The sequence below is a fragment of the Rhamphochromis sp. 'chilingali' genome (genome assembly GCF_963969265.1).
Source record: "Rhamphochromis sp. 'chilingali' genome assembly, chromosome: 3".
Classification (NCBI taxonomy): domain Eukaryota; kingdom Metazoa; phylum Chordata; class Actinopteri; order Cichliformes; family Cichlidae; genus Rhamphochromis; species Rhamphochromis sp. 'chilingali'.
Genome location: NC_137931.1, coordinates 24,505,085 through 24,614,516, shown reverse-complemented (window position 1 = coordinate 24,614,516; position 109,432 = coordinate 24,505,085). Strand labels below are relative to the sequence as shown.

Sequence of the window (109,432 nt, the reverse complement as noted above, 5' to 3'; positions counted from 1 at the left end):
TACATTTAACAAAGTGGATGAAATAATGAACAAGGACAAATACATATTTCTACGTAAGTCAAAATTTAACTGGAAACTTTGACTTGGTGATGGTAATTGTTTTTCCTTTTTTCTGTGCTGGAAACGAGCTTCCATAGATGTCAGTAGCTTTCACAAAACAGAAGTATTTGATTCTGTGGCAATAAAATAATCTACTGTCTTTGTAATTTCATTCATTTATTATGTCCCATTAACCAAGAATGTCCATTACTGTCATTCAGCCATAACATCATTCTCCTTATATACAGCATTAATCAAGGAAATAAATCATTCACACATCGAATGACTGTCAGCGGTTTAGTTGTGTAGGTGTAGTCACCATGTTATCCATCTCCAGTTCTTTCTTCTGGTCAACTTGACATGTTTCCTTTCGAATCTGGTCAGCATGCCTGCTCTGCTGCAGTCATTCCACCTCTGCCATCACTGCAGAGTAGGATTCATGGTGAAAGACTATCTGCCTAATCTGAGGGTTCCAGATGGAAAGAAAAGCTATACTGATGCAAGAACCTATTATTTTAAAGCACTGGTGCCACTATGGGACTGATCATCCTACATGAGGATGCTGTTCTCTTCACTATCATTGTAAAAATGACAAAAAATATCTTTGATGACAACTGCAGCAAAAACAATAATAAGAGAGAGTCTCACAAAATAAAAAAAAATAAAAAATTAAGACAGTACGAGGTCCAGAAAGTGGCATGTGTTCCTTTATAGTGACAGTATTGCGCAGGAGTCCGGTGGTTTGCTGCTGCAAGTCATGCTTTAAATTGCTTGGCATCAACACTTAGTGAAAGCTCACTGCCACACTGACCATCCAAATGAGTCCTATGGTAATGTGAGCACTGCAGTCGGTGATGATCCTGAGGTCGGATGCCAATGCAAATGAATACCTAGCGTTCTACAGCCATCATCTGGGAAAGGAAAATACAGCACAGGATACAAAACTATGCTATGCAGTTCAACTTCAATTCAGTTTTATTTAAATAGCACCAAATCACAACAACAGTCACCTCAAGGTGCTGTTGTTGTAAGGCAAGAGAAACCCCAACAATCAAATAACCTCCTTTGAGCAAGCGCTTGGTGACAGTGGGAAGGAGAAATTCTTTTTTAATAGGAAGAAATCTCCAGCAGAACCAGGCTCGGGGAGGGGTGGCCATCTGATTCTCAAACCACAAACTGATAGGTTTTGTAGTAGAATATATACTGTGATCGCCACAGCAGCTGTTTATACCTAGATGTCAGAACCAAGAGGAATCAATTTACTTCAACTGAGAAGAGCAAACTTACAAAAAGGACAAGAAAAAAGTTTTTTTTAGAAGAAGGAAAGTTTCAGGAAGAGCAGCTGCACGTACCACCAGAGATGGGCAGTAACGCGTTACTTGTAAGTTTCAAGTAACGAGTAAAGTAAGGGATTACTAAAAAACGGTAATAAGATTACCGTTACTTTCCCGTAGGAACGCTGCGTTACTGCGTTACTAAAACCGTGATTTTTTGCGAGAATGTCTCATGACAGTGACGTAAGCAAGTGCGACGTTCGTGACAACAGCTGTGGTCGATGGTGCAGATCAACAATGGATAATATATCGAGTGCGGGAGAGAGTATGAGCGTGCAGCGTTTAAAGCGTGGAAGTACTGACCTTATTTTGAGTTTGATTCCGTAAAAAGTGACAAAAACATTAGTGTCCGTTGTGCGTGGGAAGAAAACGTCTTTTTACAGCGAAAAAACCCCTAAACTTTCAAGCAAGCACCGAGTGCGCTACGACGTAATGGGAAACTCACAGAGAACTGAGCGCTGCAGCACACCTGCACCATGTAAACCTCCGCCTACCCTACTCCTGCTTTACAGGTGAAAATAGAGCAAAAGTCTTTGACTTTATTTATTTTCTGCTGTGTTTTATTTGCATCTATTTGAAAGAGTGAGTAATAACACAAAAAAATTATTTTATGTGCTGGAATGTGTAGAAAATAGGTTTAAATATTAAACAAATTTCTTCCAGTCAGAGAATGTTGCATATAATTAAATTTTTGCTTGATGCATAAAGTTAAAATATTAAAACTAATAAAACAAGTTTTAAATAGAGACTTTTCCATTTGATTACATTTTGTATGATGGATTATGTAGAAAAAGTAGAATTGGGCTGAAAGAGCCATCACTTTATCACCTAATCACCTATTCAGGTTGTAAATCGTGTTTTTAACAAGTAACTAAGTAATTAATTACTTTTGAAAATAAGTAATCAGTAAAGTAACGGGATTACTTTTTGGGGGAAGTAATCAGTAATTTGTTACTGATTACTTTTTTCAAGTAACTTGACCAACACTGCGTACCACCATACTGATCACAGCCATGGGTAGTATATTGGATGGATTAAAGACGAAGAGCTAAAATGCAGTTCAGGGATGGGAAGACTATAGATGAGGCGTGATTGTGAACAGATCGGAGAAGAGATCCTTCTCTCTCACTGCTATCCTTGTCTCAGTTTCAGAAGCAAAGACAGCTGGTATTTAGAGAAGCAGCCCTAAATCCCCCATATGGTGCCAATATAGTTATTTTTGAATTTCCTGTTCTGTTCTCTCAAAGTCAGTGGACTTTATGGATTTTCCATTAGATGCCTAACATAAAGTCTGCAATTAACATAAGCTTTAGACATGTTCAAGTTGTGTTGTTCTAAAACTTAAAATATTTTAATTAAATATCCCACTTGGGAATTCAGAGAAAGTGAATAAACGAGACAACAGAAATTTGTGGGGACATTCGGTTCTGTGGTGTCCAAAACAGGAGCTTAGTGGTGATGGCAAAGTCATGTGACTGACCTAAATGATTCTGCCCTCATCAGTTCAAATCCAAGATATTTCCACCATGACCACAAATGGAGATTAAAGAATTTGATATTTGGCATATCACAGTCATTAAACAATTAATTTCAAGAATAAAGTTTAAATGTCAAGACTGAGTGCACTTATTTTTTTATACATTTACTTGAATCTCAGTCTCACTGTGTAGCCTTTCCTTTATAGCTGTGAGAAAATCTTTGGAAAGCAGAATCACTGAGCTGTTTGAAGGTCCGTTTCTAAATCGCAGTCACTCTGAAAATGTGTAGCATGGCCAAACCACTTGAGAAACCTGTTGATTTAATTTCCAGACGGTGAAAAAGCAGTCACTAAGTAGCTTCTTGATTCCACCGTAGCAGTTGACAGTGCTCTACCCAGGCCCTGCAACAGCAAAGTGGCCTGTCTGATATGAGGGGCAGTTTAAGAGGAAGTGGCACCTGCCAGGGTAAAAGACCTTACCTGTACAATTTTCTCAGGTAGAGAAATTACGGATGGCATGCATGCATTCTGGAAAGATGATGCCAGTATGTGCATGAAACCAGCAGCCAGATACTAATCAGTACCAATCTTTTGTTCACATCGGATTCTCTTTCTTGCTTTTGTTCAAAGGAACTCCTTACTTTTGACTCCCGCGTGCTAGCCAGATGTCTTGAGTGTCTGAATTGCTTTATACGAATCATATTTATTCCTTCATACCAAATTTTTATGGCAAGAGAAATGCATCATCTTCTCTTGGTGAACGATGCACAGCAGTACAAACACGAGCAAAAGTCTCAAGTCTATGCTCATTTCTTCAAAACAGTGTTGTGAAAACATAATTTGTTCCATTTCTTTAGTTGAAGCTATGAAAAATGCCAAAGTTTGACATAAAATTGTATTTTATATCCCAGCATGGTGTGTAGTGTGTTCTTAAAAAAATTGAGGAAAATTTGAAGTATCAGGACTAAATAATAATAATAATGATGGATTGGATTTATATAGCGTTTTTCAAGGCACCCAAAGCGCTTTACAATACCACTATTCATTCACTCTCACATTCATACACTGGTGGAGGCAAGCTACAGTTGTAGCCACAGCTGCCCTGGGGCAGACTGACAGAAGCGAGGCTGCCATATCGCGCCATCGGCCCCTCTGAATTTACAGTGGGGCAAAAAAGTATTTAGTCAGCCACCGATTGTGCAAGTTCCTCCACCTAAAATGATGACAGAGGTCAGTAATTTGCACCAGAGGTACACTTCAACTGTGAGAGACAGAATGTGAAAAAAAAAAAAATCCATGAATCCACATGGTAGGATTTGTAAAGAATTTATTCGTAAATCAGGGTGGAAAATAAGTATTTGGTCAATAACAAAAATACAACTCAATACTTAGTAACATAACCTTTGTTGGCAATAACAGAGGTCAAACGTTTACTATAGGTCTTTACCAGGTTTGCACACACAGTAGCTGGTATTTTGGCCCATTCCTCCATGCAGATCTTCTCGAGAGCAGTGATGTTTTGGGGCTGTCGCCGAGCAACACGGACTTTCAACTCCCGCCACAGATTTTCTATGGGGTTGAGGTCTGGAGACTGGCTAGGCCACTCCAGGACTTTCAAATGCTTCTTACGGAGCCACTCCTTTGTTGCCCGGGCGGTGTGTTTTGGATCATTGTCATGTTGGAAGACCCAGCCTCGTTTCATCTTCAAAGTTCTCACTGATGGAAGGAGGTTTTGGCTCAAAATCTCACGATACATGGCCCCATTCATTCTGTCCTTAACACGGATCAGTCGTCCTGTCCCCTTGGCAGAAAAACAGCCCCATAGCATGATGTTTCCACCCCCATGCTTCACAGTAGGTATGGTGTTCTTGGGATGCAACTCAGTATTCTTCATCCTCCAAACACGACGAGTTGAGTTTATACCAAAAAGTTCTACTTTGGTTTCATCTGACCACATGACATTCTCCCAATCCTCTGCTGTATCATCCATGTGCTCTCTGGCAAACTTCAGACGGGCCTGGACATGCACTGGCTTCAGCAGCGGAACACGTCTGGCACTGCGGGATTTGATTCCCTGCCGTTGTAGTGTGTTACTGATGGTGACCTTTGTTACTTTGGTCCCAGCTCTCTGCAGGTCATTCACCAGGTCCCCCCGTGTGGTTCTGGGATCTTTGCTCACCGTTCTCATGATCATTTTGACCCCACGGGATGAGATCTTGCGTGGAGCCCCAAATCGAGGGAGATTATCAGTGGTCTTGTATGTCTTCCATTTTCTGATGATTGCTCCCACAGTTGATTTTTTCACACCAAGCTGCTTGCCTATTGTAGATTCACTCTTCCTAGTCTGGTGCAGGTCTACAATACTTTTCCTGGTGTCCTTCGAAAGCTCTTTGGTCTTGGCCATGGCGGAGTTTGGAGTCTGACTGTTTGAGGCTGTGGACAGGTGTCTTTTATACAGATGATGAGTTCAAACAGGTGCCATTCATACAGGTAACGAGTGGGGGACAGAAAAGCTTCTTACAGAAGACATTACAGGTCTGTGAGAGCCAGAGATTTTCCTTGTTTGAGGTGACCAAATACTTATTTTCCACCCTGATTTACAAATAAATTCTTTACAAATCCTACCATGTGGATTCATGGATTTTTTTTTCACATTCTGTCTCTCACAGTTGAAGTGTACCTCTGGTACAAATTACTGACCTCTGTCATCATTTTAAGTGGGGGAACTTGCACAATCAGTGGCTGACTAAATACTTTTCTGCCCCACTGTATATTCAGTAGCTGAATATAAATTCATGTCCTTAAGAAACAGGAAAGAAACCCAGCAAAGACCTGACACAGGACCTGAGAGATGCCTCCGGACTTTCAGCTGTCTGTCTACAGCCATCTGTGAAACACGGTGGAGGTTCTGTCAGGGCTGCATGTCAGCCAGTGGTGTTGCAGATCTTGTCAAAATTTCTGAATTAATAATTTATCAAAGTACCATCAGATATTGATCCACCGTGCAATATCATCTGGAAAACATGATTGGCAAAAGCTTCATTTTCCAGCACAACAATGATCCCAAACCAAAATGCCAATGCAGTAAAATCATACTTGGATAGAGAATCACACAGTGGAGCACTATCAGTCATGGATCGGCCTCCCTGAGCCCGGACCTCAACATTATTGAAGCAGTGTGGGATCATGTTGACAGAGAACAGAACAAAAGGCAGAAACATCCAAAGAAGAGCTTTGAATGTCCTTCAAGAAGCCTGGAGAACTATTCCTGAAGACGACTTAACGAAATGACAAGAAAGCTGCCTAAGAGAGTTCAGACTGTGCTGAAGAATAAAAGTGGTCACACCAAATATTGACTTTTAGGTTATTACTGTATAAACTCTGTTTTTTCCTTACATGCTGCCACATATTATACACAAGACCTTATATCTTACGCTATTAACTTATACCTAATATGTGATGTTTGGTACTCAAAGCTGTGGGCAAGCTCTGCACCGTCACCACCTCTGTGCTCACATCTCACATCTTCCACAAACAAAAAACCACCATGATACACTTTCCCACTTAAACAGCATGAATTTGAAACAGCAAGTGAAATTTATTTAAATTAAATAAAATCTTGTACATTTCACAGCTATAGGGGCCTACATAGTAAGCAAAATAAAGTCTACTCTTTGTCCATGTGCAGAACTACACCACAGGGTAGCTCCAAAACAGTCTGTCATCATTTGAATATAGGAGAGGGAGTTTGCTTGGTGGAAGAAGACGGCCATAGCCAGATCCTACTCCCCAAAAGACTGGATAATGTAAAAAAAAAAAGACGGGAAAAAAGGTTATGTGTGGCTTCTGGTAGTGCTTTCATGCTGATTCCTTCCAGCTGTAGACATCCACCTTTAAAATACAACATATTTTTCACCATATCACCATGCTTTAAAGGCAGTTAGCCAAAGTTCCTTGTAATGAACACATAAAGACTGATTTCATTATATTGTAGTGATACTTTACGGTAAATCGTTTGTTCCTCTCCAAAATGAGCACATAAGCTTTTGTAATGAAACTTATCAGCTGCTGATATTAATGCAATCTACTTTGGAAATGTCTCTCAGCATGTGTGGCATCATATCCTGTAGATCTTGCAGTCTGCTCCAATGATAGATGGCTGTCACAGACTTAAGAGAGTACGGCCTGTGCAGTCTTGATGCCAACTAGGTTGTCTGCACTGACAGACCTTCTCATGGCCGATTTACTCAAGTCCTTATACTTGTCCTCACATAGCCTGGAGATAGCCTACAAAAAAGAGAAAGATAAGAACAATAAAAAACAATAATAATCAGAAGAAGTTTCAAACTGTTACGACAGAACAAGCAGAGCAGCCACAGCATAACAAGTTCTACCAACACTTACTTAATCAGTTCAGCAGTCGGAATATATACATTTCCAAACTGCAAAATAAAATCAGCCCTGGAAAATTACTCACCTCGAGTTTTTGGGCCCGCTTGGTACTGAGTGGCTCCAGAGGGAAACTGAGGTTGTTGTCATCAGCCAGTGAGCGCAGGTCAAAGTAGTACTTGGCGTAGACGCTGGCTGGGACATTAATGTTGAACTGGAGCAGCTCCAAAAAGTGACGCTCCATCTCATTCCTGCAAAACAGTTTGGAAAGGTTCACGAGCTTTTATTAAAAAACAAAAGGTCCTTTCCAGGCTGCAGGAACCTTTTGAGGGCTTTCCTATAACTCTTGGAGGTGGTCCCCACTTTCCGTGTGTTTGCACTGTGTGAACTAGAAACTACGCTACTTAAAAAAATTAAAGGAACACTTTGAAAATGCATCAATCTCAATGGGGGGGAAAAGCACGTCTGGATATCTATACTCTTATGCACTGGTATTCAGAAAATAAAATCACAATGCCACTATGATGGAAATTAAAATAATCAACCTACAGAGGGCTAAATTCAAAGTGAAAATGAAACAGGGAGTCAAGTGAACGTGCGGACCAGGCAATGGTATCAATTCCTTTAACCTCCAGGAACTACTTGCATACTCTTGCCACATGAAGCACTGTTGTGCACCAGGAGGAACCCAGTACTCACTGCAACAGCGTAGGGTCTGTCAATGGGTCCAAGGATACCTAATGGTAGTCAGGGTGTTGTTGCCTAGCCTGTAGGGCTCTGTGCGTTCCTCCATGGATATGCCTCCACAGACTATCACTGACCCACTACCAAACCAGTCATGCTGAACAATGTTACAGGCAGCAGAATTTTCTCCACAGCTTCTCCAGACCCTTTCACATCTGTCACGCGTGCTCAGGGGGAACCTGCTCTCGTCTGTGAAAAGCACAGGGCGCCAGTAATGGACCTGCTAATTTCTGGTACACTATGGCAAATGCTAATCGGGCTTCACAGTGCCGGGCAGAGATCACAGGGCCCACTAGAGGATGTCAGGCCCTCAGGCCACCCTCATTAAGTCTATTTATGATGGTCTGGTCAGAGACACTGACACGAGTGGCCTGCTGGAGGTCATTTTGTAGATCTGGCAGTGCTATACAAAAACTACTGTAATACTTACATGTCCTCCACGGTGATATCTTTGAGGATCTGGCAGTAATCGACATTCCACACAGCCTGATCATCCCAGACCTTGGAGGCCAGTAAGATGGCACCAAGAACAATGCGCTTCCAGTTACAAGGACAAATGTCCATCTCAGCATACGTTAACAGCCTTTCCAGATACACCTAAGGCAGAAGGAACCCATCCATTCACACAAGCAGAAAGGGTGATAGTGCTCAATACTTCTTTGCATCATTCAACACTCTCTGCAGTGTGGTGGATGTTTGAACTTACCAGAGTGACGATGGCGCACTCGGCGGTGAGCTGAGCAGAGCTGAAGAGCGTTCTTATGAAGCGGTAGATGAGTTTGTGTTCCGGGTCAACCACAGAGTAGTCATCTGGAACCTTTTCTCGCTGTTGGGCAGAAGGTCATCATCAGCGGTCCACTAATATAGCAAATATCACTGCTTGGTGTAATCAACCACCTCAACTCACCGACAGTGGGTGCTTCTTCTCGTCGAATATATCCAGCGAGCGGTTTGAATCTCTGTAGATGCAACAAGCCACTGTTACGTGATATGTAACTTCTCATGGTTTGAAACTACCATTGCTTATTCACTGGGGTTTCTTGGTGTTAGATATCACAACAGTTATTTATCTTTCGTTGAGTTCTACAAATACTTTGTAGATTACAACCATTGATGTGCATTGATGTTAACAAACATTTTGTTTCCTATATTATTAAGTATCTGACTCACTGATGTCCAAAAAACTAATTTGGCCACCTGCTGTGAAAAAATATTTGCCCCCTTCCTGATTTCTTAGTTTTTTTGTTGTGTATTTGTCACACTTAAATGTTTCAGATAATCAAACAAATTTTAATGTTAAAGATAATAAGTGCATTTAACATCTAGTTTTTACGGTAAATGAAAAAAGTTAATACAAACCTGCCTGGTCCTATGTTAAAAAGGAATTGACCCCTAAACCTAGTAAGTGGTTGTGTCACTCTTGCCAAAAGAATGGGAATCAAGTGTTTCTGAGAACTGTGGAGGAATTTTGCTCCACTTTTCTTTGTACAGTTGTTTTAATTCAGTCACACTGGAGGGTCTTCTAGCATGAACGGCCTGTTTAAGGTTGTGCTAAAGTAGCGCCATCTGATTTAAATCAGCATTTCAATTAAGCCGCTGAAAGCCTTTCTCTTTTTTTTTGACGCATTCACAGGTGGACACGCTGGTGTTTCTGATCATTGTCCTGCTGTATAACCCAAGTGCTCTTGAGCTTCAGGCCATGAACTTGTGGTTGGACATCCACCTTCAGGATTTTCTGCTAGAGAACAGAATTCATGGTTCCATCAATTACAGCAAGTCGTCCTGAAACAGCAAAGCAGCCTTTAGATGTTGTTCTGAGGTTTTTTGTGACCCAAAAGTGAAACTGTCGCTGTGCTCTTGGAGTCATTTGGATAGGCCGGTCACTCCTGGGAGGGTTCACCACTGTTCCGAGTTTTCTTCATTTTTGGATAATGGCTCTCACTGTGGATCCAATCTGTGGATCAAGTGGGGCCAATTACTTTTTTCCACACAGGATGAGGACGAAGTAGGCTTGGATAACTTTTTTGCCTTAATAAATAAAGTCATTTAAAAACTGTTTGTTTGTATTTACTCAGGCTATGTTGGTCTATTATTCAAATTAGTTTGATGATCTGTAACATGTAAGTTTGACCAATATGCAAAAAACTAAGAAATCAGAAAAGGGCAAATACTTCTTCACCACATTGTATCTATTCTTTGAGTTGCCACCACCAAGTGCTATGACTCTGGCCATAAAACTCAAAAACCATACTTGACCTAAATTAGGCAAAATTGCATCCTTGGATCACTTCCAAGAACATGACTTTAAGGAAAGTAGCTCCTACTTTCCTTAAAGTCATGTTTTGACAGTTACTATATTTAAAATGCAAATAAATTGCATTTCAAACTGAGATGACGCAAACAGAGAACTCAATTTTCAACCTATTATGTGCAGACATGAGATGAAAAAAACTGTTAATTTTTTTTTTTTTAAAAAGCAATCACAACCTCTTTTTTAATTTATTTATTTTTTTTGCAATTCTGACCTGACGCAAGCCACCTTCTGGTTTGTTTGTCAATCAGAGCTAAATTGCCAGGTCTCTCTTGGAAATGAGATTTTTAATCTCAATGAGATTTTTTACCTGGATAAATAAAGGACTAATAAAAATTAAAAATCTCTGGCTCTCATTACCAGTGATGATCTTAAAAAGCTGTACCCATCTGGCACTTAAGTTGATATCCACCTTCTGCATACGTCTGTCATTCATGCATGATGTATTTAGCAGTAAGACAAGGCAAGTAGCATTTCCTATAGGACTTAGATGAAGTAATTAAAAATTAGCCTAAGTACTAAAATCAGTCTTTCTTACAAACTTGATGACTAATGTTTGTAAATATCTAAGTACTGGTTACAACAATGAAGAAAACGTTGCACTACCAAGAGACAATACTTCTGACGTTTCCTACCTGTTTTTTATGTGGTAGTATATGGCCAGTGCAACACTGCAAGAGACAGAAATCAACAAAGAATAAAACACTAGAGCTGGATTTTCCCTTTTACAGCTTTTTATTTTTACTTCTACTTTACAAATAGATATTTAGATCTTTTCAACTGCAGCTATTTGGTGACTTTAAATGTTACCTGCAGTTCAGGACAAACAAACAGAAACATTTTGCAAATAATTAAACAGTAGACTGACAACATGTCAGTAACATAATTGTGTATAACAAGAGGATCTTAAAGGGGACGGAGTTTCTCAGAAGTAAAGATGGGCCAAGGTTTAGTAATCTCAAAAAAGCCTATGTACAAATTGGGGAACAAATTCATGTACAGATGAGGAGACTTTGAATATCTAATAATATTCAGTACATAGTGATATTAAACAATTCACAGAACTGGAAGAAATATCTGTGCACAAAAGACAAGGCTAAAAATCAGTGCCCATGATCTTCAGGTGGCACTGCATTAAAAACAGGAGTATCTATCAGTGCCTACTGAATTGGTAGCTTGGACATCTGGAAAAGCATCATCAATGCTGAAACGCATATGAAGGCTTTAGAGCAAGATATGCTGCCGTGCAGAGAGCTTCTTCAAGGAGGTTTTTGCATATTTCAGTAAAACAGTGCTAAACCACATACTGCATGTATTACAAGAGCATGACTTCCTGGTAAAGAAGTCCAGATGCTGAACTTTTCACCAGCTGAAAGCGGCAGCTAGAATCTTATATCAGGACATCATTCCTCTCCCAAATGTCCAGCAAAGCTCTCTTTTTAGTTTCCACACTTTTATTAAAAGAAGATGGGATGCTACACAGCGTTAAACGTGGCCATGATGCTGCCATCAAATTCAAAATAAACATATGATAAGTTTAAAATGTTTTAAAGTGAGTCAAAACTGTGTTTGTGGAATTTGCAAACCATTGAACTCTGTTTTTTATTCACACTTTACACAGCGTCCCAACTTCTTTTGTACTTGCACTTGCAGCAGTACTGAGGTGAGGGCGGTCACTTACCATTTAATAGTGCTCTTGAGATTGGGCTGGCTGACGGTGCTGTCATCGAGGAATATGGTTGAACACGAGCTGTACTTTTTAGAAAGGAGTCCCGGGGACATCTGGCATCGAAAGCATGTTTAGAGACAGAATGGAGGGGAAAACGGGTTATAGAAACACATTCAACCCCAGAGAAATTAGATGTATGACTGAATCATTTCAGCAACAAAAAGACCCACGAAGAACACGCAGAGCCGTAACTTACGTGATTCATGTAGTTGCTTTTCCTTTTCTCGCGGACTGAAATTGGATAAAAAACAAAATCAAAGAGATGTAGGAGTTTCAGAAGAGAATGGGGTAAAGTATTAAAGCACCAGAGAAATACTGACCATCTGTCTGAGACTTGTTGAGGAATAGAGTGCTTGCTCTGGGGTGGTCGGATGGGTTGGCCTCTTGGGCCAGCTCTGTAGAAGGAAAGTGTTAGAAGTCTTCATATAAGACTACAGTGTTTGTCTAGGAGCTGCCACGCTGCTGCTGATTTAATGCTAAACAGCTCTTAAAGCATGTAAAACATTTAAACTGAATCACTTGCAGTAAACCGGCACCAGGACAGGACAACATCACTGCATGCAATCACATCTCCAAAAATAGCAAACTAATCTCCACACACCATCTGGAAGCTCCCTGTCGCTGATGTGCTGCAGGTATGTCCCAGTGTCCTCGCTCACATCTTCAGTAGTGGTGATGGGACACTCCTCCAGCTCCACCTCTCTCCTGTGGATCTTGGGGCTCTCTCCAGGAGAGATGCAGCAGGACACCGAACCTCCCATCGCTGACCTGCAAAAGTCCTGCAACAGCCAGCACCGCTTTCCATACAATTGAGGAGGGACCACCTGCTAGTCTGGCAATTCTGAAGCTGCAGGAAGGTCTGCAAGATCTTTAAGCCAAACCTTACAAGGGGTTGTTAGGAAAAATACATAAAACACTAGTTTTGCTCTGCCTTGGCGAGATCGGGTTCAATCACAACCTGGAAGTGTTCGGATTATTTGAAAATGTGCGTGTTGTGGACCAGCACAGCCCTTGTGTTTTTGCTGCAAAGTGAACGATCTCGCTTCAGAGCAGAACGGGATCTATGCAAGGACAGCCAAGTAAGTATCTGCGGTATGTGCAGGACGGCTGACATATTCAGGGTGTGTGCGCAACCCACGGATGGCGCACTTTAATATGAACTGCGTGCGTGGGCTGCATGGTTTGGGGCTGAGAATAACCGCTACCAAGTCATTTTACGGAAAACAGTCTAATGAGACGAAGTCAGGCGTTCCTCTGCCTCCCTCCATGGCTAGCCGGCTAACGCTAGCTTCCGCACCTCAATCCACTGCTGGCTCCTCCAGCAGCGTGACTCAATCCATTTTCACTGCGGCTCAAGTCTGTGTCACCGCTGCAGCCCTTTCAGCGACAGTACCGGGCGAATTCACCAGCCGGAAGGGTTTTTAGAGGAAACGGGGAAAGTGAACGGCCAGTGGGTATCAAAGCGGTGGCCGGAGGTGGCGTTCATCTCGTCGCACTAGCGGGACACAAGCTTTAGATGTCAAAGCGACCGTAGCAGGTAAGTTCAGAGGTAATTTCCTGCTTAAGGTTTTCAAAGTAAACGTCCATGGACCTGTAGCTGCAATAGATGCCATTGGTGGCAGGTTCTTACTAAGAAAATACCCACCACTGTGCAGCCTTTTCATATTCGATGAAAATATGTATTTTTTTTCTTTTTTATTTCTTATGTCTATACTCTCAGCACAGAGTGAGTCTCTTCACGCAGCTCAAAAACCCTTTATTTGCAGTACACCGGAAGCTACATCGCTGCTATGTGTTGCTACCTTTACAGACCTGCGGGTTTTTTCAGACCACGCCCCCTCCTAGCTAAAACACAACCCCGTTAAGAAAATCTTGCAGACACGCCCATCGCAAAGACTTACTCTTTTCCCATTGGTCACTTTTAGCTGGGCAGTTACGTGATTGGCTAAATTTGTTCGTTGACGTCAACACGGGTTGCCGTCTTCAGTTGCCTGAAAGCGAATCGGTCTCTTGCGCTTCAGTATTTATTAAAGAAAACAAGCCAACTATCAACGCTAAAAGTTGGTTCATATATAAGAACATTCTTTAACAAACGAATTAAATAATAGCTATATAATAACTCCAGAAGATGGCGGAAACGAATCAATGAGCCAGCCTAGGGAAAACGTCGAAGAAGAAGGAGGAGCGCACTGCGCATGTGTAAACGAGTGTGGGTTTTATTTATTTCAAACATGGCTCTCGTTCCCTATGTAGAAAACCCATTGCCTGCGCTTTCCAAACTCCACAATTCATCAGCACAGTTTAGGTTTGCCAACCGCGACCTCCGACTCGCTCAGGACTGGAAAAAGCTCGGTGTGGCGGCAGTTGTGTGGGATGCGGTACGTTACAACAGTGGCAACAGTGCTTAGCTTCAATAATTCCTCCATGTTTCATTAGATTTATACATTACTATTGCATTTGTGTTACTGCCCAGGCGGTGGTCATGTGTATGTACTTGGAGCTGGGAAGAGTGGAGCTAAAGGGGAAGAAAGCAATTGAATTGGGAGCTGGCACTGGTCTGGTGGGCATTGTAGCAGCTCTGCTAGGTGAGTGCATAATTACTAACCACCAAAAACTGGAGGTGGTCGGATCACTCCAAACATCAGTAGTATCAGTACCAATGCTGCTATTGGTATCAGATCGATACTAGCCCAAAAGGATCAGCACTTTGGTTTCAAACCTTTAAGTTCAGTATGTACACAAAAGAACTGTGTTAAATAATTAATATAAAATAATGAAAAATATACACACATATATAACACATTAAAACAACAGAAGTTGACCCAAGATGCTTTAGAGACAGGCTCATTTGGATTCCTTGTCTCCAAAACTAGTCGTGTGTGATACCAAATAAATACAGGGCTAATGCTGAAGACAGCAATGCTGACACTTTTAACCTGTGGAGGCAGCATATAAAGGTCAGAGCAGTGTCATTATTTATGATAAATTGTCATCAATTAGTAGATTCTGATGACATTTTAATGATCACTAAATCACTGAAATTTTTGCTTTCCACAATAATGAGTTAACACAAAAAACACACCTTTCAGCACTTTGTGTATTTTGAAACTGTGTTTTTTGGAGACCTTGAATTTAAATATGCATGTGTTTAAAACACTGTAGGTCAGCTTCAGTTGTTTAAATGTGCTGCAACAGGCTATATATCACAGAGATGTCACAGTATGTATCGATCCTATTGGGCTAGTATTGAAGGATATTAATACCATCGATATTTGGATTAATCTGCCCACCTTTATCCAAAAACTGAAGGTGTTTTTTGTTGTGTTAACTCATTATTGTGGAAAATTAAAATCAAATTGATTTAGTGGTCATTAAAATTTGTTCAGGATTCATCATGACACACTACTCTCCGCTACATAATCTCCCTTCATAGGTTTAAAGTATCCATATTGATATCAGCAATACTGGCCCTGTATTTACTGTGTATCAGATCGATACCAAAATTTGCAGTATCTCATAGCACTATCAAAAACCCTTGAGAGTGTGGCGGGTGAACAAGGAAAGCTGTGATAGTCCTACTCTAACCCTTCCCTAGGTGCCAGAGTGACCATCACTGACAGAGAGCCTGCGCTGGACTTCCTCTCTGCTAACGTGAAAGCAAACCTGCCCCCAGATTCCCAACAATCAGTGGTGGTCTCTGAGTTGACCTGGGGCGAGGGCCTCGAGCGATACCCAGCCAGAGGGTTTGATGTGGTTCTGGGTGCGGATATCATTTACCTGGAGGACACATTTTTGCCTCTGCTGGAAACGCTGGAGCACCTGAGCTCAGACGCCACTGTGGTGTTACTGGCCTGCAAGCTCCGCTATGAGCGAGACACGAACTTCCTAGGCATGCTTAAGCAGCACTTCACCGTCGAAGAAGTCCACTACGACAAACAAAGAGACATACACCTATACAAAGCTTGCAAACTGACACGGAAGAGAGACTTGTGACCATTTGTTCGTTTTAATATATGAAATAAAATGTTTTAAAATCAGATTACCAGAAACACATTTATTAACAGCTGCCAAAAGTGTCATATCTGAATAGCTCTAACGTAATGCACTGTATTATTATACAAGTTGTTGCTGACATTTAGAAATAGTGAATACAAAAAAAATAAACGAGAAGCAACATAAAAAGCATACTAGATCATGACTATACATAATACCTAAAGAATACAATATGGCATCCCATTATCACAAAAATATTTTCTTTTAGAACCACCAACACCACCTGATCTTACAGTCATTTCACAAAGTGGGTGCAGTTGAGTTGTATCTGGTGAGCTTTGATGCTCCATTTACAAAAAAAAAGAAGTGATCAAACACATTGATGCAACAACATTTGATTAACTGCAGATGAGTGGTAGATTTACCCAGAAAGCGGTGAAATGCTGAAGGATTGTAAATGCAAAGAAAGTGCACATGCTAGCTCATATTACTATAAACAGAATTAAGAGACGGTGACCGAGGCCTCAGAGGGGCCCGCTATGGCAAATTTCCCCCCTCTGATGTAATTCCATGATTCCAGTGCTTTATCCACTTGTCTCTGAATTCTGCTTAAAAACTCTTTCATTGCATAACAAGTAAGGCTCATTAAGTTTTTGGTTATTGTTCAAAAATAATCCATGAGTCTATGGAGAGAGAGAGAAAAAAAAGGTTTTGCTTACAGTATATAATCTCTGATAAACGTGCAGCAGCTTATTTATCCGTTATTCCCACTTCCTGTACTGTCGAAGGCCTATTTTGCCTTTGTTTGTTTTTACCACCAAAATCTGGTAATTAACAGGACACCATTACGCAATTTTCCACTTAATGTCTCTGAAGTTTTAAAAAAATGAAGACAAAAAGTCCCCCCCCAACTTCACTGCTGCCCAACTTTTACCATCTCCTCACTGTGCTGCAGTTAACATGAAAAAAACATTTTACAACTAAATGGTTAGTTTTTTGTTCACGTTGTATAAAAGCAAAAATATACTTGGGTAAAACAAAGAAAAAAGAAACATGGCATTGTAGAAGCACAATCTAATTCAGAACAAACCAAAACACACATCTTAAAAGATAAAAACGTCCAAGACACAGGCCACCTATAAGTATAAGCATTAATAAGTAACAGATGTTAATTTGAGAGTTACAGATAGAAATGTTTCACGTGAAGTTATACTCTCCGAAAGGGAAAAGCAAAGAAAAAAGTTCCATCATCATCATCATTATCGGTGGTGCTTGCGGTCAGTTCCCCCATTGCTGGTGATGTTGCCCGGGTAGTCCGGGCACCAGTGACTGGAATGCTTCCCTTCGGTGGTGTCCTTGGCGATAACAGCTAGTTTCCCTGCTCTGTCACCTTGCCACGCAGACCCTGTTTAAGTTGCAGTCTCCTCCACGTTCACTGTGAGCACCGCCTGATCCTTTTAATGGGGGAAAACTGGTGGTTGATTTCAAATTGCTCAAATGGGATGGGGGTTTTAAATTGCCCAAATGGGACAAGGTTTCAATTTACCAAAGTGGGATGGGGCTTTTGTTTTGTTTTTTTTATACCTGGTGAGTCACGTTCACACATTTTTCAGCAGTTTTTAAAAAGAAAGCAGAAGAGTAGAAAAGAGGAGGGCGCATCCAGATGCATGGCTCTGTGCTGAGTCTCTGTACACAAGTGCTGGGGATCACCTGTCAAGCCACCGGCAGGTGTATTCTACTCTGATTTGTGGCAGTACAAGTCTTTGAGGGCTTTCAGTTCCTCGATGAGGGTTTTGTTCTGGTTTTCCAGCACGGCCACACGGTTCTCCAGACACTTCACGTACTCTTTCTTCTTCCGACGGCACTCGCGGGCTGCCTCCCTGTGAGACAAGAGGATGCGGGTACATGAAGCTCACATCAGCTTGACACCTACAGAAGCAATTGAGTACGAGTTACTAATTAACCTCGCCATACCTGTTTTTCATCAGTCGGACCTCCCGTTTGCGTGTGACTTCCTCAGTGGCTCCTGATCCGCTGATTGTGGGTGGAGTTGCCATGACCACCCCAGGAGTGATGGTGCTGGTGGGGGCTGTGCGGATTTGATAGGCCTGGACATCACCAGAAGCAGCTGGTGAACAAAGATAGACAAACAGTCAGTGCTTCATTCAGCAAAGCTTTACAAATAGTGTAGGTTTTGTGGAACTTCACTTCTAAACACTGTGGAAACCATTTTCCCACCTTGCACGACCACCTGGTTACTGGGCACGAGGATCTGCTGCCCGTCACTGGTCTGAGCATACTGCAGGATGGTGGCACCAGGCTGGGCTGCAGCAGTGTTGGCCATGGTGAACGTCTGCAGGCCATCCGTGCCATTATTGGCCAGCTGAATGGCTCCACCCTGGGTAATGGCAACTGCAGAAGGATAAAATTGTGCATTAGGACTTTTAACCAATTGCTTTCTGTGTTGTTCTCCTCCATCCAATACTGTAAACATTACTGGATATGGGTCTCCACACAAACTGTCATATCACAAATACTGTTTTTGTAGGAGGAAAAGAAGGAAAATACTGGACTTAACATCATTCATTCACAATATCCACAGGTTTTCTAAACTGCATTAAGTCTGTACAGGTCAAGGATAATCTTAACACTGGTCTTTAATGTTGGAAACATTAGACAGGGTCTGAATCGGGGCCTGGAGCCTGGGGCTCGCTCGGGCCACTTCGGAGGTGGGGTGCCCCCGGCCTCTCGGCCTGGGGCTCGGTCACTCAGGCACGGCTGGCTGCCGGCGGAGCTCACGGGCGCGTCACTGCAACTCCCCCTGGCTTCTGCTCCGCGGCTGCTGAGTGAGCCCTCATCTGGGACTCTCCTCAGCTCTTTCTGGGACAGTGGCGCGGCTGCCCCTCTGTTGGTCTTCCTTGGTCTCTTGTGTTCTGGAGGCCTCTGGATGTCTGGAGTTTTGATCTCCTCCATACCTGCTTCATGCCCTGGAGGACGGGGCTGTGCCCCCCCACACACCCTCTAGCAGATCATTACATGAAGGAACCTTTTAAAAAAACAAGCGCGTCCATGCTCACAGGTGTACACACGGGTGATCACACCCACAAACTACACCCTTTTTGGCTCCTACCTCAAAGCACACTGTGTTCTGTTGATCTTATGTGCTGCACAATAATGTTTAATATTTAGTATTTACTGTCATATTCCCATATATCATTGTGATGTTGTTTATTCTATTACTCTTGTTCTCTTCTGCTTGTTTTCTTTTTTCTTTCTCAACAGGTGATCCAGGTGATCGATATATGCATTTTCTTTTTTTTTCCTGCCCATTCTGTTGGTTTTTGTTTTTTGCCCTTCTCCCCCGTCCCTCTTCTCAGCCGTTTTTCTTTCCCTCTTTCTTTCTCCCCTTCTTTCCCCCAGTCAAGTCTGTCCCGTATTCAGCAAGTGAAAATAAATTAAACAAAAGGTGAATCAAATGGACCATTACGGCAAGGCTGGGATGGTCAATTTGGTAAAGTAAATCCGTTGGGCATCTTTCTTTGCCTTTAGACAACAATTCTGATGGCAAAAGAGCCAAACGGGACAGGCAAAAAAAAAAATTAAATAAATAAATAAACAGGGTCTGAATCAAAGCATCAAATGTGGCCTTTTTCTGATTGGCAATCCCTGAAAAACAGGTTTGGGATTACTTGTTTAACATGATCATCCACCACTGTAACAGCATGTAGAAAAAGCATAATAGGTTCCCTGTCTGCTTAATCTGGTCATTTGATTTAGTGAATTTAAATAGTCTCATTGCACGACAGCAGAAGTAGAATGCTCGATTACGTTAACACCTACTTATTTTTAACAAAAACCACCAGCTATCTGTGTCTCAAAGTACTTACTGTACTGGCCACTGCTGGTCTGATAGATGGGAGTGGGCATGGTGACCGTGGTGATAGCAGGGGCTGAGTCATCTTCTGATTTCTCTTCCTCAATTCGAGGCACTGCCGGAGCATCTGATGATAAGTCATTCAAGATCTTTCTGTAAGAGGAACATTTGCAGAAAAATCTTAGCAACCTTTTATTTTCTCCTCGTTTCATATCTGCAAATAGTCTATTTATAGCTGATAAAAATGAAAGAGTGTCAGTCATTGTCTTCTAAGCTTTGAACACGTCATACAGACACAAAATGGAAGCAGTACAGATTAAGGAGATGCTGTTTGCATCTGCAGTTTCTCAGCGTGTCACACAGACCTGTAGGAAGGCCGCCTGGACAGAATCTCTCTCCTCTTCTGAGAATCTGTCACGCTGTCGACAGATTCCTGAGAGTCCTCGCTCTCAGCGACAGTCGAAATCTGTAAGGAAATCATCTCAAATTCAATTTGAATTCATTTACAAACTTCAAAGCCATCATGTTCAGCTCATATCCCCTACTGCAGTCATTACTTGCAAGATTAAGTTTCCCCTCTCCTCTTACCTGTACCGTCTGCACCTGTGGGGACTGAATGACCGAAGGCTGAGCGGCTTGGATCACACCGTGCACTTGGACTGTTTGACCATTGGGTAACTGGACAAGAGTGACTGTGGGACTACTGGAGGACACCTGGGCTGCTGCTATGGATGCCTGAAAATATAAAACACATTGTATAACCACACATGTGCATAGTTACAAACAGCCCACAGCAACTGGTATTATTTTACTCTTGGGTAACCTCAATCTCAAACCCATCTCAAATCCACATGGGCCTTCTGCTCGACCTTCTTAGATCTATATAAACAATTCGTGGTGCTAAGTTTGGATATGTAAGATACCAAATACTTTCCAAGATATATACATATTTTAAAAATGGTCCGTTGACCCACTTCAGGTATGTTTTTTCACACCCTGAAATCTGAGGTCGTGTTTAAACATGAATATCTCAAGGACCACTAAAGAGAAAAGCTTTAAATTTTCACTTTCTTGAATCATGAATGAGGATACGTAATTTGGTACAGCAGATACAGCCTAGTATTGTGACGGTTTGCATGGTGATAATACATCAATTAGGGCTGCACGATTAATCGTTAGAAAATCGCGATCTCAATTCATACTTATGTGCGATCTCATTTCCAAATGACAACGATTTAAAAAAAAAAAAAAAAAAAAAAAAAGATGACGATTGTACCGCATTTTGATCCGGGACGTAATCTGCATGAAAACAAGCGCTCACTCTTCCTGCTCAACAAATGACAAGGGCGGAGCCTTATACCACGTGATACAGAAGCTGTGCCGTGTGATGCTAAAATTAGCAGGGAAAAAACAACGGAGAGCACGTCAGGGATGACGAGAAAGTGACAGGAGAAAATCCGTCCCGGTCCACCACCCAAACACCAATAACGGGAACCTTATACAGCGCTTCCCTATACACGTCGAACTCCCGCAGGCACAAAGAAATTACGGAGGCTATCACTTATCACCTGACCAAAGATATGGCTCCCATCAACACTGTGCAAAACCAGGGATTTAGGAAAATGATCAACACCCTAGACCAAGCCTATTCAAATGGCGGCCCGCGGGCCAAATGCGGCCCAGAAGCAACCTGCGAGTGGCCCTGCCTGTGGTCCTGGCAGAAACACAGAGAAAACGCAAAAAATTAATTCATTAATCAATTTTTAAAAAATTAAAAATTCCTACAGTGTAGTGTAGACTGTGAATGCAACACTCCTAGTAGCCTAGCAATATTTAACCCACAATGCACCGTGATGTAAACATATTAAACAATCATCGTAATATATGATGCGACAACAGCATGTCTTTCTCACTCCAAAAGCGCAAAATTGACAATGAAAACTGTCGGTTTAACCCTGCCTGGACTGACAAATACTTATTCATTTTACCGAGTTTAATAATCTTATAACCGGAGTTGTACTACCATGGTGAGGGTCCTGTACAGCCCAAGAGAGAGCTGCAGCATCTTCCCTTCGTGTTTGCTTCTTGGCGAAGAAGAAAAGGCCTTTCACAGATTCTGAAACAGTGAAATACTGCATGCTGGCCGTGGTGGATGCAGTGAAAAGTGATGAAAAAATTAAAGTAAGTGTGACATCTGCTATTAAAAACGTACCCCTGTAGGACAGTTCAAATATTCGTAGAGTTGAAGTTCTGGCGTCAGAGGAGTTTGAAATGCTGTTAGATGACCTGAAGAAAACTGATGTAATGTCCATAGCAGGAGATCACAGACAGAACTGATAATGCACAGTTGTGCGTACATGTCTGTTTTTTGGATGGGAAATTGCTCGGTTTGCTACCGTTAGAGGGACACACAGCTGGCGAAATGATGTTTGAGAAGATTTAAGCTCTTTTTGAGGAAAATGGTCTGCATATGAAGCGTGTCTGTATACTTGTGACTGATGGGGCTCCATCCATGGCAGGAAAAGCGAGTGGTCAGCGAAATATTTATTTTAATTTGAAAAGGAATTATCAAAATGTTTTTAGTTATTATTATTTCAAATGTGCAAAAAATAGTTTAGTTATAGCTCCCTTTTTTTAAATGGACCTATTGGTGTGCATTTGTGAGAGGTCACCAGATTTACAGGAGAAAAGGAATAAAAAAAAAATACTTGTTTTTCAATACAGTTGTGTGGGTTTGAAATTGATCATGATCTGCTGCTTACTGGCTTCAAAAAAAAAAAATATCTGGCCCAGATAAATTCCTCGGTTTGAAAATCTGGCCCAACTAACTTCGTAGTTGAATAGCCATGCCCTAGACAAATGCTACACTGTGCCGTCCCGCAACTATTTTTTCTATTGTTGCACTACCTGCTCTATACACGCAGTGTCGAGCAATGGTTGAGATGGAATTTCAAGCAGTACAACATTTTGCGGCAACAACAAAACGTGAGACATTTGTTGTTTTTATGTTTATTTATTGTTTTTATGTTCAGTTTCAACTGTTGCGAAGTTGATGTGCAGTTAATAAGTGCAATAAATATTTATATTGGAAAAGAAAATCGTGAGAGAATCGTGATCTCAATTCTAAGCCAAAAATTTTTTGATTCTCATTTTATGCAAAATCGTGCAGCCCTAACATCAATACAGGGACACCAAATATCAATATTTTATTTAATTAATTAAAATAGTCGGAGAACACTACGAGCTACCGTAGGCTCATCTCATGCATGATCCTGAGATAAAGCTAGCCGAGCAAACTTACATTTAATCAGCATTTCAGAATTTCTGACTTTGTAGACAGCAACACACATTTATCTCAGTTAACTGTTGTATTATCAGAAAGACTGACCACATTCACTTACAGACAGATAACAGACTGATAATTTTATCTTACTGGATAATACAGATATTTACAAAGTTTCAACTTTGACGGCATAATTTCCAGTCACAATCACAGTATTTGTTATTGCAATGCTCAGCATAACTGCATAAACTGCTACAATATCATATCATGGGGTCTTTGCTGAATCTCACCTGTAGTATTTGATATACAAGCCAAAATCTCACAGCACAAAACTTTGAAACGTAGCATTTTCACGCAAACTGAAAATGGTCGAGCATTAAAACTTAAATTCATACTCCTTGCACTAGTTCTGCACTCTCTGCATGAGAATAAAAAGCACTACCTGTGCCAAGGTGATCTGCTGGGCCTCAGACTCCGAAACAGCCGTTTCACCACTTTGCTGTGTGTCTGCAGCCGCTTCCATGGTCATTTAAAATCTGGCTGATGGAGGGAAAACAAAAGTGAGAAACGGCTTATTTGTGAATGCAACAGCATGCTGGGAACACCAGACTCATTCAAAAACTTGCTCGGTCTTAAAGGAGGGTGTGGCTTAGCTTAACATGCTAGCATATAGCTCATTTTCAACTGTTTCCTTGTTAGCCGAAATTATTTTAAAAATGACGCAAGACGGAACGTTATACTTATGGCTCAACAACATTAACGCGAACTGAAATGAGCCGCTTGTTTATCCAGGCTCACGCTTGCAGTTAACGCCGGAGGCTAAAGCTAAGGCTAGTGTTACCAAGTTAAGAGTTAGCGTGCTAGCTCTCAGGCAGAATGAGCATGCTAACATGCTAACGGGAGTGCAACACAAACTTCACATTTATCGTGTCTCAATTTCGGCTCTTTAATTTCAAATCCTGTCGCTGTTTAAGGCTTTGCTGAAAGGAGAAACTTGTAGTCCAAACAAGTCTGCACTAGCAATTTCCATTAGGTTGCTAGCTGTGGGTTTTTATGGAGGGAAATGTCTGCATTGTATGCTTTTTTTTTGCAACTAGGAGACACCACTTTCACTAACTAGTTAATTCACTGATGTTGCTTTTTTTAAATTAATATTAAACACTGGTTTCAGGTGACGTGGTTGTAACTTTAAGTGGCTAGCTGCTTCTGTGACTTATTTCTAGAGAAGTTTGATTAAAAAAAAGATCCAAGCCCACTCCCACATTAATACCTATGTCTGCTGTGTTGCGAGCCTTGCAGAGACTGACTCATTTTGTGAGCCTCTGCAACACCGCCGCCATGATCTCTTTGTTGGCTCTGTGCGGATATTTTGGCGCAAATAACCTCTCTGGGCAGCCATCTATCTGTTTAGCAAACATCGGATGCGTATCCTCTTACCAACACGGACTCGCTTCGTCACTCCCGGGTCTACGGAGCTCCACTTTTATTCAGACCGACACGTAAGAGACCGCGTCAGGCTACACCTCCGTCGCGTCACCGAGAACAACAACACGGAGAGGAGGACGAGGGAGACGACGACAACGAAAAATCAGCTTCTCCGGAAGGACTCGAGTGGACACGGCGAGGGGCGGAAGTTTACGGAAACTACCGAAGGACACGGGAGGGGGTAGGAAGCCACGGAGATTGACGAGGAAAACGGCTGCCTGAACTTGTCCGAGCATGCGCAGTGTTTTCCGTTCATGAATTTGCGACTGGCTTAATAGAAAAAGGTTGGAGAGATGATTAAAATGCATAAAATGGAATACGTAGGACAACATATATAGCAATGTGAATATTATTAATCCCATTTTGTATACAAGGGCAGTCATTTGGTTTGCGCTGCCTGCTAGCATCTTGAACACTGCTGTTATGTGCTGGATTGTCTCAGGGGCATCTTTGCACAGCATGAACCTGGGGTCTTGCCTGGTGTGGTTGACCGCAGCCTCTATGGATGTTGTGCTGAGAGCTTGTTCCTGTGCTGCCATGTTCAGTGCCTCTTTGCTCTCTTTCAAACCAGCTTTGTCCACCCGTTGGTATGATTTCTTGATATTGGACAAATCTTCTGTCTCTATGAATGCTGTTGAATGCTCCGGATGCATTCATCTGAGTATGTGTGTTAGATAGAAAGCACTTGGATGTGAATGGGTAGTGAGACATGCTCAGTTAGAGCGAAAAAGGGACTTTACAATGCACCCTAAAGGGAGCAGCACAATGACGCATGTGTTCAGTGGAAGTTTGAAAAGGTGATAGACCAAACCAATCAATTTCTTTTTATTTTTAGTTCTTCTTTTTATTAAATTAAATGTCTCTTTACTTTTAAATTTGTTTTATTTTCTATTCATTTGATTATAAAATTCAATGTTCGTTTTAATTTATAAAACATGGATACATTTACAGTTTACTGACTGCATTTCTCTTGCAGTGCACACGGTGGCAGCAAAATCCTTCTTAATTTCTTTTCCAGCTCCACCTTCAGCATCAACGCTGCTCCCATAATGTTATGTTTGGCCACGTTTCCTTTTATTGTTGCTCAATATGATTAGTTATCTGTGAATTTGATTAGCGCTAACAGTGGTTTCAGCTTCGTACCACCAAACAGCAGTTTGATTTTAATGAGAAAACTCTGCTTTGTCGTACCCGCTTTACTTATTATACTTATTTACAACCGCCCTCATTCGCATCACATTTGCTTCTCCTTGGTCGTTGACTCCTGCCATAAAATGTACTCATTAACTCTGTCACTTTGAGCGCAGGGACAGGAGCTGTTGTGAAACGGGTTCAAAGCTGTGGCAGGTGGTCAAAATCCTGTGGGGGAAATGAGACTTCAGACCAATTTATGGCTATAATCTCTATGTGCGAGGTCATTTCGGAGGCCTTTTAATACGCACAAGCACACACACACACAGATGTCAAACATACGCATCTTCACCTATTGAGTGATTGACTACGCCACTGGTGTAAACATATGCACTGCTGACCAAACCAATCTCCTGTCCTTTGCCATAAAATCAGCCCGAATAGAAGCTGCCAGCGAAAACCTTCCAAGCACCAGTAATGAACCAGCAGTCACCTATTCATTATTAAAACCTCTCATAGCAAATGTAATAAATATTTGTCACAAAGCGGCCTTTTTTATCTGATCCAGAGTCCCCGTTAAGGACTTGATTGGACATTGATTTCCCTTGATAATGACCACCACCATAGGATAGCCTTAGCAAACCGTAATTAGCCTGCATCAGCAGGTAGGCTTCATTAGTTATCAATGAATGTACACTGGGCTTTGCAAGCTGTGCATCTTTAGGATTGTGTGTAGTGTTTCTGAGAAAATGAGTCTCTTTATATGCCTGTGATTGTTTTGCATTTGCAGAAACAGATGACACGCACACACACAGCGCACCGAGAGAACATGAAATCAAGCATGTGCACGACAGTTTGAATATTTCCAAGATTTTTTTTTTTATCACAGTTTGCTTGTTTGCATCATTCTTTCTGACACATGTATTAGTCACATTACTGAATGTTGCTACAGACAGGGAGAAAAACTGAATTATTTAATGATGGTGATTAGTTGCTTGACTAATTATTTAGCAGGGAATCTGTTACTCTTTACTTTATTTCCCTTCATATCTGTATCCTTGTCGTTACAATGGTGGATGCCATTAAAGGTCTATTAGGCATGGACAAATTGGACTGCTTGGTCCGGCAAATATTTAATCAGCCAATTGCTCATCAGCAACTCAACCTGCTAAGTTTCATACTGAGCATCAGCATAGAGAAGAAAGGAGATTTAAGGGACTTTGTTGGAGCATTTCAGAAACTGCTGATTTACTGGGAATTTTCCACACAACCAATCTTTAGGATTTATAGAGAATGGATCAAATAGGAGAAAATATCCAGTGAGCAGCAGTTCTCTCGGTGATAATGCCTTGTTGATGTCAGTGGTCCTAGGAGAATAACCAGAGTGCTTTGAGCTGATAGGAAGGCAACAGTGACTCAAATGACCACTCGTTACAACCAAGGTATGCAGAAGAGCACAACAAAACATGTCAGATGTTGAAAGAAACAGACTAGAGTGTCACACCTGTAAACTAAGAACAACAAACCGAGGCTAAAATTTACATGGGTTCACCAGAATCAGACTGGACAGGAAAAACACCCCCTGCTTTGAAGAGACTCAACATTCAGATGGTACGGTCAGAATTTGGTGTAAAGAACATGAAAGCACAAATCCATCTTGCTGGGTGGCGATTTAATAGTGTGGGGGATATTTTCTTGGCACACTTTGGGCTCCTTAGCATCAACTGAGCATCATCACCTGAGTATTGTTGTTGACCATGTCCATCACACAGTGTATCACCACAGTGATAATCTTCTGATGGCTGCTTCCAGCAGGATAACACACCATGTCACCAAGGTCTGATCATCTCAAGCTAGTTTCTTGAACATGTTAATGAGTTCTCTGTACTCAAATGGCCTCCACAGTCACCGGATATCAATCCAATAGGGCACCTTTGGGATGTAGTGGAACAAAAATCTCTGAGGAATTTTTCCAGCATCTTGTTCAATTTATGGCAAGAAGAGTTAAGGGAGACTCCAACCAGGTACTAGATATGATATGTGAGTGTATGTAGGAACTCTAGCTGTCAAAAATCTTAGCAGAGGATGGTTTCGATCCATCGACCTCTGGGTTATGGGCCCAGCACGCTTCCGCTGCGCCACTCTGCTGAAAGGCACCCCAGATGGGACTCGAACCCACAATCCCTGGCTTAGGAGGCCAGTGCCTTATCCATTAGGCCACTGGGGCTGCACACAGGGAACCCAAACATGCTGCATATTGTTTAGTGTACAGCTGATCCATTGTGAATAGCAGCACAATGGAGCTGCTATTTGTTTGGTGGTGTTTCTGTTGTCTATGGAGATTCATAAAACCACACGAGGACCAGAGAGTAACTAAGCTCTGGATCACCGGCTCTAGTTACATTAAGCTTGAACTCTTAAAGAATCTTTGAAGCATTTTGCTTCATTTATGTCAAAAAGAGTTAAGACAGTGAAAGGGGTTTCTTGCACACTTTGGGCCCCTTAATACCAACTGAGCATTGTTTAAACTCCACAACCTACCTGAGTATTGTTGCTGACCATGTCCATCCCTTTATGACTACAGTGTACCCATGTTCTGATGGCTCTTTCAAGTAGGATAACACACCATGTCACAAAGCTCAAATCATCTCAAAGTGGTTTCTTGAACATGACAATGAGTTAACTGTGGGGGGCCCAGTATCCATGGCAACCCCAGCCACGTGCTCAGATTCACATGCAATTCAGGTAATTCAACCTACAATGAAAATAATGCAATATAAGGTCACGGGCCATCTAACAACCTTCTGATTGGTAGACTACCTGCTCTACCTCCTTAGCTACAGCCACCCATGAATGAATGATTGATGCAGAAGAATCCAAGAAAAATGCAAAACTTGAAATTAACATAAAAGGTCCCATTTATTATTGAAAAATGCAGACAGAACATGAAACTACATTTTAAAGACACATAAATCCAAATCTGAAAGATGATCAATTTTTCTTTTTGTGAAAGATGAAGCTAAAGAAGATACATAATGAGATATGAGAAGCTAGAACCAGAAAATGTGTGGTATTTTTGCCTTAAATACCACAAATCCACAATTTGAATCAATCCTTTATTAATCTCACTGATTACATTTCTGTGACTCAATTAACCTTCGCTGCTTTCATCTCTGTATGAATAAACATTAATTTTTCCATATCAAATTTGAAAGCAGGCACAAGCACAATCATTCACTGCACAGCTCACTTCTTTGTCACATAGCCATCACATTTTCTCATCTGCGGCATGCCTGGTGATTGTACCAAAATCTGAATCTGGCTGTTAACGCTGGTGAGCTTCAAATGCAGAATATTTGGTTGCGAAAGTAGAGCTTCGCCGCAGCAATGACCCTGACTGTAAATCACTGCTGAAACACCCACAAACAACAGAGTAAAATGATGCCACAGATGTCCAAACTGGTGTAGGAGGAGGAGGATGGGAGATCAATTTTCAGAATATGAAGTAGAGATCTGACTTCAACCCGCAGCCCTTTCCTCTCCTTGCTTAAACCGAGCTGTCAAAGCCCCTGGCTTAACACAAGTCTCCAAAACCCCCATCGACAGCGAGCCCTTACGTCGCTCCCTCTTTGCCCAGTTTTTTTCCTGCCTGTTTTCACCTCTTTCTCTGTTTCACTGCATATATACCTGCGTGTGATTTTTTTTAAATCATGCAGTTGTATGAAAAATCATGACCCTCCCATCCTCACTCCCACCAAACCACGGCCTGAGGCGGTGCGTGTAACAAGCACACCTCTGAGCCCTGGCATGTCTCCTCTGCGTGGTGCTATAATATTGACTGAATTAATACCGTGCCTGATACAGTCTGTCAACACTGTTGTTAAATGCAGTACTCAATCAAACTGTGTGGAAATATCATACCTGCCACTCAACCGGGGCATTGTGGGAGAGGTCAGCTCATACGGGGCGTGCAGAGGGCCGCCATCCACGGAGAAGCTGAATATGAATACGGGGGGAGGAAGACATGCAGCGCATTTGAATACCAGTGACCTTATATGCATGCTTTTCATTGTAGGTTGAATTACCTGAATTGCATATGAACCTGAGCACCTGGCTGGGGTTGCCATGGATACTGGGCCCCCACAGCCTGTCTGTCTCTCGCTCTTTCTTGCTCTCTCTATCGTGCACACATAGGCGGCGGGTTGCAAATCTGAAGATGTGACTTTCAGAGATATCAAGTAAAATATTGTGGTGTTGAGGTGCGGTATCAAGCTGCAGCTGCCAGGCAGGAAAGTTATCTAACACGGAGAGATTGTGCTGACCCGGACCTCTCGCTAATCTAGGCTGTAGGCAACACCGTGTATTGGGCAATCTCAATCGATCCGTCAAAGTGTCAGCCGCCCCCACCTTTTCCCCCCATGCAAGGATTTTTTTCATTCTCTCTCCTCCCCCCGCCTCTTTCATCTGACCATCTAATCGTTGATGCTTTTTTATTCTTAAAGGTTACATGTTTTCATTTCTAATCCCATGGCCGTAAGTAGATTCATAAAGTTATCACCGACTGAATGTTTGCTCATATGTTTCATTTATCCATCCATCTTTCCATCCATCTTCTTAATTAAGCACATATCTAAATGAGGGTGGTGGGAGGGTGGGAAGGTATCTTCTAATTATCCCTTTCTGTTTGAAGCCTGCTTAATAATGCGCAATCATGCAGGCTTTGAATGCAGTTGAAGGGTCCATGTGGAGACCAAATTAATGCACACGTAAAACAACTGTCTATCCGCTGAATGCAGTTTAGTTTTACATAAGCTTTAAAGAAATCAAAATCATGACATGCTTCAGGAACAGGAAGCCCAGACTGCAGTAGTTCCAGAATTAACGGGAACTACTGGCTGCAATTCTCACTAACAGTATAAAATATACACGTAACTATCATGATCATTGGTTTTGGACTCTGAATTTTAAACTATCGATGTTAGCATTCTGGGTAGCACTATATCTTTGTTTTTGTTTTTGCTTGTTTGTTTTTATCTAAACCAGAAGTTACTTTGTGTGGAAGAGAAAGTGTAGCACCAATTTATCATTAACACTAAGCTAGCAACTTCATAGACAGTATAAAGCTATTGTGACATTGCAGATTGGTTTCGGACACTCTATTTTTAAGCTTCGGTGTTAGCATTTTGGCTACCACTGTTTTGGTTTTGTTGAAGGATGAGAAAGTGGTTTGTTAATTCGTGAGATAATATTAAGCTAATAACTTTAGCCAGTATAAAAAACTGGACAAAGGTACGTTGCCTATTGGTTTTGGACTTTTCATTCTGAATCTTCAACATTAGCATTTTGGCTACCGCTGTGTTATTTTTTGATTTGGATGAAAAGGTGGAGCACAAATTTATCAGCTAATACCAAGCTAGTAGCTCCATACATTTAGGACCATAACTAATCTCCAAAGGACTGTAAGTCTTTTTGAAACCATAGCTATTGCCATCACAGCTATTGGTTCTCAGACAGAATGCAGGTTTAAGACACGTCATTGTTGGTTTCATTTTTCTTCATTTTCCCGACCTGGAAGCAAGTTTTACAATGCACAGAGATACACATATTGATTAATTAATGCAATATCTTTGTGGATGGACACAAAGCAAACCACAATATTAGTCAGATTAACCATTAAAATGATACAAAAGGCTCTGTCCAGTTTAATGACTCAATGAGGCCTTGTATGACTATCATCTATAGCTGCCTACCAAGCTCAGTTACCCAGCAAATGAATTAGAATGGGAGAGTTTTTAATGCTGTTAAATATTTTCACATGGGAGTCTGTGGGCATTGACTCTCTTTTGGAGCCACCATCAAGTGGCCACTAGTACTCCTCTCAGGAGGTTACTCCCAATTTGTCCCGAAAGACTAAAGCAAGGTGCACACTGAAAGCATTATGCTTCCTGTGAGGTTAGAGGGGGTCATCTACTAATCAAATGGTCAGTGATCAATCCGGGACTCCTCCAGTCCACATGTTGAAATATTCTTGGGCAAGATCCTGAACCATGAGCTGACCAGATGCATCCAGTGTGTGTGTGTGTTTGAATGTCAGTAAAACTTTTATAAATAGTGTATTTACTACCAGGTCATATGTCAGTCAGTGGTATTCTGTACTCAGAATGGTAGCTTCTTCAGTTTTATTTCACCGATAGTAGCTTGAAGTCACCAAATGTTATTCACTTTACATGGTTTCTGATCGCTACATCCCTGCAATTCGCTTCCATCATAGATGCAGCTCAGCCAAAGAGATTAGATAATGGATTCTGAGATTACTAAATCAAATGGGTATCCTGGTATCCTTCAAATGGATGGTCCTTTTTGTGGATTTCCTCTTACTGTATGGACAGAATTTTCTTGCTGAGCTCTAATGGAGTGATATGTCGAGGTTTGTTGTAGGGTCAGAACATTGCCAATAAACCTAAATGCAGCTGCTAGGGGGAAGAATGCCTAATTAAATGCACAGAATAAGTACCTTGGATTGATATTAGCACCAAGCTTAATAAGCAGCTCAGGATGAAACCAATCCGCAACAAATGACACTTCTTCCCAGTTTCATTATAAAACATCACTCCTTCTAGTAGCTGTTACATTTATTCAAGCCTGAAAGTATAATTTATTTCTACATCGACACGTGGCTTTAGTTTAAAGATAAAAAATAATTTCCGTTTCATGCAATGAGGTGCATCGATTTTACGTTTGGAGAAAAGAGCAGTGATAAGGGACCTGTATTTGGCATCAGCAGACATCCTAGTTTAAAGAGAAATAAGGTTGGACTGTTGCAATCGAAGCTGATTTAGCCTTGTAAAAAATATACTATTAAACCCGGCACAGCTTCAACCATAGTGCAGCGCAATCACGCTGTTTTCCATACATGTATCACAGCCTTGAACTTTTCTAGACATTACCTGATGAAGGCCTGTGTGAAAACGCCGATGTCTAAATCATTTAGATAGGACATTAAATTGGATTACTTTAACTCGTTATGTGTTGGACTAAACAAAACACTAACAGCACAACTGCAGTTGGTTTAAAATGCTGCTACACACCTGACAGGTGCATGAAGGCTTGATCATATTTAGCTTTCTAATTCCTGAATTGTTGCACTGTCCTTCCTGTGAAGTACAGGATCAATTCTAAATTATCACTTATAAGCGCTTCCCTAGGCTCGCTCCACATGACTGAACAAATCTTTTACAAACCTATGTCCTATGACGCTTACTTACATCTGTTGATCACCACCTTCTAGAAATTCTGAGTTTTCGATTGGCTTCCAGTGACACCCCAAAACTCTGGAATCATCTCCCTCGCCAGATTAGGTCATTTACCTCACTAAAACACTGACTACATACTTGTTTTTATTCAGACTAGCTTTAAGTTACGGATTCATTTAAATAATAATAATAATGCATTTTATTTGAGGGCGCATTTCAGAAACCCAAGGTCACCTTACGAAGAACAAAATTAATAAAAGGAACAATAGTCATAAAATAAGTTAAAATTGCAAAACAGAGCTTGACAACAGATAAAATCAGCACTAAAGCGAATAAACCAGTTTAAACAGATGTGTTTTGAGCTGTGACTTAAATACGGAAAGGGAGTCAATATTTCCTGTGGCAGGAGGAAGAGAGTTCCAGAGCCGAGGAGCAGAGCGACTGAAAGCTCTGTTCCCATAGTAATAAGGCGTGAGGACGGAGCAGTAAGATGAATAGCAGATGATGATCTGAGAGGGCGGGAAACAGTGGTGATATGGAGCAGGTCACACAAATATGAAGAAGCAGATTTATGGACACACTTGTATGTAAGAAGTAAGATTTTAAAATTTATCCTGGCTTTTATGGGCAACCAGTGAAGCTGCTGAAGAATTGGGGTAATATGAGCTCTTAACGGAGTACGAATTATGACTCGTGCTGCAGAATTTTGAAGAAGTTGGAGTTTATGAAGGGACCTTTTAGGTAGACCAAATAGGAGGGAATTGCAGTAATCAATACGGGACATAATAAGACTATGGACAAGGATGGCAGCAGCATGGGGAGTAAGGAAGGGACGGAGTCGGTTAATATTACGTAAGTGGAAGTAAGCAGACCGGGTTATGTAATTAATGTGAGACTGGAATGAATTATTAAGTATGACACCCAAACTTAACCTGAGGGGAGGGAAGGGTAGGAGAATGTAAAAATAGTAATAATAGTAAAATAGTAATAATAATAATAATAATGACCGGTGAGCAGCGGCAGCCAAGCGCGCCAGCGTACACTCGACCGGAAGTTCAATTTACATCTCTTTATGTTTTTATAAGCTTTTGAGACTTCTACACCATTAAAGTGATTTTTTTTCTTCCTGAAAAACCAAAATAAATGGTAGAATAGATTTTGAGGCAGTAAATTGCAAAGAAAAAAAAAAGCCAGATATAGCAAATGTGATAAAAATTAAAACTCATAAATGCAAATTAATATTTATTTGATTTACAAAAAGGTTTGCGGAAGGTTCAATAAATACTCCATTTCGTGCTTTAAATGGTTAAATCATTTGGATAGTTTTCGATGATTTCACATTGGATGTTGTAAATATAATATATATATAAATAAACTTGCTCGACAAGTCAGGTTGTACCTGTGGCAGGCTGATGAATTCACAGTGTACAGACATCACGTGTAATCACGTGTTCTGCCCCTCGCAGTACGAATGCATTTAAAGCAGGGTGTCTCCTGTTAGTACAACAGGACTGATGCGGACAATATCCGAATCCCATTCTGCTGACACTTGCTGGAGCTCACGTCTGAAAAAAAAAAAAGATAAAATATTTGCCACTGTGATAACTTTCCAAAGTTGTTGTGCTATAAATAGGTTTGCAGTTTCTTATGGGACACAGAGTCACAGATGTGTACAGTCATTCATCATCTCACCTGAAACACCTGGCACCTGAAAAAACATGAGCCTAACAGCACGATATGTAGTGAAGGTTGCCAATTCTCATTTATTTTAAGAACCACGTTTTTTTCTCTTTTCCCTATTTTCGGTTTTTGAATTTTGATTGCTGAGAGTTTGAAGCCAGTCTCTGTTGTTTCTCTTTCACTTAGAGTTTCAGCTGAAGCCATTTCTCTCTGTGAAGATTCCAGAAGTGCGCAATGAGACCTGAATATTTTCTTTAATTAGGGTTCTGTGGGAATAGATGACTGCTCATACAGGTATGCGTGCTTGGAGGTAAAACACGTAGTCCAAGCCCTGCAAGAATCTTATGGATGTAAAGGAAGTTCTACCCCAATGAACACAACATTTTCAAAATACTGTATGATCTGGCAAAGTAAAAAAAGGAAAGAAGGAAGAAACATCATGTTAGAACGGGTGATATCAGCCTGCTGTCTTTTATGTCTCGTTCGACATCGGTTCAATACATCTGATATGAGATGTGAGGAAGAACAAAAAAAACATCCTCGCGGTGAAAGAACAGAAGTGCTTTTACATACTTTCAGCTTCTGATCTCTGACTTTTTTCAGCTTGTTTTCTCTCCTAAGTGGAAATCGACATTCAATCACCTCCTGTTGCCTTTTTTCTTTCAGCCAGCCGGCGGGAGGGCAAGACAGTGGTAAAGGCAACCACACACATATGATGGGCTAGATCTTCGAGTGTGTGCGCTTGATACGCTGCTCCCCTCTCTCTCTTGGTCATAACGTGTCATTCAGGACTCTAATACTCCCAGCAGAGCCCCACGACACGGGGCGTGTGGTCATCTGTCACGCAGAGGAGACGAGTGTGCAGTGTGTCAGTGCCCTTGTATATCTCCGCCATCTAGACCGGCTGTATACGTGGTTTTTGTGTTTTTACAGCTTGGATGTGACTCGGTCTTTGTGTGTCTGTGGAGAGACGAGGGGAAGCTGTCACTCATGCCGTTACCATACCTACCCCGCTCTCATCCCTTCACCTTCTCTCGCTGCAGAGTTCAAAGGTTGCCATATCCCCAGTGGGAACACAATGCGCTCTGCCCTCGAGCCATCGGTGCAGGCGCGCTTGGCAGGTGGGGAAGATACTCTAACCTTTGACCCAGTGAGGTCTTAGCAGTGAAGAAGAGGAGGGGTGGGGTGGGGTGGGTGGTGGAAGGCTGCACAGGCTTGTAGATTCAATTGATCCTGGCTGAGGACTGCCATATAGAGGTTGTGGGCGGAGTGGCCTTAGAGCTTCAGAGCTCAGTGACTCGTGCTGACTGCCTCCTGGATGTCAGACGGCCCTGGGCGAGAGAGATAGCCGCTCTCTAATCCGCAGTCTCTCTCACCTCGCCTCCTCCGTGTTTCCAAGATAGCGGATCTTTTGTGTCAGATCTTTGCAGCTGTCACCACTGTTGCTTGCAAGGATGATGCTGGCTTTGTGCGTGTTTGTGTGTCTGTATGTGTGTGTGTGTGAGTGACAAATACACATGAAAACTGATAGATGTAAGAGGTGCCTTTACAATGGCCCCCCTAAAATAGAGAGCAAGGTACCCATGGGGCAGGAAGTGTCACAAATATCATGTAAATTTAAAAGAATGTATTCAGGACAAGGGGTTGTCTTATGCCTTATGTTTGACAGAGATGAGAATACTTGGTTAAATTTCTTTATAATATGTAAAGAGATACACATTCAAATTTCACTTAGTTTTATTTTCATTGTGTTTAGTGTGTTTATTTTATTTGAAAATTAGACTAAAGATGAAAAATCTCTTTTACTAGTGTCCAACAAAGACAGCAGTAAGAGTGGCCCTAGGAGGTAAAACAGGTCATCTACTAATTGGAAGGTTAGTGGTTCGATCCCCAGCTGCTCCAGTTTGCATGCCAAAGTGTCCTTCGGCAAAATAGTGAACCTCAGGTTGCTCTCTGATGCTTCAGAAGCATGAAAGTGTGTTAATGTTAGATAGAAAGCTATTAGCAATGAAAAAGTGCTTGTATGAATGTTGTTTGAAAAGCACTTTGAGTGCTCCAGCAGAGGAGAAAAGCTCTATATAAGAACCAGTCCATTTTCCTGTAAGTAGCATAAATTAGTAGCGCATACACATATAAATATACAAATCCGTGGACCAGTTAAATGCAGAGTGTCAAAATGAGCAAACCTGAAACATCTGCATTATCTGATGCACACGGGGCCATTTTAACCCTTCTGATACAATCAACACTAAAACATTTGAGACAAAATTACGGTTTATGTCCAAAGAATTTATGCTGAAATCCCATCTCAAGCACTTAGCTCAGCTCAGCCGTCTTTCAGAAGAAAGGAATCATAAAATATGTGTGCGGAGAAAGAGCATCCAGGTTGTGTGTTTGTGTGCGTGTTTGTGTTGCCGTTTCCATGTATGCATAGGGGAATAGCAGGGGACAGTCAGGAGCAGGGTTATTTACTCTGCGGCCCAGGCGACCTGTCCGTCCTCACGTCCAGCCCCAGCAGATTAAGATGCAGCTGCTGGCGGCTGCCAGAGTGGGCTGAGATTGATGGGGAACACGGGGGCCGCGGAGGCCCTGCAGAATTCTGAACAGAGCCTGAGCGCACCGGTCGGCTATGCTGCCAGCAGACGCCAGCTCCTCTCCCCTCTCTCTTGTCACCCCTTTTTCTATCTTTTTCCCCCTGACTTTTCTTTATCGCTCTATTGCTCTTCCTGCCATTGCCCCCCCCCCCCTCTTTCTTTCTGTCATTCTGACACTTCCTGCATTCCTGTTTTTCTGTCACTCTTTGCCCCCCCCCCCCCCCCCCCCCCACTCCCCAACCAGTCTCACAACCGCCCTCCACCTTCCACTTACTAACCCAACTCAAGACGCTGTCTCAGCAGCTTTAGCAGATTTGGATGTCATGAAACTGCAGGTGTGTCAGTGCTGTGTGTGTGTGTATAGGAGTGAGGAGATATATGCTCACAATAAATAATTCTCTGTTTAAGATGGGTGGCAGGGAAGTTAGCTGGGAGATGAATGCCCCTGTGAATATGTGCGAGTGTGTTTATGAGTGCCAGTGTGGATCTTGTTCTACCTGCAAGTTTCAGCCGACAGAAAAAAATAAAAAAGAAACAGCAATTATCGGGACGTGTCAACACGTGCATGCGTTTGTGTTCGCCGGTTCCTCTGAAATAACTCTGATGTGGCAGTGATGCAAGAGGGAAAAGATGGATGCTTGTCTGGATGCTGTGTGTGTCTGCAAATGTGTGTGCATGCTGAACAAACTGCACTGGCAGGATTTTTGTTGGGGTCCCCAGGGCCGGAGATGCATGAGTCAGCGGCCAGTAGGATTTATAGCCAATTGATTAAATTAGCATTTGTTCTCCTACTGGGGCAGCAGCCTGTCAGTACAAACATAGAAGCGAAACACACACAAGCACCCAGGCGGGGAAGAAACAAGCGCACACCTGTACGCCGACTGCTGTAGGGAACGCAGAGGGTGAAAAGAACCACACAGCAGAGAAGAAGGATGGAAAAAAGCAGCAGACAATTAGCAATGATGTCAGTAAGTCAGCATGATTAACATCCGGATCGCTGAGATGTAAATACTTGAAGAAACACATAGTACACTCCTGCGAGACTCCTTTCTGAGCGGCTCCTTCATGCGGCACGGCGAGCAAGCGAGGGGGTCGCGTACACATGGCTTGCTGACAAGCCTTTTTTATGACATTCATCAAAGCCATCTGCCATTTTCCGCTCAATTAATTTGTTATGGGAAGTGGGATCAATTAAGTGCGCGCAGTAATGGCTTTATATCCTTGTTTCCCTTTTATAGCCCAATATTTTCTGTGCTCCACTCTGGCATGAAAAGGGGAAATCGATATCCCCAGCTATTTTCCCCTCCTGTGGACTAATTTGTTTTTGCCACTCTCTTCCTGGCATGATAAACTGGCTGTAATGAGGGGTTAGGGCGAGGGGACAGACTAAACATAAACCTGCACTCTAGCCAACAAGCCGAGCGGGCATGCTTCTTCCGATGCGTTTACTTGATCCAAGAAACAGAATCTACCAAGAGCTGGATGTGGATATTGGGAATGTACTGCTTCAAACTTAACTAGAGACACAGCGGTATCAGGACGGATTGACAGGCAAAGTCTGTTATCATTTGATGTGTCGGTCACCTGTAGGGACATTGAGTGGCTTAGCTGAGGGTGGAGATGATGGATGGTAAGGGCAGAGTTGAGACAGTGACGAGTGAAGCGGTGTTAGTTTGCGTTACCATTAGCATGGGTGTCACGAGCCCTGCCCGGCTCGCCCTGACCCCCGCGATGCATCGATCCCTTCCCCGTTAAGCCTCCTGATGGGCTCGATGATATGATGAAGAAGTGGGGGAGCGGCGAGGGGGTGTTTGAGCGTGTGCATGTGCATGTCTTTAGAGCAGGTTTAGACCATCATTCGTCCAGAAGAAGGCCTGATGACATTGGCGTATTGATTTTGACATCATCTGGTTTGGATGTGCTTTAGAGGCCGGGTCTTAAACCGAGGCGACCGGAGTGTCACCTTGTTTGTGTCAGCAGGCTTATGGGGTCACCGAGGTCCCAACTGTACAGCCAAGCTGTCGTATTTAACAGAGAAGTCAGACAAGTTGTTTTTGCTGATGAAGGTAAAGGTTGATTTCACAATGTAATTGCTGTAGCATCATGACACTATTGGCAATTAGATCAGCTTCCTATAAGGAAGATGCATTTCTGTCTGCCACCTGGTATTAAATCTCCATCGCTCGTCTGTGGGTACATTTTCCCAGGTAGCTGAAATCCTGGATAACAGACTAACTGCATCAACTGTGGAAACTTTATTATGCATAAGAGGAAGGGGAAAGGCAAAGTGATAGACACCTAAAGTGAAAGGAGAGTACTCCTTAACAGTTGGCCACTCAGTTCTAGAGTTCTTAAGTTCTAGATTTAAAAAATCTTTAATTTAGAATTTGTCTGCTTATTGTCTCAATACAGGCGGGTGTTTTAAAACAGAAGTAATCCCATCTTTGGAACAGTGAAGCAACAGGCGTGGTTAGGGGTAAATTATATATTCCCACTTTATTACATATATAGCACTTAATGGCTCTTGTTATAGCTGATGGTTGACGGTGAATATTCATGGGTCTGGTTGGATGCTTAAAGACAGGTTGCCTATGACACATTGCGCCTTGCTGGTCACCCAGAGGTTTGGGGTTCTACTGGCCCAAAGCAGGAAGTCTTTTTTTAACCATAGCTATCACCATCTAATGGCCTTCTAATGGAATGCAGGGTTAAGGCACTTCTGATTTTTTTTCATTCCACTAGCGCCGTTCACATTTTATACTAATTTTAAATTAGTGCTAATTCATCAGCTGGTTAGCTAGCATTAAAATGCCTGAAACATGGTTAAGAAGTCCAGGACGGTGTACACATTAGCTGAAGTACTTTCATGCAGCTTAAAAATATAATTTATAAATCATTTATTTTACACTAGTAGTTAAAAGGTAGATAAAGTACTGGTATTTTATTAAGCTAGTATTTTATAGGCATAAGTAGAGAATTCACTATCACAGAAACTTGTAAAAAGAATGACAGATAACACAGGAAAACTTTGCACTAACCCTAAAATATTTAAATGCTGATGCAGCTGATGCTGATGAATAATATAACCCTTATTATTGTTCCCTTTTAAAACCTATGAAAAAGAGGAGGACTACTCGACTATGTGTCCCACAGCAGGGTAGCCTTCCAGCCCGGAGGTCAAAGTCTCCCATTGTTTTCAAAAGTGCACTAAAGCAGTTACCACACGAGAAAATGCAATTCATCACTTGATGGATGATGACCCTTTTAATTTTCACCAACCTAGCTTCAGATCCATAAAGTCACAAACATTTCGTTTTGTATTGACCACTCTACTGGAACTGGAAACGAAGAAATCAATGCACGTCTCCACCTACATTTGCTTGGCACTCTGCCTTGAGTTTTTGTTATGACAGTCAAAAGAAGTATGTAATGTAGCACTGTAATAGGAAAAATGAAAAAGATGCCCATTAATGGATTTTTTTTAAAACAATGGGTGGCTGGGAGCTCTAGGAGGTAAGACAAACCTGCAGGGGTGAATGTACGATAGATCTAGAGAAAGAAAATCCACTGGTGGGCTCAGACTTTGTTTAGTGTCTGCAAGCCAGAAATAAATGACTCTGGTGTTATCTATTAAATATCAATGCATCATTACTGCATTGATTAATTCAGTCATTTGCTTAATTACAATAAACAAATGAGACCAATTACCAACCCCTGCATTGCATTTCTATTGTGGGCCACTAAGCCAGACTGCACAATATTGCTTTACATCAGAATGTTAGCAGTTTCGCTAATTTAAACAGAAAGCAATACTATACTGGGTGGTAGCCTTCTGTTTTTTCAGAATTCCTAAACTAATGGTAGCATTGTAGAATAATACCTTCAATCTCAAATCTCAGAATTTTCTCAGAGTTAAAGTCAATAAAATTTGAATTCTGGCTTTAATGACTTCAGTCCTGATTTTGATCTCGTAATTCTGATTTTTTTCCCCACTGAGAATGCTTTTTTTTTAAAGACATAAATTAGTAAATTCAATTTTTATTTTTACTTTCACTTCACAGCACACCTAAGCCCGTACATCTATCAAAATATTTTATGTAAAAATATTTATTTACAAAAATTCTACAAAAAACAGACATGATTTTTTTTTTTCAGTGACACTGTTGAACTGTGTCCACGTAGTTTGTGTTTGTGGATTCTGGTTGAGCTGTTTTAAATGATCCATTTGAAATTACATTCTGCAACAAATGTCATTCTGCTAAATACTGAAGTACACACTTCAAACACAACTTTGACGTTTGCACCATCACAGGGACAAGAAGTAAAAGGGCAGGTGTTGAGGGTTTAAGCAGGACTGTGGGATGTCATTTTCTTGAGCAAGTACCTGCATTCTGTCAGCTGAAAGCAACATCAGGCTGCAGTATAGGAAAAAAATATATCACTTAACTGTATTATGCATTAATCTGCCAATGCGATTTCATTGATCATTTACTGAATGATCTGGAACACCAATCCAGATCATTTGATGGTTATGACTCTCTGTTGTCACTACACTCTACCTTGTTTGCATTTCACGTAATCCGCCAACCTTGAAGATTTTGAAAAGCAGAAAAAAAAATTCCCTCTGTGTTTATTGCCTGGCTCAAAGCGATCCAGGCACTAAAGATGTGTAGGGTCAGCCTGCCGGACACCAGCTTCATTCATAATCAGGCAGCCAACACTGGCTGTGAATGGTGGGTGGGAGGGGGGAGCAAGATTTGGCTGCCTGTCAAGACCGGCCGCAGATTAAAACTCCATCGATCCGACTGTAATTTATTTATCAATTCAAGTAAAAATTAAACATTGACCCCGTTCTTTGAAAATCCCTCCTTTTAATCTTGCTGGACGTAGTGACTTGAATACCAACGAGTCAAATTTTGGGTCTATTATTGTGGAAAAAGTTAAACAAGTCATGCCGAAGATGCAGGTTTCTCCTTTCTTCCTCCGGCTTTAGAGTTAAAAAAAAAAAAAAAAAAAAAAAAAGACTGTTAAAAGCTGCAACTCTGGCTTTTTCTGCATCTCCCAGACCCCGAGGAGTTTTACTTCTGACAATAAACAACTCATACATTTCTCATCGCTGCACCAAACCCTTAGTTCCTCTCTCCACCATCTGTATTCTTGTCACTCCACCTACTCTTCTGATCTTTTCTTCCCTCTCTGGCTATCACTGAGTTTTTCTTTCCAGCTCTTATTTTAATCACAAATGCCAAAACATACCTACATACTGTAACTTTCGTATTGCAACATCAAAGCCTAGTATCTTCTCCACTCCAGCCTTCCTTCTTCTCACCCTCCTCCCTCTCCTTACTTCCCCTGAGCCTGTTACAGATGTGCCAAGTTTCTCGTAAGGCCCACATCCTGCTGACTCAAAAAAAAATAAACACTCGTGGCATCGTTATGAAAGCTTCAGCCTTTCCCTCGTATCCCGTGCTCCGACTACCTCCCTCAGATGAAATAATAAGGTTACCTGGCTCACGCTCATGTTAAACAGCCTCCCTTCCCCCGTCCCCTCACCTTACCCCTCGCTCTGTGATGTCCTCCTCACCCCTTCCTGAACCCTCCCCGTGACCGATCCTGTAATCCAATTAAAAGCACATTAGGGCCAAATGAATAGCGGTAGATTTAATTAGCTGCTGACGAAGGTTGGCCGGATTGCTCGCTGGCTGGCTGGCTGGCAGTCGGGTGGGTAGACTGGGTGCAGAGGCTCATTGGGGGAGACGAGCATTGTTTGTCTTCAACCCGTCGATGTTGACAGCGTGAGCAGCGTTTGCTGACAAGCTGGCAGAGGTTTGCGTGCACTGCTACTGTGTGAGAAATTGATTTTATGCGTTCAGCCTGTGAACGTTGAAGGATTGATCTTGTGTGCTGGATATACTAAAGGAGTAGAATTAGTCACTGTAATTATTCCTCTTTCTCTTTACTAAGATGCAGAAGATCTGGTGATCGAAAGAGGGAATTTGTACTAATGTGATCAGAACTTTGTAAGATGCACTGAGCACTGCACTGTCTAATTTGGACCCACAATGTACTTAGAACAACCGATTAACTCTTTGAATGTGCAGACTGGCATGTCAGTATAATCTTAAGACAGACCGTTTATACTGGTCAGGTATAAGTATTGTGTTCGTCCCCTTTAGCTGCCAAAACGGTAACAAACTGTGATGCACTGTGTATTCTGACACCTTTCTATCAGAATCAGCATGAGTTTTTTGGTAATTTGAGCTACAGTAGCTCATCTCTTGGGTCTGACCACATGGGCCAGCCTTTGATCCTCACGTGCATGAGTGAGCCATGGCCACCCACATTCCTCACCAATGTTCAACATTGTTGAACCATTTTTCATAGATACTGACCACAAGTGCTGCAACTCACTCAAATACTTACACTTTTTCCCCATTTTTCCAGCTTCTAACACATCAACTTTGATGACAAAATGTTCACCTGCTCCTTAATGTATCCCACCTACTAACACGTGCCATATAAAGAGATAATCAGCGTTTATTCATTTCACCTGTCATTGGTCATCATGTTATGGGTGATTGGTGTAAATAAGATGGAGGCAGCTTCCCACGTAGCAAGCAGGTTAGGGATGGGTATCGAAAACCGGTTCTTGTTGAGAACCGGTTCCCACTGTTTCAATTCCTTGGAATCGTTTGCCACTTTTAAAAACAATTCCCTTATCGATTCCAGTCGCCCCGAATGACGTCATCACGTTGAGTAGCGTCTTTTACCCAGTAGGAAACACGGCGCCTGAGCGGCACAAACGCTCAAAAGTTTGGTTACACTTTATGAGAAAGGATGACAACAGGGCAACGTGCAATACTTGCAAAGTAGAGATTTCATCAAAGGGAGGAAACACTATGAACATGCAAAAGCATTTGCTCAAAAAACACGCGATTGCTTTCAACGAATGTCGTGTTTTTGATCCGCTCCGGACTAGCGAAGCTCAACCCAGCAGCAGCGGTAGCGTTTCCACGTCCTCTCCCGTTAATACTGCAGGTAACTAATCAATTAGCATTGCATATTATGTTAGCGCGATTTACCTTATTACAAAACCTGCTATTACTGTGCGTTGCATTTAGATAACCATGATGAGAGAGACAGAGTCTGGCTGGCTCAGATGCTGGCAGTTGTCGCTGCAGTCTACCGGCAGCGTCTCCTTTCAGGCCAGGATAGACGAATGTCACCGAGCAGTGTCTAAGTTTGTGGTCAAAGGCTTCCACCCATTTGCCACAGCACATGCCCCCGATTTCACTTTGGTAAGTGAATGTGTTTAATTGTAGGCAGGACATTACTGGATATTCTTGTGTAATTGCTACAGAATAATTTATGTTAAACTTTGTTATTGCTACAGGAGAATATTTATTTTATTATTTTACATATACATTTTTTTTCCTGGGGACCCTGTGACACCCCATTGAAGAGCCGTAGGCTGGATCTCTTAAGATCTCACTGTTGGGTTTGTAAGGCCATGTTACTCCTAAATTTCTATCTTGTTCAAAGAGAAGATATAAAACAAAGTTCTAAGCTAATCGACTTTAGTGTTCTCCTTTAAAAAAAGAAAAAAAAGAATCGATAAGAGAATCGATAAGGAATCGAATCGTTAAACAGAATCGAAAATGGAATCGGAATCGTTAAAATCTTATCAATACCCATCCCTAAAGCAGGTCTGGCCTGGATCTGGTATCAAGCCGGCACTGCTGGCTGACTTCTGGCATGATAAGACGTATGTCATCCAGATATGGGCCAGGCCTGGCAATGATGCCACTGCCTATGCGGTGGCATGCCATATCTAGCTCAATTGCGGTTTGGTTTATGTGGCCCAGGCCCATAGAAAACAGGTCTGACACGGATCCGGCATCAAGCTGGCACTTCTGACTCACTGGTGTCATGGCACGGTGTATGTCCACCAGATGTGGGCCAGGTCTGGCAATGATGGCACTACAAATACCATGTTGCAATACTATAGTGCTATGGTAGCCAACATTTCAAATGCAGGTTTGACAGGTTTGTGAGTGTACACTTTACCCAAAACCTAGTGACGGTTTACTCATCTTTGCCAGCGGGTGGCTGTAGCTCAGGAGGCAGAGCAGGTCACCTACTGATTGGAAGGTTAGTGGTTCGATCCCTGGCTCCTCTAGTCTGCATGTCCAGAGTTTGAATTTAGTTAAGACGCACTCAGTTTAGAGCAAGTGTGTGATTAGGTGGCATGTTGTATAGAGCACTTTGAGTAATCTGGGAGAGTAGAAAAGCATTATATAAGAATCATTCACTGTCTGAACAGAGTTTTGTCATGTTACTTTTGCACTATTATGTTCTGACACATGTTGTTATTACATGGCTCGATTAAGGTACACATTAGGCTGACATCTGGGGCCAGAGCTGAAACTGTTCTGGGCCAGCATTGTGTCTACAACTGGCCTGTGGCTGCACACAACTTACACATGGCCCACATACCACAAAGAATGATGGCCCTTTGGTAGCCCAGATCAGGTTTGCCAGAGGTAATCCACACATGGGCCAGCACAGGAGCACCAGTGTGTCTACAACTAGCCTTTTGCTGGCTCATGTGTGGGCCACCAAAGGGCCGTCATTCTCTGCGGTACGTGGACCATGTGTAAGCACATTGTGTGGGCCAGATCCGGGCCATACCAATTTTGCTATGTGGGTTTGTGGTGTCATCTGTTGGTCTTGAATCGTGGATCTCACACTATAATGCATTAGTAATCTAATTAATTAATCCAGTGCTCGTCTTTGGATGTTTCTGCCTTTTGTTCTGTTCTCTGTCAACATGATCCCACACTGCTTCAATAATGTTGAGGTCCAGGCTCCGGGGAGGCCGATCCATGACTGATAGTGCTCCACTGTGTGTTTTTCTATCCAGGTATGATTTTACTGCATTAGCAGTGTGTTTGGCATCATTGTCATGCTGAAAAATGAAGCTGCTGCCATTCAAAATATTGGCTGAAATGCCAGTGGTGCCATCACAGATGGCTGTAGACACTCACTGTTGTACCTCTCTCCTGATCTCCTCTCTACATACTGATGATCATTTGAACCAAAATTTTCAATTATTTCCAATAAACTCAAGATGTTTGCAGAGTAGTTTACCGTCAGTTTTTGAAGAAAAACACAAAAGACACAAATGTATCTTTTAATGTTGTATACTTCATAATACTTTAACAAAAAATCATTTGAAAGCCACACTATGAGTGGGTTTAGACTTCAAAGATGCTCTCACGCTGTCAGGTCATATGGTAAGCATGCTACAGAAGGGAATTTCCTTACAACACATGGTATGCAAACACCATAAGATATATCTCAATCGTGTGCTGCTGAAGAAGTAAAGCAGTTTATTGTTTTGTTTTGTTTTTTTCAAAGTTTTAGGATGCTGTGCTGCAGCACAACATACAGCACGTCTCATTTCTGCCTCCTTCCCTTAACTCCAGAAACTGGATGCAACCTTTCCTGCTGCAGCCTCCCAATGTGCACAGTCAGCAGAGTAGTCAGCGTAACCCACTGTGGCATTTGCATCATGCCCCTCAGTGACTGTGCGTGAGTGTGTGTGTGTGTACTGTATGGGTGTGCACTCAACTCCTAATGAAGAGAGACAGACTCTGCTGGGGTCTCTTTTTCCAAGCAATGAGAGTGCTCTGGTACAGTAGGTGGACAGTTGGTGTATGGTTTTTGTTTTTTGTTTTTTTTGCACGCTTGAACACATGTTCTTTTGCTCATGTGGTCATGCATGAGTGATTTTTTTAAATTATTATTATCATTATTATGATGTCTAGATGCATGCAAGCCTATGAATGAGCACACCACACCATACTGTACACGAACGTGCGAGTGTTTGAAATGAGATCCAGGTCCCGGCCTCTCCATCTTTCTCTGCAGGTAATAAAAATATAGAGTGCCCTCCAGATCCCTTTATAGAGAGAGAGTTGAGACCGCAGCGAAATCTAGGACAGGCTCCATTGATTTGGAGGCTACAGTATTACTAGCCATCACAGCCAAGGCAATATGAGAGGCCTTTTTTTTTAAATCACACAGCTACCCCGAGCCCAGAGGGACAGAAAGAAGGTACAGCGAGAGGAGAGGGGGGGAGTTGGGGGATAATTGGGAAAACTATCCTTTACTTTGTTTCCTCTCCCTGCCACCCCTGTTACATTGTGTGGATTTTATCATGGGGGAGAAATAACATATTTCACACTTCTGCTTGCATTTTCTTCTTCTGCTTTTACAATCAAATCTCCACAGTGCAGCACTCGTGTTACACAGAAGATGTAAGACGAGTGCTGCACTGCTCCAGCAGTCCCTGCATGTCATGGACATGGTTCCTTTTTTTATTTGTTATACTCGTTTAAAATTGACATTTCTATTTAGTGAGTCCAGTGAACATGCCAGGGTGTGTTATATCACTCTTGGGTCCATTAAATGTGTTAAAAGCCCATTGTCTGATTCCCCCAAAAGTCAATCACAGACAGGGGTGGGTGGGGGGTAAAAAAAAAAAAAAAGCATTCTGCTCTCAATTTGGTTTTCATCCAACAGCAGTGATTGGTGCCATTTCAAGAGCTGGGCTTTTTACACTTCAAAGGTGTGGACAAATGGAGGAAAAAAATGTTTTCATGGTGTCTCCTTCTCCTGGATTGGGCTCTTCCAGATCTCAGGAGAGCAGTGGAGTGTTCTGGGTCGGGCCAGGAACCGACCTCCTCTGTCTGGCTAAATAAGATAAGACCCTGTCATTGTATCCCTTCACTCCACAGCCCTGACCACATCAAATATTCATGGGCCACAGCAGACTCTTAAGTAAACTGGCCAATTTGTTGCGGAAGACGTGCATTAAGATTGGCTGGGCCGATATGCGATTGGGGCCCCCTGGGGGGGACGGGCCAGACAGTAATGGGCGGCTGCCATTTTGGATCTCCCTGTCTCTATTGTTGCCACCCGGCGGAGCGGTGAGAGGAAAAGGGAGGGGGCGCGGCAGCACGTGGCGGTCTGGCTGACGGTAAGAGGCCGGTGAGGGAGGGACGGGAGAGCAGGGATGGGGGAGGAGATAAGAGGAGGTCACCAGAAGCTGTCTTTCATCTGGACGCATGTCGAGAGCGAGTTAAGGAGAAGGATGTGCGATGGCCGTGGTGCACACATAAATGGTAGCAACTTTATAGATCATATCAAAAGGGATAAACACAGCGTACAAGTGTAGCGCGTGCACACCAACACTTTTGAAAGATGGCTCCAGCTGCATCTCCAAATAATAGTTTCCAAGGATAGCCCTTCTTCAGATTATATCTCCCAGAGGACACAAGTTGACAAATCACTAAAGCGCATTTTTATTTTGCTTTATGGGCGCCGAAGTTGAGCGGCGTCTAGGGATAGACACAACTTTACGCTCGGCGATTCCCTGTAGGGCATCCGATGGAAATGAGCTGAGAAAGCTGTCTGCGGAAACGTCTGTTAGAGTAAAAAAGAAGAGGAGGAAGAAGGGGGGGGGATAAGAAGATGAAGCTCATAAAAACCACCCAACTCGTAAAACTGTTGAGCCGATCTGAGAAAGTGAGGATTCCTCGAGGCAGGAGAAAAAGTGGGCGAAGAAGAGGAGGGAGGGGAGGGCTGTAATCCTCGATGGCAGCGGGGTGAGATGGTGATCTGTGGCCGCCGAGAGGGCGCCGGCGACAGAGATGGCAGGGGCCTGGCACGGTTATTAGGTCACTTCCGCAGAGGACCGACGGGTGTTTAGAGAGTGACCGGTTTGCCGGGTGACCCCTGACAGCCTGCTCGTCATCTGGCACAGGGGAACTCTGGGGGATTGGCAAGAAGCTTGTTGTGAATATTAAATGTGACATTCTGTCTTTCGCTTACAGCGAGAGAAGAAAAGAGACAGAGGGAATAATAATTTGGGGTAAAAACGGCCACCGTTTATTTCCCGCCGAGATCATATCGTTCTTTGCCACGTTAATCACTCCTCCTTGAATCAATCGTAGTTGAAATTCACCACATAAAACTATATTTAAATCATCTTGAAACCTGCATTCACAGCATGCAGAGAGCTTTGATTGTTGCCTCAATGGGCTACACGGAGAATGAGGCCATTTACATGCTAATAGCTGAGCAGTGCAATTTTCTTATCATGTATGTAAATGAACACACGTGCAGGATCAGTTTCGTCCAAATATAAACAGTCAACAATATGCCGACTTCATGTTAACGTTTCACTTTATTTATTCGCTCGGTAATTAAACGCTGCAGACGCACACGATTCCTCGTTGATAGCCTCGTTAGCATTAATTAAGTCTAATTAAGAAAACAAACCGATCTTTCGCACCTGTGGTTTTGCCTACACGTCTTCAGGATTCGTTGTGTCCAGCATCTATAATTGGATCTGTAAAGAAAACCAGCTCAACCTTCTATAAGTGCAAACATATGGCAAGAGTATGCGTGCATCCCATGTGTGGGAGTTTTGAAGCCTGCATTACTGGAGCAGTTATTAAAGTAGGAGTTGAAAATGTATCAGAGGGGAAAGAGAAAAAAAAAAACAATGTACAAAGGCAGAGTGTGTGTGGGTGCAGATGAGGATTATTCTGAGTTCTGCCATCTGTAAACAGGCGGACAGGTTTGTTTCCAGGATGATGAGACGGAGCAAGTAAAAACAGCATAAACAAATAAAGTCAGCAGATGGCAGACTTCAGATGAGGATAATGACTGTATTCCTGGATTTTTTTCCTTTTGTTGCTGTTGAGATTTTTTGTCTGTTCTTTTTACCTTTTGCATGTAAGAACTGAATAAAACCCCCTTTGCCACAACGGCATTGCTGAATGTGGAATTGTGTGATCTTGTTCAATGCAACCACAGTTTAGGACGAAATTGCACTATGCAAAGAAAACTTGCGCATGCTCCTCTGTGACATGACCCAGATCCATTACAGACCCCTTGTCACATAAAAACCCCCACAATACGCAACTTTGTAGTTTGTAAAGCATGTTTATTGCCGTATTGTACATCCCTACTGAAGCTGTGTGATGTTTACTCCAAGTTTTTTTTAATGGCCGCACCATTTGAGCAAATGACAGAATGCAAATGTCTCGTGCATCATTTTAAACACATTTCCAGTAAATTAAGCCTAATGTATTTGGTATCTTTAGAAACTTTATTAGACATTAGCATAACGTGCTGTCAGACTGAACAATGCTTGGCCTCACAGCATGAGGCTGTAATGACTGAGCTGCTGGTAGGCCAGCCCAGTGGAAGGGTTATTAAACAGCAGTACTGCTGTCTTTAACATTGTGGTATGGTTGCTGCTACTAAAGCCTTAAGAGCAATTTGGCTTCTCTCTGTTTTTTTGTTTGTTTTTCCAAACTCATCAGTAAAGATGTGTGTAATCCAGCATGAAGGCAACATCATTTCAGTGTATTGGTAGGCAGTTAATATATGCACATGTGTATCCAACATATAATCCCTAGCCATCTCTTGTCATCCCACATTGTATTTCAGCTGAGATCTGATGACTGCAGAGGCCATTTTGAATGCACTGAACTCATGCTCAAGAAACCAGTTGGAGATAATTTGAACTTTGTAAAGTTATATGATGGTCATAAAGTGATGGATATGGTCAGCAACAACACTCAGGTTAACAGCAGTGGTATTCTTCTGCGTCTATTGAGATGCTCTTTTGTATGTCTTGGTTGTAACAAGTACATTTGTTTGTTTTTGAGTTACTCTTGCCTTCCCATCAACTCAAAGCAATCTGGTATTTCTTCTCTGACATCAGCCATCAATGAGGCATTTTCACCCAGACCTGAGGTTGAAGGCAGTGGCGAAGAAGGTCCAGGGAATCTGTTGCACAGGAAAACAAGGTAAGCGACAAAACAAGTAGCAAGAGCATGAAAACCAAAACCAACGTGCAGCCAGTGGCGAAGGAGAGTGTGAGTGGAGATTTAATCCTCAAACTGATTACCCAGAATCAGCTTCAGGTGTTCAGGACTGCAGGAGAGATTATGGCTCCGCCCAGGGGTGGAGACCAAGGAACTCAGGTGTCTGATGGAATTTTCCAGTCATACCTCCAGATCATGACACAAAGTCGTTTAAACCTGTTAAAAAGCAGGTTAATTTAGTGAGAAGTGAAAGTAGAATGACATCAATTCAATTCAATTTTATTATGTTATTTATTATAGTGCCAAATTCCAACAAAATAAAATCTGATTCTGGATTTAACAGGGAGCCAATGAAGAGAAGCCAGTATGGCTGTCTTTAGTTCTCTTGCTGCAGCTTTTTGGATCAATTGACATGCTAATAAGAATGAATTACAATAGTCCAGCCTAGAAGTAATAAATACATGAACTAGTTTTATAGCATCACTCTGAGACAGGATGTTTCTAATTTTAGAGATATTGCACAAATACAAGAAAACAGTGTTATTTTAATTAGAAAGGGATATTTTTAAAAGTTCAGTACATCAGACTAGAGACACAGTTATGCAAGTTGAGTGGAAACATGTTCATTGTTCATGGCGATTTATAAGCCTAAGCAACATTATTAACCATGCACACCTTTAAGTGCTTGCCTAGAGCACTCATTACTGTCTATTACATCCAGCAGAACCTGCTGTCATGAACGATATTGAGCCAGTTCTGCAGACCCCATAGGTCTTTTGTGCAAGCTGTTATTATAACCTGGGTTTTAAATTTAACTGACCTCTAGCAGCTGTGGGAATAAGTGCATGTAAAATGTGCTCTGGTTTCATCACCTTTAATTGGAGTGGAGCTTGGCACCCTGGTAGCTTAGAAAATTGAGGTTTCTCTGACATCTTGTTAACATTTTGAAAACATGCATTTAACCCTGATCACAATCTTTTCCAATTCCAATTCAGTAATTTTGGTCCCTAGAGCTAACAGAATGACAAGTAAAAGTAAAACACAAAAATATCCCTGGATTATACCCCAAATCAAGTTTTAAAGTTATATTTTTACCACCACCACAACCCCATCTGCCTCTTCATGCTGACTTTCACATTCTTTTTTATGAAAATATCAAATAGGTTATTTCAAAGGTACTTTCAAAGGTTGTTTCAGACTCATATCATTGTTTAGTTGGATAAGGTGCTTGTTTTTGTGCCAATCTTTAAATAAGTGAAAGTGGAAGTAAATACTGAGTGAAAGCAAAAGTTGCAGACAAGAAAAAAAAATACCATCATTGTTAGTTGAAAAGCTTGTTGGGTTTATGATACTAGATAAAAGGTCACGTTAAGGTCAAATGTACATTTAGACCTACAGACACGGGATCAATTGTGTCAGAGTTACTTTTCTTATTTTCTAAAGGTTAAAGACAACGACAATCTGCACAGCTAGGATGCAAAGTCAATGCTAACAGGCATTTTGAAAAAACTGTCTACTGAAATTTCCCATAAACAGACAACCGCAACCTAGACAGAGGAAAGCTGGAGGTCATATCCCCATAAAAAGCAATGTCATGCACAAGTGAGGCAAGGTTCATTGTGCTTCACTTTGTGGATGATCGTTTGTTGCTAGTGGACTTTTCGGTCAGCACCTGCAAGTCCAAGAGGCCAGCGTTCTTTGCCAGAAAATGGTGCAACCCTCTGGGTTTGGGCAGAGAGGCTGCGCCAACCGAGGGAGTCTCCCAGGATTTTATTCCTTACTTTTGCAAATGAGACATTGAGTCTCAATGGATCTACCTGTATAAATAAAGGTTGAATAAAAAATAAAATACAAACAAGAGGGTGAGGTGGAACATAAGCTGTCTCACACTGGCCTGTTGTTGGTGAAGAGAGAGCTGGTTTATATTCAAACCCTAACTTTAAAAAGAAAGAAATATTTAACCTTTATTTATACAGGTAGTTCCACTGAGACTCAGTGTGTCATTTACAACAGAGACCTGCAACAGAGACTAACATATAACTTGCATGTTAATGGGATTTGGATAATGACCAAAAGAGTAAGATTGCAAATACAAGTGGCAGTCTTACTGCTTGTATAAGTTCCTCCAGGGTGTATAGGCTCTGCCTTAAGCCTTGATTATACTCCACTGTGGACATGGACAGCTGATGTCCGAATAGTCATTCCTCTTATACTTCTTTGTAGTTGGCTTTAAGTCCACTGCCTGGGGCACACGTATAGTTGGCACATTCTCCGCAGACAAGTCTGCACTGTCACAAACACAAACACAGACATCTGAATGGACCTCCATACTCACTATCTATTGATTTGTTACTCAGAACCGAGCGAATTCGTCAGCGTGGGAAGTATAACCCTGGCTTTAGAGATATGATGTGAACATTATACATCTAGCAGATGCCGGAGTAGACTAATGGCTCCTCCATTTTGAAAGGCACCAAGTGAGGTGGTTCACACATCTGATTTTGATGCCTCCTGGGTGCTTCCCTTTAGAGATTTCCCAGGGACCCCCAAATGGGAAGAGACCCCAGGGATGCCCAACTGGGTAAAAACCCCATGGTAGATCAGAACCTGCTCATATTGCCTGGTAATGCTTCAGGGTTCCCACAGGAGGAACTGGGAAGTGTTGTTGGGGAGAAGGACATATGGAAAGCCATCCTTAGCCTGCTGCCATCACAAAATAATGGATATATGGTTGTGCACATTATCGTGTAGTACATTTCCATTGTAAATATAGGGTATATATTAGAAGTTTTTATATTTTCTACAATGTCATACCTCAGTCAGCAAAATTAGGCAGACAATTTGATCACTTGGCTCAAATTTGATATATGTTTGCTTGCAACTTTGCTAGTACCTGCCATTGTGGTCTCTGGCTGCCACATCGCTACTGGCCCTCTTTTTTGTGAAAGCCCATTAAGACAAAGAAAGCAAAAGGGTCACCCTTACTAGAGACAACATCAGAATCCTGCATTTCTATACACTACACCATCCTAAAGCACACAAATATTGCAATCCCCTCAGCTCCAGATTAATTAAGCATTCACTCATTGTGATGTTTACCAGCTGAACCCTTCATCGCTATTTCTGCAAAGAATGATGACCAAATCCTATAAAGTCTTTGACCATACACTCAGATTTGCATGTCAAATATTCTATAGACATTATATCAAAAATAAACTTTTGAGAGATTTAAAAAAATAAAACTTGTTTCCTAGTACTTCCCTGTATATTTTCCCCATAGTAAGACTGCATGTGTATCTAGACCTGAATACGTCTATTTAACTGTGCCTGTGACTGTTGGAGAGAGAGTGGCTGAGTGTGACATACTCAGAGGTCATTCTCATAAAAAAATGGAAGGAAGTTCTGAGCATTAGAGGAAATCCAATTAAGACCCCGGTACAGTAGTAGTGGCATTTAACAAATATCTCTCCTCTGTGTCTCCCAGCAGTGGCCGGGCGAGTGAGCCACACTAATAATAACACTCTCACTCTAAGTTATAGTCTTATATCGCGTTATGTCTCCTATATGTCCAAGAAGAATTACATTTCTATTCACTGTGGTGACGAGGGCATTCGTCAACGCCTACTGTAACGACCAATCATCGGTGGTTTTATCCATCATGTGTTTATGCATGTGCACATATACAAACACGCACAAGGATGAGGATCCATCCATTACCTGAAATGTTTGTATTCTCCCAAGGTGGGTAAAAAAAAATCAATGCAAGGCAATATTACTATTGGATTTAGTTTATGCTATCGACCTACTTCTGTGGCACGTAGATCATCTGAGCAACAGCGAATGGATGACCTGGTAACCTGCATCCAGGGTCACTGCATTAAAGCTCGCTGCTGTTCCTGATATAGTGAGTTTACTTGTCATTTATAGATTTTCAAAAAAACTGGCAATGGTTTGAAGAGGCTATTATGGAGATAAAAGGGTGAATTTTGGATGATGTGCATGCCAGAAAATAATAATATCGTGAAAATTAAAAGAAATTACGGTTACTTTTGCTTTTTTGAGGGCTCATAGGTAATGTAAAAGCAATTTGCACAGTATTAGTGGCTTACTGTTTTGTATAAATTGGAGCGCAAACACAATTTAAAAAACCTCATTGTCTGTGTTCTATCCCTTAAACACATAGATGAAAGAAAAACATAATTACCAAAAAAGAGCATCCAGCTAATCTCTTCGCAGAATTCATGAGTGATGCTTTTGTTTCTGCTGTAGGCAATATTAAAGCATTTTGAGCGTCAATAAATCAATTTTAACTATCTCGACACGATAGTGAAAACCGAATGTGCTGGATCAAATCTGGATTATTCTTTTGTGGAACAGAAATTATTAAAACACAAATCAAAAACAAATTATGCACCCTCATTTACAGACTTGATTTCAGATAGGACTTTTCGACTCCTATGAATATGCAGATATCTGTAAGCAGGGGACAAGATTTTTGTTGTACCTGAAGCTTTATGATTTCTGTTTGTAGTCTGAATTTGGTCAGCCTGTCACTTTTGGGCTGCTTTCTGTCCCAGCACATTCGCACCTAAATCACTGCATGCTGATGCTTAGTCAGTATGCAACTCATCATGTTTAAACATGAAGGGTTTCCCTTTAGCATCACTTTCCTGTGTGAAGACAAGTCCACATTTGTAGGCAGGTGGGACTGTGGAAAGGATAATCACACTGACCTCCAACCAGAAAACCAACATGATGAGAATCTGAGTTGTGTTTGGGAGACACTTTGTTTTTTTCTTACCTCTTCAAATTAGTTTGTGTTTTCCAGCATGTCCTTGATTACAGCAGTTGCATGACCTTGATTACCACGGTCGTTGTTGACACTAGCAGAGTACTTTTGCCTAAAATGACCCTAACCCGCACTAAAGTGCTACCTACAATATCACAATGTAAAATAGTTGGGTTCTGATCCAGCATACTAAGGGTCAGGGTGTTTAGCCATAGTATGTACTGTAGAAGTAATAATGGGATAAAAATCTTAAGAGTATTTGGCGGAATGAAATATTGAAACCGTCAGCTTTTACCTGAAAAGTATTCAGCTTTTTATTAACTTTATGCATTAATTAACAAGGGTCAGCAACTGGAATAGGACGCATTGGCCCAAATAGCTGCTCACTATACCAGAAGTCCCATAAAAGAAAATTGCCCCCTACCCTGTAAGACTTAGCAAGCAGAGTAGCTGATGGATTCCCATATTCTTTTACCTTTACATATTCAAAAACCTTATACTACTCCCAATTTCTTTATATTTTTCTTCCAAGGAGCCAGGCTTTCTTGTAGTTTTATGTTAAACATTGTCTTCAGCAATAGTTTTGAAGGCTTTCTGAAGGTCTTTCACAGATTTTCTTTGGACATTGGTTTTTTTTGTCAGTCATTTTCAGTCCAGTTGTTGTGCCTTTAGGCATTTTGTAGCTTGCACCCTGTTACAAAGACACATAATTCCTATTTCTTAGCTGAACCTATGAAAAAAATGGCAGCCATAGCACACTTTGACAGGCAGTATAAAACACTATTATTATAATTATTATTATTATTATTTTTAACCAACAACATGATTCCAAAGGAGCTTTCAGACAAAAACTTAGAAGATCTCAACACCACTGTGTCACTGTGTCAGTTTTCATAGTCAGTCATAGTTTATCATTGTGTTCACAGTTTTTTCATAGTCTGTCATAGCCTCAGTTTTCATAGTTTGTCTAGTTTTCATGGTTTTTGCTGTTTGCAACAGAAATAAAGGCTCGCCTTTTGTTCACCTGCAACTCGTCTCTTCAGTGTCTGTTTCTGGGTCCGTTCAACGAAACACACCAGCGTACCCTGCCGTGACACACTGTCAGTGTGTCCTTAAAGAACTAAGGAAACTGGAGAACATATACTTTCTACAGCAGATGAAGCGTATCTGAAAGTCATGTCCTTAAGAAAGAGGAAAGAAAATCCAACAAAACCTGAGAACCTGAGAAATGCAGTTGGACCTTCAGCTGACCCACCTATTGTTCACTGAACCCCCATCAAAAATGGTCTCAGTGAAAGGGTGACTGTCAAGAAGGGAAGGGTAACATTTTAGCCAGTGGCTTGGAAGATCTTGTCAAAGTTGATGGAATTTTTAACTAAGAAATACACCATCAGCTTAATTTCAAAATTCATTCAACGGCTTCATTTTTCAGGTGGAGGCTCTGCCAGGGCTGGAGCTGCATTTCAGTCAGTGGTGTTGGAGATCTTGTCAAAATTGATAAATTATGAAGTAAGTAAAGTAAGTAAAACTTTATTTATATAGCACCTTTCAAGATAAAAATCACAAAGTGCTTCACAGAAGCTAAAACCTAAAAATCAAAATCAACCAAAAGCAAGTTTAAAAAGATGAGTTTTTAGCTGCTTTTTAAAAGCGACCACTGAGTCCACAGATCTCAGGCTCAAAGGGAGAGAGTTCCACAATCTGGGGGCCACAGTCCCAAAAGCTTTGTCGCCTTTTGTTTTCAGCCTCGTGTGTTGGACAGCAAGCAAGCCCTGGTCACATGACCTCAGGGACCTGCTGGGAATGTATGGATGTAAAAGTTCACTTATATATGTTGGTGCTTGTCCATGCAGAGCCCTGAAAGTCAAGGTCAAAACCTTAAACTGGATTCTGAATTTAACAGGGAGCCAGTGCAGCTGAATCAGCAGTGGTGTGACATGGGAAAACTTGGAGGACGTGGTCAGAAGCTTTGCAGCAGCATTCTGAACAACTTGCAGATGCTCCAAAGAGGCTTTACATAAACAAGTAAACAAAGAATTACAATAGTCCAGACGAGATGAAACAAATGCATGAATGACAATTTCTAATTCGGAGCGCGATACAATGGGACTCAGCTTAGCAATGTTTCTCAAGTGATAAAAACAGGAGCGAACCAAAGATTTGACATGGGCATCCGAAGTCAGAGCTGAATCAATACTAACACCAAGGCTCCTGATAGACGGTTTTGCAAATGTAGCAAGTGGACCCAAGTTTTCCATAACACTAGGTACAAAATTTTTAGGAGCACAAAGAAGAACTTCAGTCTTCATTTAGCTGAAGAAAGTTTGAACACAGAAAAGTTCCATAAAATTTTGATCCACCACGCAATACCATCTGGAAAACATCTGATTAACGACAGCTTCAATTTTTAGCATGACGATGATCCCAAATCAAAACAAATCATACCTGGGTAGAAAAACACACTATTGGCCTCTCCAGAGCCCGGACCTCAACTTTATTGAAGCAGTGTGGGATCATGTGGACAGGCAGAAGCGTCCAAAGAAGTCTGGAGAACTATTCCTGAAAACTACTTAAAGAAATGATGAGAAAGATGCCTAATATATTTCAGACTGTGCTGAAGAATAAAGATAATCACACCAAATATTGACTTTCAAGCTTGTTATAATTGTAGAGATTTGGGTGGGTTTTGTGTGTGAATGGGTGGATGACTGGATGTGTAAAGCGCTTTGGGGTCCTTAGGGACTAGTAAACAAATACAGGCCATTTACCAGGCCATTTTTTGCCCTATGTACTGTATTTCTATGCATGTTTGCACATGTGTCAGTAAATTTCTGCACCTTATGCCCGATTTCTTATCAAAATAAAAAGAAATGAAGGGTAGCTCAAGAGTTTTGCACCTCACTGTAAATAATCTAAATGAACATGTTGTTTTCCAATATTAGCATTTTGAAAATGGCCCAGCAAATGAATCATCAAAATCTCTATGGGCGTCATGTGATTCCCCCAAAGACTAAAACCAGGCCCTGTGTGTCAACCGTTGCTTTGTCTTTCTGCCTCGTCCCACCCAAGTGTCTCTACAACCCATATATTTGAACCCAGTGTCACAAAGTGACACGGTGGCGAGAGACCAACTCAGCAACTTGTGGCACCACTCGTCTGGGAAGATAATGAGTTCCCATAGGCCAACAATAGGGCACTGTGTGCATGTGCGTGTATGTGTGTGTGTGTGTGTCTCTCTTTGTTATTAAAGTACAGAAAGACAGCACTAGAAAGAGACGGGGAAATTCTTTAAACTTTAAACTTCAAATCGGCCCAGTTTGGTCAACCCCCAGCAGGATTTAGCTGTAATGAGGACTGGTTCTGCTCTCTCCGTCTGCTGCCCTCTGTCAGTTTCTCTCATTCTTTCTTTCTTTTTGAGTCTCTTCTCTCCGCAGTTGATGGTACAGACAACAGATCACTCCCAGGAGAACTGGCCCTAAAACATTATCCATCATGTTGACAGCTCAAGAGTCTTAAAGTGAAGAAAATATCATGTACTACACATAGATAAACTCCTCCTTCAAGCTCCTCTACACTCGGTTTTTCTTTCCTTTTACTCCACATCTTTTTCACTTTTACTGACAGCACATGCACTGAGGAACCCACAGGTATTTTGTTGCTGAAGGACTGCAAGTTCGATACCTGATGATCAAATGACACTTTAAATCCATATGTGACAGGTGCTTGAGTATTAGCACTTTAGCCAGTACTTGAGAAAGAATACTGTGATACAAGGCAACAGGAAATTGCTGGCAGTATTTCATCCTGGCTGTATATGTCCTTGTAAAAATACAACTGTGCACATTTAACTGTGGGCAAGAGGGAGAGGGACAGACATATATAAAGAGATATATAATGAAGACATTAAAGAAAAAGGACACGGGGGGGAGTGTGACGGGAAAGCTAAATTTATAGCTAATCTAGCTTTAATTTGTAATTTAATGAAAGACATGAAGAGAAAAACCTTATTCAAAGTTTTTCAATCATGTAAATAACAGTCTTTTTCACTGAATATGTCAGAGTAAGGAATGATAAATGTTTATTTAATATAAGAAATAACAGTAACAGACGAGATCACAGGCTTAATTTCACAAGTCTGACAAAAGAGCCAGGCTGATGAGGAGGTTAAGGGGTCATGGTTAGCTAACATATATATTTAACCCCAGCAGATTTACGTCTTTATAGACAGCAAAGAGAGGTGAACAGAATTAGAACATAATGCTTTATGCTCCCAGTTTTTATAAATGTGTCCTATTCTACATACCTGTGTGTAACAGAAAAATCAGGCAAAAAGTGAATAAATAATAAAGAAATATCTGATTTATTTTTCCATCAAGGACATCCTCTTGTGGAATATTTTTTTATTTCTATGGACCAAGACTGAGAACTATTTGACTGCATGCCACATACACAGATACTGTACATCAAACAATCATTTCACTTTGTATAGTGAGTACACATCACACTGCAACTCCTTCTTCATCGTGTCTTTCTTAGGAAAAGCACTTCTGTATACACTGTACCTATTAGCATACTTGCTAAATTTGACTGTGTTTACATGCAGTATACTGCATTTAGCAAACATTTATATTTCATTAAGCCTCTAATCACAAATCTAAAAATTGGTTGTTAGTCACTCCCCTTTGTGGCGGTAATAACAAGCACCGAGCATATAACACACACTCAGTGTTTTTACCGTTATCGGTATGGCAATCAAGTACTTATAATATGCTACATGTAGCTGCTCTAATAAGTATGAATGGACCCATTCACTATGAGGCACATCGGCTATACAAGATTGGATGGTTCAGCAAAGCCCTTTGTTATATATGTTTTTAATGCTTTTTCTTGAATATTTCAGCTTAAAAATACAGTCATGTGAAAACTAAGTACAACCTTGCTGCTTACATAGGAATTAAGAGGCAGGCCGTAAGTAGCAGCCTGTCTGTGCTAATTAAATGCACTTCTTTCTAGGAGGGGGCATCCCAGCAAATTCACCCAAAGGTGAAGCAGTGCAAGGCTCAGAGAATTGACAAAAAAAACCAAACTTGCAGTTATTGGACTATTTAGAGACATATCCAAACTTGTTTTCATATGACTGTGATATGATCTGCCCGATAAACGAAAAGACTTAGTTAAAGTATAGGGAAATGTCAGGGTTTGTAGCAGGATGCAATACCTAAATGTAGTCACAAACATTCTAGATAACTAAAAATAAACCTCTTTGTTGGGCCAAATGGCCATGTCCATAAAGAAGAACGCAATCTTAAACGTAATCAGGAAATCTAAATACACACAGGTGAAATCACAACAGAGGGGACATAGGACTGTATATACTCTAAGGCAGCGGTCCCCAACCCCCGGGCCTCGGACCGGTACCGGTCCGTGAGTCCTTTGGTACCGGGCCGCGAGAGTTGAGGCTCAGGTGTGAAATGTATGGTTTTCAGGGTTTTTATTGGTTTTCAGCGTTATTTTGTTATCGTTTTTATCATTAACTTGGTTTTCCTGGGTCTTTTCACGTGTGTTATGAATAAATTTTCTTTTTTTCGGTACCGGTACTAGGTTTATTTTGTTGTATTTATCCGCGACACCTTAAAGGCCGGTCCGTGAAAATATTGTCGGGCATAAACCGGTCCGTGGCGCAAAAAAGGTTGGGGACCGCTGCTCTAAGGGTAATCAGGGAGTGGGAAGAGCCGGATACAGGAAGAGTGAGAAGAAAACACAGGTGAATAACATAACACATAACTGATTAACAAAATAAAACAGGAAATATCTAACTGACATACTGAAAACAGAGAGCTTTACACAGGAGGCGAGAACAATACTCACAGAAACAGAGTATAGCTAAGACTAAAACACTTAAGGGGAGGGCACAGAAAACTAAGAAATATGATAAAACTGTGAGGATAAAACTAAAAGAAATCAAACACTGAGGAACGATTAAATTACTGCAAATACAAACTGGTATTATAAAGGTACAAAGTACATTAAAGTCAAAAGATGATCACTGAACCGATTATATAAAACTAAAAGAAGTCAGAGACCAAAACTCAAAAGCCTGAGTCCAGAACCATGACCACGACAGGAAAAGATTACAGACTATAACTTCATCTCTGTGATGGGATGTCTGCTGAACTTCTGACAAGCTATGGACCAATTCACCACACCAACCTCCAAGGTCTTACTTTTAAACTTGCTATATAAAGGGCAGTCTATTGTGTGCATTGGTGCTGCACTTCGACACTGAATATAAATAATGAGGTGCAGAATTGTCCAATATGGGCACAATTTCTAGGAGGTGGTGGGCTGCAGAACCTGCTTAGAATTCATATGAAACTGGGACACAGCCCTAGTTTTTAGTGACTGTTCTCCTTGGGTTGAAGAATTTCTATGACCTCCAGCCTCTCCAAACTCATTGTATAATTAAATGTATGGCAGACATCCTGAAAAAAAGTTTTTATAGCGCTCAAGATGTGGTTTGAAATATTTGAAAGGTTTGACTACAACAGGTTATCTTGCGAGAAAGGTATTCTGACTGCATTCAGTTATGACTTTTCCAAGGTCTGGGCAGTGTGAATGTAGGTAAAGAGTAGGCAAAAAGAGAGATGGAGAGGGGACAAATGTGTTGAGGTGTGTGACGACTCTGTAAGGAATGATAAAGAGACAGAAGGAGAGACTGCTGGTTTTACTGCGCCAAGGCCGACATGCTTGGATTTATGGCGTGTGAGCATGTCTGTGTCCTAACTCTTAAGTGTCCGAACTTGCTGACCTTGTGAAACTCCTAAAAACTGTTTGAATTCATTCAGTGCAATGACACTGTCCGCTTCCAGTGGGTTTATTAAGTGAGGAGCAATACAAAGACAATTTAAGAGGGACTTAAAAGACAGATCCGCCCTCAGATACTCTCATATAGCAATAAATCTTTGTCTGATCTTCAAGGCATGCAGCCTCATTCTTTGATGTGTCGAATTTTTTTCCCCCAGCAAATAATTTCTTACTGGGTGCTGAACATTCAGACAATGACAAAATCGTGACATTTTTGACAAATTATATTTTAGACTTTAAAGGGTTTTCAACATCAAAACATTGTGTTTTTTTCAGCAGAGCAAGAAAAATACAATACCGAGGATTAAATTAACCTGCAAATGCAAGGTAGGTTTCCATTATTGAATAGTTTTAGGCCAGTTTCTTTTTATTTATTATTTTTTTACATATTCAACGTTATGCAATATTAATACCTGAAGCAACTAAATTTCTGCACTGATTTTGATTGGTATTACTTTTTATTCTCTTTCATTGTCCTGGTCTGAAAATAAGCTGACGTTATGTGAATGTGTTGCCTTTCTGCACTAATGCACCTTCTCTTTCCAAAGTTATGATTCCCATTTTGGTTCTTATGGTGCACATTCACAAGGATGCAAGTCCCTGCACATTCTACAGATTTGTAAGGAGAAATTCGTTGACCAAAATAAGGAACTCTACTAACTGTTGGAAACATCCTGAGGCATTTACAGGAGAACATTTGGTTCAAATGTTTGGTGCTATTATGCTCTCACTAACAACATATTTTTGACCATATTAAACCAGATGTCGCTCACCACCTGCCCCATTCTGCTACATTTGGCTCCCCGTGACATCTTCCTCTTTCCCAAAATATGCTGGTGGATTTGACTCAGCAAGGGTGCAAGTGCAGGTGGTCAAAACAGGACTTGGAATGCTTTCAGATTTGCAGCCTTCAAGCAGAGCATGGGCACATTGTACAGGGAGTGCAGAATTATTAGGCAAATGAGTATTTTGTCCACATCATCCTCTTCATGCATGTTGTCTTACTCCAAGCTGTATAAGCTCGAAAGCCTACTACCAATTAAGCATATTAGGTGATGTGCATCTCTGTAATGAGAAGGGGTGTGGTCTAATGACATCAACACCCTATATCAGGTGTGTATAATATTAGGCAACGTCCTTTCCTTTGGCAAAATGGGTCAAAAGAAGGACTTGACAGGCTCAGAAAAGTCAAAAATAGTGAGATATCTTGCAGAGGGATGCAGCAGTCTCAAAATTGCAAAGCTTCTGAAGCGTGATCATCGAACAATCAAGCGTTTCATTCAAAATAGTCAACAGGGTCGCAAGAAGCGTGTGGAAAAACCAAGGCGCAAAATAACTGCCCATGAACTGAGAAAAGTCAAGTGTGCAGCTGCCAAGATGCCACTTGCCACCAGTTTGGCCATATTTCAGAGCTGCAACATCACTGGAGTGCCCAAAAGCACAAGGTGTGCAATACTCAGAGACATGGCCAAGGTAAGAAAGGCTGAAAGACGACCACCACTGAACAAGACACACAAGAAGAAACGTCAAGACTGGGCCAAGAAATATCTCAAGACTGGTTTTTCTAAGGTTTTATGGACTGATGTAATGAGAGTGAGTCTTGATGGGCCAGATGGATGGGCCCGTGGCTGGATTGGTAAAGGGCAGAGAGCTCCAGTCCGACTCAGACGCCAGCAAGGTGGAGGTGGAGTACTGGTTTGGGCTGCTCAAAAAAGCCAGTTAAACTGGGATATTGATCTGGTCAGTTAAGTAGCAAAGGGACTGTTAATCAGTTTCAGGTGCTCTGGTGTTTGTGAAGTTAACAATTGGTGCATTAGAGGGGCAACAATGAGACAGCCCTCAAAACAGGAATAGTTTTACATGTGGAGGTCACAGATATTTTTCCCTTTCCATCCTTCCTGACAGTTTTTTCACTAGTTTTGCATTTGGCTACGGTCAGAGTCACTGCTGGTAGCATGAGGCAATACCCGGACCCCACAGGAATTGCACTGGTAGTCCTTCAGGATGGCACATCATTACATAACATCGCCAGAAGGTTTGCTGTGTCTCCCAGTACAGTCTTAAGAGCATGGAGGAGATAGTATCTGAGAGTATCTGATCTTTTGTGCACGTCGAAACACGGTGATCACTGCCAAAACTACAAAATGACCTCCAGCAGACCAGTGGTTTGAATGTCTCTGACCCAACATTTATGAACAGACTTCATGAGGACCCAACATCCACCAGTGTGCCCTGTGCTCACTCCAGATTGACATTTTTCCCACTGAGATTTGTTGTGTTTTTAAATTGTTCCATTATTTTTTTTTTGAGCGGTGTAGGATCAATAAAGGTGTAGCTTAAGTTATAAAAACTATATCTAAACCATAAAGCATCTCGCAGTTCACAGAGATCTTGACATTTTTATATTATGTCACATCAGGTTCAACATAATAGAGGGCTGAGCTATCCCTGCCCTAGGGATAGCTCAGTAGGTTGAGTGGTGGCCCCATGATCGGAAGGTCGGGGGTTCGATTCCCCTTAACAGCTACCCTGAGGTACCCCTGAGCAAGGTACCGTCCCTACACACTGCTCCCCGGGCGCCCAATGGCTGCCCACTGCTTCACTGAGTGAATGGGTTAAATGCAGAGAGGAATTTCCCCACGGAGATCAATAAAGTACACTTTCTTTCTTCTAGATAGCTTCAGATGGGTTCAACCCCTCCCCCACCCCCAACCATGAATTTGATTAACAGTTAAGAAAATGGATGGAGTGGATAAAGGATGGCTTGCAATAACTCATACATTGTGTTCGGGATGTTTCTGAGCGAGACAGCTGAGCATTGTGCAACATGAATGCAGTTTGTGCTGATCTACAAAGACATCAAGGGTGCGATGACAAGATGAGTTGCTTTTATAGCAACAAATGTAGGGATAGTGTAACATTCTGTCAAGAAATATATAGCAGAATAAGGAACTGTATACATGAACTGACATTACAGAAGCTTGAACTTGGTGAAATGATAAGCTTACAGCGAAGTCAGCGAGGGGGAGGTGAGTACTCTTTTCACAGGAGAGGGAAGGAGGTAAAAAAAAGAAAGGGAAAAGACAGAAGCTAACAGTCAGAATTTGACAGCAGAGCAGCAACCTTGAAACCTTAGGTGGGCGAAAGAGGAGCCTGAGGGGGCTTTATGTTAGCGAGCAAGAGAGGGAGGGAGATCATAGGCCTATTGCTGCACAACGACAAGAGCCTCCACCTGGGGACAAGGACACATGTGACTTCAATTCTCTTCTGCTTTCTGTTTAGTGAAGGGACGGCGCCAGCGTGTCGTCACCCCCGCTGTGCACAGAACACAGTCGAACGTGGATTTTGAGGTTCATTACTGAACATCCTCATCTCGGGGTATCACACAGCTGTGCATGACACATCAGTCTTGTTTCATAAAATGTGGTGTGAGCGTGATGTTCTCCTGCACCGAGGAACTTTGTGAAGTTTTGTGCCATTTATTTCAAATGTACTATACTCAGTGCTACTTCGTACTTTTGATTATTCTTTTTTGTTTGTATGCCAGTTTGAGAGATTCTTTGGGGATTCTACAGCATATAAGCTTCTTATTTGTCATATCTAAAGGGGTTAATCTATCACAGTGAACATTTGTTATTGCTCTCAGTAATGTTTCACATACTTGGCTCAACTCCACTTAGTTTTTATTGTTTTCCATTAGGTGGTTGTTCCTAGTATCTGGTTCTATTGTAGTATGTCCTCTGCCGCGGCTCCAATTGATATGAGTCAACCAGAAAACATGACATCAAGGGGTTGCATGCCTCTCAATAAATCATGAGGGTGACTCTTGCCATTTTTGAATGAGGGAATGAAGGAACTGGCTGCACAAAACCAGCACTGTGGTTCCAGAAACTGACAAAATCCATAGACTGAGCTGCGAGTATACCATCGCCAAGTTGTTGTGTTGATTGCATGCATCAGATTGCATACAAATGATGTCACTGGGTTTTAGGCCTCATGCACATTGAGTTCACAATGTAATGTAAAACAACTGAAAGCAAGTAGAGCCGAGGTGAGGTGAGTCAAAGTAGATACCAGTGGAAAAGAGGCATATATGTTGTATATAAAAGGTGGATGCAGCCCCGCTGTGACAACACTCGCTGGCTTTTGGACAAAAGATTTCAATAGGGACCACCTGCCGTTTTAAGGGCTCCGGTTCCAGAAGTGAATTTCCCATTTATTCTCTCCACTGGTGTTTCAAAAGCCTTAAACCAGCTACGAGGTGACTCATGAGCGTAAACAGATTTGATTTGGCTCACAAAAATAAGAAAAACTAAAAAGAAAAAGGTTTGACTGTTTACATAATTACTTTTTAATGATGAAGGAGCTGTTCATCCCATAATGCACTGCACATCCCAGATTTCACAGTAAATGACTTCTGACCTTCTCAAATTCAATCCATTTTATTACCATGCTTTATTACCATGCTATAATGATACTTTTATAACTCCTGCTGTGTATCTGTTGCCTAGTGATTGATATGCCGGGGGATTCCCATGATGCATTGAGTTTTTCCTTTCCAGTCACCTTTCTCACTCACTATGTGTTAATAGACCTCTCTGCATTGACTCATATCTGTTATTAACCTCTGTCTCTCTTCCACAGCATGTCTTTATCCTGTCTTCCTTCTCTCACCCCAACCGGTCGCAGCAGATGGCCGCCCCTCCCTGAGCCTGGTTCTGCCGGAGGTTTCTTCCTGTTAAAAGGGAGTTTTTCCTTCCCACTGTCGCCAAAGTGCTTGCTCATAGGGGGTCATATGATTGTTGGGTTTTTCTCTGTATCTATGAAGCGCCTTGAGGTGACTTTTGTTGTGATTTGGCGCTATAGAAATAAAATTGAATTGAATTGAATTGAATATGGTACAGTGCTTCATTCCTGTCTACAATCAGCACTCTCATGGTTTCATGTGAAATTCAATGTCTTGGTGAACATATTTGTTAGGGGTGTAACAATTTTGAAACCAAGACTGAAACTACACTAAAAGCATCTGCAGTAGCCTACTGTATCTCAATAACCTCTTTCTGCATAGCTATAGATAAATTCAATTCCACAGTGTCTCTTTTGCCCTGTCTGGTTTCCATCACCTCTAATGGTTCGTGGCAGATGGCTGCCCCACCCTGAGTCTGGTTCTGCTAGAGGTTTCTTCCTGTTAACAAGGAGTTTTTCCTTCTCACTGTCACCAAGTGCTTGCTCATAGGTAGTTGTCTGCTTGTTGAGGTTTTCTCTCTGTTATTGTAGGGTCTTTACCTTACAATATCAAGTGCCTTGAGTCGACTGTTATTGTGAGTTGTTTCTATTTTATAAAGTTGAATTTGATTGAAGTAAATAACAGCATGCTAGCCTGTTGACAGTAATGATGTTTAGAGGTAATTCAGACAAACGAAATTCATCTAAACAAAAAACAAGCTAATGAACCAAAACCATAATAATAAAAAACAGAAGTAAAACTGAACTATGGCTTTGAGGAAGTTATTAGCCAAAACTTGGAAGCTGTAGACTTTTTGGGACATCACACAGAGATAGCCTTTTTTGTAATTCGTGTTAAGGAAGAGACAAAATACTAGAATTTCACTGCTCAGAACTAGAGCAAATATCTTTAGTTGGCTATTTCATTTGTCCTTAAAATTGTTTTAAGATGAAACACAAACATAAACATGGCTAGAAGGTCCAGTTTAGGACCCTCAGCTAGCTGCTACAACTTTTGTTGACATCAAATGATCAACGCGAACATGGAGCCAGTATTACAAACTTTAAATCTTAATATGATTCAAGTTTTTTTCTCCCCTGTTTTTAATTCATTCCTTATACAGATGCTGTAGATGAGCCAAAAAGACACAAACTATTTTGTACCAGTTCATGAAAATGTTTTTTATGCTCTAAAGTTGGTTATTTTAGCATGGGAGTCCCAAGGAGTTGACTCATTTTTGGAGCTAGCTTAAAGTACTTCAAGTATTTTAATTTGGGGGGCTTCCAAATTGCTTAAAAATTTACAGGCATGGGAGTTACCACTTGAAAGGATGAAGTGCCCATTAACAAGTGTCTATCCTTCTGATACGGTCACCACACAGTCCTGATCAATGATTTGACTGGCAAGAACCTTGAAATGCAGTTAAAACTACAGAAAGACAGTTTGTTGAATCTTTACCACGTATTGCTTTCAAAAGGTCCCAATTTTCATCATTCATGAAAGTTTTTAGCATCAAAAGCAAAATCTATTCACCTCCATTCTTCTTGTGATTTACTGGGGGAGGAAGTTTTGCTGATTATACCTGTTGGTAATTTGCTTCAGAAGCTTACATTTCAATCTTTTGCAGTCTCCAAGTGTAATTTTGTGTAATTTATTTCACACGACCTTGGCCTGCACAGTCACATACTCGCATACTCACATCGTTTCTTTCCCTTTAGGACAGCACTCGGCGGATAAAAGGTGCAGCCCCCGCGCCCCTCCACCCTCCACCCGCTCCAACATCCCTTAACCCTTCTACTCTCTCCTCTCTCTCTCAGTTGTCAAACATCAAAAAGAAGGGTGCAGTTTCCAAAAAGTCTCACCGAGGGCTCAGAGCGAAGGGGTTGGGTTTGGGATGTTTTTCAGGATGGGGGGGTAGAAAAAGGGAACATGGCTGATTTTCTTGCTCTGAGCCCTGGTGCCTTATTCATGCCCCGCACATGCCCCTTGTGTGCAGGGCGAGGACAGGGTTCCAATGATTAGTGCGAGAATGTTCTAAAGAAAGAGGTGCCAAGCCGCTGCCTCTAGCAAAAGTTACACAGAAGGAGAGAAGTGTGTGAATGCGAGTGTCAGTAAAAGGGAGAGAGAGGGGGGGTGAGAGACAGAGAGATTGTGTGCTGTTGCAATGATTAAGTCATTTCTTATACTCGCCTTTGAGTGTCTTGTCTTTGATGCTGCAAAAAAAGAGAAAAAAGCCCCTCCCACACAGACATCATTAAGGACCAGAGGGATTGTCTCTCAAGTTGGATGAGGAGGATGAGGAGGGGTGGTGGTGGCGAGCATGTTGATGAACTGGGGGTGTGTGTGGAAGTGTGGTGGCGGGGGAGGGTGGGGGTATCAAACAATCCATCCACACGAGACACAACATAGCAGATTTGTATCACGCTTTGTTGTCGTTCTTCTGTTGCGCATTTGGTTTGCTAACAGCTCTGCTGCATTATTGAAAACTAATTAAACAATGTGGCGTCATCGTCTCCTTTTTACATAAAGTTCTAGGCCTCTGTCTGATATGCTCCTCATTATCAGAGCTGAGGCAGCAGCCGTGACAGCGGCACTCAAATTGCTGTGCTTTAGTCACAAAGTTGGGCATTTGAAGGAAGTATTACCAACAGCAAAACTTCTAAAAAGTAGTAAAATGTCATTTTGTTAAGAATTGAACATTTATTTCGCTGATTTCCTTCCCTCTTCACCACCTTCTCAGTCTCATGTGTTTCCTTTTTCTGCTTTTTGCAACATCCTCTGTCGTCCTGCCAGTGGAAGTAACTCAGAACGCCATGTTGAAGGATGTCTCAGTTCCTCATAAAAAGGCATCTGGCGGAGAGAGTTGAACAACTGGAATATACAAACTATGGAGTGACCGTACAAACAACTTGTCCGCATTTGTATAGGCCATTAAAAAAAGCTGTGATATCCTGCCATACTGTACTACAGCGAGAATTTAATTAAAAGTAGCGCCAAAATATACAAGTTGTCACTTTGAAGATAAACCGATGTTGCCTCAGTTCTTCTATCTTCATCAGCAAACATCTCCAAAGGGTGGGTCTGAGAGACGAGGAAAGAAATAAAGGATAGAGAAGCTGACAGATGAGAAGAAGGATGTCTCCTTCTGTTTCTCATGTGTCTCTGTTGTAGCCACTTCTGTTGTTTTTTCCCTGAACTTTTGATTATCAGCACTGTTGATGTTTTTATTTTCTGTCTACATTATTTCACCACTTTATATTTTCTCGGTTACACTTTTGGTTGGCTAAACCTCCTCTGCAGTACATATTATTGCTCGCTTTAAAATTTTATTAAAAACTGATTTTGTTTTTTCCTTCTTTCTTTAAAAATGCACCAAAATTAGAAGCAAAATCTACATGATGGCCATAACTAAGTTTTTCACTGACACATTTATCTTTATATACTTTGTGGGAGTAATTATTAGAGATGGACCGATCCGATATTACGTATCGGTATCGGTCCGATACTGACCTAAATTACTGGATCGGATATCGGAGAAAAATAAAAAATGTAATCCGATCCATTAAATATCACGAAAGCACCTCGCAAAACTTGCAACACGCCGTAACTCACCTCAGAACGTTAGCACGTCGGAGCAGTATGCATCACGTGATAGAGCAGCTGTGGCATGCGGGACCTGTCGGTGGTCTGGATAGCATTTGGAGCTTCGCTAGCAACCTGGCATTTCATCTCCGACAAAGTTATCCCCGAGAGAAGTAAAGCAAGTGTGTAAGTCCATCTCTGAATGTTTGTAAAGCATTCCCACGTTAAGCTTAACGAGCGACTGCCTGCTCTCCGGCTGCTACTTCAATCATGAAACTGCTTAATGATCAGCTGATCGGCTTTTCTGTCGCGAGTCTGTCTCTCGTTTGTTTTTGGTCCACTTTGCGCCAGAAAGAGGAAACCAGCGGCTGAACAACAGCAGCACGTTTAAGCTTGATAAGCTGTTGTTAGAATTTATTTAATATTACTTTCTACACCAGGATCTTTTTCTACGTAGCTGACGCTGGTAACTGTGCAGGGGCGGATCTAGCAAAGTTTAGCCAGGGGGGCCGATAGGGCATTAACTGGGAAAAGGGGGCACAAAGACATACTTTTCTTTCTTATTCTCATTTAAAATGTCGAGCTTTTAATAAATAATTATCTGACACCCAAAGTTTTAATTTGATGTAAAATGAATAGAAGTCAATTACTGTACATAGTGACTATTAAGTCTAATATATATACCCTAGTAAGCTATAGTACATTTTCCTTTGGGAAGGTACCATCTGTGCAGTCTGCAATTTTGTTGAAGAAAGATGTTGAATCTATTTAATATTTCTTGAAAAATAATTGATTTCTGTGCATTTTTTTTCACACTGCATCAAATTAAGGTTGATTACGTTGATTAAGCATCATGAGGTGGAGCGTGAGGGGTGGTTCCCTATTTTTTATTTATTTATTTTTGTTGTTGCTGGGAGTTGGAACCCTATTAGTTAGGTTGCTTAATATTTACGCTAAGTACTCTTTAAAATACCAGAATAGGGAGGATGGTGTAGGTCTAAGTTTATTAGATTGATCAGTATTGCTGAACTATGAAATATTTTTTTTGTATACAGGTATAACAGAATAGCTTTAGTGTAGTTGTTGTTTTAAACTTGAGTATGAACTTGCAGACTTGCAAAATGCAGCAAGATATTTAAAAAACAGTTTTGTTGATTAAAAAACACTATATCGGATTCATATCGGTATCGGCAGATATCCAAATTTATGATATCGGTATCGGTATCGGACATAAAAAAGTGGTATCGTGCCATCTCTAGTAATTATTTTACTATTATGAGGAACTAAAGACACCCCATGATTCAATAATTTGTAGAACCACCTTAAGTAATAAGCTGAAGTAATCGTTTTCTGTTTGATTTTAACAGTCTCGTGTATGGTGCTGGCCTAGTTTTCATTACAGCTCAATTTATTGTTTGATTTACTGAAGTTTGTGGCATCACATTTGACTCTAGTTTAATTTGGTATACAGGAGTTCATGGTTGATTGCAAGGTGCCCAGATCCTGTAGCTGTAAACAAGACCAAATCCTGACCCTTCTACCACCGTTCTGTCAGTTGGTATGAGGTGTTTGTGTTGATAGGCTGCGTTTGGTTTTGTGCATTATGTCCAAACATCTCCATTTAGTCTCGTTTGGCTTGACCAAACAAGCCATACTTGTTTGGTCTTTTTTTAATCGTACTATCATGATCTTAAACATCTAACATGCTAACTGAGGCCTAGAGAGTCTGAGATGTAGCTCTTGGGTCTTTTACAGTTTCTCTGAGCACTGCACGGTCTGACCTTGGGGTGAATATGCTGGGACATCCACTCCTGGGAAGATTGGCAGCAATCTTGGCAACTGTTTTCTACTTGTGAATAACCTTTCTCAGTGGAGAATGATGAAGTTCAGATTGTTTGGAAATGCCCTTATAACCCTTCTGAGACTGAAGAACAACAACAATTTCTTCTCTGAGATCATTGCTGATGTCTCTCCTCCTTGATATTGTGCTAACACACACCTGAATGCTTCAGACCAGCAGACTTAAAAAACCTCAGCTTTTATAGAGGTGCTCACACTTTCTGATGATCAATCAGTCAAGTATTTGATGAGAAGCACCTGGCTGCTACTTACTCTTTATATGGAAAACTCTAGAATTTAAGTGTACATTTTTCACCATGACTGTGTACATGATTATCTTTTTACAGTTGGGGGGAAAAAAGTTCAAAAAGCGTTAAGGTGATGCAGTGACACAGTAAATGTCCTTAAAAGTGGTATGCCGTCTCCCAAGAGTTGGTTTAAAGATACTAAAGCAAGAATACTAGTGGCACATTTAATATTCATAGAAAATGTGTTTCCATTTCTGTGCACAAAGCAGTAGATTAAATTTTGTGTTTATTTCACAAAGTGCCACGAGACTGTGTCGTAATATTTGCAGTAGTGGCTGCAGTTATTTTTTCCTTGCTCTCATTGAGCAGATACTGATCTGTTAGCCGTGTGCCACCACTGTAACTGATTGTGTTTACTTGTCCCCGACTCAGTGCACCTATTAAACTACAAAATCTACATTAAGTGGTCGGGGCATTTGACACAAAGAGCCTCACACTTGATCATGTCTGATAACAGTAGATGGTGCTTTTGATTAATGTGTCAGTCAGGGAGGCCATGAATAACATTAGCGAGAGCAGGTCGCTATAAAGTTCTCTATGAGCTGTGGTGGTTGCTGAAACAGTGTGACTCTTATAATGTAAAATGAAAACCCTAATTTTATATAATTATTGTTGAGTTTGTGAGTAAAATACACAACAATGAGACTATAACAATAGATTATCCTGTATACCAGCCACTAAACAGCACTTGAGATGCTAACACCAGTCAGACAATCGCACTAGATCCAAATGGCAGGAATCTCCGTGCGACATTTGCAGCTTCCATAAAACATCGGACTATGTGATGCAGAGACAGAGAACGTAACCAGTTTGTTTGCCTCCATTTACAGGCGGCAAGATGAAAAGAGCGCTGTTTAAGTCTGATGTTGTTGGTTCTCTGTGCTGTCAAAATGAAAGACTTCTAGACTGACAGACACAAAAGGGCTTTTTGAGATTTGTTGCAACTGCAGGAAGCTGCCTCTCCCTCCAAATTTGCCACTTGACAGTGATGGAGTGCCTGTCTAATACAATGATGTGTTAGTCCGCACATGTGCAAGCAGAAGCGCACTCGCAAACACAACCGAGAGTGCGTTCAAAGGCCCGAAGGCTGTCTGACAACATCATTAGTGTGTCTCTGTCTGTGTGTATTACGTCTCCTTTCGTCTCTCTCTTACCTCGTTCACCCTCTCCCCCACTTCCTTTCTGTCTGTCTCTCTCGACGGGAATCGTGGGGAAACAGGTGGAAAACTATTCAGAGAGAACAGACATCGTACGTTCCCTCTGTTATGTCTCAGAAGCAGATCAATGGGCCTGGGTGCGGAGATACGCACAGCTACTCGGTGACAATGGGGAAAGTGTAGATTATTGCCTCTGTGGAAATGAAGTGAATCTCACTCTTGGTCGAAGTTGTACGGTTTCTCCCAGTGGAGCTCACACCCAGTGTTTGTCAAGCAACTGTGATTTATTCTCATTTAGACTCATTATTGCAACTTAACATATTACTAATTCCCAGTCGTGGATGATGGGGATGCCTCTGCATTTGCTAAGGAGTGTATGGAAATACACTCCTTAGCAAATGCAGAGGCAGCTCAATGTAGAGATTAGCTCAATTATTCCAATACCTGAAGCATACCTGAAAGTTTAGTTTAGTCATTTCTACTAAGTTCAAGATGACTGCCAAAATAAATGCACCAATAATTCAAAATGATAAGTTATGACAAAAAAAAAGTAGATACATAATGGTGAAGCAGCTAGAGACCGAAGCTGGCCAGTATCGAATGTTCTCAGTGTGCGACACAGACAAATATTCGTGCTCATTCTCATGGCCTCATTAGCGTGGAGGCTCTTTAAAAAAAATGCTAACAAAGGCCAAGTGGCTAAAAATTTCCAGACCTCAGAGCTGGTCATGAGGCAGCGGCTTCATTGTGATCAAAGCAGTTAGGAGGAAAATTATGGAAATGAGTGAAAGTGAAAAGTTGGTCGATGTCCTGTTATCTGGTGAAGTTATAACAATATTGGAAACGTGCAAATAATAATGCCAGATTTCACATAAATCTGTTAAAAAATTGATTAAAACTCTTTATTTTTTAGGCACATTAAAAAAACAACAAAATTTTTAGACCCAAATTTGAGATGGCACACAGGCCTGGAGTTGTCGTCTTAATATAAAAATAACAATGTGCTTTTTTTCTTTTTTTTAAACTATTTTTCTCCCCTTTTTTGCAAAACAGCAAATTTGAATATTCATGGATAAGAACAATAATAATTTTCTTGCATACTGATTAGGTAATCATTACTGAAACATCAAAATTATTTTTTGTAATTGCCAATACTGTTAATTTAGAGCAGCTGTGGCATAAACCTTACAGAGGTTGGTGGTCTACCTTTGTTTAAATCTGTCACACCTGCCCTTGTCTGGTAAGTTAAAATATGCCAGGTGAACACTGATGTACAACAACTCAAGTGAATTATTTGTTACTCTTTAAAGAACAGAAAAGTTTGCTTTTGCCAGCTTTGGAAAAAAGTAAAGTTTAATCATTTCTTTTGTTATAAAAAGATTATTTTGCATTAAAGAAAAGTTTTACCGTAATAGCTTACTATTTGTGATCGTTGCTAACTGCAGTACTATTAGTTAGATCATGACTCAAATGTAATCATTGCCAAAGAAAATAGATTTAAAGACCAAATAAAGAAGCGAGATAAGTAAAACAAAAAATATTAATGATCTGGCTAATAGTGTGGATAAACAGCTTATATTGTTACAAAACACTGCAAGCTAAAAGGTTCAGTTTTATTCGTTAAACATTGAAAGGATAGATTTGAGTCTGCGGTGGTACATCAGAAAAAAGATCTGAATCCACTGCTATATCACGTAGACAGCTTGAGCGCCCTGACTGGATGCGCACACCTCAGCTCACGTGTCACACACCTCTAAACCTCTTCTGGATGCATTTACTTGCAGAAACGAACAGAAAACACAATTTCACATGCTGCAAATCAAAAAGGAGATTTTTCTGAAGATGATTACAAGCGTTTCATTTGCTGATGAGCACTCCTTCTGGAAGACAACTCATCTTGGCTGAATATTGGCCTCATGAGAAATGAAATTAGGAAATGATGGTGGTTAAAATCTGCAAATCAACTCTCAGTTTTAAGCCACAAGACAGTTTTGCATTTGATCACTATAATATGCAGTTTGTTGTATTGCTTGCATTTTTCCAAAATAGGTTTGACAAGAACTGAGAAAAACAACAAAGAGTACCCAAAAAGAAGAAAGGGGAGGAAAGATAAGGAGGTAAAATTGTGCTCTTCACTGCTGGGCTTTGTGCCCCCTTCTCTCTACATGAGAGGGGGTCCTCTGATGAGGTGTTGATTGCCTGTGGCCACAAGTGGTTTCTCCAAACACTCTAAAAGTGGCCTATCCCCTGATTAGATTTAAGTGTTATAACGGCAAATAGGCCTAGACACTTGAACATACATTACGGCATTGAACAGAGCTTGGGGCGAAAGCTTTCATTAAAACGGTGTCTTACAAAAGACCCGAATGGATTAAAGGTGGTTTGGAGAACAGTACATGTACAGGCATTTAAATCCAAAGCGGGCAGCTGTTTTATTTCAGCGATGTGTTAGAGCACGGCAGATTGTTAGAATGCTTGAAGAACAGAGATGGCTCATTGCTATGCAAGGTCCTCATTCCCAGGTTGTCTACTGCTGTTCTGTCAAAGCTGCTGCATTTCACAGGCTCAAGTTGTGCATTGCTGTAACACTGTGATGCACTACAGCAGGTTAAAGTAAAAGTGATGTAGATTTGTGATTAGAAATGCACATATCTTCATCATGTGCATGGATGTCATGGTAAAACTGGGCTTTCTTCGAAATGTCTTTTTTCAGGTTCAAATGACAGCATATGTATTTAAAAACCCAAAACTTTGAATTTATTTTGAGTTTATTTTGGATTAACAGGGTCAAAGGGTCTCACAAATCTTTTGTGATGCCGAAGGTTCTGCAATGTCTTTAAACCTGACAAGGGCCTTTAACGCTTTGTTCGTGAGCATGACTACAGCTGGTAGTTTCTCTTTGGAGTAGCATAAAAAGGATTTCTTTGACAGCACTGACTGGATTTGGACAGTTCTCAGAACAATGGGAAAGTCCAAGGAACTCAGTGAAGATCTAAGGATAATTGTATATTTACACAAGTTGGGAAGGTCTCTGAACCATTTCTGAGAAACTGCAGATTCCAAGATCATCGGTTCAAATAACCATACCTAAGTAAAAGGCTGTTTTGTTGCCAGTGGTACATATGTGGTACATTGCATATAGTGGATGGAATAATAAGGCAGAACTACCTCCAAATTCTTCAACTTCACCTCAGATCAGCAGCTAACTTGGAAAAAGTTGCTTGAATAGGACAATGATCCCAAACCCCAACCTGAAGTCTAATGAAAATTTGTGGACTACGCTTAAACCAACCAATTTAAATAAACTATACAAATTCTACCAAGAATAGTGGTCAAATATCCAAATATCCTAAATTATGCCAGAAGTTTGTTGATGATTACCAAAAGCACTGGGTCGAGGTTCAGTCATGTATATATTTGAACCTGTACGTATAATTTTGACCCTGTGTGGGTTGGAGAAAATCCAAATTAAATTCAAACCTCACCAAAGTCTTATATTTTAAAGTCATTAAAGATATGTTGTGTAGTCATTCCACACTGGAAGAAGAACAGTTTAAAGAAATCAATAAAAGCCCAAAATTATCATGACATTCATTTCCGTAATTAGTGCAAGTAAACTTCTGACCACAACTTTACACTTAACTATTTCCTCAACACGTATGAATACTTGTAAATGGCATATTGGTATAAAATTATAGGATTCTCACTCCTTAAACCTTAAATGATATTTCTCAGTGTCCAAAATTATCATGGCATCCATCAATGTACCAGCGCGAAACACAACTTTGCTAGTGGCATCTGGCAGAATGACATGATGCACTGGGGTAATAACACATTGGACGCCCACAGCAACAAGTAAGCAACCAAAAAGGCAGATATAAAATGTTAACACCGGGGGCATTGTTAGGACCGAAATAATGCAATAGATTTCATTTATGGCTTTAATTTCAGAGAAATAAAGTCTGTCAGTGTGAAGAATGCAAACTCTCCCTTACTTTCCAAGGTTAACTACATGGTTCTATGTACAGTGGGTCTGAGAAACTCAGCTTGAAGTTTTACAGATGAAATGTAGGACAATAGATACCCAGCAAACACTTCTAAGACAGTGATATTAATTCTTCAAAAAGCAGTCGTACTACAAGGCAAAAAAAAACTCCAACACTTGTATTTTTGCAACAATACCTGCAATTGCAAGGGTCCTTGTTTTGTTTTTATTTTTTCGGCGCACATCAGTTCACTGATGTATGACAGCACTGATTTATGCACAGCTCTCTAAAGGTCCCACAGGCTTTTTAATCAGGTTGAGGTCCGCACTTTAACTGGGACATTGCAAGACTTTGGTTATTTACTCTTTCAGCCATTCAGTTGTGGATTTCTTGCTTTGCTTGGGGCCATTATCAGACCTGTCAGACAGATGGCCTCATATTAGACTCTTCGGTATACAGAGGACTTCACGAGCAGCTCGGTGACTACAAGGTGCCCAGGTTCTGTAGCTGTAAAACAAACTCAAATCATCACCCTCTACCACCACACTGACAACTGGTATGAGATGCTTCTCTCTGCATTTAACCCATTTATGCAGTGAAGCAGTGGGCAGCCGTGAATCAGTGGATTCAAACCCCCGACCTTCTGATCACGGGGTGACCACGCTATCTACTGAGCTATCCCTGCCCCTCATTGCATTGCAATGGACCGAGGCTACTCAGGGTTCCCATGATGAACTGATTGTTTCTTTTCCACCAACTATGTGTTTATGTGTGTACCATCCTTGCATTTAAGTCAGTTTGAATCTGCTTCTTTTCACGAGTTTCTTCCTCGTCTCCCAAGGTAAAATGCTTTGTTTTGAACAATAAATAACAATTCTTGTACGCAAACTTTCACTCGTTAGACTCTCCAAAGAAGGACTTCCAGCAGATGGCGAGGTATTGTCTCTGATGTTGGCACAGCAATTTTTCAATCAAGACTAGATGTTAAGAAAGGATTGCCAGCTGACGGCGATTCAATTTCAAAACGTTTGCAGAGTATCCATCACTGCACAGTAAATATTCAATCATCTACCAATATGCAGCCTACCTGTACCCACCCGTGAGCCTGGACTGACGTATGTGTGCAAATGTATGGATGCACACACATGCACAAGCATGCCCATTTTGTCTGCGATGCACACGGCTATTTGCTGGCACACAGACGAGACATGAATATTTAAAAGGCTTCAGTCTGCATGCGCTCCATATATGTCACCATCAGAGTCTCAAGAGCTTGTTGGAGGGCAGGGGCCCCTGTGAGGAGCACGTGTGTGTGTGTGTGTGTGTGTGTGTGGCAGGCTCAAAGTGGCCATCTTCATATATCATGTAGCTCCTCCCTGCCAAGAGCACTGCTTCTGTCAAGTGTGTGTGATGAGCACCCACAAGACCTCTCCACACTTCACCCACTCATCTGTGTGTGTGTGTTTGAGTCAAAACGAAGAAGGAAAAGAGAAAGAACAAGGCAGAGAGAACATTATGTGTATCTGCTGTGTTTAGAAAGCAGGTCAGTGGGGTAGGCTGGAGTGTGTGTGTGTGTGTGTGTGTAGTTGGGTAGGAGGCTTTTAATCAGCTTAGAGCATTCAAGTCAGTCAAACACAGTTCTTATTGCAAACAGCATGTTTCATAATAAAAATGAATTTCTCACTGGAGTCAAAAAGCTGAACAAAACACACAGAAACCAGATGGATAGTTAACATTCTCAATTAAATGCGTTCATTTAAAGTTTATGCGTGGCAAAGCCATTAGGCTCAGAAACATTTGGTTGCTTGTGACAATGATGAAGACAGGACAAACCATGATGAAAATGAATTCATCTTAGATAATTATTTATTGATTTTTTTCTTAACTAATGTGTTTCTATCCCTGTCATTGCTAGTTTCTGGTGAAAAGGAAAAATCTAATAAGCAGACAATGGCCTATGTCCGTCTATTGATGACTATAACACTGAAGATGGCATACAATGCACAATAAAACAGAATTATGAAATTATGATCTCAAGTTTAAACACTGATAAATAATTTGAAACTAAACAAAAATAAAAATATATAAATAATTTACAACACAAATTTAAAAAAACACATGAAATACATCATTTAAAAACAAACAAACATACTTAACAATAAAATAAAATATATACATTGGTGTCTATAGCTAACCTTTCCCCTTGTTATAATTTAATTTAATCTACCCATTTAGATTGTATTAAGGCTTAAAATTATGCATTATTCACATCTTGGCTACTTTGACTGGCAGGTGGGTGCTGACAGCTGTCTGCTGGGCTTCACCTCAGTTAATCGGAGTCACTGAACTGTATTCTTAGACCAGGCTGGGGGTGGTTTTCATTGAGGAGAGCTCTAGTTTTATGTCTGCATGTTACTGCTAATTAGCAGGTATCTGTGTCCATGTGATGCACCCATAAAGTCTTTGATTGGACCTTGATAAATAAGCTATGTAGCATTAGCTCATAACTTAGCACTTTGAGTCTGGCCTCAAAAGAAGGAAAAATAAATACATAAAAATCAACAAACCAAAGAAAAAGTCAAAGCTTAAAAACTATTGGTTATCCATCTTTTATATGACCACACAAAAAAAAAATACCACACTTAAATTATATTTATTCAGTTTTTAGATACTGTAGTAAACAAACCAAAGATATAAAACTATCTTTGTTTTGATACCCGAACAATCTGGCTACACAAAACAAACCTACAAAAAATTCAAAGATTACTCATATCATTCTGTACAGTAGGGATAGTCACACTCTGTACCGTAAAATGGCTATGTTTGTGCATAAAAACATTTTTACACATGATATTTTTTATATATTTTAATAATATCAACACTTTGCAATAAATTTGGAATTTAAAAAGTGTGACAATTAAATATTTTGCTATGTTTTACATTTTGATCCACTAATCACCACAGATATGCTAGCTAGCATTCATCTAGTGAGTGTAGTCTGTCAGATCACCGTTTACCTCTTAACAGCGAGTGAGAAGCGTCCACGTCTATTTACTCCGGAAAAGGCTGTAAAACTATGTGAAACAAGTCGAATACGAGTCAGTGAGTCAATGAAGCTAACTTCTCTCCAGTGACAGCAATACAGAGATGAGTTGTTGAACCCTTAAACAGTAAGCACTTGTGTATTTAGCGCTGTTAGCCCCTGTTAGTGAAACTTTCTCTGAAGTGGAGCTAACATTGTTGGACTCTGACACTTAGTGAATAACCTATCATAGGATGTGAGAGTGTAATCAAACTGTTTATCAAGGGAAAGGTGAGATTTTTAGGACATTCAAATCGAACATTAGCTAGCATTATGTTAGCTTATAACCAGCTGTTGTTGTTTAGCCGGCTTGTCCTCAGCCACCCAGAGTCTAATCTCCTGAAAATGAGTAATTGGAATAATTGGAATAAATAAGCTTGTTTTTGCATATTTTCATGAGTTAGAGTCTTGACTTCAGTTGAAGAAATGAGGCTCAAGGTAACCAGGAAGAGCAGTAGACACAAGAGAGGAGAGAGGGTCGTGGTGGAGGAGACAGATGCTCGAGTGGAAAAGGAGATAATAAGAAATAGATGATGAAATGTACTAATCTTAAATGTTCTGAATAGCTTAAAAAAATACTTGTCATCTTTAAATTAAATTATTAATGTAGAATTGACCCTTTAGAGCAGGTTTTGTTTTTTCGTTAGTTATATTTTGTTGTTTAACATGCTACACCCCATTCGAATCATATTATAATTTTCTAGATTTTTTAGAACATTTTACACATATTTTTGAGATGTTGGTGAATTTTAAATAAATAGCTGATAACAAACACATCTTGTTCTGAGCTAAAATCACCAAAAAGGTTAAGCTCAGTCAATCAAGTAGTCTCCAGTTTCATCCTTGTGGCCACATATAAGGTCTGACACACTGAATTGCATTACAACATGCCAATAAATTGGTACCACTGTATCGCTGGTCAAAATGAAATGCAATTTGATGTCTGCTTGCTGAGATGCAGCCAAATGTAAAGGGTTAACGACACGGTCGGCGATGCCTCACTTTCCACAACACTGCATGATGGGTAAACGACACCCCCCGCAGAGTCTGACAGTAGCTCGCAGCGGTCCGTCACCTCATGTCCACTCTCAGTGGGACGCCTCACACTTGTGATGTTATGAGATATTCACACAAAACCCACAAGCCTGCACAGACCTGTGTATGGCTTGTCCCACTGATCTGACTGCATATTAAGTGGAATGATAAAATAAGAGTGGCCCCATCTGGTAAATAGGACACTGACTTACAAATGCTGCTGAAAAGACGAGGCACATTTAGAGGTGAATAAATTATTGTTATTTTTGTGCGTTGAAATGATTTTGCTTCCTCTATGGGACAGAAATTCACGAATTAAACAAAATTTTATTCAAAAGATGATATTGTTGGAACTTAATGGACCATTAGTAAGTCATGAACGTGGGTACTGTGGTGTCCCCCGGTGTCACTAAATTTGTATTTATCTGCATCTGCTTAAACTCCTGCTCAAACAACAAGGCTTGTTGATAGCTACAGTGCCCAACTGTTTTAGGATGTTAATTTAAAATAAATTAATTGTGTTTTGTATGCATCGTTTGAATAGGGCTGCATTAAGCCCAAAAAAGACACACCAACTGCAAAAAACAGTGGATTTAATACCCTGCTGTGTTACCCAAGTATTGAGAGAATGATGTACGCTGCATAGTTTCTCTAGGTAACATGACCTTTAACCTGGAAAAAGAGACAAAAGTCGCATACTGCTTCTCTTTACCAGGTCTAGTGGACCAAGGACTGTTTTTTCTTTCTTTTTTTCAGAGAATCTTTCCACTGATTTCAGCAGTAACCTCCTAAAAGAATTGTTTAGTGGGACAAGTTTCAGAATTTGTTTGGATGGAAACTCCTCATGAGAAAGGTTGGTAATTCATTGTATTCAAATAGAAGTTTTAAGCACCGGAAAAGGTTCATTGTGCATCTGGCAGCAATATACAGCTGAAGGTGCTTTTTCTCCTCTCAAGGAGAGCAAACTTTCGAAGGGGAAGGGGAAATGGAAGTGGAGCACAGAGATTGATTTGACTGCAAATGATTTTGACTCTGATGAAGACAAAGTGGTGCTGGAATGATGGTCTGTTTGCACTATTAACGCTGCATCAGTCAGCATGCTCCGGTCGCTCAGTGCTCTAAGTGTTCAGCTGGACGAGGTAGAAAAGCACATGTGCCATAAAACTCTACTTATGTGATATATATCCAATTAGTTATTGTCCAGTGTTGGCTATTTGAAATTAAGTAAGCGTAATAGCCCTGCACTTTTATTGGATGGCATTTCTGTCACAACGGGACTGAACGGACTCACGCGCAGGCTCTAGGTCTTGAAAGCACAAGAGTCTTTATTATGATGCACCAGGTGATTATTTACAAAAGTGAGGGGAAAGCCGGGCTCCGGGGGTCCACACACGAACGGGAAAGACACGCACACTCTCCGTCCACTCCTCCTCACACTCCACTCACTCGGGTAACACAGGGGTAGGTCCAGGGAATCTGTACACAGAGACACGAATGGGTAGTTAGGTAAATCGCTATGAAACACTTCTGAAGTCATTGAGCTGGGGTTACACTGACGAGGGTCGGCAACGGTCCAGCGACGAGAAACACAGGGCTGCCGTCTTATAAAGGAGCTGGATCACTCGTGATGAGCCACAGGTGCGTGGGCCAAGGGCAGGAGCCCGCAGGTAAGCTCCGCCCAGGCAGAGGGAGGAGGGAAAGAGGGGAAAGGAGAGAGCAGGAAAAAAATAAAAAAAGGAATACAAAACATATGTAGCCGTACTGAGCCGACCGGGTAGGCACAGGGACCCTGACAGTACCCCCCCCTCAACGGGAGCCACCCGGCGACCCACCGGGCTTACCAGGGTGCCGGCGATGGAAGTCACGGAGCAGGCGCCGACACAAAACAGCCGAGCGAGGCACCCAGGAGCGCTCCTCCGGCCCGTAGCCCTCCCAATCGACCAAATACTGGACCCCCCGCCCCCGGCGCCGAGAGTCCATAATGCGGGAGACCCCATACGCCGGCAGCCCATCAACGATCCGGGCGGGAGGCGGGGGCCCGGAAGGAGGGCACAAAGGACTGGAGAGCACGGGCTTAATCTGGGAGACATGGAAAACGTCGTGGACACGCATGTTGCGCGGAAGGTTCAACCGAACAGACACAGGGTTCACAAGCGCACCGATTTCGAATGGCCCAATAAAAGTAGGAGACAGTTTCTTGGACTCCGCCCGGAGGGGCACATAGCGGGTGGACAGCCATACCTTTTGTCCGACCGCATACTCAGGAGCCGGTGTCCGATGGCGGTCTGCGAGCTGTTTGTTACGTGCCGTCGTCCGGAGGAGGGCAGCTCGGGTGGCTCTCCACACCCGGCGACATCTACGCAGGTGGTGTTGGACGGATGGCACCGAGAGGTCACCCTCAACGGCCGGAAAGAGCGGAGGCTGAAATCCTAATGACGCCTCAAAAGGTGAAACTCCAGTGGCTGAGGAAGTCAGGCAATTGTGGGCGTACTCAATCCATGGCAGCTGGTCACTCCAGGTCGTTTGATTTGTGGACACCACACACCGCAGAGCAGCCTCCAGGTCTTGGTTCGCCCGCTCAGCCTGTCCGTTGGTCTGAGGGTGGAAGCCAGAGGACAGACTAACCTTAGCGCTGAGGGCGGAGCAAAACTCCCTCCAGACCCGTGAAGTGAACTGGGGGCCACGGTCTGACACAATGTCCTCCGGAATTCCATGGAGGCGGAATACATACGTGGTGAGGAGGTGAGCGGTTTCCAGGGCCGTAGGCAGCTTGGGCAAGGCAACGAAATGGACAGCTTTAGAAAACCTGTCCACAACGGTTAGAATGACTGTGTTACCTTTTGAAGCCGGTAATCCGGTGACGAAATCCAAGGCTATGTGGGACCAAGGCCGTCCCGGAGTGGGCAGCGGTTGTAGCAAACCGGAGGGAGGTTGGTTGGACGACTTGTTACGGGCGCAGGTCGTGCAGGCGGCGACGTATTCCCGTGCATCCCGAGCCAAAGTGGGCCACCAGAAGTAACGCTGGAGGAATCGTATGGTGCGGTGTACTCCCGGGTGACAGGTGAACCGGGCGGCGTGTGCCCATTGCAGTACCTGAGAACGAACAGAGGAGGGCACAAACAACTGACCTGGGGGCCCGGTCCCGGGATCTGGTTCTGTTTTCTGAGCTTCTTTAATCTGAGATTCGATTTCCCAGGTCACCGTGCCGATGGAGCAGGAGGCAGGAAGAATCGGACCTGGCTCGGGTTCCGCTTCAGAGGAGTCATACAGTCGGGAGAGGGCGTCTGGCTTCACATTGCGGCTCCCGGGCCTGTACGTAATTGAAAAGTTGAATCTCGTGAAAAAGAGAGCCCACCTCGCTTGCCGGGGATTGAGTCGCTTTGCGGCTCGGAGATACTCAAGGTTTCTGTGGTCTGTCCACACGATGAATGGTTGAGTGGCTCCCTCTAGCCAATGTCTCCATTCCTCCAGTGCTAACTTGATAGCCAGAAGTTCCCGGTCTCCAACATCATAATTGCGCTCTGCTGGGGAGAGACGGTGAGAGAAAAAGGCACATGGGTGGAGCTTACCCTCCCTCCGTTGGGACAACACCGCCCCGACCCCGGAATCCGATGCGTCCACTTCAACGACGAACTGTTGCTGGAGGTCGGGTTGGCAGAGGATAGGTGCTGTAGCAAACCGTTCTTTGAGACGTAGGAAGGCCTCCTGCGCGGATTGGTCCCACTGAAAAGACACTTTAGGAGAAGTGAGTCTGGTTAAAGGCAGAGCGAGTTTACTGAAATCTCGGATGAAGCGGCGGTAGAAGTTGGCAAAGCCTAAAAAGCGCTGGAGCTGTCGACGGTTTGGGGGTTCGGGCCAGGTAAGCACTGTTTGGACCTTCGCCGGGTCGGGTTTCAGATCACCCCGCTCTATTATGTATCCGAGAAAGGCCACGGAGTCCACGTGAAAGTCACACTTTTCGCTTTTCACAAACAGTCTGTTTTCCAGCAAACGCTGCAGAATCTGTCTGACGTGTGTCTCGTGCTCCGCCACTGTTTTAGAGAAGATAAGGATATCATCCAAGTAGACAAATGCGCACCGATTGATAAAGTCCCGGAGGACGTCATTCACGAGGGCCTGGAAAACTGCTGGGGCGTTAGTCAGCCCAAAGGGCATCACCAGGTACTCAAAATGCCCCAGATGGGTGTTAAAAGCTGTTTTCCATTCGTCGCCTTCCCTGATCCGAACTAGATGGTAGGCATTGCGGAGGTCTAATTTACTGAAGATCGTTGTCTCGTGCAGAAGTTCAAAAGCCGAGGAAAGGAGCGGTAGGGGGTATTTGTTCTTAACTGTAATGTTATTAAGGCCGCGGTAATCAATGCAAGGCCGGAGAGACTTGTCCTTCTTTTCTACAAAGAAGAAGCCGGCTGCCACAGGGGAAGAGGACGGCCGGATTATGCCTGCTGCCAGTGAGTCCGTGATGTATTTCTCCATAGACGCTCTCTCAGGTTGGGAGAGACTATAAAGGCGACAGGTGGGGAGTGTGGTGCCTGGGAGAAGATCAATGGCGCAGTCATACGGCCGATGAGGTGGTAACGATTGTGCAAGATCTTTACGAAAAACTTCAGCCAAGTCGTGATACACAGGTGGAACAGAGGTGAGATCCGGAGGCTCAGACAGGTTATTTGGAGGAGACGCGGAGGGCGGAGTTGCAGCCCGGAGGCAGTTCATGTGACAATCCACTCCCCAGCCTACCACGCATTCAGATTTCCAGTCGATATGAGGGTTATGCTGTCGCAACCAGGGGTGACCTAAGACAAGCGGTGTTTGAGGAGCTTTAAACACGAATAGGCTTAGAACCTCGGTGTGGTTGCCGGAGAGTGTGAGTGACACGGGCTCTGAGACATGGGTTATATCAGGCAGCCGCTGCCCAGATAAGGCGGTGACATGTAAACGATGAGGTAGAGGGTCAGACCCAACCCCTAATTTTTCCGCGAGGGCTGAATCGATAAAGCTCTGTTCCGCGCCAGAGTCAATTAACGCCATCACAGAATGGGTTTTTGTGTGAACTGTTAACTTGGCCGGTAACATTAAGCGTGGAAGGGAGCTTTTACTAGACAGGTCGCCCACCAGTACTCCCTTAACTACGGGCGGGCGCCCCCTTTTGGTCGAGATGGACAGGTGGCAATGAAGTGGCCCTTACGGCCGCAGTACAGGCACTCACCAGAGACCATGCGTTGCTGACGTTCCGCGGGTGTTAGCCGTGAGCGACCCAGCTGCATGGGCTGCTCGCCTTCCTCGCTTAGCTCGCCACTGTGGGCAGCACTGGGTTTAGCCCTCCATTCCCCCGCTGGTGGGCCCAAGAGCGCCCGTGGCTCCTGAAAGGCCCGCCCCCGGAGGTCTCTGCGAGCCTGAAGGCGATCATCTAACTTAATGCACAGAGTCATTAGAGAGTCAAGAGAGGCAGGCAGGTCATGCATTATTAGTTCGCCTTTTAATTCATCACAGATGTTATTAAGCAAGGCACTCTTTAGCGCCTCCTGCCCCCACCCTGTTTGCTCAGCCAAAACCCAGAAATTGACAGAATAATCCGACATCCTGCGTCTACCTTGTTTAAGATTTAACAGGCGTTGAGCGGCGGCGGCAGCCTCGGATCCTTTGTCAAAAACGCTCTTAAACTTAGACAAAAACTCGGGGTAGGAGATGTCGGGGTGGGATCGTAGCACTGCCTGGGCCCACTGTAGAGCGCGATCACGTAACAGTTGCACAAAGAAGGAAATCTTATCTCCATCGCCAGGGTACCAGTGAATTTGCTGACGAAAAAAATAAGTGAGTTGTGTGAGAAATCCTGCACACTTATCCAACTCACCATGAAACAGTTCAGGAGAGGGAGGCTGATGCCCGACGACCACAGGTGTAGTTTGGGCCACGCTTGCGGGCTGAGACGCGCTCGCGCCCGGGATGGGTTCATCTGCCGGAGAGGCTGGCGGGGGCGGAGAGTCAGTCAACGGGGTCCGCTGGGCGAGAGCCAGAGACAAAGCGGCAACGTCTCCACTGAGCCGCATCAACATATGCTCGTGTCGCTGCAACAGCTCATCCAACGAGACCGGGGCTGGGGCGGGTGACGCCGAGCCTGCTGAGTCCATTGTGGCTGGACCGTTCTGTCACAACGGGACTGAACGGACTCACGCGCAGGCTCTAGGTCTTGAAAGCACAAGAGTCTTTATTATGATGCACCAGGTGATTATTTACAAAAGTGAGGGGAAAGCCGGGCTCCGGGGGTCCACACACGAACGGGAAAGACACGCACACTCTCCGTCCACTCCTCCTCACACTCCACTCACTCGGGTAACACAGGGGTAGGTCCAGGGAATCTGTACACAGAGACACGAATGGGTAGTTAGGTAAATCGCTATGAAACACTTCTGAAGTCATTGAGCTGGGGTTACACTGACGAGGGTCGGCAACGGTCCAGCGACGAGAAACACAGGGCTGCCGTCTTATAAAGGAGCTGGATCACTCGTGATGAGCCACAGGTGCGTGGGCCAAGGGCAGGAGCCCGCAGGTAAGCTCCGCCCAGGCAGAGGGAGGAGGGAAAGAGGGGAAAGGAGAGAGCAGGAAAAAAATAAAAAAAGGAATACAAAACATATGTAGCCGTACTGAGCCGACCGGGTAGGCACAGGGACCCTGACAATTACCTTCTAAGGTGTTCCTGTCATTTTAACCTGTTTCCCCTGAAGCAGGAGTGCAAATCAAAGCCTGAGCCTGAATGTTTATCTACTCAGTGTGTAACGCCGTAATGTGGCCCACTCTTCAGAACCAGCCTCACTGTATGGCAGATATGAGGCGGAAACAGTCATGCGTTACATTACCCCTGTCCACTGTCGCAAGCTTCTGTTACAGAGCAATCTATAAGTACTTAGCTGCTAAGGAAATTAGCCGCTCCATCGGCTAGAGAATGAAGAAATCATTGCAGAGTCCGGTATGCTCCTGTGCGCCTGTGTAATTGTATTTCTAACAAATGTGCTTGCAAAGTAGGGGGCTCCAGACCTTTTTCTACTTCCATCTCCTCCTCCTCCTCCTCCTCCTCCTCCTCCTTCCTCTTAACTAAAACCCCCTTAACATGCGAGCGCAAGCTAGCCATGCACCAGGGCCGTGCCAGCGCACCGCAGCCAACCTCATTACCGTTTGATTATGCGAAATCAGCAGAGAGGAGCGAGAGAATCAAAGCTAACCGCTGGAGATGAGTGAGTTGTACAGTAAGTGTCCCTGCCCCACAGGATTGGTCGGGAGAAAGATTAGAGGACTTGCTCCCTGAGACTCACAGAGATCAAATTCTCTCCGTTTGCCTCCCTCTTGGGTGTCAAAAATGAGTTTCGGTGATGAGACAAGATGTCAAGGTCTATCCTGGAGTTGCTGTTGGGGATGTGAGAAGAGCAGGGGTTTTTTTTTTGGTTTTTTTTTAGTAAGCTTGGAAAAATAAGGAAGATCCTTGCTAGGATAGGCATACAGAATTCTGGGACCCTGGCAGAGAGGAGTGGGTTAAAACACCATCATTTATATTCAAGGACAGCTGCAGCCTAAGAGTGGGTGAAAAATTGACGCGGGGGCTTTACCTCGTCTCATCCTCACGTTTTTGTTCAGGCTGAAAAGATGCCTCTGTGCCCGCCGTTGCGGTCCCCGGCAGAGGCTGAAATGATGTTTAGGGGACTGAATACAGAGGTGACAAAAAGGGCGACAAAAAAATGACAGGGCGGTGTGCATGTATTCATACACAAATAGGAGCACAAACACAAGCAAAGATACACACACATTCATTCACAGACACACACACACTCACAGCAGCCATCAGTGCTGTGCAAGATAACAAGACCATACTGAGGATGACCGGAGGGGTGGGGAGACAGGAAAGGATGAGTGAAAGAGTAAGAAAGTGGTCACGCTCGGCTTACTTTTGCCATGTAGCTGCCCTATCTCCCTGCCGCACTGACCCTCTACACGACAAGCTCCACGTCTTATCAGCGCTTTCCTCGGTCCCTTGGTCTTTCTCCCCTGGCGCCGTGCGGGAACGTGATGCCGGAAAAACGCAAACGCCAGATATAGGTTGAGTCATAGAGCGGCACTATCAGCTTCGGACACGGACCCTGTTAGCCTGCAGTCATCAAGCAGTTCAAGGTGTGATTTAAAACCGCGGACTGTTCTTTCCCTCAGGCTTGTATAGAGAGACATATGTTCATAAAGCCCACACACACACTTCAGTATCCCTGAAGAAAACACATGCCCACTTCATTTATGAGCTTGCCTAAGTGCGGCCTTTAATTGAAGTGCTGCTGCAGGTAAAAAGTGCATTTATATGCATTTCTTTAGCCAAAAGCAACTGGCTGTAACACCTGCACACAAACAGAAATGCACACACTCACACATAATGGCAACAGTGGATATTGAAGGTGACAGGGGCCTTATCCGCTTAATCCAAATTTACATACACCACTTCCGTTTGGTATTCCATCAAAAGCACTGGACCCCCACCTTCCCCCATGCAAAAAACCCCCAACACTGGGCTTTGTGTCGAACTGATACAAACATGGTTTTGACCCGAGATCCAAAACTGCCAAAAACTAAATAAAAATGCAAAAACAGGAAAGAAAAAAATTACATTTTTCAGTAGATCTCAACAATAGCAAAAATGTGCAGGGTTGTGGGTTTAGGAAAAACAAACAAACAAAAAAAAACTTTTTGGTGTGTATTTTTATAGCTGTATCTTTGAGTTTAGCTAAATTTGTAGTTGTGTGTTTGTGATGGTGGTGTCCACAACCACACACCTGAAATTCAGTGATATTTATTCACATCTCACATTCATATAAATCAGACACAGATTTAAGGTTTTACCCTCCCTCCTCATTTTACATTTTTGCAAACAGTTGCTTTAATTAATGTGGATATTTTGTTTTCATATAAGTTATACACTTTTGTCACTGATTTTTAGGTTACATTAATTTTTCTCTGTTTTCAGGAGTTACCTGTCTGCTGTTCCAGTCCTTCCTGGTTTAAACAAAAGAGGAGGCTGAGGGGTGGAGGTGGTTTAAATACAGAGGCCAACTAAATGGGCTTAACTCAATTTACGAGGCCAACCATATGGTTATTTTCCATCTTTGCCCTCAAAATGGTTTATTCAGCTAGTTTATCCTGGGTCCAGCTGTCTCTTATTGGAGTAGGTCTTGTTCAAATCTTGTTTCGCTAAGCAATTTTTTGTGTTGATTTTTGCTTAACTGACCTTTCATCTTTTACTTTCACGTGTATTTCTTGATATTAACTTTTTTTCAGTATAAGAAAACCCACATACTGAATTTTATACCTGTTATTAGAGCATTAAATATTTAGTTTTGCTATTTTAAAAAAAGGAAATGCTGTGTAAGCCTATTTTATATATTTAAATATGCCACCATTCATTGACATAATGAAACAACATAAGGATTGTAGCAAAATAGTCCATCCATCCTTTGGCTTTCTGACATTTATCATGTTGCGAGGCTGTCACGCGTCAACAATCTGTCCTGCGTCGTGGTTCCAGCGGTATCCGGTGAGCTCTCACTGGCCCTTGGAAATTTTAGGGGTGAAGGTGTTTGTCTTCAAGGTGAAAAGCTTCTGGCATGTTACCTCAGGGCAGCTAAAGGAAGTCAGCAGGCCAAATCCATCACTGCGGGATAAAGATTGTTGCTAAGGGCTGGGCTGGTTGGGTTGGGGTAAGAAATGGGGCTGGGGGAGCAGTCATCTTGTTGCCTTCCTCTCTGTCTGCCACTGGTGCATGGCCTTCCTTGTAGAGACCATGTCTGTGGTGCTTAGCAAGTCACATGACCTGGGTTTTCATTAGGCAGTGTCCACCACCAGCGGCGGCTCTGGACCCTGTTTACAGATCACCTCAGCTGTGATACCCATCTCATGACCAGCCGGCATCCGGCAACTGACTTAGAACTGGTGCGGACCAGGGGAGTCCCACTGTTTAATTAAAACAAAGCATTGCGAAGGCCCATGGTGGGTGTTGACACGATGTGATTTCTGCCCAGTTCCCTGAATGTCAGAATAGATGATAACCTCAATTGTACACATTGTCTGCATCTCATATATCCTCTTTGTGGCAAAACCGGAAAAAATTCTAAGTACAGGGAACCTCAGATTGAGATTCAAGAAGGTTTTTTTGCAGACCACACTGTGCAACACAGCTTGAATAAACCTGAGTGTAACATCAGATCTCATACATGTGGACTGTGCAAAAATACTGCTAATACTGATTTGTAGGCTACATGCAGGTGCACTTCCTCTGTTATTTCTTTCAGTTGGATGACCCATTTCGGTGGGGTCAAGGCAACGGCTGGAGTACACCTCACTCTGCATTCCTAGTAGTCGGTTAGTAGATGCGGGATAAGGCAGCAGTCACACTGTGAGATGATCGCTGTACATTTTTGATATTGTTAGAATTTGGTCCCAGGCTGTCTTTAAACCACCAGTTGTGGGATGTGTTGGTTGTTTCCCAGGGTTTTGAGTTCCTCTGAGTTTAATATCCTGGTTTATTATTTGGTATTTTCTGATTCATTTAATTGAGATTCCATGTTCTTACGTCTGTTGCCTGTTTGAGGTTTTAATTTTCCTTTACACTCCAGGACATTTAGTCTGTGGTCCGTATTGTATTTCACTTCCAGCTATTTTTAGTGTTTAATAACTTCTATCCCTCCGTTCGAGTCTTACCTCTGTAGCAGCTTCAGGTTTACTTCCTGCTTTATTTATTGCGTGTCTTGCTTTGTGTTTTACTTCTGCCTACAGCTATCTTGATTGTCAGCACACACTCATTTCTGTCCTGCGTCCACTTCCTCTGATTAGCCGTCTGTGTGTGTATGCGGTCTCCATTTAGTTCTTTGTCTGTGTATCTGCCCTCATGTGCTCCCTGGTTTGCTTCCTCTGGGCTCTGTGTGGTGAAGCAAGTTCAGCCTATGCAGTCATCTGAATACATTTATCTTAAAATCAGGTTAAGCTGGTTATCGACTCACTCAGGCAACCCATGCGTTATCAATCGTGCTACGAGTGCATTCGCATGAAAGGGGAGGCATTTTCTCTTGCAAAATTTCAACAATGTAAGTTGAAATACTTTTCAGGAGTACAGCACTATCATTAAGACTCAGGAGAATTCAATGGATTATAATCGAGTTTTGTGGTTAATTTCTGTCATCTACAACCCCGTTGGTGATTAAGAGTTGGAGAGCAAGTAAACTAAATATGAAAACAAAATTCACATGTAGGGTTAGTTATTTTTAAGGATCTTGTATTAAAGCTTATAGCACAAAAACATTCTAAAATTGTTTGCCTGAACAGGGATAAAAATTACAGTATAACATTGCATCGATGAAATCAATCAGGGAAAGTCAATACATTAGACACAACTGAAAAACATTAGACCCTCCCACTATTCATGTAGAAGGGTCCTAGGGATGTTCCAGGAATGGTCGCACTATTTTCTTTTCTTCTTGGAAAATTGATTGTTGATTTCATACCTGCAGAGCTAATCTGTTCCAAAGCAGGTTAGGTCAACAGCATATGTTACCATAGTAATGTACCCCAATAAGAGGTGAACTGCCTTCGTCGTGTAGAAAACAAAGAGTTAACCTGGAAGTCACCTGGATAAGATCAAAGACCTTCTTACAGGCTTAGGATTGTGCATGTTTTATTCTGTTTGGAATTTCAACCTAACTTTACCGCTCTTACTAAGCCACATAAGTCTGTCGTTTTGGAATCATCTTGACTATGACACATGATAGGCTCCAGTCCCAAACATGTGCGAGTTTTTATTTTATTATTACAAGTCAAACATCTCACCCATTTGGTTTCATCGCTGGATAACACAACTCCAACTCTAATGTCTTCCCAACAACCCCAGGTATGTTGCATCAGTGGAAGACTAATAGGCATTTCCCCTAATGACACTCTATTCAAAAGCAATCCAGGGTTTCATCAACATGGAGTTGATGAAAATGCTCACTGCTCTTGCAACAAGAGGAAAGTTTTCTATTTCGAGGATCTATGATTCAAAGTGCTTGGCACACTGGCCTAGCTGAAAACCAAATACCACTGTTTACATTATCGCTAAGAACACTCTGTTGGGTTATTTTAGTCTCAGCGTGAGTGTATCAATAATGTGTTAAAGCTGTTAGTGATGCTGTAACAAATGCGGTTTGCACTTTTAAATAGCACATTGTCCCCATCTGTCATTAACAAATGCACAGATCTTGGCATGAATTATTTGGTGTCCCTAGTAGCCCTCCTTGGGATGTGCAGAGGGGGGTGTTGCTAAATCAATAGCCATAAGGAGTCTAGCTCCCATTTGCTTTCAAGATCTACAGCCAAAGGACCCAGTCATCAAAAGTTAATGAGCTATTTAGATCATGCTGTTTCCTCAGCCCTCGACTGAGAAAACACTGCTGGACTAGGGAGCAAAGAGCCCCCACGAATGTGTGTGCTTATGTTTTATATGCTTCATGTGTCTCCTATAGATCAACAGAGAGAGATTGGCAGCTGAAAAAGAACAAAGCAGTGGAAATGGTTATCATGCCTGTGCAGTTGTTCTTGCATTGTTTGGTGCAAATGCTTGACAGTGGTTGCAACCCTTTTGATGGGCAGTAATGTGAAAACAAAGCTTCTTTTTGACTCTGTTGTAATGCTATTGTTGGGCTATTCAGGCACCGCAGCAGCCGCATTATTTGGCTCTAGTGGTCAGTGCCAAATGGCCAAATAGGAACGATGAACATACAGTACATGTTTTAACTAGCAATTAACAATAATGAGTTTTGTTTTGTGTTTTTTTTTTTTTTTTTTTTTTTTTAAAAACTACATCCATGTTATCCACATTTGTCTGTCTCTAGGCTGGTCCAAACAATGGGCAGGAGGCTAAACCCACTGAAAACAGGGGTACCATTTCTAACTTCTAATTACGTGGGCGTCCTACAGCCCACCTCCAGAGTCTGGCACCATCCACCCTTAATGTGGTTAGAAAAACAATAAAGTGTAATGTGTTGTGATTGTTCTCTCCCCCCTTTTGTTCTGAGAGTTTTCAGAACGCCGTCCTGCATTTGAATGTATATCATTTGTGCTGCTGTAATTCTCTGTAGAACTTGAGTCTTGCTGTGAAGGCTGTAATTCAGCATGTCGAAACCTTTATAAAGCTGCTTCCTATAGATTGGAACAAATTATTGTTATTATGTTGGTTTAGTCAAGTTGTCATGCATTTTTGTCAGGAATCGTGCACAAAAAGTCATCTCAGGGATCCCAGGACTGAATGGAAACTGGGCTGCTATAAACTCCAGTCTTTTTCCACCCGAGCGTCCCATCCAAGCATTATATCCTGTACTATCCAGTTGTGTTATCAGCAATTGCATGGCTGTTATCGGTCCTTGGATAGCCTCCCATAACTACTGCGATGTTATCCTATTCACAAGAGGTCGTTTCACCCTGCTGAACTGAAGTAATGCACTTCCACACTTCAGTGTTACTACAAGTGATACTGCGCAACATTCTTTATATTTTGTTTTCAAGCAGCTACACTTTCCTGTAATGTTATAATAGTAGTCTTTAAAAACAGCTCTCCAGGCTTTCTGAAGGTCATTCAAAGTGTTTCCTTGATTGATTTATCCCACATTTTCAGTCCAGTCCTTTTTCAGACAAATATTGTTTGTTTGTTAAGCCACTTAACACTGACTATAAGTCATACAAATGTCTCCTACTGTCACTCAAGGAATGAACCAATGTTTTGCTTACATATAACAGATAACCTTTTGGCCAGTGGTGTTGGTGTTGGTGTTGTGGTGTTGTTAATACTGATGGAATTATGAATGATGCACATTTGATTTTGATGGAATACTATCTGGAAAGCATCTCATTGGGATCAATTTATTTTTTCACTATGACAGTGATCCTTGTTTCTTGTTGTTTTGGAAAATTCTTGCTGTGATTCATGATTTGAATCCAAGCAATAATTCTTATTATATTATTATTATTAGTCCCACTCCTCATTTTTTACTCTTGTTAGTTACACGTCTTTTTTTAACCTCTCTTTCTTCACAACCTCTTCTCTGTATATTATGCTTTTTTTTTTATCTTCTATTATCCTCATTTTCTGAATTCTCTGCCATGTTTCTTCACCTGAAGTCAGTTAACAAGGCCTGAAGCAGATCCGCTAACTTGTCACCTAGGAATCCTCCCATGTTCCCTCACTGGCTGTTTCCTGGCTGCTAGCCTAGTTAAAGGGTTTGTACATAAATGTTGCAGGCAAGAAGTTACTGCTGTCCAAATTCCCTCGAGGACAGTCAGAGAATAGGAAGGGCTCCCTATTACCAAGACCACAAAATGTGTGTATGGGCACCAAGAAGGTAGGATGTGATCATTAAGAATTAACCTTAACCCCAGTGCAGCTATTCTGAAGGCTTGTGGAACGAACCCCAACAGATTTCTAAAATTTGTGTATCTATCTATCTCTCTCTCTCTCTCTCTCTCTCTCTCTCTCTCTCTCTCTCTCTCTCTCTCTCTCTCTCTCTCTCTCTAACAGAAAGTAGCCAGCAATTCCCTATCCACATGGTGAATATCATCACCGTGGGAGGAAGGTGTGATGTACACCAAACTTTTGGACAGAACTGCTAAAAAATTTTGACCACAGTGCCAGTCAAGCGGCAATGAGGGAATGAATCAAACTGAGGTGAGTGGAGCAAAGCATTGATTTTCAGGATGTTCCCAGTGGAGGAGGTTTTATCCGTTGTGTTCTCCACAGATGCACATTAACCTCCAGCTCTCCGAAATACTCCCAAACCCCCCGAGGACTCAAACCTCACCTGTGGCGATTAATTGGTCAACCTCTACATTGCCCTGCCTCTGCCAGTCTGCCCAGCCAGTTCTCCATTCGTCTCCCTCTGTCTGCCTGTCAGCTTTGATTCCTCCCCTTCTCCAGCAGTTTTCCCACAAAACACTAATCCTGTAGCTTGAGAATCAGGCGCCAGAGGTTCAGCGAGTGAAAGAGATTGAGGATGAACTTTGGCTTACTGTCAGGCTTGGCAACACTTCTACATAAAACCTCCAAGAGAAGGCATACTGATCAGTGATCACTTGTTGAAGCACATTACTTTTACATTTTAAAATAAATAGAATTCAACTTTTTGTAGTAACACACAATTAAACTCACACTGTACACACAAACATGAAATGACTATATAAAGAGCATAAAAACCATACAATCTTTTCTATAAGAGAACATTCAAAAAGGTGTGATGTGAGAAAATACACCTTAAAATTTACAGAGTGTCTGGAAAACTCTGAGAAGCCTGCAGAATTGTCCGTGACATGAATGAGTAACATGGCTGTTATTCAGTTCGGAGCTTAGCAGATCATCTAGCTAGTAAAATGTAGCAGGCCATTTTTCAAAGAAGGACATTTTGACTCGCCAGCAGGATATAATAAAAGCAGTGGTTCCCATTTAGCTCCTTTGATTGCAGGGTTAGGAGAAAAATCAAAGTTGTTTCATTTAATAATGTAAACTTAATGTGTCTCATTATAATTTCAAGGATGTTGTGTTTAGACTGTGATTATTTTGAATGTGTCGAGTGGTTTCCAGTGTTCACGAGTAAAATTTTAGTCATGACTATGAGCCTCCTGTGGTTATTAATGACTCCCAGTCACTGTTTGTGTTCAGATCTTAAATAAAAACCAATTCCAGTGTTGCTGTGCGGTGTATGGGGCACATAAATCCAACAGCATTCTCTGTCGCTTAACACATAATATAAATATTATAAAGATGTATTTCTGTACAGGATGTACCATGCCTCTTGCCCTGTGGTAGCTGGGATAGGCTCTGGTCCCACCATGTCCCTGAATTGGATAAGCAGGTAAAAACAGATGGATGGATGAAATGATACGTAAAGTGTATTTAATTTAAAATTGCTTAAAGGTGCTTTACTATGGTACAGTGTACTATTAAGTTCTTATGAATTATTAAACCTAAGTACTGCACACTTAAAATCAGTCAGCATGCTTAGTGCTGTTGCTTTTTATGACAATTAGTTTAGCCATCTTATCAAGTTTTTCAAGTGCAGCTGCTTAAAATCAATCATTCAATGAACTCTACAATCTGGAATTCCACATTGCGGACATGTGAAAAGGAAGGTTTTCACAGGCCTGCACACTGCTAACTGATCATTAACAAGTGTGAGCACCTCTATAAAAGCTGAAGTTTTGGTAGTTTGCTTTGGTAGTTTCTCTGAAGAATTTAGGTGTGTGTTAACACACAGCCACAATCTTCCAAGGAGTGAGCGTCCCAGTACATTCACCCCAAGATCAATCTGTGCAATGCACAAAGAAACTTTAAAAAACAAAGGCAACATCAGCATGGCTTGTTTGGAAGTGTTTCCAGAAGAAAACCTCTTTTCACTCAAAACTCTTCACACTGGGAATAATGTCCAAACATGCAAAGCAAAGTGGAGATTTTTGGCCCCAAAACACAGCATATCAGTTTTTTTTACGACTGTATATTAACCCTTTAAAACCGGTCAGAGCAGGCACGCTCCGTTTTGCGCAACTACTTTAAAATCCCGGTAGCTCTGCAACCACATGAGCTAGCGGGATAATATTTTTTGCATATGAAACCGGAGAAGTTGTACTTACATCTTATGCCATCAGCTTGTCCTAGGTCACGGCTTCCTTCCACATATAGCTTTGCAAAAACTGCATAAAAAGCAATTGCAGCAACAAAAACATAATATTCCAGAAACACGCTTTGCCGTTCCGATCAGCTATTTGTAACACTTCCTATTTGGAATAGATGTCAGCGCGAATTATCGCATGTCCGCCATGACCTGCCCAAAACCGGAAGTGACGTCATTTTCGCGGAAATGTAGTTTTTTACCATCAGGGCCTCATGAGCTTATACTGGTGTTTTTAAAAGTTGTGTTTGACTTTATGACTTTCTGTATCTTTCTGGGATGCTTAGAACTAAAATTGCACTGCTGGAAATAGTTTATTTTGATGCTTATGCTGCTTTTTTTTTGCAAATTTACACTATAATATTTATTTTCGTTTTTCCTGCAGTATATAAAAATTGGTGTATTTCAAAAATAAAACTATGAAGACACTCAAAATAAATGTCCTGTGGTGAGAAACTATTTTGTGCAACTTTTTTGTATTTACAGTTTTGAGGGATAAGCCTCTTAAATATCTCTAACTAGAAATATATGTTAAAAAAACAAAAACAATTTTAAATTTTTTTGTAGTTTATTGCACTTTTTTGCAATTTATGTAATTACTATGTACTTAATGCATGCATATTATTAAAATTTAGGCTGTAATGCTTGTATTGATGTATAGCAACTTGAAATGCTCCCAAAAATGGCACTACAGCATGTAAAAATATAATATAAGCTCTGTTGGACTTGGTTCTATGGTAGGTCTTAAAGGGTTAATGATAGAGCAGCAGTTATAGCTACACTTGTGATCATTTTTGTCATAGTTCACCCAAAGTATGTAAAAATGCGCTAATTTATGATATAAATGCTTTTCTTTTTCAGTGTTGAGAGATATCCAATTCATAACATATATTTATCTGGAAATTGCAATAATGAGGTGTCCTTGGTCTTAAATGTGGTGCAGATGTTCTGCCATTTGTTTATGCGACAGAGATAATTACAAACAGCCGGTGCGTAACTCAGTGGTATATTGAAATAGTGTCCAAAATGCATCAACAGCTGCCTGCTCTTGTTCTCTCGTGAGTCCACTATATAGTAATATATTAGATGAGTGAGTGAACAAGTGGACAATTCAAACACAGCCTGGGATACTTGAACAGAACAGAGCCAGCCTTAATTAACACAGTTAGTAACACCTGTGGTGTGACGTTTGACAAGTCAAACATCTGCTGTGACAAAGACCATTAAAGGCTCTTTGGAAAAGAAGAGATACATAATCCAGTTAACGGTCATTGTATGTCTTTTTATAAAAAATAATAATTAAACTGGCTGGTCGTGTTATAGTTTGTGTTGTTTTACGTTTTGGCCTGAAGTTTTTGTTCAAAGCAACAGAGTAAGAGTCAGTCTTATAGCATAAACGATCCCAACACTACTAAGCAATAACAACTCTGACAACATGACAGCATTTCTGTAATTAGCTAAAATCTACTTATACATGGGTATTTCAATTAATGTAACTTTTTTGATGTATTGAGGCTCTTTGTAAACAAATAAAAGGGATTTTTAAGTCTACACCTTCAAGGTGTAGACTTTAGTTGGTTAGTTTATGTGCATACTAATGGTAAATGGTACAAGAATTCATCTTTTAATGTCAAAGCTGTGTACCTATGTGTCTTTTTTGTTGTCAGACTGTGCTGCCTGTTTTTATTTTATGTGTTCTGATTGGCCAGCATTTCTATACAGTTAGAGTTATATTGCCATGTGGCAAATTAACCTTGCCATGTGTTAATTTGATATACTCTTAACAGCGTTTGGCATTGTTTTTGCCTTTTAATGTTCACTCAGATATTAAAAAAGGTGAAATCCTTGATCAAATACCAAAAGAGAGGCGCTTGAGGTAAGTTTTTCCTTTTCATTAATTATATCTTGAAGTTTGAAATGTTATGATAATCACACGAAGGTGTAAATGTAGATGGGAGAGAGAGGAAGAAGACAAATACACAGTCTGCACACGCAACCTTGAAAGGTGTTCTCAACCAAAGCAACAATTGACTGTATGAATAATTACTTTCTTTTTTAAGGAGATAACAGAAACTCTATTTAATTTTAACAGAATACAGTAATTAGCAGTTAAATTTGCTATCAGTTTTGAACTACTTGGGGGGAAAAAAAAAAAGCCTTGACAGGCTGAGGCCCACTCGGGATGTTCATCGGTCACTGATGAGTGCTCTCCACAGGACCGAAGCAACAGCCACTGAATTATTGAACATAGCAGCGTCCCTAAGGTGAGGCGCTGCATGGAAGTCTTCAGTCTTTGGGCCTGACAAAGAGAGAAGAAGGCTTGATGAAACATGGTGAGATGCTTACAAGCCATCCGTCATGCTACCTCCCCGGCCACATAGAGGCAGGATTGGATTTCCGGCCAGGGGGATTTGTCGTGTCAGACGGGGGAGCGGGGATTGAGCAATACTTCAACAAAGAATAGTCGTGATTGTTTCCAGAGTTTTCTAAATCTTCATGAATTAAATACTTTTCTGTATGAAAATCGAATACATCTGTCAGTTTTCCGCATCTGTATTTGCTTTTATGCGGTACATGTATATGAAGCGTGCATATGTTCATGTGGGTATGTCTTTTATGAAATGCATACATGGGTAAGTTATGCGTCGGCGCCTGTGAGGCTTATGCCCAACCCAGGGCACAAGTCGTAATACTATCAAAGCTCTCCTGCTGAGCACCTGGTTTATTATTATTATATATCCCTGAACCTCAAGCTGCATATGAAACCTGATAACAAGCACAACCTCATATTTATGTTCAGACTTATATCATACACACTGAGCTGACAAGCAAACTATGCAAGATGTTATAAATTAGGACTAAAGGTGCAATATGTAAGATTCTTAGTTAAGAAAGGTCAAATAGAAGCATAAAAAAATCTATAGCGCTGTTAAAAAGTATGTGTATCTCCTTTCCTGATTTCTCATTTATTGTCCATATTTATCACACTTGCATGTTTCAGGTCGTCAAACTAATTTTAATATTGGGCGTCCATGGGAGAGTTCAAGGAGAAAACCACTGCTGACCTAAAAGAACACAAAGGCTCATCTCACATTTACCAGAATGGTACACAGTAAATGCACTGATTCTTATATGGCACTTTTCTACTCTCCCAGAGCACTCAAAGCACTTACAGCATGCCTCATTTACCTGTGCTTAAGTGCTTTCTATCTAACATTCACACTTCTATGGATGCATTGTAGAACAACTTGGGGTTAGTATCTGGCATATTTGGCATGGGGACTGAAGCAGCCAGGCATTGAACCACCAACCTTTAGAATAGTAGAAGACCTGCTTGATGACATCTTGATGACAAAAGATGAACCTTTTGGAAGGTTTGAGTCCTGTTACATCTGACATAAAACTAACAGCATTTCATTAGAAAATAAATAAAAAGATCATCACAGCAACAGTCAAACGTGGTGGTGGTAGTGTGATGGTCTGGGGCTGCTTTGCTGCTTCAGGACGATTTGCTGCAATTGATGAAACTATGAATTCTGCTCTCTACCAGAAAATCCTGAAGGAGGATGTCCGGCCATCAGTTCATGCCCTGAAGCTCAAGAGCACTTGGGTTATGCAACATTTCTGCACTCTAGGAAGGGAAGTGTGTGAAGGGCAGTAAGTATTGATGCAATGCAGTCAGTTCAGTAGCATTTTGAATTAGCTACAGTTCTTTGAGGTTTTTCTTGCCAACAAAGAGGACACATTTACTGACAGTAATGAAAACAAACACTTCTTCTGCACCTTTAAAGTTATATAACAATCTATTTATTGCACAATTATTATTTTTTGATGAACAACTCATTAGTTGAACAACCTGCAAGGCATCTGTCTGTAGTCCCACAATTCACAAGAATCGCTACTTCTTATTTTAGTGAAACTTAGACATGGTGATCACGTAATGGGTCTTGGCTCAAACTGCACATAAGGCAGAGGTCATATTATTTTGTTTTATGGGCAACAACCTGTGAATTGTGATTAAATCACAAGCCAGGTGAGTTACTACATCACTGAAGTTCTTGTATTGTTTAATTTTGTAAACACCAACCAGGTCACTGGTGAGAGTCCATAAAATTACCCCTTTAATGGAAAATGACAACAAAAATTAGGGTGTGATTCTCTTGATACTCACTGAAAAACGTTTATGTAACCACTGACTCATTTTAAATAGTTTAGGACAGCCAAACTACGGACCAGTTGCTAGGTTCGGCAGGGCTACAATAGTTTTAGAGGGATCTGCTAACGTTCATTGTACTGCAGCAGACACGTGTGCCATAGTTGAACACCCCTCTCAGTCTTCCTTGCCTGGTGGCCTTTGTGTTAAAACTTGCTTGATAACACTTCCTTCCCGAGCTCCACACAAAGTGCCTGTTATGATTACAAATGAAACAGAACAAGATGTTACTATCCCGTCTACTTGTGTCATTGCAGAGCTGGGAGCTTTCCATTGTATCATGTCCCAGCATAATGTCACCAGTGTTAATGAGTCAGCCACAAGTAAGACACCGCTGAATTTCAATTTTGGTGACTCTCCGATTCCACATGAATGGAAAGAGAGGATAACCAAGCAACTCAATGACATTCCGGAAGTATTCGCTTTTCATGATCTTGACTTTGGGTGTACGAACAAGGTGAAACATTCCATCAAGCTTAATGATCCGACTCCCTTCAAGCACCGTGCACGCCCTATACACCCTCAAGATCTTGAGGCTGTCCGGAAACACCTGCAGGAGCTGCTTGCTGCAGGTGTGATAAGAGAGTCTCAATCACCTTTCTCGTCTCCCATTGTTGTGGTGAGAAAGCGGAACAATGATGTGCGTCTATGTATAGACTTTCGCAAGCTGAACTTGCAAACAATAAAAGACTCTTACGCACTTCCAAATCTGGAAGAGACATTCTCTGCCCTTTCAGGATCCAGGTGGTTCACGGTCCTCGATCTGAAATCTGGGTATTACCAGATAGAAGTTGAGGAGGCAGACAAAGAAAAGACCGCGTTTGTGACACCGCTTGGGTTCTGGGAGTTTAACCGCATGCCGCAGGGCATAACCAACGCCCCAAGCACCTTCCAGCGGCTGATGGAGCGCTGTGTTGGTGATATGAACTTACATGAAGTGCTCGTCTTTTTAGATGATCTCATCATCTTCTCAGATAGTTTGGAAGAACACGAACGCCGACTTATGCGGGTACTCCATCGCCTTAAAGAGTATGGCCTGAAGTTATCGCTGGAAAAATGTAAATTTTTCCAAACCACAGTTCGGTATCTTGGGCATGTAATCTCTGAAAGTGGAGTTGAGACGGATCCCGAAAAGATTCAGGCCCTAAAGACCTGGCCACGGCCCAAGAATCTCAAAGAACTAAGATCTTTCCTGGGGTTCTCGGGGTACTACAGACGTTTTGTAAAAGGGTACTCGTCCATAGTACGCCCACTCAATGACCTCACTCGTGGTTACCCACCACTACGTAAGAAATCAAAGTCCAAAGAACCCAACCAGACCTACTTTGATCCCAAACTGCCATTTGAGGACCGATGGACCGCAGAGTGTCAAAAAGCTTTTGACTCCATCATTGAAAAGCTAACGTCAGCCCCCGTCTTAGGCTTTGCAGACTCGAAGCTGCCTTATGTGCTCCATACCGATGCCAGTACTACTGGCTTAGGTGCAGCACTCTACCAGGAGCAGGAGGGTCAGCTCAGAGCCATAGCTTTTGCCAGTCGTGGGTTATCAAGAAGTGAAGCACGATATCCAGCCCACAAGTTGGAATTTTTAGCACTCAAATGGGCAGTGACTGAAAAGTTTCACGATTATTTGTATGGTGGTCAGTTCACTGTGGTTACAGATAGTAACCCACTCACATACATATTGACCTCTGCTAAGTTAGATGCCACTGGCTATAGGTGGCTTGCCGCTTTATCTAACTACAACTTTAAGTTACAGTATAGAGCGGGCAAGCACAACCTAGACGCAGATGGGTTGTCTAGACGTCCTCATGGAGAACTCGTAAATGATGTCCAGTCCAGGAAAGAGCAGGAGCGTGTAAGCCAATTTGTAGAGCGTCACCTAGCTGACACTGACACCACTGACACCATAAAGCTTGTAGATAGTGATGTTGTCCAAGCAATCTGTCAAAATCACCTTGTAAAAGTCAGTGATGATTGTCAGGATAGTGGTGTTACACTTGTAGAATCGCTTACCCTCTCAGCTGACGCGATTCCAGACATCTATGTTTCAGAAGAACATCATGGCTTACCAACCATCCCTGCCTTGTCCCAATCAGAAATTAAGGATAAGCAGAGAGCAGACTCGACAATCAGCCAAGTTATCAAACAAATCGAACATGGTCAGACACCTCCACCGACTGTTAGAAAAGAACTCCCAGATCTCCCTCTTTTGCTTAGGGAACTCAATCGGTTGGAAATGCACAATGAGGTGTTATACAGAAAAAGACAAGATGGAGACCAGGTGACCCACCAGCTTGTTCTTCCTGAGGAGCTCAGAGCTTCAGTGCTCCAAAGTTTGCATGATGACATGGGCCACTTAGGTATCGACAGAACCCTTGATCTGGTCAGAACCCGATTCTATTGGCCACGCATGGCGACACAGGTTGAGCAGAAAGTGAAAACATGTGATCGTTGTATACGGAGAAAGAGTCCCCCTGAAAAAGCAGCTAGACTGGTCAACATAACAACAACCAGACCTTTAGAACTCGTCTGTATGGATTTTCTCAGTCTAGAACCAGACAGTAGCAACACACGGGATATCCTTGTGATAACCGATCATTTCACTAAGTTTGCCCTCGCGTTGCCCACCTCTAATCAAAAGTCACGAACGGTCGCCAGGTGCCTGTGGGACCAGTTCATTGTCCACTACGGCATACCTGAGCGCCTGCACAGCGATCAGGGTCCTGATTTCGAGGCAAAACTGATAAAAGATCTGTGTGAGATCTCTGGGATAAAGAAAATAAGAACTACCCCGTACCACCCACGTGGTAACCCTACTGAACGATTTAATAGAACACTACTTAGTATGTTAGGAACACTGGAATCCAAACAAAAGTCTCACTGGAAAGACTATGTTATGCCATTAGTACATGCGTACAATTGCACCCGTAGTGATGCAACAGGGTTTACACCCTACGAGTTGATGTTTGGCAGAAAACCCAGATTAGCTGTTGATCTTGCATATGGACTTCCTCTCAGCAAAGATCAAAAAGTGACACATTCGCAATATGCTGAAAGTCTCAAGAAACGGCTAGAGGAAAGCTATAGGTTAGCTTCTCAAACCGCACAAAAAGTGGCAGACAAGAATAAGGCCAGATTTGATCGCAAAATAACTGTTTCAGAACTTGAACCTGGGAACCAAGACTTACTGTAACCACTGACTCATTTTAAATAGTTTAGGACAGCCAAACTACGGACCAGTTGCTAGGTTCGGCAGGGCTACAATAGAAAGCGAGGCGAATGCAGAATGAAATGGCTGGAGACAGGAATTTGAGCAGCAACAGTTATTATTTTGCACAAAAATGAAATAAACAAGACACAAATTCCACATTGACAGTAGTAGTGATAATAACCATAACAATAATAAGAAGAAGCCGGCAAAACAAAAATAACCCCAAAAATAGTCGTTTGAGCTCAATATTCAATTGTCTTTTTGTCTTTGGTCATTTGTCAAGTCAAAAATTCTTAGTCTAGTTCTTGTTCTCTTTCGTTTGTGGTTTGTGTGTTACCACTTGGGAGTCTCCGTCGAGGAAGAAGAGTAAGTTCCTCTGCAAAGTTCAGTCTGGGCTCAGGCTCGCCATCTCCATCCGGAGAGAATCCATTGGAATCCAAAATCTTAGTTCCTTCCACACGGACAAGGGAAAAAAACCTAGCCAAAATGTTAGAAAATTCCGCACGAGCTATCCGTGACCTGTCTCATCTATTTCCACGTGCGAAAAGATCTAGCTCATGTGAAATGATGGTCTGGTGTTTCGGAAGACGGGGCTAAAACCACCTTCAACCAATGAAAAAGGCATTTATCCCTTGTGATCCAGCAACAGAAAATAAAGTTTGCTAGAGGATCACACTTCCTTTTTTCAAAATAAATGTTTCTTTTCAAAATAAAATAATGAAAATACATTTATACAATCAAAACGAAAACAAGAAAAAAATAACAAAAGGTAGTTTTCTCTACTGGGTTACATTTAGCTTGATATCAATAATGCTAATGATAACATCCAGTTTTGATACTCCAGGTAATATTCATATATAATATCTTAAATTAGCTTATTTAACATTGTTTACCTTCGTGAGACGCCATACTATGATATGCCATCATTTTTATGCGAACAGCATTATAGCAGAACCTTTTAAAGAGCAATGTCAATACAGTTCCAATAATATTTCACTTGAACCAAAAGGTAGCAGTATATACTTTTTCCCACTATTCTGCTTTCTCTTATTCTTTCTATTGATATGAAACATCACATACAGCTTGCCACCGATTCTTCAGCTTAAACAGACGCAGGTATCTCACCTACGCACACGTACCCATCTTAGTGTGCACTCACACAGAGAAAATGACAAACACACACCTACTCACACATGCAAACACCTTTCTCTGTTTGCCCCTGTCTGTGTGTCCCATGTGGGTAGTTGCATCAGCAGCGGGGCCTCTGACTGTTGTCATGGTGTGAAACATCCCTGTAACCCCAGTGGATTTAACCAGCCCCCTCTGCTTGCCTGCACATGTGATGCAAAGCACCCTGCTATCCAGCCAGCTGCCTTCCACAGGTGTTGTCAACAGATAGAGGATACAAGAAGAGGAGGCAGGGAAACAAACACGCGATCCTCCTGTTACCTGGTGGAGTGCAGCTCACAGAGGTTTACAAATCCCTGCGATAGTCTGTATTTTTGCCGAGGATCCTACACTCCTACCTGCTCACTTTCACAGGCTTTGCAGTCCGCTGCGTCATAAATCACCTAGCAACCAAACCTGGCGTCATCATTGGGACCCATTGGAGATTTAGCTGTGCACAAACACTGGCTTAAAAGGTATATAACCACCAGGCTGGAAATAAGAGATATTACTGAAAAAGAAAAGAACCTGATTGTGTTTGCAGATCAACTCAGGAATTGAGTGTATAAAGAGTCTACACACAAGTTTAGACTTTTGTAAAATAGCGGCGTGATCACTCTGGAACAATGTCTCAGTGCCAATTTTGTCAGCATTTTTTCTGAAATGCAACACAAGGAGAGTGAAAAGGCCAAATAATCTATTTCATACGACCATTTAAATTTTTGTGGACACTTAGAAACATCCTTGTTTATGAAAGAAAAGCTAATTTCTTTTCACCTATTATAATAAAACAATGGAATCAATATATTGGTGTTCTGAGGCCCATTTCCCCAACCATCACTCCTCTGTTTCATTGCCTTTGGATTATTCCTGTCGGTTACCTCGCAGCTTCCTGGTAGACAGACTGAATTAGTACAACTGGGAATACCTTCCCAGTCTCCTCGGAGCTTTTAAAAGCTGGCTGTCTAAGCCTTTGCTTCCTCTCCATAACACCCCTGTATCATAAGCTGGACTGGCTTTGCCGTTTTTGCTTCATCTCCATCTTCAAGCAAATTTTGGTTTAAACTGTCCCATTTGTCCCATAAACTGTCACATGCACGAGGTGCACTGTAATAGTGTGTAGAAGTTCATGTACAAGTACATGAAGTACAATATTTATTTATTTTTCAATAAATCTTTGAGATGATTACATAAGCTGTTGAGGTATTAAATGTCTTAGTGTAGAAAAAATTTATGAGAAGAGAAAAAGTTCTGCGAGAAAAATTTGGGTTATTATATATAACTCTTGTTCTATGAGTATGCTTAAGGCCCAACAGCGGTAAGCCATAGTTGTATGGGTTGCCAACAAGGGAAGAAAATTTCATTGCCATGGCTCTGACCTGAATTTGCAGCTTCATTATATGGTGAATATAAAAACCAGTATATACAGTATATGCTTTATAAAGCGAGTATAAAGGGAGTTTAAAAAGGGAGCTGTTTTTCCTTCCCGCTGTTGCCAAATGCTTGCTCATAGGGGGTTTTCTGATTGTTGGGGTTGTTGT

At 41.8% G+C, this 109,432-nt stretch overlaps 3 protein-coding genes and 1 long non-coding RNA gene across 6 annotated transcripts; 2 read left to right on the top strand and 2 right to left on the bottom strand.

Annotated features, from left to right (window-relative positions):
- Positions 1 to 6,439: 6,439 nt before the first annotated feature.
- On the bottom strand, positions 6,440 to 13,595 carry LOC308394414 (cyclin-Y-like protein 1). Its single transcript, XM_080878731.1, has 10 exons — positions 12,625 to 13,595; positions 12,344 to 12,418; positions 12,220 to 12,254; positions 11,976 to 12,076; positions 10,930 to 10,965; positions 8,891 to 8,942; positions 8,690 to 8,809; positions 8,414 to 8,580; positions 7,328 to 7,490; positions 6,440 to 7,137 (listed from the first exon to the last, which is right to left on the bottom strand). Exons 1-10 carry the CDS (start codon positions 12,782 to 12,784, stop codon positions 7,021 to 7,023), a joined length of 1,026 nt encoding a protein of 341 aa, XP_080734857.1. The 5' UTR covers positions 12,785 to 13,595; the 3' UTR covers positions 6,440 to 7,020.
- Positions 13,596 to 14,044: 449 nt separating this feature from the next.
- Positions 14,045 to 16,208, top strand: mettl21a (methyltransferase 21A, HSPA lysine). Its single transcript, XM_080878733.1, has 3 exons — positions 14,045 to 14,401; positions 14,497 to 14,608; positions 15,619 to 16,208. The coding sequence occupies exons 1-3, from the start codon at positions 14,219 to 14,221 to the stop codon at positions 16,014 to 16,016; spliced, it is 693 nt and encodes a 230-aa protein (XP_080734859.1). The 5' UTR covers positions 14,045 to 14,218; the 3' UTR covers positions 16,017 to 16,208.
- Positions 16,060 to 24,769, bottom strand: LOC308394415 (cyclic AMP-responsive element-binding protein 1-like). Its single transcript, XM_080878732.1, has 8 exons — positions 24,611 to 24,769; positions 23,616 to 23,713; positions 20,479 to 20,625; positions 20,256 to 20,356; positions 19,904 to 20,043; positions 18,255 to 18,428; positions 17,991 to 18,144; positions 16,060 to 17,896 (listed from the first exon to the last, which is right to left on the bottom strand). The coding sequence occupies exons 2-8, from the start codon at positions 23,700 to 23,702 to the stop codon at positions 17,752 to 17,754; spliced, it is 948 nt and encodes a 315-aa protein (XP_080734858.1). The 5' UTR covers positions 23,703 to 23,713; positions 24,611 to 24,769; the 3' UTR covers positions 16,060 to 17,751.
- Positions 24,770 to 44,035: 19,266 nt separating this feature from the next.
- On the top strand, positions 44,036 to 98,084 carry LOC308393451. 3 transcript variants are annotated; one of them, XR_013970978.1, is made up of 5 exons: positions 44,036 to 44,354; positions 44,438 to 44,614; positions 51,121 to 51,205; positions 97,158 to 97,304; positions 97,377 to 98,084. It is a non-coding gene; the product is annotated as an uncharacterized lncRNA (long non-coding RNA). The 3 variants fall into 3 exon arrangements; XR_013970979.1 differs by lacking the exons at positions 97,158 to 97,304; positions 97,377 to 98,084 and adding an exon at positions 57,445 to 57,459; XR_013970980.1 differs by lacking the exons at positions 97,158 to 97,304; positions 97,377 to 98,084 and having other exon boundaries at positions 51,121 to 51,530.
- Positions 98,085 to 109,432: the final 11,348 nt, after the last annotated feature.

Coding starts and splice junctions, on each gene's coding strand:
- LOC308394414 (XM_080878731.1), bottom strand. CDS start 12,784: ATGGGAGGTTCGGTGTCCTGCTGCATCTCTCCTGGAGAGAGCCCCAAG. Junction 12,077..12,219: donor AAAGCAACTACATGAATCAC/GTAAGTTACGGC, acceptor TTTCGATGCCAG/ATGTCCCCGGGACTCCTTTC. Junction 8,810..8,890: donor AGAAGAAGCACCCACTGTCG/GTGAGTTGAGGT, acceptor TCTGCCCAACAG/CGAGAAAAGGTTCCAGATGA.
- LOC308394415 (XM_080878732.1), bottom strand. CDS start 23,702: ATGACCATGGAAGCGGCTGCAGACACACAGCAAAGTGGTGAAACGGCT. Junction 18,429..19,903: donor GACCAGCAGTGGCCAGTACA/GTAAGTACTTTG, acceptor ATCCTTCTGCAG/TTGCCATTACCCAGGGTGGA. Junction 18,145..18,254: donor TAACCAGGTGGTCGTGCAAG/GTGGGAAAATGG, acceptor TTTGTTCACCAG/CTGCTTCTGGTGATGTCCAG.
- mettl21a (XM_080878733.1), top strand. CDS start 14,219: ATGTGTAAACGAGTGTGGGTTTTATTTATTTCAAACATGGCTCTCGTT. Junction 14,402..14,496: donor CGGCAGTTGTGTGGGATGCG/GTACGTTACAAC, acceptor GTTACTGCCCAG/GCGGTGGTCATGTGTATGTA. Junction 14,609..15,618: donor CATTGTAGCAGCTCTGCTAG/GTGAGTGCATAA, acceptor ACCCTTCCCTAG/GTGCCAGAGTGACCATCACT.